This window comes from Schistocerca americana, chromosome 1, assembly GCF_021461395.2.
Source record: "Schistocerca americana isolate TAMUIC-IGC-003095 chromosome 1, iqSchAmer2.1, whole genome shotgun sequence".
NCBI classification, from domain to species: domain Eukaryota; kingdom Metazoa; phylum Arthropoda; class Insecta; order Orthoptera; family Acrididae; genus Schistocerca; species Schistocerca americana.
In genome coordinates this window covers 752,182,454-752,326,632 of record NC_060119.1, presented here as the reverse complement: position 1 = coordinate 752,326,632, position 144,179 = coordinate 752,182,454, and the positions used below count along the sequence as shown (strand labels likewise).

Genomic DNA, 144,179 nt, shown 5'->3' with positions numbered 1-144,179 from the left:
GTGATGGTGTCCATAATATCATGGAGGGAACCACTTTCATCCAGCAAGTCATTCTACCTGTGGCAGAGAGAATGTAACAAAATCCTTCGGACTCGGGCAGTAGCCCAATGATGTCAACGTGAACATGCTTGAAATATGCTGAAAACCCTTCAGACTCAGGCATTGGCTTGGTTATGACAATGTGGACCTGTCTGAAATGTGCTGTCAGGATGGAAAAGTGCCTCTTACAGGCTTATCATGACTCCCAGTTTTTTTCTTGTTGGCAGGGTGAACAGCATTGTATCCAGTGGCAACAGTCACATTTTACATTAGACCTCACAAAATGGTCCATAATCAGCTGTGTCATTGCCCTGGCAGCAGGGTGGCCTGAGGTTGTGAAGTCTGCCAAACACTTCATATGTTGAGGGGGACCAGTGGTCATGGTTTCTCCAGAGAGACTTCTCAGAGTAATGTGGTGGTTGTTGAATGCAAAGTGCATTGTTCAATCTGAAGTTTCCATTAGTGAGTAACTGAGTGATGGTGAGATCATTTGTTTGTTCTTGTGTCATGTGTTCATAGTCATATTGTAGGGACATTGCAGAAAGACATGAGACATAATTGGTGGTGATATTTGATATTGTGAACATTGGTTCACATGTTGGGTATCAGTCATGAATTGGCTGATAAGATCCAAGTGACAGAAACGTCGGGGGGCTGGCAGCTATGGACAGATTGTGAATGACATCAACCAAGGGCTTATGATTGGCAAACATTGTTACATGGTGACCTTTGATGTCTTCATGGAAATAATGCTTGGTGGAGTAAATTATGGCAGCTCATAGTCAAATGCTGACCATTTCGATTGCATAGCCAAAAATTTCTTGGAGAAAAATCAGAGTCATTGTGGCATGCCATTAAGATACTGCTGAAGAACTACTCCAATTGTGGTGTCACCCTCATGCATAGTAACAGTCAACTGTGCATCTGATCGTGGGTGTGCCAATATAACAGCTTAAACCAGACAATTTTTAGCACGGTAAAATGTTTCCATCATTTCTGGGGTCCAAGCTAATTTCTTTTTCCTGTGTTTTTCTTTGCCCTTTCCCATGTTTGTTTATGCCTTTCTGCAACTCAGCTGCCTGTGGGAGGTGTCCCAAGAAATCATCATAGGATGAGGTATGTGCCTGGGTGAGGAAGGTCTTGCACCAGTTGCTTAAGTTGTTGGTTTGATGCCAGTGGAGTTAAGAGTGTGCTTGAGGAAGATGACTTCCATTTGCTGAGGTTGTGATTTTGCCTTGTTAATGACCACTCCACCATCCTGAAATTTGGCTAGAACTTGTCCTAGGTGCCATGTGCTCATCCATGGAATGCAAGAAGGTGACTGTCATCGAGATAGGTACAGCAGAAGTTGAAGCATAATAGGAGACTGTCAATGTACTACTGACAAGACCATGCAGCATTTTTAAGCCTGTATGGCACAAAGAGATACTCAACAAGTCTGAATAGGGTTATAATGGCAGTCTCTTGGATATTGTTATGGTGCAGCATGTTTTTAGGTAAGCATGCTTGAAATCAATCATACTGAAAATTGTTGCACCTGCGATGGCATGTTTTACAATGCATGTTGGGAATGGGGTAACTGTCATGTGCTTTTTGAGAATTGTGGACCCTGTAATCATGGCACAATCTGGTAGGGAAATATTCCTTAGGAATAAGCCTGATTTGGAGGCCCAGGAACTATCTGAATGGTGAACAATTCCTGCTGGGAGGAGTTTGTTAATTCTGGCTTTGGAAAACTGTAAATCTGGTGTGGCTAACCATGATGGTTTATGTCGAACTGGCTGTCTGTCCATGGTTATTATGTGATGTATGGTTCTGTCATGAACAGCGCAGGCACATGCACATGTGCTCAATGCGATGGGGTCGGGAGCACTGTTAACAGCCACGGCACACTGCAGATTGCTGATCTTGCGGTGGCAGTCTGCAGATGGAGGCATCTGTGTTGGCATGGTGTGTGTTGGAGAGGGGCTGTGCTTCTGTGAGGGAGGTGGGGCTGTGTCGAACTGTTTGTTGTCTGTCATGCGGAGCTGCTCATGTGCTGCTGCTAGGGCTGCAGTGATGGCAGTGATGTGATGTAAAAGCTCATTGCTTTCTGTATTGAGTCATTGTGTCTGTAAGTTTCAAGTGGTATAGCATCAATGTGTGCAGAGAATGTTCTCTGAAAGTTTGCCGCATTCTTGGAGAATGTTACGGCTGATGCAGTCAAGGGGGGAGTGCATCATTTGCCAGTTGTGGAGGCATAGTAAACATAGAGATAGCTTGTACTCATTCACCCAAGATGTTGTGAATGAGTGTGGACTGTAAGACATTGGGGTGGAGCTGCTGATGTCATAAAAAGTCAATTCCAATGACTGGCTCTATGATGTCAGTAACCACAAAGGTCGATGTACTTTGGAGTGTGTCTGATAGGTACACGGTGCAGGCGATGGTGCCATATAACTAATGTTGGAGTCGTTGGCAGCTTGGAACATGGAGGCGGTCATAGGCTCAAAAGTCAGAGTGAGGAGCGTGGGAGTGAGCTAATATCAGAGTGCATGTCAATTAGTAGGTATCGGTCTGATGCTTTGTCCAAGACAAAGTGATGTCCATGAGCGACAGCTGAGGTGAGCATATGTGTGTTAGATATTCTGGTGGGTGGGAGGCAATTTTTGTGAGATGTCACAAACCAGAGAGACTATTGTTAATCGCTCATGGAGTCTGCGTATCCATGAGGGTCCCAACACTTGCTTACAGCATTTTCAAATTATGTTTTATACCAGCAAGGAGCAGGACCTGTAGACAGTGCGAGTTGCGTGACACTGTTGAAATGTGTAGCTTCAGGTGCTGGTGTGCATTTCTGTGCAGGTTGCAAGGAGTGCTCTGGTCTGCTATGGATGTGTCTGGTGTCTGGTCAGACACATTCATGTGGTGTAAGGGATGATGTCTGCTGCATGCCTCACTGTTTAAAATCTTGGGATGCTCTCACTTTTTACCTTTGGAGAATGACAAAGAACATTCTGTCAACGACCGATAAGCACTGTCCAATTGCCAATGTCTCATTCACGATCATCTTGAGCTGTAGGTCATTCTGTAGCTTGATCAACAACAGGGCCCTCAGCTTGCTATCTGATGTAAGAGCTGGATTGGCTGAGGTGTGGAGGCAGCACCAGAGATGTGAGAGTGTACTATCACCCAGTAGTATCTTGGACATATCATCTTGAAATTGCTGTCCTGGCATGTGGGATTGTCTCTGTAAGAGTACCGGCGGTCAACACGAGCAAACTCTGATCAGGATATCACTGTGGAAGAGGGAAATTTAAGGACCTGATCAGTGTATATGGTTATGTTGTTAGTGTCCTGCAATTCCATCTTTCCAGTGGAGCGTTGTGGATTTCTGGAAGCTTAATTGTAGCTCAAAGTTGAGTATGGTTCTCCTTCAACTTCTGGTCCATGAATCTCCTGTATCTGTAAGAACCTTTTGGTCTGTTCGTGTCCATCACTAATTTACAATGTAAAATTGAAATGACCTTATTTTAGGACTACTTAATATGCTGTTATTATATTCTGGGGATGAAATGTATGTGAACCTCACACCTGTAAGTAATACTAAAGAGAAGCCTAGTTGAGTGTATTAATCTGATAATACTTTTAATTTGTTAGAATTGCTTAAGATCAACCATAGAAGTTATGTCAGTTAAATTTGATTAATGATGGTTTTATTAACAGTTTTAATTAGTAAAAACTGGTTGAGTGAAATTTGAAAGATCCATGTCTATCAGACTTAAATACATTAATGTTTTAATCTGAGTCCTGCTGGTGGTTCGGTAGGGCAGGTGCCTTTTATTATAGTCACTGGTACTGTTAATTTCATTGAGAGTACGAATTTGTAATAATGAAGTGTATGGCTACTACAAACAGGTTATGTGTTTCATTTTGATGTGTCAAAAGAAATAACTCATCAATAGTGGCAGACGAATCATTCCGCGGGATCAGGTGAAACACGTGTAGGTTGTTCAAGTTTGTAGTTGTTATGCTTCTGCCTCTTTCTTGTCTGAATTGTGTGCTTGTTCCATATTATGGTGTAGTTGGTGATTTCAATACTTCCTTCTCACCATGGTGAGTTGTATCTGCCCTGGAATTGCTTATTTGCACCGGGAAAATCTGTTGCAAGAAATACGTAAATGGAATATCTTGACGGAGGGCAGCGTGGCCGATTTAGTGGCCCGACTTCGTGCAGCAGTAAACACTCCTTTGTTGTTGTCGATGGACATCTTCTCCAATCGAAGTGAGTTTCTTTCTTGTGTCTTGACTTCCCTTACTGAGTTGGCATCTACTGTTTCCTTTTTTGAAACTGATCCTCCTGCTCCTAAACAGTTGTATAGAGTACAAGCCCATCTGGCTCATTACAACTATTGTCTTGTAGATTTGGTCACTATAGGAGTGTCCACCTCTGTCATCGAACTATTTAATTGCCTAAAGGATGAAGTACAGGCCTTACATTCATGCCTCTTGGCATTGTCTTTACGATGTGGAGGTGATGGTTCTGAACTGGGTAATCGGTGTTCAGGGTCAGACAGCAGTATGGACAGGATACAGCTAGTAGTAGATGCGGGGGTGGTATTGTCTAATCAGTTCTCTAAGTTGCCTCATCCTCTCCATGGTTTGTTGTACGGTATTGCAGAATTAACAGTAGAGAATTTAGATCAGATTCAATAATTTTTATGGCTGACCATTAAATTGCAAACTCATACCGAGGCATTGCGGGTCTCACATTCTGTTTTGTTTGCTGCTCTGTACCCATTAATAAAAGTGGTGCTTAGTTGCCTGATGGCAGAAGTATTGCAGGATCAGGGTTCATTAATTCAACTCCAACAACTTGTGGAAGATAGTAGGTTGTTGGAATGTATGAGCATGGCATTAGAACAGAAGTTCTACTGGCACATTCAGGCTAGTGACGAGATTTTATGTCAGTGTTTTGAATGCATACGTATATCATTAGTCACTCTGGGGATACCTGTCTCAGAGGAGACTTGTGTTGTGCACATAATGGAGGGAATGCACCCACAGGATTGCGTATGCTTTGTTTTTGCAGAAAAGCTCTGCAGTTTAAAGCACTTACAAGATCTTGTTAATACTGCAGATGCTATAGTGTCCGTAGATAGTCAGCATGAGAACTTAGCTCCTGGAACAGGGTCCTCACTCGGAGTCAAACCACAGATGTTGCCTAGTAGGGGGAACATGCCTTCTCCTCGATGCTGTTACCGGTGTCGCACTTCTGACCATCTTGTGCGACAGTGTCCAGCACAGTGCTGTGAATGAGCACCTAAATGATGCCAGCATAAGGGAGGGGCAAAGCAACGGCAGAGCAAGAATTGGCCGGTGAATTGCCACATTATAAGCTCACCCTGTATGTTCCACCTCCCCTATGTAAGTGCGTGTCTGGGTGAGGAACCAGTCTGCACCCTGCTTGATTCCGGAAGTACAATGATCCCTAGTTGATAAGCAGTGGTATCTTGAGTTTCGTCGTTTGTGCAGATTTTCTGATTTGCAACCCGCCAAGTACAGATGTTGGGTTGCCAATGGGCAAAAGTTGCCTGTCTTGGGGGAGGTGAGAGTTGGTTTATCTGTTCAGGATTTTTCTTGGCTGATTTTGTTACCTTTAGTCAAGAGGCTGAGTACCCCGCTTGTTCTCAGTTGTGATTTTATTCAGGCGACCCAGGCGACCCCTATTCAGGGGGGTAAATTTTATTTCAAATTTTGACCTGATAGGAAAATTGCCTTTTGCAGTTGTAATTGCGGGGTTGGTGTACACACTCTTACAGAGGACATGGAGCAGGTTGATGTATCACGCTTGGACCTTGATCAGGCTCACCAAGTAAGGCGCTTGCTTGATGATTAGCCTGAGGTTCTTACGACCAGATTAGGAATGACACATTTAATTAAATATAATATTTAGCTTAGTGATAGTATCCTGGTGCATCATGTGCCTTACTGCCTTTCAGCCCCAAAAATGAAGACGTTACATGCTGAGATTGATCACATGTTGCGGGATGGAGTTATTAGGTATTCCACTTCTCCTTATGCTTCTCCCATTTTCCTTTTTACAAAGGATCAGAGTGGAGACTATTGAGTGGTGGTCAATTACCGGACTTTGAATCAGAAGGTCATGTTAGAATCTGTTCCTCTACTGGATTCACCATAATTGTTTTACCTGGTTTCAAGGTGCCACCATCTCTACTGTCCTGGACTTGAACCAGGCTTACTACCAGATTACTCTTACTGAAAGTTCCAAACCAGCCACTGCATTCTGCACAGACTGGAATTTATTTGAGTTTAACTGTGTTCCTTTTGGTTTGGCTACTGGTGCAGCAGTGTTGTCCTGACTCTTGGATAATGTTGTAGGTGACCTGAAATTTAAGTGTGTCTATAATTATCTTGATGATTTAGTAATCTTCAGTAGTACATTTGCGATCCACCTGGAACACCTGAGTTTAGTTTTTGGTCAGTTGCATTCCACTGGCTTAACTGTGAAATCCTCGAAGGTCACCTTAAGTCATCTTTGTATATCTTTTGTAGGTCACCTGGTATTGGCAGATGGGGCGCACATTGATCAAGAACATACTAAGGCTATCAGGGAATTTCACCCCCTTGGGATAAGCAAGGAATCACTTCTTTCATTGGGATGTCCAATTTCTTTAGAAAATTCATGCCCAATTTTGCTCAGAATGTGGCACCCTTGAATGAAATGCGCAAAAGGAATAGCGTTTTTGTTTGTTGCTACGAGCAGCAGGAAGCCTTTAATGCACTCAAAACTGTGATTGCTAATCCTCTGGTCCTGGCCATATCTAATTTTAATCAGATATTTATTGTTCAAACCAATGCCTCCCATGCCAGTGTTAGTTTTGTTTCAGGAACAGCGTGGCAAAAGGCAGCCGGTCGCCTATGCTTCTCGGCGTCTCAATAACGCCTAGCGCAACTACCCTATGTATGAGTGTGAGGCGCTGGCTGTTTTATTTGCCCTCAAAAAATTCGCTTTTTATCTTGAACATCATGAATTAATTTAGGAAACTGACAATCAAGCCCTCAGCTGGGTGTTGGCCCACCACCGCAAGATGGGTCGTATCGCACGCTGGGCGGTCCGCATTTCTGCTTTCCATTTTCAGGTGCGGCATATTAGGGGCAGTGATAATGAAGTGGCAGAAGCCCTGAGGAGAACACCACGTGGAGCTGGATCTTGGGATGAATTTCCTTCTCTCTGAAACACCCGGGCTCTTCTGTGACTTAGCTGGCAAACAGGCTCAGGACCCTAGGTGGGGACCGATATGGCAGCAGTTGGCAGATGGTGAGGTCATCCCTCGCTATTGTGTTCACAGGGGCCTCTTGTGAAAGAGGGGAGACAATGATGATGAACTGAAGGTGTGTATTCCTCAGGAGTTAGTTAGCATGGTTCTCAGATATTTTCATGATTCAGCGGTCAGGGGACATTTGGGGTTCTACAAGACCTCGAACCGAGTTTGTGAACACATGTTTTGGCCCAACTTGTATCATGATGTGAGGTGATTTGTGGGTAGCTGTATCCCGTGTAATCACGCTAAGCCTGATGTGGGACCGAGCAAGGGCCTACTACAGTTGGTTAGGGAGCAGAATCCTCTTGACTGCATTTTTATCAATTATATCGGACCACTACCCCGCACCAAGAGGGGAAATAGCTACATACTTGTAGCTGTCAACACCTTTTCCTACTTTACGTGGCTCCTACCCACCCATGGCACAATGGCCGAAATTATGGTACAGCAGCTGTCCTTGATCATTTCCTGGTTTGATCCTCCGAAGAGTTTGATGAGTGATAATGCTCCCACATTCTTGTCTAAGATCTTCAAGGGTTTCTGTTTAACTAACGGGATTAAGCATATAACTACCACTCCCTATTATCCCAAGGCTTCCTTTGTGGAGTGCATCAACCGCAATCTTAAGGCCGTTCTCTGTGTTTACCATTCCCGCACACCTATTCGATGGGACACTACAGTGCCTTGGCTCAATCAGGCATTTAATTCTGCCAGACACGAGTCCACTGGAACTGTACCTGGCACTGTACCCAGTCGATTGATGTTTGCTTACATTCCCAATTCCTCTCTCTCTAATTTATGGGAGATTAATGACATTCTCCCTCTTCAGGTCACCCCTGCTAGCTTGCGCAATAATTGGCAAAGGGCCAAGCATAATATTGATCTTGCACACCGGTGTGAAGCAGCTTGGTACAATAAGGGTAGACACCCCTTTCAGGGGAGGATTGGCGATGTGGTATTTCTGACGGATGTCAGCAGTAACACAGGGTTCAGTCTTAAGCGGAAACTTAAGCCACAATTCCAAGGTCCTTGCCAGATCGCGAAGATTCAGAGCCCCATCAGTTTTGAGCTCAAGGACCTCATATCTGGTCATAAATCTTGGGTCCACCTGAGTCAACTTAAGCTCGGGGGCCGGGGCACCTCCAAATCTATTCCGCCATTTTCTTGGCTGCCCCCGTGTTCATCTTTGTGGGGTGGTGGTTGAGCTGGTAGGCTGCTGGCGCCAGCCTCCATTGATTGTCATCCCGATCATTGTGAGTCGATTTTTGATGCCTGCCTGTCTTCTTTGCATCTTTGGCGGATGGCTATTTAACTGAGTCGCACACATTCTGCTGGGGCTTGAGTTCGGGTATCAGCTGTGCAAGTGACAGTGATGTGTGGCACTGTGGATGTATGCAGCCTGGCGAGTAGCCAAGTCCGTATGACAGAGGAGCATGGGCAGCTGCTGTGGCGTGTTTAGCCATTGGAATGCGGATCCGCTGCCGACGGGGATTGGGATTTCCTTGAGATTTGAAGTACAGATTTCCTTCGCATCTGTTACATGTTCCTCAAAGTGAATGAACTGGACTCATTGAATTGTTCCTTGGTGCATTCTGTTCATGTTAGTTGAATACTCAAGTGCACTGCAAACTATCTTGAGAGTTTCTGTTACTTGTCACTGTATTTGGTCTGGCTGCCTGATATGTTGACAGCATTTAAGGGAGTGCTAGTTATGCGCAACAAATAGACATGAAGTTGTGCTTAATGTTTAGCCAGAGGTCATACCAAGTAGAGCGTAAATCTGTGCCTGGCATTTAGGAGTGGGCTGAAATAATTTTCCCTGTTTTCTTTTTCTATGTTATTATTTTATTTGTTTGTTCTAGAGAATTGGCTAATCAAATTTTAAGAGCCATTATTGGTCAAGTGGTCACATAGGTTAGTTCTGCTTGGGTTCATTTTGTGCCATGTATAATTAAAGGATTATTTATAACCAGTTGGGCAGACGTGTTTTGTGTATCTGATGTGCTAGAATGTTGTCTGCTGCTGATGTGTTTATATTTCAGATAATTGGCAGGGGTCAACACGAGCAAACTCTGATCAGGATATCACGGTGGAAGAGGGAAATTTAAGGACCTGGATCAGTGTCTATGGTTACATTGTTAGTGTCCTGCAATTGCATCTTTCCGGTGGAGCAGTTTGGATTTCCAGAAGCTTAATTGTAGCTCAAAGTTGAGTATAGTTCTACTTCACCTTCTGGTCCATGAATCTCCTGTATCTGTAAGAACCTTTTGGTCTGTTCATGTCCATCACTAATTTACAACGTGAAATTGAAATGGCCCCATTTTAACACTACCTAATATGCTATTATTATATTCTGGGGATGAAATGTATGTGAACCTCATACCTGTAAGTAATACTAAAGAGAAGCCTAATTGAGTGTATTAATCTGATAATAGTTTTAACTTGTTAGAACTGCTTAAGATCAACCATACAAGATGTCTTAGTTGTTGGAAGTAGTTTTAGAATTTGATATGAGATATGTGAATGCCAGTTTCTACGTAAGTCATGAAGCATGTTAAAAAGGTTCATATGGTTCAGTTATGTCAGTTAAATTTGATTAATGGTGATTTTATGAACATTGTTTTAATTAGTGTTAATTGGTTGATCAAAATTTGAAAGATCTGTGTCTATTGGACTTAAATGCATAAATGTTTTAATCTGAGTCCTGCTTGTGGTTCACAAGGGCAGGTGTCTTTTATTATAATCATTGTCACTGTTAATTTCATTAAGAGCATGTGTTTTAATAAAGAAGTCTATGGCAACTACAAACAGGTTATGTGTTTTATTTTGGTGTGTCGATCGGAATAACACATCAAATGATATCATAAATTAGTTCCAGGTGACTGATCAGATGCATGCACTTCCATTGGTCATCAAAAATGCTGGTTATCTGAAAAATGAACGCAATAATAATAAAGAACAAGGTTGGACTCTTGGCATTAAAAAGTGGTCATTTGAGCGGAGTGCTACCCAAGCTTGGCTATTAACTGATGGCTGCATTATGTCAGTGAAGGATGTAATGCAGGATGGCTGCTGATTGCTCATACATACTTGGTTGTTGCATGGGAAATTACCAATGCTGAAATATACTGCAAGGCATGAAAGACGAGGGTGACATGAACATGGCATTGCAGGGATGATTAGAACTGAAAAGGTACTCGAAGGACCCTGTGGCATTCACTGGATTTAAATCAGTTAATGGGTTCACTGAATGCTGCCATTGCTGATGTTGTGTCATGCCACTATTGGCTAGTGGTAATGAAAATGGATTATTCATGCTCTCAGTTTTCACATTCAAAATCACATACTGTTCACATCGATCCTGCAGTGCATTCCTGAGAGTGACATCCACTGATACAGGTATGGTTTCCAGTGATGTAATGTATGATGGCTGCATTATCACTATGCAGTAAGCATAACTGAGTTCAGAAATGATTTTGCACATATTTGTGGTTGATGCAGGGTCACCAAAGCAGGAAGCAGGATACTGCAGTGGTAGTAAGCAGCCAATAAAGACGATACACCCGGATCATGAGAATACTCTTTATTAAACAATTTCATTGTCCCTCTCTCACTGTAATCATGTTATGCTGTCCTGAGGGACCTCCACACTGGTGGTGCCAAAGATATTTGGTCACTCTAGGGTGAATGTCCCCCAAAGTCAAGGAATGGTCAAGGTGTTCATACACCTCTTAGTAAGGAAATGAGAAAGAAAGGGTGTTTTCAGTGTGATATTTTTTCTTATGTCTTCTATAAATACTCATTGTGTCACTTTTTGGTCATATTTTGCCATGAATATAAAATATTGGTGATAATAATATGCCTATGAGTTTTGTTTTGATGACTATGTTTTGAAGAAACTAGTAAGTATAGCAATGAAGTCATTTCTCTCTTTTAATCTGTGAAAATTTATCATTTGAAAATAATCATGTTTCCATGCTATGTGTAAAAGTTATGTCTGTAGTATGTAGCAGCATTTATGATTTGCTATTTTATTTCATTTAAAAATAATATTTTCTGGAATCCACACTGTCTTACTCACACGAACACTTATGTTTTTCACAAAAACATGCAAGTCCCCTAAACTAATGGAATGTTAAAATATTTACAGAATTAGTATTTGAGATTACCAGAAGAAAGAGACTAATGAGAAAGGTCCTAAAGAAGACAATCTGAACTATCGTGAGTGAGGAAGGACAAAATCCAAATCTCAAGGGGAAAGACACAATTACAGTGATTTAATAAGAACCAATCAGGATGAGTAAAAAAACCAATTCGATAATTTTATAAATATTTGTGAACTGCTCGAAAAATGAACTATTATTTCCATTTATATGGCCATGAAAGAAAAATTTGGAGAGGAAAAATTTATTTCATTTGTATTCTCAAGTAAAAAAGTAAATGTATATAAATATAAATCATATGGATGTTGATACAAAAATGAAACATAATAATACAAGAACATTTGTAAATGTTTTCTAAATGTTTGTAGTCTTTATTTTGGGCTAAAGAGAGTCTTAATTAGATTTAACATAGTTATTCTCTTGCCATATACGATGCATTTGAGAATGTACAAAAATTTTTACATATCTTATAAACAATCCACATATATTACAGCTATTTTCCAGAATATTACATTGATAACTACCTTTTTATGTTACTTTCAAAATTATGAGAAATTGTGCAAAACATTTTGCTTTTTACATAATGATCTGTTTTATCACATGCCAAAACTATTATATTCACCATATTTTACAAGAATTTTTCAACATAAAGTAAAAGTATACATACAATTGAGAATTTTCGCAAAAGGGTCTCTTTTTTTTTTTTTTTTTTTTTAAAAAAAAATGGAAGATTATTAATTTTCTTATAAAGGTTTGATTCATCTGTAGCCAATTTAAATGGTTGATGCATTTTTGAATGACCCAAAATTTTGGCATCCAACAGAGCCTTTTTGATACTGTTTCCATTGCACCCTCATCTCAAATCCATCATGACCATTGCTTCAATAGACCTGATAGTCATAGATCATTCATAGATTGATCTTTCACAAAATGCCTGTGGAAACCTGCTAACCTCAAAAATGAGCAAAATTGGTTTACAAATGTTCAAATGTGTGTGAATTCCTAAGGGACCAAACTGTTGAGGTCATCAGTCTCTAGACCTAAACACTACCAAACTAACTTATTCTAAGAACAACACACATCCCATGCAGGAGGGAGGACTCGAACCTCCGGTGGAAGGGGCCATACAATCTCACAATCTGTGACATGGCGTCTCAAACTGCGCAGCAATTGCTTTACATTTTGGGGGGGGGGGGGGGGGGGGCCTTGAGGAGGGCTGGACATTGATTGTTTTACTGCTTGAATCGTCTGAGGATCATGTATCCCATCCATTCCTACAACATGCTCTAAAAACTTCAGTTCATCTCTAGCAAAATGAGATTTACTGAGTTCTATTGTTATGCCCATTCACTGTTAGCTGTTTAACACTCAAACAAGCAGGGTATAATGTTCCCTTCAAGTTTTTGAAACTAATAGTAAGTCATCTACATAAATAATTAACTATTTTACTAGACAGCCACCTAAGGATTTGTCTAAAGTTTTATTGGAACTCCTACAAATATGTTCAAAACTGCAGGGGAGGATGCTAAATGGATAGGACTTATAACGATATGTTTACGTAATGTGTATACATAAACATATAGTTATAAATGTCCCCGTTCGTAGTCGCTAATTATAACAATATGTTACTTTTGTGCTGTAACATATAGCTATAATCAGCGGTGGAAACATATTTGCGAACGCTGACCGTGTGCGGCTGTTTCTTGTTGGATCGTCTGATCAGTCGGAAGTTGCATTGCAGAGGAGAGTAAATGCCTATTCAAAATATAATTATTTTGGATAGCTCAACATGAATTTCCTAAGGGACCGTAGTTTATCGTGCATTTACCAGTAGAATATGGCGCGGAGAAAATATTTCGCCGCATGCAACTTCCGTCCGAACTCGACGAAAGAATTCGTGACTGTGAACTCTCTATTTGGCAGAAACATATAGAAAATTAAATAATTTCATGAAGAAGTGAGACATAGATTCTATAGTAAATGAATAGTCCATACACCAGTTCCATTTAACTCTGAATTTATGGCAATTAATAGACGAACTTACACTGCAATGAAGGATTTAACATGGATGCCGTTTTGACTGGCACTTCTCGTAATGAAAACAATTCCTTTGACGTTTTCACATACACGTCGCACAATAAATCTACTGCTAGGCACTTTTAGTATTACACAGTTACTTTACACTAGAACAATATTATTTTTAACAATAATAATACGGCGGCAAGACATGCGCGTCCGACACTCGTTACAGGAGACAAGAGAAGAATGAGTAACTGTTCACCGAGAATATCTCGTACATCAAAAAAAAAAATGTGAAAAAAAAAATGTTCTTCTTCTGTCCGTTTTTCGCGCCGCGGTTTTCAAAGTCAATAACTCACAGCATCTCTGACGGCGCTTCGACAATAAACAAGTTACATCACAGGTCGTTCACCTTTTACAGTCTCGCAACATTATTTGCTAACTGTAGCTGTTGCCGAGCGACTGCTCGATTAGTGAATGATTTAAAATGATAAGGCAATCACATAATGTTACATTGCCTTCCATGGGAATCTTGGAAATCAAAGGAGATTACCAAGATTCACATGTCGCCGTTAACATTATGGGATTGAGTACTTTACAGATTTACATTGATCAAACACAGTATTCCTGTCATTTGATTATTAGGATTACACAAATATGGTGATCTCTCATTCATAGACAAAGTCAGTTCTTAAGGTAAAGATACACAAAAAAATTTAAAAACTAAGACAGTAAATCTACGAAGTTTACAATGGACATTATACTCATTACAGTCCTTTTTTTACAGAGTTCATACCGACCATCTTTGTGGCCTCAAGTTATTGTCCAGAGTTCATAGGCTCTTTGCTCCTGAAAGAAAACACATAGGATTCATCTTTTTATAAACACATAATTCTCACACATGGAATTTCTCACACGTGTCCATTTTTATACACATATACTTCTCACACATGGAATTTCTCACACGTGTCCATTTTTATACACATATACTTCTCACACATGGAATTTCTCACACGTGTCCATTTTCCATTGATCACTAGTTGTTATAATTTTTACGCTTTCATTGTTTGTGTATTGACAGGAAAGTTAAAATTTGATTCTTCTCCAGGTGAAGCTTATGCCTTGAGAAGTTGGATCGCTACTTTGCGGTCTCCGAGTAGAAAACTTTTCATCAGCTCTGGCGGGCGAGTCTCACTCGCACGTTACGTACACACGTTACATGAAACAAAAAATATAAATACCCATTAGTCTAAGAACTAAGCTTAAATCTAATTTTAGGACTTGGGATTCATAGGAATTTGACTTTGTCACTATTCGCGTGTGGTTTGGCTGTTCGCATTTCATCCACGGGATATAACATTAGCATAGTATGTGATATGTTGTGAACTCATATAAGAGTCTTTTATTTTGGGAGCGGCTTTCATGGAAAGTCCGTTTCGTCGAACTGCAGCGGGAGTGCTGTGCGAGTACATCACTTTAAATTTAACGCGTTTGTTGCGTCGATGGACGTTGACACAGGCTGATTGTTAGAGCTGAATCGCAACTCGAGGCGCTCACCAGCCTCCACGCGGTACTTCAGCTTTTCCGCGCACGGTTCAGTGAACACGTTGCGTCGATGGTGTTGTGGTTTGCTGAGCTGGTGCGGAGGGACGAGGATTACCAGGGACAGAGACTCCATTGAAACCATCCCTGTCTCCACATTTTCCAGCCGATTTTGAAGATTTTAAGGTAGGCTAGCGCTCGCACTTTGCAAAGCAGCTAACACACTTGGTTTCCGATGCACTGCACGTAATCACTTCACCGCCTTCGGTTACACAACCGGACAATCATTGTCCGTCGGCCTATCTGCACGTTTAACACTTTTTATCTTCATCGTGTCTGTGGCAGACTTCCACACCATTTTAAGCCTTCACTTATACACTACTATGTACACAATTTTTTTACAGTTTATAATCAAATAGTTTGTCTCACTTTGAAGCTTACTAATTGAGAGCTTCGATTATCATGTCCATTTCAATTTCTGTTACTTTGTTGGTAACTATCTTTAACATTTCGCTTTACATTGTTCATCATCTTTCTCTAAGACTAATTATGCTTTTAGTTCACAGTCACAATACATTAGTTTCTCCGATCTGTTAGCAATTATTATTATTTTAATTCATTTCAACCGTTCTGTCTATTTATTAGATTCATTAAAGTTATCACTGTCATTTCAACAAAAATTCTCTTTTTACTAGATGTGAGGATCAGTCACATTTGATCGCCCTCTCACATGAGAACAGAACACCATTCAAGAAAATATTCAAATTCCTTATCGCGATCTCGGTTTCCGTCTCGGATTGACTTTAAAAGGAAAAATAAAGACATTTCAAAACTAGCTTTTCCCGATTTCGTTCACGCGTTTCCTTTTGAAAATCGTGTGCCAAACCAGCCTTCCACGTCAACTGCATTTCTCAATCTGTGACGTCAAGTCTACGGGACGGGTTTAGGCTGGTTAGGGTACTTAAGCAAATTCAGAAGAAAGACATAGGTATAATAATACATAGAAGAAGAAATCTAGCAAACAACTCCTTGTTCCTTATGACTTAGAAATTAATTTCCCTTTGCGCCGTACGTCTGCGTACGCGCTCCAATTAAGAACTGGTTGCGTTGTTTTGCCGGCTGTTTCATTGTCATTTTATTCTCGCCTTGACGCCTGCTTGCGCTACACTGCATTGACCTCTATATATGACCTTAAGTCATCATTGCTTTGTCCTTGCCACTTACGCTCTTATACTTGGTATTTATTTCACTTATGGCTTTGAATGTATCTGTCCTGCGTATTGCAATTACAATTAATGCTACTTTGTTTATCTAGCTGAAGGATAGCGCTTTCGTGGTCATGTTGGTACTTACAAGTAACTCACATGCTTCGTAAACATTACGTTATTTTAACGCAGAGATGAACCTGTTCCAGATTTCTATGTACATTGGAACTTAATCTAGACATAGCTGACTTAGAAACTAGTTACTTGTTTTCCTTTTTAGTGGGATCAGGAACCAATAATTGTCAGGCGACCCTTGTCCTTGACGAAAATAAATTTCGCTTCTGGATCATTGTTCCTTGAACTTAAAAAAAAAAAAAAATAAAAAGAAATTCTTACATACTATGTTTTATTTTCACTACTTTAGCATTTCATATCGCAGAAGCCGGCTTGTTAGGCACACCCTTCGCTTTATATTTCATTTTTCTCTCTTAAATATTATCTCCTTAAAACTAAATCTTAAAACTAGAGTTCTTGGAGTTGATCACTTTCTTTGTTAAACAAGAATTTTTTTTATTTATCAGCTTGTCTGTACTTAAATTATGGCTCAAGATAACATGTTTTAAATTGTCTGCTGTATAGCAAGATAGACTCACTGTCGTGTAATATATTCTAAGCATTTTTTTTAACGAAGTCAAATCAGTTGTCACTTAGTCACTAGCGGCTAACCTTCTCTTGTCATTATAAAGCTTTCCTTTTGACTTATTCTGTAGCATGATATTTTTTAAGATCAGAGTGATGGTATAACCCTTTTATTTTTCCATTTGCGGGATCAGAAATCAGATAACAACCTGTATGCGGTATACGAAGGATCTCGTAAGGTCCCTCAAAAAGACTTTGCCATTTTCGATTTTTGTGTAAGAGCAACGATGGTTTAAAGTGTGTTTTTAGCAAGACCTTTTCGCCTACTTTATAAGTTAACACCTTATTAATATGTTTGTCATACGCCTTCTTGCGTAAATTGGCTTGGGTGGTCAACGTTGTTAGAGCTTGTCTTATTCTGGCGTCTAAACTAGCTCTTGTGTTGTTACACTTAGGAATTGAATTGACCTTGAACATCCTTGGACGGGTAATGTTGGAATTTGAATTAATGTACTAATTTGCTTATAGAAACATAAGGACATAGCATTAATATTTGCACCCGTATCTAGGATTACAGTCGTCAAAATTCCGGCTATAGGAAGTTTTGTCATAGCTTGCACTTGGTCATCTATCGGTTCATCACCGTCAGTCGTCTCTTTCTCTTGTAATAATTCTTGTCTCATGTCAATCGCGTCATTGTATCTCAGTACAAGTACGTCATGGTTAGTCTCTCCGTCGAAGTGGTAGTCCCCATTCTGTCTCACAGCATCACTTAGGGAGCTTTCAGATGCTGAACTTAGTTTTCCTGCTTGTGTGGTTTTGATTGGCCTTCATCATTAGAAAGTTCGACCAATCTGACATTGTGAGAACACTGAGGAACAAAATTACTGTTATGCACAAACCTTGTGTCAAAATGTTGCTGCGTTTGTTCTGGTGTCCAATACGTGTTACTGTCTTCCGCGTTTGCGAAAAATACAGGGGGATTGTAATGCCTTCGCGGGGTCTGGTGATTTTTATTACTATTATGATTTCCGGAATTGTTACTGTGAAATCCACCTTCACACTGCGGTTTGCCGTTAAACTGTGTGTTTCAGTGCATTCCCTGCGCTTGATTTTTACTAGGCGCGGAGTTGTGTTGGTATGAGTGGGCGTTATCAGCTGTTTGTTGCTGCCGTAATCTGAGTGTTGGCTGCGCGAGTACGGTGCATTCCATTGCGATCCGCTCTGCTGTTGCCAACCTTTTTGACTGAAACCGTTTCCAAACTTCTGCTTGTACGATTGATTGCCGTACTGGTTACCAGTCGTGTTATCACGGGATTGAATCGGTTGTGTTGATTATGTCTATTCCTTTTGTGCGGATACCCACTGCCTTTGTTTCCGTTTTGCCAATCGTTACTATTTTTTGAATCGTTCCCTGGCTTTTCATAGCCGTTACTGTTGTAATGTTGTGGCCAAGAATTGTGCGGAGTATTCCGCGGTTTGTTAGCTCTTATGTCCTCATAGATCAGGTCTAGGGAATCTAATATCGACAGAAAGGTATCTGGATCATCATCTGGTATGGCTATCAGCTTTTCACGAATCTAAATGGGTAATTTAGACTTGAGAATCATAATTACAGGCTACTATTCCTGGGGTCAAATTGTTCTGCATTATAGACTTCTTTACGAAGGCGCTTCTGAACACCTTCGCTCCAAAATTTGCTGAGGAAACAGTGCTCAAACTCCTCATATGTTCGACACTTATCAACCATTTCTGTTCCCCATATTGCCGATTCGCCACCTATATATCCGGTAACAAATTGGATACGCTGTCTATCAGTCCACGAATTTGGAAAAATGCCGGAGAATCCACGAAGAAAAACAATTGGGTGGATATTTCGTTTTTCCGGGTTAAAGGTTTGAAAAACTCGATGCTTTATCAAGCTTTCTTCCTTCATCATTTTTACTACTGAGTCAGATTCTTGGTTTCGGTGACTAACTGGAATATGTGGTGGTGAAGTGTGTTCATTAGATACAACAGGTATTCGGAATTGACGAAATAATTCATCTTCTTCCTCTGAGGCTAAAGAGTTAGGAAAATTCGGTCTCTGTATTCGGGAACTACTACTCACTTGTGCCTTCAGGTTATTTAGCTGTTCCGTTACCTCTTGCTTCCAGTTTGGTAATTCTTGCTGAAGGGTACGCCTAATGCTACCGAGTTCAGACATTACGGTATATCCGGAGCTTCCAGGAGCTGACAAGATACCAAGAGTGGTTGCTTTCACAGTCTCTACTAGGTCTTTGTTAATTTTATCTTCGACAAATTTGTCCTTTCCAGCAATCCAGTTCTCATACTTTTCTCTAAATTCTCTCTCATGACTATCTAGCCTCTCCTTTACTTTCGTTTCCGTTTCCAGAGTCAAGTTTGACATTCCCTCGGTTAATTTTTCTACCTGTGTAGTTACTCTGTCTAATCTGTGATTAACCGTGGTTACGGTGGAATCAAGATTCTTGGTTGCGTTTCGGATGTCAGCTGTCTCGCTTTGCATGGTAGCTAAAGTGTCATTCGGTTCGATAATTATTCCACTTCGCATTTGAGAAACAGCATCCTTAACTTGCTTTGCTACTTCTTTGGCTACGTTTTCTCTAACAGTTTTTATTTCTTCGCTTACTGTAGACAGTTTATCTTCAAGCGAGGCTAACATTTGGCGATTTCCGTCCTGCATCATTTGACTTATTTGACTCAGTAGCTGTTTGAATACATCGTCTGTCACTACCCCTGAATTGCTTTCACCTGCCTCCCTTGTAACCGGTATATAGCTACGACTACTAGTGGCAGAAACTATGCTGGCATTGTCTAGTTCAGTACCAGTAACATTATGGTGTGAGGCATCAAAGTCCGTAAGATTTCCCACTTCACTTTCTACAATTGTTTCGATTGGTGTCTCAGCCCTACTAATTATTGTGCGGGACCGTAAGCGACGCGACACTTCACTCGTTTCATTCTGTTCATTTGAATCTAGTGATGACATTTTATCGTCTGCCATAGCTCACTTATTTATAAACAGTAAGTCAATGAAGTTCGTTTGAGCTACGGCCGTCAGCTGTCGACAGAGATGTAATTTATCGGTTGCGAGTCGGTTGTCACTGCTACGTCCAAGTTCGGAATGTCGGGAGTTGCACGTCACGAGAACAAGAGACTATTCTGGACCGTAAAGAAAGTATGGCTGCACACTCTTCAAAACAAATGAAAACTAAGGCTGGTCAGCTCCGTGAACAGGTAGCGGATATTTAAAAACAAATGATATGCAATACACAACAAGGGAATTTAAACAATACTTGAAGAAATTACTAATCTACTAAATGCAATCTACTGAATTCGAAGCAAATTTTACTGCAACTACTAAAGATCGTCACAAATTGATTAATGTCGGATGAAATTAAGGAAGCTTGGCTATGGCTAACGAAATTTTAACTTACGTTGTTGATGACTGTCTTGGGCGTTGCAACTAGATTTTCGCACAAATTCTGTTCCAAAAAAAAATTCTCTCTTCCGTAATTTTCTCTGAATATCACGTTTCTTTCGCTCAATGGAAATTTTATTGGATGGCGTTTGATGTCATGTAACAAATAAAAAGCACAAGATTAGCTACAATTATTTATGAATATTTCCATAATGCCTATCTTACATAAATTTTTATTCCTTTAAGTTGTTTTTTAATTCGGGTCCCTGTTCGGGCGCCAATTATAACGATATGTTTACGTAATGTGTATACATAAACATACAATTATAAATGTCCCCGTTCGTAGTCGCTAATTATAACAATATGTTACTTTTGTGCTGTAACATATAGCTATAATCAGCGGTGGAAACATATTTGCGAACGCCGACCGTGTGCGGCTGTTTCTTGTTGGATCGTCTGATCAGTCGGAAGTTGCATTGCAGAGGAGAGTAAATGCCTATTCAAAATATAATTATTTTGGATAGCTCAACATGAATTTCCTAAGGGACCGTAGTTTATCATGCATTTACCAGTAGAATATGGCGCGGAGAAAATATTTCGCCGCATGCAACTTCCGTCCGAACTCGACGAAAGAATTCGGGACTGTGAACTCTCTATTTGGCAGAAACATATAGAAAATTAAATAATTTCATGAAGAAGTGAGACATAGATTCTATAGTAAATGAATAGTCCATACACCAGTTCCATTTAACTCTGAATTTATGGCAATTAATAGACGAACTTACACTGCAATGAAGGATTTAACATGGATGCCGTTTTGACTGGCACTTCTCGTAATGAAAACAATTCCTTTGACGTTTTCACATACACGTCGCACAATAAATCTACTGCTAGGCACTTTTAGTATTACACAGTTGCTTTACACTAGAACAATATTATTTTTAACAATAATAATACGGCGGCAAGACATGCGCGTCCGACACACGTTACAGGAGACAAGAGAAGAATGAGTAACTATTCATCGAGAATATCTCGTACATCAAAAAAAAAAAAAAAAAAAAAAAAAAAAAAAAAAAAAAAAAAAGAAGTAAAATGTGAAAATAATGTTCTTCTTCTGTACGTTTTTCGCGCCGCGGTTTTCAAAGTCAATAACTCACAGCATCTCTGACGGCGCTTCGACAATAAACAAGTTACGTCACAGGTCGTTCACCTTTTACAGTCTCGCAACATTATTTGCTAACTGTAGCTGTTGCCGAGCGACTGCTCGATTAGTGAATGATTTAAAATGATAAGGCAGTCACATAATGCTACAGACTTCCCCTCAAACAGGAATGCCTATCTGCTCTGCTGACAGTCAACTATTTTTGTTAACTTCTTTTGGTTTAATTCCTCTATAGATTTGTCTAATACATACCAAATTTTCTGCTATTTTCTCTTTGTCCTGTTTGTTTCTGAATTAGAATGAGGTGTGCTGAAGGGTGATCCAGTCTTTTCTTGTACTTTACATTCAATTAAATTACCTACACAGTCCTCCAAATTAGCAAGAGTAGTACCTGAAACAGCAGCTGCATAAGAATCTTTGCTTTCTTATAACATTTTTCACCTTAATTGTGTGTCTGAGATTGCCGGCCGGGGTGGCAGAGCGGTTCTAGGCGCTACAGTATGGAACCGCATGACTGCTACACTCGCAGGTTCGAATCCTGCATCGGGCATGGATGTGTGTGAAGTCCTTAGGTCAGTAGGTTTAAGTAGTTCTAAGTTCTAGGGGCTGATGACCTCAGAAGTTAAGTCCCATAGTGCTCAGACCAATTTTTTTGTGTCTGAGATTTGTTTGTGTACTGGTTTAAGTTGCTGTACTGTTATGTCTTTTAATGTTTCAAATCCTTGTCTGCGTCTTTAAATTTCTCACTTGCTTGTTTGATTATCTCAGAATTTTAATCCTCTGTGGGAAGCATTGTTTGTTCTGAGATTTTTTATTATTAATCTCCTGTTTTTTCTTACTTGACTCTAAGGTTCAGTTATTACATTTACTCTCTGTCATAGCTGCAAGTTCATCCCCTTTAGCATTTGTATACCACTGATATTGTCTAATCGAGCACTTAGTTCCTGTTTCAAACCAGCATTTGATTCTGCAATAGCCTTTATATTTGTAGTGAATTATGCACTAAACGTTTTAAACCATGCCTGTACAAATTTCCTCCATGTTTCTCATCACCATAGGCATACAATATCTACAACAGTACATGTATAATTAAGCCTAACTTAATATTACAACAATGTTGGACACAATCCTGTAGAATGCCCAGAAACTTAGATTGTCAAACCACTTGCAGTTTACCCCGTGACACAAACAACATCACCCAAAAGAAATTCAAAACTAGTCCACTTGGATATTATACAGCTTGACTTGTGGTCCAACTAATTTTTTCTTTGTTGTAAGTATAGTTCAGTTGTATTGTGATAGAGAAATGATACAAATTTCTGTTGGTTAATATAGTGTGATAAATGGAAAAATATATTCAGTAAAGAGGAAAGCCAAGTAATCACATCAAAACAGAGGAAATTTTAAATGGAGTTGTTATTGAGACTGATGTTACATTGTATATGTATATGATAGTATTGGAAGTGTCCTTGGAGTAGGTAACCAAACTATTGCAGCTAATGAAAAAACTGTTTCCAATGATGTTCATGAAAGTACTCCATTCGAATTTATCATCATAAATTTTAATCAAGCTGATGGAATGTAACTTAATTGAGTTCAGTTGTGCTACTGTAACAGTTATTTTACAAATTAATTAACAAATTTTTATCCTTCATAAATGAATAGGACTGAGAGCTATTAGTTTTACTTATTCCCAGTGAATGAGAAGACTAAAAATAACCTTAATCTTCCCAATAATAATACAGAAAGTAATATAATTATAAGAGATGGTTGGATTCATCCTAAACATGCCCAACGATGCAAGAGCTTTAGTATTATTGGAGCTGATGTTGCAGATTATCCAAAATATGATGGAAAATCTAATAAAAAATTAATGGTCAACTATGTGAAAAGACTGTTTGATGTCATTACTATAAAGACAGGAAATAGTATTTTCTCTAGAATGGAACATCCACTCATTGCTTCATCTGTACTTATGTGACTGACTTCACCTCTAACTAACAAGTTAACCATGGAAGGCCATATCCTCAATATTGGGAAGATCAAAAGTAAGAAAAATTAAGTACTTTTTCCACTAGATATTAGAGGCTATAAAGAAGTGGCGTGGAAAGGATATTTAACTGTAATTTTTGCCTTGGAGCTCTAGCGCAAATTATACCATTATTTTTAGTGGGCTGACCATAAGCTGCTGGTGTTGGAGATGTCATCTCTCTTTCTTAACATGGTGAAATTGTTCTGAAATCAATGAAAATCCATGTTCCTGTGGGTTGATATGAACAAGAATATTCACTCAAACTAGAGCAAGAAAGACTAAAAGTTCGAAATTTCCAACATCTTTCTTCAAAGCACAAACCATAGAATTTGATGGATTGGTGAGTTAAATGGAAAGTTAAATTTTGAGCTAGATATAATCAGTTATTATAATTCTGCAAAATTTGATATTCTATACTTTATCTTTGTTGTTTTCTAAAGAAATAAAAAAATAACCAGAAGATTGACTCTTCTCAGTATGATCATATCAACTACAGAATATCTATACAAATAATAGAACAAACGAAGTTTTTCCTTAAGAAATGTGCAATCTAGACCCACCAAATGATTATCTGAAGGTATATGATGCTTTCTGAGATTTTAAGCGAGTTACATAATTGAATGGTGATGTTAATACAAATCCAAACAATTTCATAACAAATTATCCTACCTATGTCAGAAATATGTCAAGAAGAATGAATATATTGGCCATCAAGAAAAGGAGAATAAAGCTCTGTGCCACATTCAGTGATAAAATTGAGAATGCAACTATTGCTTACATAATCATGTAAAGTAAAGGAAATTTAACAAATGATGTTCAGCATAGAACTTTTAATGAAAATTTTTAAGCTTATTTATCGATGTATTTTGGAACTGTTAGCCACCAATATAAATTTTTAACCTTAATACAAATTTATTCTGTATAGATGGTTGCTCAACTCAAGAAGCTCAACAACACAAACAGTGATAATTCTTTTAAAAATATTGGTGAGCCAGACATACATGAATTATATTACAGTACAGCATAAGGATATTTACACTACATATGGAGAGAAAAATTTTTTTGGAGCTCGATAATAAATTTAAAATTATTTGCCAAACAGATACTTGAAATTAATAAATGATTGGGATCTTCAATCTTTTGAAGATGGAAATATTAAGTTAAGGTACAAATGAATGAGGAAACTTAAAAATAAGAATAATAAATTTCACAATCTAGAATTTCTAGTTTAATTCAATTTCATTGATGTATGATAATGATGAAAACTGAAGAAAATTTAATTGCAAGATTTCTCGATGTATTCTGGTTGCTGCTCCTCTGCTGCCGCCAGCCTGTTTTGCTTTTATCGAACTCTGCTTGCTGTCATAGGTTCTCAAAGAGACGTTGAAATTTTTAACCCTTGAATGCACTCAAGTGATCCACTTCGTGGTGGGCCTGTCTGTGATAGAAGCAAGAACAGCAGATTCACAGTTTGGAGACAATGACCAGACCATATGTAATTTGCACTTGTTCAGTATAATCGCAAGTCACTTTTAAATGATCCACCAACTATCTCAGGGACACACTTTGCTTATAGAAGAATTAAATCAGTGGCTCAAAGTGAACTTCATTTCTCACATTGTGTCCCTTTGCCATGTTCTGCTGAGCTTGTGGTTCGAGCTAGCTTTTCTGAAACAAATATTACAAAATCATAATTCATGTATAACTTAATAATTGTGGGGAGAACTTTTAGTTATAAATGGTAACAAGACTGTAAACCGTTTTTAACATATTGAATTATAAATCAAATCAATCTCTACTGCAGAGAGACACACACTAAATTCAGTGGAGACAAGAGAAATGGGGAGATTCAGTTTGCTTTTTCTAAAACATATGAAAATAAAGTCTCTCTATATGTTTCAGCCACAGGCTGATTTCATTGATATCATTGATCTTAATTTACAGTTCATACACATTTCATTACTTTTTCATAGACAACTCGAAATATTTTTCTACAAAAGTGTGCATACGCGTGCAAGATAAATAATGTGAAGTAACTCATACAAAAAAGAGAGTAGTGCTTCAAAGAGTCCACTTCTGAGGGATCAAGCAGTTGGAAAGCATCTTCAAAAGAGCCAGTTGGTACTGAAGGTCTGAGAATTTGTGAGTAACCATCTGAGGCAGGAACCAGCTTAGCCGACAATCCCCTAACTAATACAATAGTATATGAGTCAGCTTTCGTCAGATGTGAGGAAGGAATAGAGTTCAGAGAATTGTTATTAGAACATCTATTAGAGAAGAAGATGGACTTACCAAAGTTATTGCTAAGTGGTTGCGTCAGTGACAAAGAGTTGACATTAATGATCGATGCTGGAAGCGATAAGTGGTTAACTGACAGCATGAGTTTGGAGGTGATTAGGAAGCATTTTAAAGATATAATTTTGCAGGGGGTGAATGGTGTCAGTAGTAGCATGGTAAAGGAGAAGGCTAACATAATGTTTTGTATCGAAGAAATGAATTTCCAGTGAACAAGTGGGATTAACAGCAAAAATTTTGCCAGGAATTGAGTGGCTTAGGGAAAGCCAAGTCAGTGTCTTTATTGGGGAATAGAAAATGAGAGTCTGCTATGAGAAATGAGGTTAGCAAGATTTCTCAGTGATAAATGGGTGTTGGAAGAGAAGGATTCAGAGGAAAATGTAAGGCAGATCACCATAGGAGCCAAATGAGGTAGTAATCAGGAAGGAAGAGCAGCTTGTAAATGATGTAACTATAGAGGAAGAGTTGTTGACCAAACTTGATGAAGGTGAAAACATAGAATGATTACATAGACAGCAATTAGTATGAATCTTAAACCAATACAGACAGATTTTTTTCAGAAAGGCCTGAAATTATTCCAGGGGTATGAATGTAAACAACAAACAAAAGAAATTATAATGTTTTACAAAACACAATATCCTGTACCATTTAGTATTAGAAAGCAATTAAGAAGAATGTCAAAAGCACAATAAGAACCAATAATGAGAGAGATATTCAGATTTCACGAAGGAACACTGTTCAGTAGTCAAGGAAAGCCATCAGTGGAAGCTGTGTTTCATATCCAAATGTACACTTTCTTTAATTAAATATATTTACACTGGGTATAACCATTTGGTGCTCATAAATGTTTTAGTTATTTGAAGAAAGAAATGACTTGAGTATGAGGAGAAGGAAGGAACAAAGTTATGATAAGAAGGGAAGCATAAGAGCAAAATTTCTATTAAAAGTATGTGGTTTTGCAGCAGTTGGACATGGAGAGAAGGCAGGAATAAATTTAAGGTAAAGAGATTGTTGTCTCTGCAGAGTACAAGGAAAAGGCGTGCTAAAGTAAAGTCGACATTGGAAATATTCACAGTAGGTATGATCAGTATCATATTGCAATACATTGTTTGGTTTTAGTATTGTGTTGTTTTTTATTTAGTTGTCTTTGGATTTTAAAAAGTAATGAAGGATGAATTTTTGAACATTTTTTCATAGACTGAATTCTATATGGGTCACACTTTGCAGAAGACGTAGTGGGAATAAATAAACAAATAGTTGCAATACTGAAGAACTTTATGTATGTAGATAAGTAAATGAGAAAAATTTGAGGAGGAGGATTTTAAGTGAAGATCAGATTATTAAAAACTAAGGATGCTCATTAAAGTAAAAGGGGGGCGTGGTCAGAAAAGATTTGTATTGACAGGTGACAACATTAGTAAGTAAGTGACCAAGTTGGCTTTATGTGACGGTAATATTTCAATATAGTGAATCCATGAGGTCTTGTATTACAACTGTGTGTGAGTTGTTATACTTACATGCTTAAAAATTATCCTTTAATTATTGAGATGCATGTTTGAAACCCTTGCCATGAGGGGTATTGCGTACACAGAGAGATTTTTCACCGTTCTGCGCAATGTAGCGTGGGCAAAGCAGAACTACGACATCTATGACTAGACTCGTATACGAAATGAGTGGCGATGATTCCGCCTCCTTGTTTACGCGATACCATGAGGATCAAAGCACTTCCACTCTTGGTTTCCACTGACGACTGTAGCCTTGCGTGTGACTTACTGAGAAATGATGAGTATTACGAAATAGCAAAGAACGGGAGATCTCACTCACTTAAACACAACTGAGAGCTCAATTCTTCTTCACAGCAGTTGGTAAATGAAGTGTCATGTGGTGAGTGCCTCCCGTCCGGTAGATAGGTCGCCTGATGTAAGCATTTTACCGACGCCCCTTTGGCGACTTGCGCGTCGATGGGGACAATATGATGATGAACACAATACAACACCAAGTCCTAGAGCGGAGAAAATCTCCGACCCACCCGGGAATCGAACGCGAGTCCCTTTGCAGAGCATTCTGCCGCGCTGACAACTCAGCAATCGAGGCGGACAGCAGTTCAGTAAAACTCAAAAAGTGCTTGCTGTACCACGGAATATTAGGCGGCCAGCACAAGTCCGCGATTGAAAACACTGCAACTTATTTCATAAAGACGAGAGTAGTGTACTGAACGGTGAAGAACGGCAAGACAAATTAAGTGCGCTTAAGAAAATGGATGAGACACATCAACAGGTTTTTATGTAAAATAATAGCTGATATCTTTTGAAGTCTTCGTTTCTTGTGTTACATTCGCATCTATTTTCCTGTACAACGTAAAGTTTTCAATTTTCCAGAATGGCAAACACTTCTGCACTTCGACCAAGTTTCAAAACTGCATTAAGAATAGCAAGATCCAGTAAACCGTTTTCCCAAAACGAGTTTGTAAAAGACTGTCTCACTAATGCTGCAAAACTTTTGTGTCCCACGAAAGTAAGCAGGATTCAAGAAACTGGCCTTTCCACATAAGCAGTGACACGGTGCATAAGAATTATCGCCGGCGGTGTCCACATGCAGTTAATAAATGAGGCTAAGAACTTTGTTCCTTTCTCTGTTGCGTTGGATGACGCAACAGATCTTGCAGATACGAGGCGTCGAGAATGCTCTTCGTGTAACAGAGGACGTTTTGGACTTACTGCCTTTGAAAGGGACTATGACAGATGTAGACTTACTCAACGCTGTCGAGTAAGTGATTGATGGTATCGATATGGACTGGATTCGGTTAATCTCACTGACCACGCTTGGAGCGCCGGCAGTGCGATGTCATCAGAGAAATCTCACAGCACTGATGCGCAAAATGCTAGGACGCGCAGAAGAGACGTGGCATGGAATTCACTGCATTCTAGATCGAGAGGTGCTTTGTGCAATATCAGTAATATTAAAAAGAAGAGGGGGCAAGATTGGGGTTTAACATCCGGTTGACAACGAGGTCATTAGATACGGAGTACAAGCTAGGATTAGGGAAAGATGGGGGAGGAAAGTGGCCGTGCCCTTTCGAAGGAACCATCCCGGCATTTGCCTTAAACGATTTAGGGAAATCACAGAAAATCTAAATCAGGGTGGCCGGTCACGGGTTTGAACCGTCGTCCTCCCAGATGCGAGTCCATTGCGCTAACCACTGCGCTACCCCTCTCGGTAGTAAAATGGTTCAAATGGCTCTGAGCACTATGGGACTTCACTGCTGAGGTCATCAGTCCCCTAGAACTTAGAACTACTTAAACCTAACTAACCTGAGGACATCACACACATCCATGCCCGAGGCAGGATTCGAACCTGCGACCGTAGCAGTCGCACGGTTCCGGACTGAAGCGCCTAGAACCGCTCGGCCACCGCGGCCGGCCCTCGGTAGTAAAGTTAGAAAACATCATGCGACTGTAAACTATCTGAAAACACATGGGCTTACGTATCGCCAGTTTCGGCAGTTCTTGGAGAAATTAGGAGAGAAGTACGGAGACTTACCTTATTATACCTAAGTACGCTGGCTCAGTCGAGGTAAAATGGTGGAGAGAATTCTTAATTTGCGTTTGGTCATAGTACATTTCTTGCATAACAAGGGAAAGAGTGAACAGAAATCAGAAGACCCTTCCTGGATATCAGACTTTGCATTTATTGTGGACATTACATCTCAATGAACAGTCTGAATGTCCTTTTGCAAGGTGAAAATAATTTAATTTCTGACATGTTGGAAAACGTAAATGGTTTGAAAGGAAGCTTGCTATTTGGGAGAGCCAACTATTGTCTGAAAACACTCCACATATATCCACCCTTGGATTGGTCCACAGGAGTGCTAATTTCAAGAATAGGTATCAACAATTGTAAAAATTAAGGAGCAATTTCGAGCACGATTTGTGGATGTTACGAGTGTATCTACTATTACTCGTCGCTTTGCAACGCCATTATCAGATACAGATAGAAATGATCGATCTGCAGTGCAATACACGGCTGAAGGAAAAGGTTTTTGTAGTACAAAGTACAGAAGAATTCTACGAAAACTTTCCACAACAAGAATTTCCCCGCCTGCATCACGAAGCTGCGAGAGCTATGTCCCAGTTCAGATATACATACATGTGAGAAAGATTTTTCTCCACAATGAAAACGAAAAAAAAAACAAGGTTTCGATTGAGTATTAGTCACGAAATTCTTCGCAACGGCTCGCTTTTATCAACGTGGCTTTTGTGCGCGACATTAACTTTATTGTTTCTTATCAACAACAATAAATATGTTTCGGATTTCTTTCTTCCTCTGATTTAAAGCTATTATTTTACTAACTGTGCCTCATCGTGCTCCATGTTACTTTGGGGAACTTATTAGCTGAAATATTTGGTGTTACACCGTTTGTTCAAGGTATACTTACATGCTTAAAAATTATCCTTTAATTATTGAGATGCATGTTTGGAACCCTTACCATGAGGGGTATTTTTCACCGTTCTGCGCAATGCGTCACCGTCGAGAAATTCTGCTCAGCTCACGCGCGCACCTATGTGTTGAACCGAGTAAGTTTTGTGTTGTCATTTATTTTCGTGTTCGGTCGAGTTTATTCTTTTCGTTTGACGTTAACACTGCCGAACTGTGCTGTGGCTGTGTGTGGAAACTACGATCAGAAGACTATAGGTCTTGACTGTCATAATTTCCTAAAGATCCTGAAACACGTGCTCGATGGGTTCAGCTCTGTAGAAGAACTTACAGTATTAACATTAAAAATGCTACTATCTGCAGCATACATTTTAAAGAAGTCGATTATTTCCGTGATCTCCAAGCCGAATTATTGAAACCTCAGCAAAAGATCTTAAAGCCGACTGCAGTTCCTACATCGCATCTTAATAAAGCCACTTCCACTCCTGCTGTTGCTGCTTGAAACTCTGTCCAACAAAGAGGTGACAGAAGAAAAGATCGTGAAACACATGAACGTGCACTTAACACGCCAGCTTCTTTGTCACCGAAAAAAAAAGAAAGTAGATCAGAGCACAGAAACAGAACAAGGCCGTATCGAGGATGAAGCGAAGAGTCTTGAGAAAGAATTATCACTACTCAGAGAAAAAACAGCGTTTAATAAGTGAAAACAATACGTTGAGTACGGAAAACAAATTACTGTCTCATGCATGACGCACACAGAGGAAAAAGTGCGAAAGTTTTCAATTTAAGTACAGCAAGATTTAAAAAAGCATTTACGGACACACAAACTATAAGTTTCATGAAGTCCAAGGAGAGTACATGCTGGAGTCAGGAATACGTCAGCAAAGCCTTGCTTCTGCGCGATCTGTCGAGAAAGACTTAACATTTATTTGAGGAATGTAATGGGTACACCATTACCGGAATTTTCTACGTTAGAAAGATGGATTTCTAATTCGTTTCGCTGACTCCTTGACTTTTGATAGATGTGTTGCACTTAATAAGTAAGCAAACAACAAGCTCAAGCGAAGCAGAGCGGCTGTGCGTGTTGAATTTTGATGTATTGAGTGTGGACAGTCGCATATGCTACGACCAAGAACCCGACACCATATACGGGCCATATACTTCTACGGAGCTACTGTTCCTTTGGGCCAGTCCCTATAAATCCGGAATTGGAAAAATTGGGTATGCTAATAGGAAACAACAAAAAAATAGAAAGGAGATAACCAAACCTGAGGCGAGAACCGATGATGTGCTGGAGTTTAAATGGTTATGATTCTGAGGCAACCATTTTATGTTTTAGTATTAGGTTAAAAAAATTGCAAAGGTACTTCGTGTGTGTGTGTGTGTGTGTGTGTGTGTGTGTGTGTGTGTGTGTGTGTATGTATGTATAAAACGCTAGAAAACTTTTATCAGTGTTTTATTATCCCGTTTTATTACTGTTGCAGTCTCTTCAGGTAGGAACTAGAAAACAGGGAACATTATTGGCTACAGGATATTTCTATCTGGTTCAGCGATGAAGGTTTGCGTTTCTGGCGCAGGAACTCCAGCACCCACTGAGGCTATAAACTGAATTTGTTCTCGTTGCGTAAATGGCCCATAAGGGAAGGTGCCATAATTTCATAGCCCTTTCCGAAATCCACATGTTTAGTAATTACACAGTTGTCACCTGCTTGATGCAGTCCTCGTGTAGAGTGCTACTGCCCAAGTTCCTGAACAATAATAGGGGCTCGCAGGGAGCACTGCAGAGTGCATTATTTGCAAACTATGAACAACGTTATTTCTTCCTAATTATAATTTCCGTTTTGTAGTTCCAGTTTGTTACAGCGGGAAAAAGAGGGCTTCTTGAGGTCGCTCAGCCACGTAAATATAAGTTACCAGCTATGCTCGATAGCGTGGGAAATTTTGGTGCCAGTTTGTTAGGTAAGTGCTGTTGTCGAGAGGTCTGATAATACGTGATATATGATAAAACGCGAGGTAACATTAATGAACTGCTCGTCATCTTTTGGCAGAATTTCCGTAGTAGTACAGCAAGAAAAATATATTTGGGGATGAAAGATTAAGCACATTCCTAAAACGCCCGCGAGAGATAAGATACATCTCATACTGCTAACATTACTTCTATACCGCACATCTCTTTCCATAAAGAACCTGTAAAGTTTCCAGACCGTCTTGCTCACACAGCTTTTATTGCGGCGCAGCATATATATACACATACATTATGGCAATTGTGGAAACTATTCCACACCTTCAGTGGATGTCACAGACCCGAAAATTAATCCTTCGAATAATGCTTACATCCACAGTGTCTTACATATGCAGATGCAAGCAGTGGAATCAGTTAATGAATTTGCTTCTAGCTTAACAGAGGCATAACTGTGCTTTATTCATGTAGCTACCACTTGTCGGTTGACCACATGCAGTTGTATCTAAGCGACAACCTTAAGTATCAGGTATTCTTGAATGACGACCTTTGTATCACGACGAGCACAAAAATTGGGACTTTAACTAAACCCTAAGATGCCACAGCACGTTGTCATATCATATCGAAAGTAGATCAGCTGACATTTTCGTGAAAGAAGACCTCCAACACTTATTAATGGTTTTCAGTTACCTTGCCTCCCGTCTCATCTGCTAATCTCACATATTATTTCTCGCTCTTCCTATGACCAGGCAACTTCTCAACATTGGGTCATTCTGCACCGCTGCCAAACATTTCTTTTAGATGTCATTTCTCATATTCGCCAAGAACATAATGAGGAAATAGCATAGCACAATTTTAATAAGACTGACATTTCATAAATTCTGTATATCCATTTCTATATTATTACTTTTATTATCATTGTCACACTATACAGGTGTGGAACGGGGCTTGTGTGGTATGGGGTTTCGGGATGATTTTTAAATTATCTTAATTTCCCCCCATATGTTATAACATCGAAACTCATACCAAGTTCAATAGAAATCTCTTTCGCAGTTAAAATCAGAAATACTGCCCAGGAATACTTGTTACTTAAAACAGGCGTAGCAAAATAAAAAACTTATTCTAAACAGATCCAAATATTACTAAACAAAAATTTTATTCGTTGAAGGCGACATTTCAAATGATCCCCACTCAAGAAACACGGGTCATAATTTCTTACCCAGCATCTACAGCATGTTGATGCACGTTTTGCAACTGTAATTTTGATTTTGAGTATAATGTTAGCATCAGTTGCACTCTTCTTTTTATTTTAAAAACTACGACCAGTAGTAGGACTAAAGGTCATTATCCATTGTTGTACAGATGTCAGGCATCTTAAGTCGTTCTATGTTCTCTCTGGACGTCTGACGTAAAGCAATAATTAGTGGCCTTGTGTACTGAAAACTGGATGATTAAAAAAAAATTGAAACTGGTGCAGGTACATTATATATATATATATATATATATATATATATATATATATATATATATATATATATGAGCCCATGATTCCTTTAAAAGTGGGCACCCAAATTCACACTGAATAACTAAGGTGAGCAACTGCCACAGAAGGGAGATGCAATCTACTGACTTCAACCTCCACTGATTACCCAATCAATGTGAACGGCAACGCAATTACTCAGAGGTACCCATCATACAGACAGAGGAATGCAGCACAAAACAGAAAAACTTGTCGTTATACATAATAATCGAATGATGACCTCTGTGTGAGTGCAATAACTACTGTGCAATAAAGCACCTTTGTTTCATACGGTACGGACCCCCATGCAATGCAGAATTTCACTTCATACAGTCTATAACAGCCCCTCCAGTTTAGAAAACACCACAAGTACCAGTCCACTCCACCATGTTCGAGATCCATTGCCCGATAATTTACTCTAGCGAAATCTATCAGCTGTCTACTGATAGATAAGAGCCAGAAGGGGCTCATATTGCTTGCGCAAAACAAAGATTTTTCACCATTCTGCGCAATATGTCACCGTCGAGAAACTCCACTGAAGTCGCGCGCGTTCGTATGTGTTGTTCTGTTTGACGTTATCAAAGCCGAACTGTGCTGTGGCTGTATGTGAAAACTACGATCAGAACACCAAAGGTAGTAGTGTTGCCTATTGTAAGATGCCCAAAGATCCTGAAATGTGTGCTCGGCGGGTTTAGCTGTGTAAAAAACGTGATAGTATTAACATTAAAAATGCTACTATCTGTTGCACACATTTCAAAGGAGACGATTATTAACGTGATCTCCAAGGCGAATTATTGAAACCTCAGCCAAAGAAGATCTTAAAGCCAACAGGAGTTCCTACATTAAAAAAAGCTAAACACCGCTCGAACAGGCCCAGAAAGCTCCATGGTGCTGACCGGCCGCCGTGTCATCCTCAGCCCACCGCGTCACTGGATACGGATATAGAGGGACATGTGGTCAGCACACCGCTCTCCCAGCTGTATGTCAGTTTACGAGATCGGAGCCACTACTTCTCACTCAAGTTGCTCCTCAGTTTACCTCACAAGGGGTGAGTGCAGCCCGCTTGCCAACATCGCTCAGCAGATAGGATGGTTACCCATCGAAGTGCTACCCAGCCCGACAGCGCGTAACTTTGGTGATCTGGCGGGAACTGGTGTTACCGATGCGGGAAGGCCGTTGGCGCAGCTCCTACATTGCATCTTAATAAAACCACTTCTGCTGCCGCTGCTGGATCCTCTGTCCAACAAAGAAATGTCAGAAGAAAAGACCGTGAAACGCGCAAACGAGCACTTAACAAGCTAGCTTCTTTGTCACTGCCGAAAACGAAAGTAGATGAAAGCACAGAAACAGAAAAAGGCAGTATCGAGAATGAAATAAAGAGACTTGGAAAAGAATTATCACTTCTGACAAAAAAACCAGCCTTTAATAATTGAAAACAATACTTTGTCGACGAACAAATTACTTTCTCATGCATTAAGTAGAAAGAGGAAGTACTGCCAAAGCCTTCAGTGTCGACAAAGTGCTAAAATAATAGCTAAAATACAGCAAGATTTACAAGAAGTATTTACGGACACACAAACAAAATGTCTCATGAAGTCCAAGAAGAGTACACGTTGCAGTCATGAAGGTGTAAGAAAAGCCTTGTTTCTGCGCTCGCTGTCCAGAAAAACTTACTTTTATCTGAGTAACGTATTGTGTACACAATTACCGGAATTCTCTACGTTAAAAAGATGGATTCTTGGCATTCTGACGGATTTGTCGCACTTAATGAGCAAGCAAGCAACAAGCTTAAGCGAAGCAGAGAGGCTGTGCATGTCGACTTGTATGAAATGACCGTGGACAGTCGCATATGCTTCGACCAAGAAACCGACACCATATACGGGCCACATAGCCAGGTACACATGGTTATGGCACGTGGGTTACGTGGAACATGGAAGCAGCCTGTGTATTATAATTTTGATATTACGATGAATCAAGATTTGCTGGTCAGTGTCATCAAAGAGACACAGAAAGTGGGACTTTTTATACTTGATATTGTATCTGATTTGCAAGGTAAAAATGGGAAAGTGTGAAAGGAATTCCACGTCGACTACAAAAACATGTGCTTCATCAAGCCTAACGATGAAACGAAACGTATTTGGGTATTCGCTGATGGCTCAGATGGCTCTGAGCACTATGGGACTTAACTTCTAAGGTCATCAGTCCCCTAGAACGTAGAACTACTTAAACCTAACTAACCTAAGGACATCACACACATCCATGCCCGAGGCAGGATTCGAACCTGCGACCGTAGCGGTCGCCCGGTTCCAGACTGTAGCGTCTAGAACCACTCGGCCATCCCGGCCGGCATTTGCTGATGTGTCAGATATGGTGAAACTTCTGACAAATCGCTTTTTCGATGATGGTTTTTCATTAATCGATGGAAAAACAATAGCAGAACGAGTAATCGAGCAGCTGTTGTGGAAAGATAATGGCGAGTTAAAACTACGCCCTAAACTTACTGCTTGTGTTATAACAATAAAAAAGAAATATATGTATATCATCGGAAAAAATTTAAAGGATAATACAAATGCATTATTAGAAATGTTCTGCTTGCACGAATTTAGGCTATTCGGTCTTCCTCTCTTACATTTCAGTTGTAGATGAAGGCAGCCGACTTCAGGGACACCAGTGCGTGTCAGAAAATGAAGCAAATCCTCCATGCTTGGCTCCACTTCGCTTCAATAAAAATACTTAATGCTGTTGTTAAATATTCGCATATTCATACACACATATAATGCATAACACTCGTAATACTTCATACTTTAAGCCGTGCAGCTTCATCGTCCTTCTACATACGAGAGAGTGAAAAACAAAATCATGGACAAAGAAAAATGAATAGACATTACACCAGATGATTTAACTGTTTCAGAGCTGATAGAAGATATAGAGTGTTCTCTAGAAGGCATGTGCTACATTGCTGGATACATTGCTTCCAGATGCGCCTCCACAGACAAATCACTTGGCCATCCTAATGGCAAGATAATGGAAGTTTCAGAGGAACCTACAAGTTGTGGGTGGATTGAGAAACTCTCTCGTGGTGACTTCATCGTCACTTCAGATGAGTGGTTTGAAGTTATTAAGCAGTTACGGGTGCTACTTTTAAATTTTCGTGGCAGTAGTGTGTGTAAAGACGTCAATGTAACTAGAAACTTGACGGCACTTTTAATTGGGAAGTGTCAACTAACAAAAACCTTACAGTCAGTTGCTGTATAATTTTTAACAACATTCTACTGTACATCTATTGAGGCAATAGTGATATATGCAAGTTGACTGCTGTCTTTGATGTTTTCCTGGAAAAAGAGAGCCATCTGCTTCTAAATTGACATGGATCTGTGTTAAAGGATGTTAGAAAGTAGGTGGAGTGATCGGTTGAGAGCGGTTATAACGAGTTATGATTTAATGGTAGACTGATGATGCATCCAAGAGAGAGGGAGGCGTTGTTGCAGGTCATCGACCACACATTTAACCATTTTTTTCTGTCGTTCTCTTGGGGTGTGCCAATTGTGTGGTATAACCTGCAATCGACTTGTATACAGTTGCTTGTTCTGTGTGTGACTTAGAATACTATCCACCCGCGATCGTTAACAACAAATCTCTCCATATCACAGCCATCAGAGGACTTCCAACTCATGTGTGATGAGACTTGTCCATCGATGGGAAACCTGTTTCGGTTCCATATTGTAGACGAACGTAGATGTATGTGAAGTACTCCATTTCTCTGTCACATTTTGAACAAAAATCGAGTGTTCAGTTTCATATGAGTACGGAGCGACTGTTACTATACTTTTCATGTTCGTCCTATCCAAGATCCATGCAAGTGGATCGTTGGGGAGAGGGCAAGTCTTAGAATTTTTAGTAGGTTGATGTATAAGATGCGCAACTATTCTCGCAGAAAATCAAACAGCACGTGGGTATGTCAGCGGTACGACCATATAAATACGGAAAATTGTGGAAAAATATGAGAAATGTCATAAAATCGGTAAAATACGAGGAAAATCTGATATAATCAGGAAAAATTAACGCAAATACGTAAAAATTGAGTGAAATACGATAAAATATGTAAAATCTAGAAAACCTGGTAAAATAACGGAAATTGACTGAGAGTATATAAAATTAGAGGCAAATACCATGAAATTACTGCTGAACAAAATCAATAAAATTGCGTGTTCTGGAGGGGGAGAGAAGACTGATGCTACATATACGTACCTTAATAGTGGAGAGAGGAGGAATTCTAGAGGCGTGGCGTCAAGACGAAATGGGAGTATAATCCCACAGATGAGCAATATAGCCTAACATCGGACCAGGACTTCTTGTGCAAGAAGAAGTTTACCTGGGGTGGTGGTAAACTGCAGTGAGACTGTCACATTTCCTCTGGCTACTAATCGTGATATTTATTTCCTTGTGTGATGTCAGTGTTTCTTCGTATGCATTTTCGGCTGCCGACGGTCATTTAATAAGACAGTTGTGAACATATCATAATTCCTGAACAGTAATACGGCTTGAACTTCAACAGCAGGCGCCATACACCTCTGAAAACATACGTAGTGTTTGTGTGATAAAGAATCGGTGTTTCCTTTGGTGTGCAAGGTAGTGCTTTATCACTTTACAGTTTGTAACCATAGTTTATTGTAGAGAAACTTGCAGGGAAAACGTATGTCATGCGCTGGGGGTATATTTCTTACATTTGAATATTAATAGCGTTCCACACGACTAACACGTCGGAAACGGCACAACTCTAGTATTACAGTGTGTTATACGTGCAGAACTGTGTAGCCTAAGGAATGCAAATGTTTATTTTCCACGATCATTTCTCTCTTACCAATACCTTCTTGGTACTGACCCCAGACACTGGAACAATACTTTAGAGTTGATAGCGCAGTTGATTTACTTAAAATGCTTCAAACTCCGTCTGTCTGGAGCTCTCTCACTCATAAAACCAAACGTTTTCTTCTTAACCATCTGTTATATCATCACAACACTCTCCCATCTACTATACACAGATAAGTGGTAGAAATCTCTTGGATATGCATACATCTGAAATCATCTTGTGCATTTGGATGGGTGCCTGGGTGCCGTGAGTAAGATGGGTGGGGTACAGTCTTCACTGAGCAGCAGTTACGGACTCGGTTTTCTCTGTTCCTTCACTAGACGTGGAATGTAGTGGTCTACTTCTGGTCAGCTGCTAATTAAACTGCTGACAAACGTTGCAGGGAGGGTTGGTCAAAGACGATGTGAGAAGATCTTTCAATCCCTAATGTTACCCTAAGAATGTGACAATGCTCTGTGACTCCCATCAGCATAGGGAAAGTTGGGCAATCATAATGGTAAATTGCTTGAAATATGGAGATCGGTGTAGGACACTGTGTGGTATAGGGTGGTCCACTGATCGTGACTGGGCCAAATATCTCAAGAAATAAGCGTCAAACGAAAGAACTACAAAGAACGAAACTTGTCTAGCTTGAAGGGGAAAACCAGATGGCGCTATGGTTGGACCGCTAGATGACGCTGCCATAGGTCAAACGGATGTCAACTGCGTTTTTTAAAATAGGAACCCCCATTTTTTATTACATATTCGTGTAGTACGTAAAGAAATATGAATGTTTTAGATGGAGCACTTTTTTCGCTTTGTGACAGATGGCGCTGTAATAGTCACAAACGTATAAATACGTGGTATCACGTAACATTCCGCCAGTACGGACGGTATTTGCTTCGTGATACATTACCCGTGTTAAAATGGACCGTTTACCAATTGCAGAAAAGGTCGACATCGTGTTGATGCATAGCTATTGTGATCAAAATGCCAACGGGCGTGTGCTATGTGTGCTGCTCGGTATCCTGGACGTCATCATCCATGTGCCCAGACCGTTCGCCGTATAGTTACGTTATTTAAGGAAACAGGAAGTGTTCAGCCACATGTGAAACGTCAACCACGACATGCAACAAATGATGATGCCCAAGTAGGTGTTTTAGCTGCTGTCGCGGCTAATCCGCACATCAGAAGCAGACAAATTGCGCGAGAATCTCAAAAACGTCGGTGCTGAGAATGCTACATCAACATCGATTGCACCCGTACCATATTTCTGTGCACCAGGAATTGCATGGCGACGACTTTGAACGTCGTGTACAGTTCTGCCACTGGTCACGAGAGAAATTTCGGGACGATGACAGATTTTTTGCACGCGTTCTATTTAGCGACGAAGCGTCATTCACCAACAGCGGTAACGTAAACCGGCATAATATGCACTATTGGGCAACGGAAAATCCACGATGGCTGCAACAAGTGGAACATCAGCGACCTTGGCGGGTTAATGTATGGTGCGGCATTATGGGAGGAAGGTTTATTGGCCCCCGTTTTATAGATGGCAATATAAATGGTGCAATGTATGCTGATTTCCTACGTAATGTTCTACCAGTGTTACTACAAGATGTTTCACTGCATGACGGAATGGCGATGTACTTCCAACATGATGGATGTCCGGCACATAGCGCGCGTGTGGTTGAAGCGGTATTGAATAGAATATTTCATGACAGGTGGATTGGTCGTCGAAGCACCATACCATGGCCCGCACGTTCACCGGATCTGACGTCCCCGGATTTCTTTCTGTGGGGAAAGTTGAAAGATATTTGCTACCGTGTTCCACCGACAACGCCTGACCACATGCGTCAGCGCATTGTCAATGCATGTGCGAACATTACGGAAGGCGAACTACTCGCTTGTGAGAGAAATGTCGTTACACGTTTTACCAAATGCATTGAGACTGACGGACATTATTTTGAGCATTTATTGCGTTAATGTGGTATTTACAGGTAACCACGTCGTAACAGCATGCGTTCTCAGAAATGATAAGTTCCCAAAGGTACATGTATCACATTGGAACAACCGAAATAAAATGTTCAAACGTACCTACGTTCTGTATTTTAATTTAAAAAACCTACCTGTTACCAACTGTTCGTCTGAAATTGTGAGGCATATGTTTGTGGCTATTACGGTGCCATCTATCACAAAGCGAAAAAAGTGATCCAACTAAAACATTCACATTTCTTTAAATACCACTCGAATATATAATAAAAAAGGGGGTCCCTATTTAAAAAAAAACGCAGTTAATGTCCGTTTGTCCTATGTCAGCGCCATCTAGCGGGCCAACCATAGCGCCATCTGGTTTCAAGCGAGACAAGTTTCGTTCTTTGTAGTTTTTTCGTTTGACGCTTATTTCGTGAGATATTTGGCCCGGTCACGATCAATGGACCACCGTACAGAAACTGGGAAGCATGCTGCTGCACCATTGCTTGGCACTGAAATTACGGAAAGGCTGATAAAACTGCTAAAATCGGTAACTCTATCAACTGTGATGATTATTACAGTACATCAATGGTGTCTTTTCCATCCCATTCTTCCACTGATAAGCTGTTGATTACCACTAGTGAATGACTGACATCACTTGTTTGAGAAGGAGAGAGAGTCTTGATGGGAGCAATACTGTCCAGGGATGGCTAGCTAACACTGCAACAGTGATCATGTACAGTCGTGCTCAAAAGTATCCGAACGACGTGAATTGAATTTCGCCTGATTCGCATGCAACCCACATAACGCAGCTGTCTAGCAGGTCCTCTAATCGCTCCTTGGTACAGTCGTTTGACTATTGAAAATGGTTCCAACAAGTCACCACTGGAAAACACTGCTCTGTATCGCAATAACTCAAGATGTAAGGTAATACCACTATACTAGAAATACCAGGGAACACCTTTTCACAGATAATACTGTCCTTAAGGCTTGTAAGCTCACATTTATTGCAATTGCCGTGGTGTGTTGTTCTCCGTTGATTACCACAAGTGATAAGTGATAAGTGAGTGAAAAATGGGAAGAGCACGAGTAAGCGGCAGCAGGCGAGGCTACAGGGGCGCAGGCAGCGCGGGCGCCCGGTCTCCGGCGGCAGGTGAGGCCTCGCTTCCCGACATCGGGGAGCTCGTCCGGTCCCAGGTGAGTGCGGCGCTGCACAGTAAAGACACGCTAGACGTAATAGTGCAATCCATCACGGACTCTGTGACGGCCGCGGTCATGGACAAACTGCAAGAGTCTGTCGGGCGAAACAGCACCGAAATCCAGTCTCTTAAAAAGTCCTTGGCCGCACAAGAGAAAAAAGCCGCCGACCTAGAAGCTAAACTGTCTGCGGCCACCGATGAAATTGAGCAGTATCAGCGAAGGAACAGCTTGCGCTTGTTCGGGGTAGCTGAAAACGATCGTGAAAACACCGACGACCTGGCCATTAGCCTCGTGCGTGAAAAACTTGGTGTGCAGATCGACGTGGCCGATATTGACAGAAGCCACCGTGTTGGGCGCAGGATACCAGGTGCGATGAAACCCAGGCCCATAATAATTAAATTTGTGTCATACCGGAAAAGAGCTGAAGTGTTTGCTCAGAAAAGAAAACTCGCCAAGAGTGGGTTTACCCTGAGGGAAGATCTGACGCGCGAAAGACTAAAAGTTTTGAACACTGCGATCACACAGTTCGGCCTTCAAAATGTATGGACCCAGGATGGCAGGATCGTAGTCAAGACGGAAGGAGGGAGGAAAACGGTGACGAACATGTCCGAACTGAAAGACTGAGCGAAATCTCGCGAGACACAAAGTCTCATATTTTACTCTGTCTAATATAAGTTAATTTTTATTCTTTCTTTTCATTTTTTTACGTAAATATTGCTTCGTTATTTCTATATGTACCATAAGTACTCTATTTAAAATCAGTCAATTGTTTCACATAAATATTGCTTCTTTAGTTGCCTATCATAAGTGCTCATTTATATTCATATTGTCAGTCAAACGGGAATTAACATTCTCCATTAACAGGAATCTCCTTAAAACCGCCTTTCTATATCTGTTATTTTCATCCTCGTCACTACCACTACTACTACTACTATCTTTTTCGTAACCACTACTGCTACTTTCCATCTTTCTTTTCGCTCCCTTCTCCGATACCTCCAGCTTGTCTTTCACCTTTAGCCCACAGACGCTTGAGTCAGTCACGACCTTGGACACACCTGTAAATATGTCTTCCCCCGCGAAATCCAGCTTTTGTCCCTCTTCCGGCCAGCAGGTAGACGGAGCGCGCTCGGTCCTACAGGCGGCCACAATGGGACGGACCGGTTCCGGCGGCGGGCTCTTTGTGGCCCACGCGAACGCTCAGTCGCTAACGGCTCACTTCGACGAGTTCTGTGACCTGTTCTGCCAATCGCTGTTCCATATTATCCTCGTCTCTGAAACTTGGTTGAAACCAAACATTTCTTCCGACGCTATCCGAATCACTGGTTACTCTCTCCTAAGGGCAGATCGTGAAACACGACGCGGGGGTGGTGTGGGTGCCTATATTCGCTCTGATCTGAGACCTACTATACTATGCACATCGGATGCAAAGGGCGAAGGAGAAGCAGAGTTCTTGTTTTTCGAAATAAATACATCAAATCAGAAACTGCTAATTGGAGTAATCTATAAACCTCCAAACGTCGGTGCTATGTCCTCCTTTCAGTCTGCCCTGTCCTCGCTCGTGACACTGTATGAACACATAATCATTATGGGCGACACAAACATCGACTTACAGTTAAAATCTCCCTCTGCAGAAAAACTTAGGAGACTGTTCCACTCCAATGATATGAGTTTAACACCGCTGGACCCAACTCATCACACGCCACACAGCCATACACTCATAGATATAATAGCAACAAAGCGACCAGATAAAATAATTCGCGCCAATCAGACATCCGCTCCAGGACTCTCTGCTCATGACATGATTTTCTTAAATTACTCAGTACATACTACCAAAGAAAAATCTCACCTGGTAACCTACAGAAACCTAAAAAATGTTAACCATGACGCTCTTCAAAAGGATTGCTCAGACATCCCTTGGCATGATATAAGCAATGAACCGACTTTAGACGGAAAAATTCGGGAATTATGTCGCAAAATTATTGCACTGTATGATAAACATGCTCCTCAACGCACTGTCAAGGTAAAGAGAGCTGCCGCTCCGTGGCTCACCACTGCATTACGCCAGTTAATGAATGAACGTGATGCTGCACATAGGGCCTTCAAGCGTAACCCAACTCCCGAGGCGTACGAAGCTTATAGGAAACTCCGAAATAGAACCAAGCAAAGCGTGAGGAATGCCAAAATCAGACATGCCCGCTCTGTCGTATGCGGCATATCAAAACCTGCTGCACTGTGGAAAAAGCTGCGCAGTTTCGGTATAGGGAAGCGAAGATCTGACGCTGTTTATCAAGCGTCTGCAGAAGAATTAAACAATTTCTTCTCAACAGCCGTAAACTGCCACGCAGCGACAAATTACCAGCCCCAAGATATCAATCTCTCGAGAGACAAGTTTTTCCTAAAACATGTCACTACCGGCACAGTACACAAGGCAATTATGAGAATCTCTTCCGAGGCAGTAGGAAATGATGGAGTGAGCATTGGCATGATTAAGAACGTCGTAAACACTATTACTCCAGTTATCACAGACATCTTCAACCTGTCTCTTGTCAGTAGCACATATCCTACTGAGTGGAAGCAAAGCTTAATTCAACCTATACCCAAGACTGACAACCCTAAGTCGCCAGGTGACTACAGGCTGATCAGCATACTTCCTGCAATATCTAAAGCCCTAGAACACATCGTCCATGAACAGCTGACGGATTACCTCAAAACTCATAACATCCACGACAAATATCAGTCAGGCTTTCGAAAGCACCATAGTACAGCAACTGCATTAATCAAAGTAACTGATGACATTAAACATGCTATGGACAGACGTGAAGCTACCATCCTAACACTGCTTGACTTTAGCAAGGCTTTTGATACTGTTGACTTTGATATATTACTAATTAAAATGAAGCAGCTGAATTTCTCAAACAGCGCAATACACTGGTTCGACAGCTACCTCAAAAACAGAAGTCAACAAGTCATTTGTGGGTCGGAAAAGTCATCATGGAAAAACGTGCGCTCTGGAGTTCCCCAAGGCTCCGTCCTTGGTCCATTACTCTTCTCACTGTACATTAATGATATTTCTTCAGTGATTCACTCCTGCAACTACCATCTATATGCCGACGACATCCAACTGTACATAAGTGCAAGCCCCAAGAACATTGCTGACGCAGTAGCGAGTATGAACGCAGATCTTTGCTCTGTTTCTCGATGGGCACAGAACCTAGGTCTGAAACTAAACCCCAAGAAATCCCAGGTCATACTTATATCTCATCCAAAGTTAATCAGTCGGTACTTTCGCGAAACAGTCCCTCAAATACTCCTCAATGGTACCCAACTACCATACCAAAAAACAGTAAAAGACCTTGGAATAATCTTGGATGAACACCTAAACTGGGAAGAACAAACAGTCACAGCTTGCCGGAAATCGCTCTCCTCCCTACACGCAACTCAAAAATTTAGAAAAATATTTCCAACCCATGTTAAACAAAAATTAGTCCAAACACTAGTCTTGCCTAATCTTTACTACTGTGATGTAGTTCAACATGGCACAAATAATGAAAATTCGAGATGCCTCGAGCTAGTGATGAATGCTTGTGTTAGATACGTATGCAACATACGGTTGTATGATCATATCAGTCCTTCATACTCCCAGCTAGGTTGGATACGCCCACATAAGGCACGCGATCTCCACACGATGTGCTTACTTCATCGATTTCTTAGCCACTGGTGCCCCCAATACTTATCTTCTCACATTAAACACCTATCATCATTCCACAACCGCAATACCAGATCGGATATGTCTAGCATCTTGGCTGTACCTTTACATAACACAAAATCTTTCTCCGTGTCATTCTCCATCTCAGCCATACGACTATGGAACGCGCTCCCCTGTGATCTGCGTCTTATCCAAAACCACTCAACATTCAAGAGGGAACTTAAGACTTACATATTAGGGACGGTATAGCCACCATTGTTGTGCCCCCCCTCATCTTTTTCTTTCTCCTCTCCATCATAGCTTCGAATTTTACCATTCTATTTCTCTTCCTCTAACCTATCTACCTCTTCTATATCTCTTTCACCCCATTCCATCGTCTTATGTCTCAGCTTGATGAGAATAACTCACAAGCTGCAAGAATATAACGAGAAAATTCCCAACTAGCAATAGGACTGACACTCATAAAAGAAAAATATGTTTACTTTCATATACATAGTCATTATTATTATTATTATTATCATTATTATTATTATTATTTTTATTATTCTTGATTGTTATAATTATTTTTTGATTGTTATAATTATCATTGTACTACTTTTATAATCTCTATTTTTTTCTTTAACATTAATACTGTATAACATGTTATATGTCCTAATTTTCTGTAGACACTGAAATTTGTTGAATCTGAGTATGCCTGGTTAGGTGTAAGAGAGGGCCTGAAGGCCCTAATCTTGCCAGGTAAAATAAATGCATAAATAAATAAATAAATAAATAAATGACATACCTAAAATGTTACCACTCTCATTATTACGTCAGATAGGTAATGCATGTAGTTCGTCGTATTCATGATCTCCTCTTCAAAGTAACGTACCGTACTTGTTATTTAACACAAAATGACATTAAAAATGTAAGTTATTCACGAGCAACTAGTTGAGAATATGTATGAACTTCAAATGACACGACGAACCGTCTAGTTCTGCATATAGATTCAAACCCAGGTCATGCAGACTTAAGATTTCGTGACTGACGGAAACTAACAGTCATTCCTGACTAGGCATACAGAGAGTGATATACCTCGATTTTAGGCATTATCAGTTAGCAAATATCAACTTTAAATTACATAACGTAAACATTTTCAACGGACGCGAATTCCTATCCAGCATCTATTGTCCCTGTTAACGAACTACGAGAGATGTTAAATATTGCTTCTTCACAAGTAACTTACTTAAAATGCCGTGAGGTAAAGCTTTGTGTTGGACAGGGATTCGAACCCAGAACCTAATCGGATTGTTATCGAAGCACAATCAACTGTGACATATCGGATTTTCTCGGCAGTAGCTAGATGTTTTAACTGAAATGACGAGACGAAACATTAATTTTTTCCTTCGCAGGACTCCAACCCGGCGCCTATCGCTGTTATATTCTAGAGAAAACGAACGTTAAATATGGGTTTTTTATACCAGCAACGACATCTGGGCATGTTTGAACTAGAAATAATATGACGAAGAGCTCAGTGCTGACTGGGAATCGAACCCCACACATATCGTTGTTGACTACACACTAACAGACGTCATCTACCGAATTTTTCTCCACCAGATAGCTCGGAATAACATCCTTGAACTTACAATGATCTTGCAAATAGTTATATGTCTCACTGGGAGTTAAAAACGTCAGGTATCGTTAGTGTTGACAACGATTGAAAATGCATTAAAAATCAAAATTACTATCCATCAGCAGATAGGTGTTCTCATGCTAGAGCTTGATAATTTATAATGAAAACCTTAGTGCCCGGCCAGGATTCGAACCCATTCACGCGCAATATGTGGAGATGTTGAGGAATCTGCAGTTTTGAAGAAACAACAAATTGTAGTCGAGCTGTATTCTCACGAAGGGATCAAATTCCGCGTTAAGGGGCTCCGGAACGCCCTATACTTGCAATGTTAAAATAACGCTTATAAATTACATCTTTCCTCACAAAGTATTTGAGGTAGGAAGTTGAACTTTTTACAGATTATTTATTGGAATATGGGCTACAACGTAACACAGGGATTTTACAAAATTTTAGTTCAGTTATTAAAGATGATTTTTTTTCAATTGTAATGAAAATTCACAAGATTTTTTTGCAATTTTTTATTTATATATTCAAAAATATACAGTTTTTCGGAAAAAGGCTGTGTTAAATTATGCAGAAAGTACTGTGTAACATTTACTGAAAGTTTGAAACAAATATGTTTGGAAGATCCTTAGAAAACATGTAATTAGTATGAGAAAATAAAAGTTTTGGGAAGCGAGCGACAAAGATTGGATTAACTTTTAGTGCATTCCAGGTCCATAGGATGGATTATCTTCATCCTCTGCAAACTCCTCCTCCAGCTTCCTCTTGTTCCTCCTCCTGTATACTCTTGCTTGTATTTCTAGACTCTTTACAGCCCTGTCTGCAGCCCGAAGGCGTTCCTTGTCTAAAGCAAGCATCGCTCGTTGTTGTGTTCGTAGATTTTGCTACCATTTTCTTCAGTTGCAGTTACTGCAACACTGTTCCAAAAGGTGGTCATGTATGAACACTTATCACATTTCAGTTGTATTTCACTAGCAAGTCCTGCGTGCTTTATTATGGAGAGTTCCAGACCAACTTCACTACAATGAATACATCTTACACAGTTTGAAAAAATTCCTTTGAGAACCGACATATCAAATATTTCATTCACATCCGATTCGCCCATAAAACATTCATAGTTTTCACTCATTGAACCAAGCTTCTTCTGTGAAGTATTTTCTTTCCCACTTTGACTGCTATGGGCAGGTGTACTTGAGAGGTTAGGTTCACTCACTTGGTTATCGTCTTTATTGTTTACAGTAATAACACATACCTTTGGCTTTCCAACATTTCTCCTTTTCTTAAAAGCCTTCAGAGGATTTCTAATAACTTTACTTTTACTCATTATTATACTTCAACAAAACAGAGACTCAAGAAACAGAATTAATTACGAATATTTTCGAGATAACGACAGAGTAAATAAACATGAAACAATGGACAATCACACCAGCGATATATATTGAACCATCACAGGTTAGCCACAACACATACTTTATCTCACATCACTAAAATGTGCCTGATGAACACGGACGTTAATAATAACACCATTTGACAGCAGTTTAACAGCGCCACAGTGGGTCACGCCCATGAAGAACACATTTCAAAAAAAATTTAAAAATAGTTATAGTCTTCGGAATTGAATAAATTATATATCTATTAAAAGGTAATAGTCTGCAGATTCAGAAAACGCAAAAAGTAAAAATTGAACTTTTCATGATTTTGAGCCTTTCGGGAGCCCTTTAAGGGCGGTCTGAGTTGCATTCCCAGTTCAGAATCGATTTTATCGACATATAGAAGCTCAAATAAAAGATGGAATAAGTGTCCTGTGACCCTACATAGCGTTTGTTTCGTCACTAGAAATAAATAACTAGTATAAGAAAGGATACTCTCTACATGTCGCCACTCCTCACTTTATTGTGGTTCAAGCTAACGTCTACTTGGTAGAGAAGGAATATCGTGTTTAATGTGAATTTCAGAGCACAATTGCATTATACCTTCTTCACTTGGCGTAACCAGAAACGAATAGAATTTGACTCTCCCTATCAAAAAGCATCGGCAGACTTTGGAATCGAACCTAGACCGTCAGTATACGAACCGACCATCAATCCAACAGACCACCAAATCCTCTGCTCTGTTACTCATTTTTCTATCATAACACCGATGCGGCACACTCGATGAGAATTCTGACACACACACTCCCTGTAGTGGTTTCCAGCATGTTCAGTACAGTCATTTACTTGGTTGACCGAATCGCCATGAACTAGCGGCCTCGGCTATCCTGTGCATACATTCGTCTCTATTTTGCAATCACCTAACCTACACAGAACTGCCAACAGTGTAGGATGCAAAAATTTAAAGAGGAGGTGTTCCTTTCCATTTGAGCTACTCTATTGCGCTATCTGTTTGTTGATACCGTCGCTCAGTGCAAAAGAAAAGCTGTAACTGTCTGTCTCTCAGAAGTCTAGATCCTGCCTTATGGATTATCTCACAGGACTGTGGAATACGGAAGTTCGGGAGTGACTTGTCGATTTCTGGAGCTGCTAGGTACTAGCGTAACGGTAAGCGTCGCGCAGTGTTGATAAGGCGTCACGAGTTCTATTACATCCGCTGCTACATTTTTTAAAACGCAATTCTGCAGTCTGCTGAAGTAATCAATTTAATGGAACTTTGAACATAATTCCCTTCACTACTCAACCCAAAATAGTCGCATGTGGAAAAAGGGCTAACTTCTGCGACATTTTGTTCTTTTCAGGTTTAATAGACGGCCAGGCAGCAGATGCATCTCGAAGCTTTTTTACTGTGTCTAGGGAGAGCGCATCATGCCAAAATAGTCAGAAAAGTATTTTCTACATTAGCTGTCGTCTGGTAGTGGCATTTTATTCTTCTTCGAACCTTGTTTGACAGGTTTAACTCAGAACAGGTTTTCTACATGCATGTAATCAATAAACTGCACGTGCATTCTCAGACTGTCATAGATAACATCAGGGAATTCGCATATATCGTTGATGATTAATTTCTCTCTCATGTTTAGTATTGTTTTAACAACACTAAAAGAAACCTTACGAAATTTGTGAACTGTATTATAAGAAATGAAATAAAAATACCCACGATAACCTTACGACGAAAGTCTGTTTTAATAAAACTGAGCATCTGTATACAAGCGCGCCTCTATCGGCACGAATTAGTAAAATACTACTCACTTAGATTTCGATTGGGTCTGTGTTTAATTGGTATGCTGTGTCATACTCAACAGGTATGCAAATGTGGCATTTCATAAATAAAGTTATGTATTCCTAGAAACCCAAAATTTGCTTGTCAGCAGCGGAAAGAGGCGTTACCTGTTGTGCAGCATTGTAAGTTTTTCACCATTTCACTATGAGCTGAAAGTATTTCTTGCGATTTGCTTATCGATGTTTCACCTGACTGCTTGTAGCTCTTTCACAGATGGGATAAAAACGTTACAGTCAGCGAGACTGGAACCGCGAACCATAACAGACGCTTTTTCACGGATCAGCACGTCACCACAGGGCCAGCGAAGAGGTGTGTGTTTTGCCTTCCTCTTACAAGGCCAATAGTGGCTAGAACTCGCAAACCGCTATTTAAAGGACGAGATTAGTTGCAATTTCCACGTGCAACGACTTTCCTGGGCTGAAAACCGTAAATTTACAATCTTCTGTTACACCTCGCATAGTATTAGGAAACTCGATGAACTTCAAAAAGTAACAGTGGCAAATGTACAAAAAGTAACAGCGGCAAATGTATACATCATGTCCAAAGTTAATTACGTGGCACAAGTTCTGCCACCACCTGCGACTTTGTCTAAAAGCATCACATCTGCACTAGGACATTTTGTGAGCCGCGGACGTATCTTCAAAGTCAAATATGACATTCTGATGCTCCCTACGTAATGTGGTGGGTTAAATCTCACCTATGTCAGCAAAAAAGCGCAAGCCTTATAACTTTCTACCTCATACAAACAATGGAAAGAACCAAGTGGTACCCTTGCTGCATATTTGTTAAACGAAATGCTGACGTCAGTGCACCTATAAATGTCCAACACATACCCAACGGACTATACAACTTGAAATACTTTTTAGTAGAATACATCTACATACAGGCAAGAATCCATGAAAAAGACATCATGAATGTAAAAGAACTTTACAATAACTTGATGAAAGACAAACCCAGAAACGATGTACAACAAACGTATCCTTGTTATAACTGGGAAATAATATGGGAAAATATTCACTGCCGGAACCTACCAACGTATGTCAAATCGACCTGGTACGTTGCTGTAAACAGGAAAATTACGACGAACTCTAAACTTCACTCTATTCGATTGGCCGAGTCACCGCTGTGTACATTATGTAATATACCAGAGCATAGATTACTGTGTGACAGGGTAAAAGACATATGGCTCTACATAAGACAAAAGATAGCGAGTGTCTGCAGAACTATGCCCAACGCCGTTACGCCTGCTGAATTTTTAAACCCTGACGGTATACCTTACCCTAAAACAAAATGAAATGCAATTAACTGGTTGAAAGGCAAAACGATGCATGACATCCTAACAAAAGAATGAAGCAATAGGGAGGACCTCTGGGTATACCTCACAACTGAGCACCACAAGTTGATGTGTACTAAAATGTACAAAGAAAATTACGCAATTTTTTTTAACTAAGACAATACTGTAACCAATAAAAGTGCGTAATTTACATTACACATCCAAGCATTTCGTATATTAGACGAATTATTTTTGGTTAAAGTTTGTACTTCACGTAGCAGGAGGAGGATTTCCAACAGAAAGTAATCAGAGAAGTTCATCAGTATAGACCAGTTAAGCCTATGTATACATATTACTTTGTTTTGCGGGAAGCATAGTGATGAAACTGGTATATACCCTTTATTTAGTTTCTGTCTTTCTTTCCTGTTCTTTCACAGGAAGACATATTTATGTTAATTATGTGTAAAATCAAGCAGAAGAAGCCTAATTTACTTCATTACCTTCTGAAGAAAAAAAAAATGTAGACGTTAGGTTGAACCACAATAAAGTCAGGAGTGGCGACATGTAGACACTCTATCACCAGTATCCTTCCTTGTACTAGTTATTTACTTCTAGTGACAAAACAAACGCTATGTAGGGTCACAGGACACTTATTGCATCTTTTATTTGAGCTTCTGTATGCCGATAAAATTGGTTCTGAGCTGGGAATGCAACTCAGACCGCCCTTAACGCGGAATTTGACCCCTTCGTGAGAATACAGCACGACTACAATTTGTTGTTTCTTCAAAACTGCAGATTCCTCAACATCTCCACATATTGCGCGTGAATGGGTTCGAATCCTGGCCGGGCACTAAGGTTTTCATTATAAATTATCAAGCTCTAGCATGAGAACACCTATCTGCTGATGGATAGTAATTTTGATTTTTAATGCATTTTCAATCGTTGTTAACACTAACGATATCTGACGTTTTTGACTCCCAGTGAGACATATAACTATTTGCAAGATCATTGTAAGTCCAAGGATGTTATTCCGAGCTATCTGGTGGGGAAAAATTCGGTAGATGACGTCTGTTAGTGTGTAGTCAACAACGATATGTGTGGGGTTCGATACCCAGTCAGCACTGAGCTCTTCGTCATATTATTTCTAGTTCAAACATGCTCAGTTGTCGCTGCTGGTATAAAAAACCCATATTTAACGTTCGTTTTCTCTAGAATATAACAGCGATAGGTGTCGGGCTGGAGTTCTGCGAAGGAAAAAATTAATGTTTCGTCTCGTTATTTCAGTTAAGACATCTAGCTACTGCCGAGAAAATCCGATATGTCACAGTTGATTGTGCTTCGATAACAATCCGATTAGGTTCTGGGTTCGAATCCCTGTCCAACACAAAGATTTACCTCACGGCATTTTAAGTAAGTTACTAGTGAAGAAGCAATATTTAATATCTCTCGTAGTTCGTTAACAGAGACAATAGATGCTGGGTAGGAATTCGCGTCCGTTAAAAATGTTTACGTTACGTAATTTGAAGTCGGTATTTGCTAACTGATAATGGCTAAAATCGAGGTATATCACCCTCTGTATGCCTAGTCAGGAATGACTGTTAGTTTCCGTCAGTCATGAAATCTTAAGTCTGCATGACCTGGGTTTGAATCTATAAGCAGGACGAGAAGGTTCGTCGTGTCATTTGAAGTTCATACAAATTCTCAACTAGCTGCGCGTGAATAACTTAAATTTTAATGTCATTTTGTGTTAAATAACAAGTACGGTATGTTACTTTGAAGCCGGCCGGAGTGGCCGTGCGGTTCTAGGCGCTATAGTCTGGTACCTAGCGACCGCTACGGTCGCAGGTTCGAATCCTGCCTCGGGCATGGATGTGTGTGATGTCCTTAGGTTAGTTAGGTTTAATTAGTTCTAAGTTCTAGGCGACTGATGACCTCAGAAGTTAAGTCGCATAGTGCTCAGAGCCATTTTGTTACTTTGAAGAGGAAATCATGAACACGACGAACTTATTACGTGCATTTCCTATCTGACGTAATAATGAGAGTGGTAAAATTTCAGGTATGTCATTTATTGCAATAAATGTGAGCTTACAAGCCTTAAGGACAGTCTTATCTGTGAAAAGGTGTTCCCTGGTATTTCTAGTATCATGGTATTACTTTACATCTTCAGTTCTTGCGATACAGAGCAGTGTTTTCCAGTGGTGACTTGATGGAACCATTTTCAATAGTCAAACGACTTTACCAAGGAGCGATTAGAGGACCTGCTAGACAGCTGCGTTACGTGGGTTGCATGCGAATCATGCGAAATGCAGTTCAGGTCGTTCGGATACTTTTGAGCATGACTGTACATAACTGTAATATGAGGAATCAGTCAGAACATCAAGCCATCTGCTGCCAGATCACTGTGAAAGATGGGTTTACATGTAAAGGTCACGAGTCACCTTCAGACAGCTGTATGGAAATGCTCCATAATGCCATAACACTTCCAGGTTCCAAATATTGTGATGTCTTCTGCATATTTTTTGTGAATAAGAAATACCGCCTCTGTCTTTTATTTCGACCATCCTGTGTGTTGAGAGAGCAGCAACAACAGAACTTGCACCATGAGATGTCCAGCTTTCAGTAAGAGCCAATGGATCAAGATGTGTTTGTCAGTTTAACATCTAACACAGATCTCAAAGTCGAGGTGGAAGATACAAAATGTATGGCGGTGTACAAATCTGTAGTCATACACTGCTTGGACGTGTTACAACAGAAGAAAATGTGTCAAACAACAACACAAGGACCCTCTCTTGCGACTGATAGTCTGTGGGATATGGTCCTCCTACAGTACAGGCAATGAAACTTTACACTGGTCTGTGCAGGTGACTTTGATCATGAGCCATCTGCTCCTATGGATCAAAACCTGTGTATTTAATAGGATCACTGCATATGCTTTATGCTAGCACACAGATCATATGCATTTCCCAATACGTCAGAAAAGAGAGATGTGCTAAAAATATTATCTAGTTCTCTGTTGGGTGACCTTGTAGGAGCTTTTATAGTTCGTAATTTTTCCTGTTGGATGTTACAAAATAACGACGATAGAGAGAATGTTTGGGTGACAGACGCGAATGCACCCTGAGAGATGCAGATCTCCTTCTGACTGCAGTACCTATGTGTAGTCTGGAGACGTACCTCAATGCAGTAGCAAAATCCTTGTTCTTCTTCCAGTTCCTGTATGATGTGGAGTCCTCCTAATTTTCCTGATAAGAAAATCAACTGAAATTGCCTGTAATGTCTTTTCTACTACCTCATGTTGCAGGAGAAAGCTTCGTTTGGCGCTGGCCTTACACATCATAAATGTTTGGCAGATCTACGACAGTATGTTTCCACTTCTACCAAGTGGTCAGTCTGCCGTCCTGTCGCGTTGAATCAGCTCACTTTGTTTCTCCACAGGTTGCAGAAGGTGGTAGATATAGTGCTCTCTGACTTCCATTCAGTTCTGACTTAAATTGGAAGAATCACATGGACAAAACTGCAATTAGGGAGGGTAGAGACTGAGGAGGAGCAGTTACAAGATGCAGAGGGAATGCCTAAAACCGCATTGGAGCTTTGCTGTATGGGGTCCTTAGCAGACAGGTTCGGAAAAGGTGACTCGTTTCGAGATATAAGGGTGGCTGTAATAATTAAAAGATGTCTCCATAAGATCCAATGCAAGCATGTGGTTGAATGGATAGACTTCATTCTAAATCACAGACAGTGCTTCTATCAGAGAGTGTAACACTGTCAGTGACTCTTGTGTGTGCCTGTAGAAAAATGTATGTTGCCGGTGGTAGAATCCATCTGTGGTCAGATTCAAATATCGGTTCTCAATAGGGTTCCTTGAAAGGAACATCGTCTTCCCCCTGGGGATTCCCATTTGAGCTAGCTGGTGAGTGTAATCCAACTGCTGAAAAAAAAAATTACTCGCAATGCAAAGTGACTCATGTTCAATTTAAGTAATTAGCTTATCAATCTGATATCAATGACGTGCCATCTGGCAGGCGGAAGCGATGGCTAGCGCGCCACGAATATGATTCTTGACTTGGAGTGGTAATCGGATGTTTTTTTCCGTTGCGGTGGTATCTTTCAAAGAAATTTCAATCTTCCACACACACACACAGAGACGACCATCGTAGTGAAATCAGATGTGTTACCGAATTTATAAAGCGATGTGTAGTATAAACCAGATTTTTACAGCTTCTCTGTGCTGTTACCTTACGAGACTTCATAAGTGGCGAGCATTCGGTTACTTTAAGTGGGAATCTAAAGTGTAGAGTCATCCGATGACAGAGGTAGATCTTAGTGCGCCGTCATGAGCCAAAAATCAGTTTAATACTCTAGTCCTGTGATGCATGATGTAACAGATATTAAGCTGATTAGAACATATTTTTTTTTAGCTGATGCGAGAATACTTAGAGGAAATGTAGCCTATACCATACTGTTATAGATCTGCTTAACAAGTAACGACACCTAAGCGATATGAAAAAAGCGAGTATGCACCAACATCTTTTGTCTTCGAAAGTAACTTTTATAAAAGGGAGAGATCTACATTTCGTGTGAGAAATTCGAGGAGTGTGATTGGTGAATGGATTAGTGCATTGATTGGACTAGAGTTGTGTAACAGCATCCCAAATACCACTGAGGTTAACAACAAACTGCATCTTGATACTGATGGTGAAAAAGACATTGTGGAAATAGAACTTGGTGCATACGATATCGACGATTCAAACAAAGTCTTGAAACAGCCTGGAAAGGATATTGATGGTTCAAATGGCTCTGAGCACTATGGGACTTAACATCTTTGGTCATCAGTCACCTAAAGTTAGAACTACTTAAACCTAACTAACCTAAGGACAGCGCACAGATCCATGCCCGAGGCAGGATTCCAATCTGCGACCGTAGCAGCAGAGCCATTCCGTACTGAAGCGCCTAGAACTGCTCGTCCACAGCGGCCGGCTTTACAACATAGCTGACTTTGATTGGGTAAAGTGGATTTTTTAACTGGGCGAGGGGGGGAGGGTGTATATCAGAATGGAATTGGTTGGAACTATTATATGCAAGCTGCAGCTGTTTGTTTCACAGCGCACTGCGGCTGGCTGCAGCCGTGGTCGCGAGGAGTCGGCAACTGTAAGTAACGGATTAGCTCACCTGGCCGACAGGCGGTTTGGTACAAAGAATGGGGCGACCTGTCTGATATTGTCCATGGTAGCGGGGGCGTGTGGAATGACCAGTGTGCTGGGTGAAAGGCGGCAGTTGTATGAGAGAAAATTCCGGATGATGGATATATTGGTAAAATCCAAATTCCTACCTCATAATTCATCCCCAGACGCCCTTTGTGGCTATGGCGCTAATTGGAGCTGGCAGTGTATGAGGGCACTGGCGCACTGAGTGTGGACCTCAGGGCATGAGCGCGTGGGATGTGCAAATGTTTCAGCAATCTCCGACATCTATCCACGACAACTACTGCTTCGGACTGGACCATGGTCTAAGTGTGTTGTGTTTAGTGCTTATTAATACATCGCAGAGATATTTGTTGTTTTCTCTACCTTATCACCCAGTAAACCCTTTGTCCTTCCTTCTTCGTCGTGGTGTAACTGAGAGAACCAGTCAGCTTAGGAATTCTATAGTACCTTTAAAACTGAAGTACAATTAGCTGACCTGTAGTGGTCGGATAATCCACAACCGTGACGGTATAAATTCACATAGAAATTTTAAATTCCAACTATCACTTCATACATCACCACTTCCAGTCATGAGTAACACTCTTCTTTGTGCACTCAGACTACTGTGCAGTGTCGATCTTTTTTTATTTGTAGTAGTTTTAAACCGTGTGTGCTTGTTTGAAAGAAATTGTTTGAACACTTTTATTAACGATTTAATTAGTATTTCCTGTAATACATCTTCTGAAGCAACAGTTATGACATCTTAAAGATATATGTGTGTTTGAAAATATCCAGCACATTGCCTAACACCAGATTTAAAAACTCCTGAAGCAGTTCATGAAGTGTACCACAAGAAAGAGCGCCAGGAAGGCTGGGGCAGTTTAGAGTCCACGGCAGAATGAAGAACTGCAATTGTTAAATATTCAGTTCTAGTTCCTAAGTCATTTGCAAAGCAAACTACAGCTCTGTTTCTCTTGGTATACAAAGATCTTCTTTTTTAAAGTGTATTTCGAGTCAGCCCGCTACTAGTTGTTACATGGACGATTTGTATGCGTATGAAATAGCTATCGTGTTCGCCTTATATTCCTTACGTCACGGGCATGTGACCAGAAATTAACTATTTATAAACTTCCACAGTATTTCTGGAGCTATTCCGTGTCAGGCATTTGGTTTGAAAGGATGGCGTCTCTCGTATGCGCTGGTATCTGACAGGTTGGTTCATGCATACAGGCCACTTGAGATGGCGGGGGGACGCCGGCAGGAAGCGTGCTTTTGTTCCCGGGTATTAACTCGTTGCTACCTGCAGCAGCGGGCACAGGTACCGGCGGTTAAAAGTCCCCCGCAGCACAAGCCCCTAGTGAGCAGCTATTTCCACGGGGCTGCACGGTGAAGCAGTTGAGACAGCTGTTACGAGCCCTGGGCTGCGCGAGCAGAGCAGAGTGTGTGGGTGGCGAGACGTGAGAAAGACTTTCAGGTATGTTTAACTGTTTGTGAGAGTGTAATTATGTGTTTCCTTACTTCACTGGAATGAAAAAATGGCCGGAATTGTTTTAATATTCCACGCACTGCAATAGATTTCATGATAAATTCTTTAAATAAACTATTTTCCACACAGACTTGTATCCCGTAATGACCGTATATTCAAGTAAATTCCTGGGAATTGCAGTTTCGAACAACTTAGATTGGAAGGAACACACAGAAAATGTTGTGAAGAAAGCTAACCAAAGACTGCGTTTTATTGGCAGGATATTTTGATAATGTAACAGTTCTACTAAGGAGACTGCCTACACTAAGCTTTTCCGTCCTCTTTTAGAAAGCTGCTGCCCGGTGTGGGATCTTTACCAAATAGGATTGAAGCCGTACATCGAAAAAGTTCAAAGAAGGGCAGCACGTTTTGTATTAATGCGAAATAGGGGAAAGAGTGTCACTGAAATGATACAGGATTTGGGGGTGGATATCATTAAAACAAAGGCGTTTTTCGTTGCGGCTGAATCTTCTCACAAAATTCCAATCACCAACTTTCTCCTCCGAATGCGAAAATATTTTGTTGACGCTGACCTACATAGGGAGAAACGATCACCTTGATAAAATAAGGGAAATCAGAGCTCGTACGGAAAGATATGAGTTCGTTCTTTCCGCGCGCTATACGAGATTGGAATAATAGAGAACTGTGAAGATGGTTCGAAGAACCCTCTGCCAGGCACTTAAATGTGATTTGCAGAGTATCGATGCAGATGTAGATGTAGAACATTCGCCATCGAGGACAACATATTGGGTTCTATTCGTTACGCCCCAGGACAGTACCGAAAGCGGATGTTAAAAATTAGCTCAAATATTACCTCGGCAGCTACCGGAAGCAGAACCGCCTGTGTCAGTGAGCAGTAGACTGCCAGCTAGAGGGAAATGCTGAGCGTGTTATGGTAAACTCGGAAGCTACAGGATCACACAGGAACGACCTAGCGCCAAAGTCCGCAAGTGAAGCATGATGACATCATGGAAGCCAAGAGATATAGTCATATTAGTGACAAAGCAGAGTATTGTAAGGAAGGCTAGGTACAACGCAAAAATAAGTATTCAGATGCCCGAACCAGCAGAAAAGAGCCCCTGAAAGGTGAAGTGGGCAAAGTCTGAAGTCAGTAGGCGAACTGACAGCCGGAGAAAACTAGGACACATAATATCATAGCCATCTCCACAGCTGCAGAGCGCACTGGAAGCACCAAATTAATATCCCGTCCTTCTTAATAGACGGTCTTCCGCTGCTGATGAGCCCACTACTTACTCTGTCAGCCCGGATGTGGCGCGACGCTTAGGAAGACAGTCCTGTATAACTGCTAATAAATGTGTTGCTGTCAGTGGTGTTTTTTGGCGCTCTTGAGCGTGGCTAACATCCCGCCCGGCTCTCTCCTGACGACTGTGGGAGTCTGGGACCGGACTCCTACATCTCCTCCACATTCCATCAGCGTTGCCTTGGAAGCTGGCAGTGCATCTGGCGACAGCAGCGTCTTCCAGCCAGAATCGTGATTCCATAGACAAGCGAAGGCAACTATGCGCCTCGAAGATCGACCTCCATAACCTCCCATCTCGCTGGATAGCAGCAACTGACACAAGGGCTGACACTACGCACTGGGCAGTCGGCAATCGGCATTCAGTAATCAGCCATTTATTAAGAAGAGTGGGATGTAGGCGCTTCCAGTGCGCTCTGCAGCGGTTGTGATGGCTGTGGCATCATGTGTCCTAGTTTTGTCTCGCTCTCAGCTCTCCTAGAGACTTTGGTAACTTCTTCTTTCAGAGGCTATTTCTTCCTGATTCGGCACCTGAACACTTATTGTTGTGTTGTACTTAGCCTTCCTTAGGACATTCTGTTTGTCGCTAATATGACGATATCTTTCGTCTTCCTTCATGTCATTAAACCTCGCTTGCAGACTTGGCGCTCGGTCGTTCCATTGTACTCTGATAGCCTCCACGTTTATCGTAACTTGCTCAGCATTTCCATCTAGCTGGCAGTCTACTGGACGTTAACATAGGCAGTTCGGCTTCCTGGAGATGCCGAAGTAGATCTTAGGAGCCGGGGCGTAAGATGTTACTTAAGAAGTCTTCAGGCCACTCACGTAGCTGCGAACCTATTCCATATGTCCGTACCTTCGTTAACAGTCTGCAATGGGGCATTGTGCAAATGCTTTCCGGAATCTAGAAATATAGAATCTGCCTACTGATCTTCATCCATAGCTCGAAGTATATCGTGTGAGAAAAGGAAAAGCTGAGTTTCGCGCGAACAGGTATTCGAGCTCACACGGAGGCTCACTTGGCAATCGTTCTCCCGCGAATTATTCGCGACTGTAGCAGGAAACGGGGTAAGTAGCAGTGGTACACAAATTACACTCCGCCACACAATCTAGAAATATACTTCAGCCCCTAAAACATCGCTTCCGTGGGGATCACGAGACAAGATTAACTTAATTACAGCACGCATAGAAAAATTTAAAAGTCATTCTTCCACAGCTACATAACCAAAACATGTGATACCGTGCTGAGTGCCGGCCGCTGTGGCCGAGCGATTTTAGGCATTTCAGTCCGGAACCGCGCTGCTGCTTCGGTCGCAGGTTCGAATCTTGCCTCGGGCATGGATGTGTGTGATGTCCATAGGTTAGTTAGTTTCAAGTAGTTCCAACTCTAGGGGACTGAGCCGGCCGAAGTGGCCGTGCGGTTAAAGGCGCTGCAGTCTGGAACCGCAAGACCGCTTCGGTCGCAGGTTCGAATCCTGCCTCGGGCATGGATGTTTGTGATGTCCTTAGGTTAGTTAGGTTTAACTAGTTCTAAGTTCTAGGGGACTAATAACCTCAGCAGTTGAGTCCCATAGTGCTCAGAGCCATTTGAACCATTTTTTCTAGGGGACTGATGACCTCAGATGTTAAGTCCCATAGTGCTTAGAGCCATTTGCATTTACCGTGCTGAGTACTTCACATTGATTGGTAGAGTATGTATGTATATACAAGAATTTTGAATACATTCTAGTGTACAAAATTACATGTAGGCCCTAGCTACATACATACCCTCTTTTGTTTTCTCCAGATTTCATATCGTAATTTTTTGATTTATCTGAGAGCCGAAAATTAAAACTGAGGGAAGTGTAGGAAGTAGTCACAAGATATACAGGAACTGTGTTTTTTTTATTTCTTTCTTTCTTTTGCTGTGGTTGTGATGGTTCAGGATTCTCTCACATTTACGGGAAAAGTGTGCTTATTGGATATATCTTGTCGAGACGGAGCATCTGTACGCTTGCCTGTGATCTGATCAGTTTTGCAAGTAGATACGTCGTAGAGCGTGTTGATACTGGCGGTTAAAGTAATTTGCATTTCAATGTGCACGGTGATGTTTTGAGAAGAGGAAACTCATTCGGCCAGATCTTAATATTTTTCATTTTCTTCACTATCGGATACACTGGTTACGAGGTACTTCAGGTCTGTACTTTACTTTCTATTAGAAAAGCTCATTGTACTTTGGAAACGGGTTACTGGACACTGGTTCCTGAGGGACCAAATTATTTGTTGTAATTGCTTTTGTTATACATAGAGTAAGATAGATGAAATGCCATTCAGCACAATTACCGTTGTAATCTAAGTATCTTTGTAAATTTAGCAACGTTAGACAGCAAAAAAAGGAAAAAAAAGAAAGAAAAGAAGATGTGGGAATTACGGCTGTGACATACGTACAACACGACTAACTAGGCATATTTTTTATTAATTAAGGAAAAGCCTCTTGCGTTGCTAATGAAGACTTAATAAGCCCCCACCCGTTTAGGCCTTTGCATCGGGCATTTGAAAGTGGGTCTGAAACTTGTGCTGTAGAGAAACGACGTCAAATGATCATTTGACCCACTTGGAAAACGGGTCAACTGAAAAGGCGGAAAATGGTTGTGGACTTAATGGGGTTGTTATTAGCAGCTCGAACGAGAGTTCGCTAACTGAACAGACAGTTTTGGTATCAGCAGCCTGCATATATGGAGACAATAATAATTATTTTTTAAATTTTTTTATTGTTGTGTGACGGAAGCTACCTGGACGGTAAAGCACATTATATTTTAATATTGTCTTAAAATTCTGTTGATTGAAGCAGTCAGTGACATGAAACACTGTGGATGCCTTCTGGTAAAGGCTGTGCTAACTGCTCCTGCTGCTGCCTGCCGCAGTGCGCGCACCTTATCAAGATAAATGCGTTATCGCGACTCCATACCGGCAGCTCTCTGCATCGTGTTGCGCAACGGACGTTGTAGTCTCTGCTGTAAACAGCGACGCTCTTACGACCGTATATAAATCTGTTTGTGGTGAGGCGCGCTCAGTACAAGTTGCCACCTGACGAGGGTAAGTACGTACATTAAAAAAGAGTTTTGGAATCGTTTGTAGGTAAATTCTCAAAGTGTTTAGGGGTGTTATCGTGATTGGGGTCGTACATGACACCACCGGAACGATGTTTTCTTAATACGTGTATTGCATAAAATAGCAAATGTATGTCGTTATTGTTGTGGTCTTCAATCCGAGGTATGGTTTGATGCCGCCCTCCGCGCTAGCACATGCTACAGAAGTTTCTTCATCTCTGCGTAACACTGCGGAATGTCCCCATCGGAAGTCATGATTGCTGAAGTAATACAGGATCAAAGCTCATCCACTATAGCTGCTCAAGGTGGAGCATAAAATTTTGATGAGCCCTCAAAGAAGTGTGCATGTGAGAGAGAGGGGAGGATTTCAGAGAGAGAGAGAGTGAGAGAAAGACTGAAATTTTAAATACAGAGACCTAAAGGGTGATCTCATGACAGCTAACACATCGACCAGATCGATCAGTCCGGTGCTGTGGAAGTTAGTCATTCAAGCAACAACGCTCATCTACATCTACGTCTATATCCATACTCCGCAAGCCACCTGACGGTGTGTGGCGGAGGGTACCTTGAGTACCTCTACCTCCAGTCTCGTATTGTTCGTGGAAAGGATTGTCGGTATGCCTCTGTGTGGGCTCTAATCTCTCTGATTTTATCCTCATGGTCTCTTCGTGAGATATACGTAGAAGGGAGCAATATACTGCTTGATTCCTTGGTGAAGGTATGTTCTCGAAACTTCAACAAAAGCCCGTACCGAGCTACTGAGCGTCTCTCTTGCAGAGTCTTCCACTGGAGTTTATCTATTATCTCCGTATCGCTTTCGCGATTACTAAATGATCCTGTAACGAAGCGCGCTGCTCTCCGTTTGATCTTCTCTCTCTCTCTCTTCTATCAACCTTCTCTGGTACGGATCCCACACCGGTGAGCAGTATTCAAGCAGTGGGCGAACAAGTGTTCTGTAACCTACTTCCTTTGTTTTCGGACTGCATTTCCTTAGGATTCTTCCAATGAATCTCAGTCTGGCATCTGCTTCACCGACGATTAATTTTATATGGTCATTCCATTTTAAATCACTCCTAATGCCTACTCCCAGATAATTTATGGAATTAACTGCTTCCAGTTGCTGACCTGCTATATTGTAGCAAAATGATAAAGGATCTTTCTTTCTATGTATTCGCAGCACATTACACTTGTCTACATTGAGATTCAATTGCCATTCCCTGCACCATGCGTCAATTCTTTGCAGATCCAACTGCATTTCAGCACAATTTTCCATTGTTATAACCTCTCGATATACTACAGCATCATCCGCAAAAAGCCTCAGTGAACTTCCGATGTTATCCACAAGGTCATTTATATATATTGTGAATAGCAACGGTCCTACGACACTCCCCTGCGGCACACCTGAAATCACTCTTGCTTCGGAAGACTTCTCTCCATTGAGAAAGACATGCTGCGTTCTGTTATCTAGGAACTCTTCAATCCAATCACACAATTGGTCTGATAGTCCATATGCTCTTACTTTGTTCATTAAACGATTGTGGGGAACTGTATCAAACGCCTTGCGGTAGCCAAGAAACACGGCATCCACCTGGGAACCCGTATATATGGCCCTCTGAGTCTCGTGGACGATTAGCGCGAGCTGGGTTTTGCACGATCGTCTTTTTCGAAACCCATGCTGATTCCTACAGAGTAGATTTCTAGTCTCCAGAAAAGTCGTTATACTCGAACATAATACGTGTTCCAAAATTCTACTACTGATCGACGTTAGAGATATAGGTCTATAGTTCTGCACATCTGTTCGACGTCTCTTCTTGACAACAGGGGTGACCTGTGCCCTTTTCCAATCTTTTGGAACGCTATGCTCTTCTAGAGACTTACGGTACACCGCTGCAAGCAGGGGGGCAAGTTCCTTCGCGTACTCTGTGTAAAATCGAACTGGTATTCCATCAGGTACAGCGGACTTTCCTCTTTTGAGCGATTTTAATTGTTTTTCTATCCCTCTGTCATCTAATTCGGTATCTACAATTTTGTCATATGTGCGACAATCTAGAGAAGGAACTACAGTGCAGTCTTCCTCTGTGAAACAGCTTTGGAAAAAGACATTTAGTATTTCGGCTTTTAGTCTGTCATCCTCTGTTTCAATACCATTTTGGTCACAGAGTGTCTGGACATTTTGTTTTGATCCACCTATCGGTTTGACATAAGACCAAAATTTCTTAGGATTTTCTGCCAGTCAGTATATAGAACTTTACTTTCGAATTGATTGAACGCCTCTCGCATAGCCCTCCACACACTACATTTCGCTTCGTGTAATTTTTGTTTGTCTGCAAGGCTTTGGCTGTATTTATGTTTGCTGTGAAGTTCCCTTTGCTTCCGTAGCAGTTTTCTAACTCGGTTGTTGTACTACGGTGGCTATTTCCGTCTCTTCAGTATGCCAATGACGTGGAGTCCCATCTTACTAAAAAATTATCTTATGTGAGACATGTATGAGTTACCGGAAGGCGTAAAACTGCAGTGTGCTGAGATGGGGGTACAGATTTCAAAATTTCTCAACAGAAGAGAAACGATATACTGCAGACGTCTCCATTTTACTTACGAGGCTGTACAACGTCCATTCAGCTTTGAAGTACGACACTGTCGTTCAATAAAGCCTTCGGGTTTCTCTATGTCTAGTCAGTATAAAAATCAAATGTTTGCTTACTATTGGGGAACTAGGTTACGGCAGCCTGGACTACGCGGTTTAACGTCTGGTTCTCTGCTAAATCCATGAACTTTAAAGCGACGGTGTATGACCGACCCTTATGATTACAATGAATCAAGCCAACAACTTATGTCGTTCGTTGCTCACACTGATAACGATCAATAAACCCGTCGGTGAACTCGGAACGGTAATAGACAGTAAGTGCGGCAGTAACCATGAAATACAATATCTGAGTTTGTTAAAAAAAATGGATCAAGCTCAACGCACAGACTAAGTTTCTAGTTAGTCGTGTGTGGCACGAAGGCTAAAGGTATGTAGTTAAATCCTCAGGTGCTCCTGAGATATTGTTTGCTACTTATCCCTCCTTCACAATGAATAGTTAATATGAAATATGCCTAGTAGCACCGTAGTTTAGAGTCCTAATTAAAGTGTAGCTCACGCTTGGGAAGTCATCTCAAAGGCAAGGACGTACTCTAGTAGGACCACTGCGGTGTTCGAAGCAACATTCGGTTAGAGGACTAATAAAGAAACGTCAGATGTGAAAACTCTACAGCTCTAGAGATATATATTGCACTCATCTTTTCCATCACATTCGGGTAGAGGGCTAAAAAAGAAACGTCAGATGGTAAAACTCTACAGATCTAGAGATCATCTTTTCCATCACATCTATGAAGAACATCCAAAATTTGAGGATTTCGTCTAAACAGGTGAAAGCGCGACGACAGTTTGCTAAGTGGTGACAGTGCAAGTGCATCCTTGGTTTAGATACAGAGTGCAAATTCTGCGATTCTATCGACATGGCAATAATTTAGGAAGTCAGGTTGCCAGTGCAACCCATAAAGTATATGTTTCTGCTTTAATGGAAAGAGTTAGGGTGTATTTCGTGCGACATCCAAAAACAAACTGGGAACCCAGAAATCATCAGTAAATTATTAAGATTATTTTGTGATTTCGACTGAAATCATACGGCCATCAACGACAAGCGATTCGAACTCTGAAGAACATGCAGTACAGCTGGCGCCCACAGCAAAATTACGAAACTTCCCGCCTTGCTCTGCCGACTACTCTCCATTATTTGTTAAATCCTCATTCATTTACTGAGATAAATTGTAACTTTACAGTAAAGTAAAAGGTACATAAATAGTTTTTATGGGATACAACTAGCTGTGTAACCCAGCGTTGCCCAGGCATGTGTTTATTCCATCTATATTAGTCCTTCTCCTCTTTTCCTCTCTCTCTGTCTATCTCCTTCCCTCTCCCTCTCTGTCCACTTTCTCTACCCTACTGTCCGTCTTAACTCCTCCGCCCCTCTCTCTGTCTATCTGCTACCGCCCTCTCTCTCTGTCCATCTCCTCCTCATCCTCCCTCTGTTCACTTCCTACTACATCATATCGGTGCCCATGTAATCCTTCGCCCTCAGGGTCAGTGGATCTCTTCCACACATCTTCCCTCTCCAGGTTATCACACTCACCCCAGTGGGAAGTTGCTGGTTCTTACCACCTAAGTATTTCTTTCTACACACTTATATGTGTACAAAGTTTGGTTTAATTCGATACAGGTCCTTAGGAGGAGTTCTTTTCTTCCACAGCTCTGCCTGCGTAAACACATGCCGTATATACAGACATCAAAAAAAGTTTTGCATCACCTCGGTTCCGAGAGTTCCTGAACCTGTACAGAAAACCAGATAGAGATCAACATAAACATCATTTCCGCCCTTTTTATTGCTCATGAAAACCACACATTGCATGTTGTACCATCATACAGCGAGACCTTCAGAGGTGGTGGTGTAGACTGCTGTACACGCCTTTACCTCTGATACCCAGTAGCACGTCCTCTTGCGATGATGTCTGCCTGTATTGGTCGTGGTGTACTATCCACAAGTTCATCAACGCACTATTGATCCAGATTGTCCTACTCCTCAACGGCGATTCGGCGTAGATCCCTCAGAGTGGTTAGTGGGTTACGTCATCCATAAACAGCCCTTTTCATTCTATCCCAGGCATGTTCGATAGTGTTTATGTCTGGAGAACATGCTGACCACTCTGGTCGAGCGATGTCGTTATCCTGAAGGAAGGCATTCACAAGATGTGCACGATGGGGGCGCGAATTGTCGTCCGTGAAGACGAGTGCCTCGCCCATATGCTGCCGGTATGGTTGCACTATGGGTCGTAGCATGGCATTCACTTATTGTACAGCCGTTATGGCGCCTTCCATGAGCACCAGCGGCGTACGTCGGCCCCCCGTAATGCCACCCCAAAACATCAGGGAACCTCCTCCTTGCTGCACTCGCTGGACAGTGTGTCTAAGGCGTTCAGCCTGACCAGGTTCCCTCCAAACACGTCTCCGTCGATTGTCTGGTTGAAGGCATATGCGACACTCAACGGCGAAGAGAACATGATGCCAATCCTGAGCGGTCCATTCGGCATGTTGTTGGGCCCATCTGTACCACGCTGCATGGTGTCGTGGTTGCAATGATAGGCTTCGGGAGTGAAGTTGCGCATCATGCAGCCTATTGCGAACATTTTGAGTCTTAAAACGACGTCCTGTGGCTGCACGAAAAACATTATTCAAGATGGTGGCGTTGCTGTCAGGGTTCCTCCGAGCCATAATCCGTAGTTAGCGGTGATCCACTGCAATAGTAGCCCTTGGGCGGCCTGAGCGAGGCATGTCATCGACAGTTCCTGTCTTTCTGTATCTCCTCTATGTCCAAACAACATCGCTTTGGTTCACTGCGAGACGCCTGGACACTTCCCATGTTGAGAGTCTTTCCTGGCACAAAGTAACAATGCGGACGCGATCGAACCGTGGTATCGACCGTCTAGGTATGGTTTAACTACAGACAACACGAGCCGTGTATCTCCTCCTGGTGGAATGACTGGAACTGATCGGCTGTCGGACCCCCTCCGTCTAATAGGCGCTGCTCATGCATGGTTGTTTACATCTTTGTGCGGGTTTATTGACATCTCTGAACAGTCAGAGGGTCTGTATTTGTGATACGACATCCACAGTCAACGTCTATCTTCAAGAGTTCTGGGAACCAGGGTGATGCAAAATTTTTTTTGATGTGTGTATTTCATATATATTTAATTTGTTTCACACATGTATGTACACATATTCCACCTTCGTCTCTGTCGAATTTCACCCTGCATTTTCTGTTTCATGCAGCTCAATGTTTATGACATCGTATCTCCTGAACTATGTGTCGCATAATTACACTGCTGGTACATTCAGTGGTATATGTAAACATTGTCTGTAAGATTTTTTGCAAACAGAATTAGTGGAAAAGAGGTAAGAAAATAAAACGTTACGCTTCACGCGGCACTTCTATCGCATGAGCAGCAAAAATGTTGTAAGTGAAACACTATTTTCATTTCGTCATTTTGTGAGTGCTGTCAGTGAGAGAAGGTTTCATAAATGTTTGAAATTAAATGTAAATTTTGTTGCAAGACATTAAGTGCGCTAATTCTCAAATACTGGATGAATAAATTATGGATATTTGCGGGTCGTGGGCTACAATGCTTTTTCATCCCACTCCAACCCCCTTGATAGGTTGATGAATTTACCCCCCCCCCCCCCCACAGCGATTCTTTCCAAACAGTACGTGATATGTGTACCAAGTTTAGTTTAAATTGGCTCAGTGGTTTAGCAGGAGATGTGGAACACACATACACACAAACATACGTAAATTTTTACAACACGTATAGAAAAAAAAAACCAGAGTCGTATTTCTTGCAACCATATCGCGATTTATTTTTCAATGTTTCATTGCCGTCCGTTGCAAAGCCTCAGAAAGCAAAACAACAAATGTAAAACATGTTCTTTACACTTTTTCTTGCGTTCGTTCACTTGTCATAACAAGAGTAGCTCCATATTAGCAGCTAAAAACAAAAAAAGCAGCATGTGCTTGCCAGGGACAGATAAATGTTGTAAATCTGTTGCTTAACTGAATCCACTCTGTATCTCCTCATGAATTCCTTTCATACGTTCCCAGACCCCTATCCATTATCAGTGCCCTCCAACCGTTTCCCTCTTCTTAACCACCTTCTTTTGGACCTCTTCCTCTCCCCCTTTAAGTCCGCCTTCGCTCTTCTTCTTTTCTTTCGTTCTTCCTCGCTTTTTTCGCTTGTCACATAACTGGTCCCCTTTGGGTTACCCCACTAGTAATGGGCAACACTTAATTTTCGGCCGGAACTCGCCAGTATGGCGTTCCTTCACCTCCCAGGGAATTTCTTTTGAACTCACTGGAACAAATCGGCAATGAAGCTTTCAAATAGTACAAGTGTATTAAATCGCAGCGTAACTGTAGTTTTCCGCTGCCCAAGCTCCAATGAACGTGACAGTGGCTGATCACCATGATACGATGGGCACAGGCGTGGAGCGAGGTACGGTATCTGTGTGTGTGTGTGTGTACACTATACCCAAGAGAGAGAAGCCTGATTTCATGCATCCCACATAGTGCAAGTGTCACACATTGTCTTCTTCATGACAAATCTCGGCTACACACTGCAGGGTCACAGAAGACGCTGTTGCAGTGTTTTCGAGGGGAACTGTTTGATCACCCACCACACAGCCTGGACTTGGTTCCCTCTGATGTTCATCTCTGCTCACATGAACCGCTTCTGCGAAGATAACATTTTGGCACAGACAACATGCCGCAGATCAGCGTAGAGAATTGGCAGAAAGCATAGGCTATGATGAGGGTATTGGAAAATTGGGACAATGCTACGACAAATGTCTCAGTCCGAGCGTAGTCTATGTAGAAAAGTTGCTGCAGCATGTAGATAACTGTTGCAAATAAAACATTTTTAATTTTCACTGTGGTTTCCATTTCGCGGCCGTCGTATGTTCGGCTTCGTTCCAAGTTGTAATCGGTACATATCGCATTTTGTTTACGACTGTTAGTAGCCTCAAGGTTGTGATTTTTAGGGCTGGGCGTGGGGGGGGGGGGGGTTATTTGTATGGCTGCGGTGGTGTGAAGGTGGTGGTGGTTGGGGGGGGGGGGGGGAGGGGGAGGAACAGTTGTATAGTTGAATAGGTGGGTCTGGGCATCTGAAATTTTAGAAATTAAGCACTATGAACAGGCAACCTATTACACTGTCCGGTCAAATTAATGTGATCGTCTGTCAAAAACCTAAATAATCCCTTCTGCAATGCTGACTGCTGCGAAAGGTGCAGGAATAGAACCAGTGAGGTTCTGGAAGAAACCGACATGGACGTGGAGCCATGCCGACTCCAGGGTTGTAGCCAGCTGCGCTAGGTTTGTCGGTAGAGGATCCATACCGCGAACAGCTCGGTCTAGGTGGTCCCACAGATTCTCAGTTGGGTTTAAATCCGCGGAGTTTGGTGGCCAGGGGAATACGGAGTAAAATCTGGTTGCACCACACCGCAGTACTCCATAAAAACCTTTTCCATTTGTTTCCACTGCTTGAGTTGCTCATTTGTCTCGGGGTCATAGTGAGAATCCCAGCACACGTCCATGATGATCAGGCAGGTAAATAAATCTGGGGTGGTCTGCATAGCTGCAACACTCTCGCTGGTGTGCGTTTTATGGATGGGTGTGAGGAGTCGCGAAACGCTGATGCGGGCGGCGACGTTACCCATGTTCCCCATGTAGTGGAAAGTGCTGAAAAGTGATCCACGACTGATTTTCAGTTTTTCCACCATCGCTTCGTCTGTGCCACGGCGGTCTTCAATCACCAGGACCTTCCACTTTTTTTGCAATTCTTGTTGTAAACCCAACTAAATAATTAGGGATTACAACTATGAATAAATTAAATTGGAACGATCACATAGATAATATAGTGGGAAAAGCAACCCAAAGACAGCGATTCATTGGCAGAACACTTAGAAAACGTAACAGGTTTACTAAAGAGACTGCTTACGCTACGCTTGTCCGTCCTCTTCTGGAGTACGGCTGTGCGGTATGGAATCCGCATCAGATAGGATTTGCGGACGACATCGAAAAAGTTCAAAGAAGGGCAGCTCGTTTTGTATTTTCGCGAAATAGGGGAGAGAGAGTGCCATAATTATGATAGCCGAATTCGGGTGGCGATCATTAAAACAAGGGCGTTTTTCGCTGCGGCGGGACCTTCCCATGAACTTTCACTCACCAACTTCCTCCTCAGAGTGCGAAAATATTTTGTTGGCAGCCACCTACATAGGGAGAAACTATCATCATAATAAAATAAGAAAAACCAGAGCACACATGGAAAGATTTGTGTGTTCCTTTTTCCTGCACGGTTTTCGAGAATGGAACGGTAGAGAAATAACTTAAAAGTGGTTCGATGAACGCTGTTCCAGTCACTTAACTGCGAACTGCAGAGTAACCGTGTGGATGTAGACATTGTCTGACAGTGCTTTTCACGTCATTCAGACTTGTTTTGACCACACCGGAAGCATCCACGTCATACGACTGTGGTTTGTGGTGGTTGGTTTGTGGGATTGAAGGGACCAGACTGCTACGGTCATCGGTCATACGACTGTGCATTACTACCATGTGCTTCCATTAACTCAACATGGATTCGTGGATTCAAATACAAACATAAAGTCACAATGAGAACCCTTTTTATTACAATTATTTGATCGCATATACATTGTATTATGTTTACTGGTTTCGGCGTCAAGTGTCTTCAGATCCTTTACAGCAAATGTAAAATAGAAATTGCGATTAACAACTGTAATACAACAACATAAAAAGCTACAGTTTCGATCTGTTTAGTTCCTACTGCAGGTATGATATGCAAACATACTAATTCTTCCCACTGTTTAGTACAAAAGGTACGCTGTCGTAATTTTATCTGTACAGTATGTACACGTCACAGTTTATACGTGCTGCAGATGGAAGATATTAGCATCTTTATATTATATTGTTCAGTACACCAGACATTATATACTACTCCCCCGAAAGCACTATATCCCCCTAAGTCGTGCGCTCACACACAAGAGTGCGCTACCGACCTCAGGTGCGAAGGTGGGTAACAAAGAAAGTATTCGTATCCATAAGAATATTTGCTGCCTCACAGCAACTAATATATATGTAAATCTTCTACAAGTTATACTCTGTCACCCAAGTTCATAGCAGGTACTTGTTATAATGTGAAGTATTAGTAAGTTTAGTTTTAAGCAAACACAGCTTTACAATAGTTATGAGTTTTATCTGTAAGAAATCGTGCTTCTTTTCCTCCACAAACCTAATACAAATTGCCCCCTTCCCCCATCCCTCCCTCATGCTAAACTAATGTCCCGAGTGCCTCTTGTTTTGGTACTTAATCAGTAGAAAGAATATCTTTTTCAAGCCAAAAGAGCCCTGGCTATAACCTTTTCGGCAACTGAAGTTGTCTTCACCTTTCTGGAGCAGACTACCGCCTTCCACCCACTACTTTGATGTTGTTTTTTTATTTTGGCCTGAAGGGGCGAACAGGCGTCTTATCTTCAATATCACCTGGTTAATTTTCATAACGGCTCAAAAATTACTTAAAATGTCTGTTATGGTTACCTTTTCCATAGGCTCCTAATCGCCAATTGTCTGATACTACAATGTGGGATTTCTGTCTGTTGTTACGGTTCTGAAGCATCTTTCAAGTGTACCACCTTCAATTCAAGGACTCACTGCTCTATTTTTTAACTGGTGACGCGAAGGAAAAGACTTGTTATAAAATATTACTTACTTTAGATATATATATATTTTTTTGACGGTAAAATGTTCAGTGCGAAGAATTTTACTGACTTGTTTTAGTCTAGTCTTACCTTTTGAATGCAATACACTCACAATGGCCGGTTAAAAAAAAGAGAAGAAGCTGTCTATTAAAACTATTCCGTGGCTTGTCCAAAAGCATCAACATATCGGAAACAAAATTTCATTTGTAACGACGTCATTTCTTTACATTGAGGGGATAAAAGTTACGAGATACCTCCTAATATTGTGTCAGACTTCCTTTTGTCCAGCATAGTGCAGCGGCTCCACATGCCATCGACTCAAAAAGTTATTGGAAGTCCCCTACAGAAATATTGAGCCATGCTGCCTCTATAGCAGTCCATAACTGCGAAAGTGTCGCCGGTGCAGGATTTTGTGCGCGTGTAACCTATCGATTTTGTCCTATAAACGTTCGATGAGACTCACTTCAGGTGATATGGGTGGCCAAACCATTTGCTCGAATTGTCCACAATGTTTTTCAAACTGGAACGACTGTGACCCAGTTACAATTCCATTCGTTGTTTGGGAATCTGGTACCGCGCGCCGCGGAATTTGAATCCGCGCCAGACGTCATGGACGTCGAAGACCCATAGAGGACGCTGCACCGTAAGTTGTGGCTGCGCGCGCCTCCTGGCCCGCTTTTAGTGTGGTGGCGCCACCAGTGGAACACGTGGTCCCAGCGGCCAATAGCGGCGCCCCCGAGAGCGTACTTAAGCGCCGGCCACTCGCACATCAAGACCTTACCAATCTTCTTTCCGCCCAACTTAACTCCCATCGCTTCACTATCTTTGTTTCCCTTGATCTCCAGAACGCCTATGACCGTGTCTGACATCCCGAGCTCCTCTTCAAACTCCAGACCTATGCTCTCCCCATCAACTTCGTTAGTCTCGTTGCTTCCTTCCACTCCCATCATCCCTCCTATGTGACTATCTGCAATTCCAACTCCCGTACTTTCTAACCCTCTGCCAGCGTGCCCCAAAGTTCTGTCCTTTCCCTTCTCCTCTATCTCCTGTACACTGTTGATATGCCCAAACCTCCCCCACTTGTTCATATTCTCCAGTTTGCTGATGACACCGCCTTCCTAGCCCTTTATCCTACCCTTCAACGGTCCCAACGTACCCTCCAAACCCACCTTGACCAATTCACTGCTTGGTGCAACCAGTGATTCCTCTGTATCAATCCCTCCAAGACCCAGGTGACCATCATAGGCCGCACCACCCGCTCCTTCCGCCTCCATGATTTCTACCTCACCATTTATGGCCGTCCTATCCACCTCACTCCTACCCTCAAATACCTTGGCCTCACACTCGACCGCCACCTCACCTGGACTCCCCATCTCCTTACCATCCAAAACAAAGCTCACAACCGCCTCTGCCTCCTGAAACTCCTGTCCGGCCGGACGTGGGGTCTGCATCCTTCCACCATCCTTCACACCTACAAATCCTTGATCCACCCCATCCTCTGTTATGCCAGTGTAGATTGGATTTCCGCCCCTCCCCGGTTCTATAAAGCCCTCCAAATCCTCGAACGCCATGCGCTCTGCCTCGCCTTTCGCATCCGCCTTCCGTCCCCCACGCGTATCCTCTACGACCTCATCCCCTTCCCCCACCTTCTCTTTTTCCTTGAACACATCCGCACACTATATATTGTCCACTGCCTTGATGCCCCTCACCCCCTGGTGTCTCCCTCCCTCTCCACCCACAACCAGTTGCTGCACCTTTACTGTTGTGTCCCACCCTCTCTCCATCTCCACACCCTCCGTCTCCTTTCCCAACGCAACTTCCACCATCTACCCCTCCTGGATGATGAGCTTCGCCCTGACATCTACCCTTCCTACCAACTCTAGCCCCATCTTCCTGCCTCCTCCTCAGGGCTCCCTCTCCTCCCCCTCTCTCCTCCTGCTCCCTCTCCTCTCTCCTCCTGAGCGGCTTCCCCCTCATACTCCCCCTCCCTCTCTTGTGCCCCCTTTCAGTGTCTCTGCACTCCCTCCTGCCCTGTCTTCCCTCTTCATCTCCCACCCCACGTGTCTCCTGCCTCTTCGTGTACCCACTGATGCCCCTCCTCTCTTCATCCCGCCGCTTCCCCTGCTGCCACTTGCTCTCCCCTCCTTCTCCATCCTCTCTGACCTTTCCCTTGTCCCACCTGGCAGTTTTATTCTTCGTCGTGTGTGCTACAAGTGGGTTTTAAGTGTGTTGTTCTGGAGTGTTTTTAATACTGTGGCCGACTTTTAACCTGTGCATGTCCATTCAGTGTCTTCTCTGTGTTTTAAGAATTGCCAACTGTGTTTTTTAACTTACTGGTGACTTTTTTAACTGTCCCCCATGAACGTCTCCATGTCAGTCTATTTTTACCTCCATTTTCTTCCTTTACTCTGTTTTATGTTCCCCTTTTTTTGTCGCCTTATGTATGTAACATTTTATTCTTATTGTAGTTGCCATGTCACTCGGCTGAAGAGCGGCGGATTGTGGCGCTGACAGCCCTCCCCTGCTCATATGGGGCAGGGGAATGAAATCATAATAAAGAAAAAAAAAGCACATCAGTCTTATCTCGCTTACGTCGGTTTGCACCTCGCTTGCGCTAGACTGCTTTCTTCCTGGTTTGCGTACGAGTTTGTTTTCTTGTGACTCTGTTGTTCAGTCTTGTCGTATTCGTTCTGTCCTACGTTCGTCATGTCCGTCGTTTTCCGTTGTGTTGTTGTTCACGGGCCTCTCCGCGGGTCCCGCCGCGCCTTAAGTGAGTGCTACCCCGCGACCGTCCTGGTCGCAGTTACAACAGGGAACAAGTAGTCCATGAATGGCTGCAAATGGACTCAAAGTAGCCGAATATAGTCATTTCCAGTCAATGGTCGGTTCAGATGGACCATAGGATCCAGTCCATTCCATGTAAACACAGCTCACACCATTATGGAGCCACCACCAGCCTGCACAGTGCCTTGTTGACCACTTGGGTCCATGGCTTCTTGGGGTCTGCACCACACTGGAAACCTACCATCAGCTTTTCTCAACTGAAATTGTGACTTATCTGACCAGACCACTGTTTTCCAGTTATCTAGGGTCCAATCGATATGGTCACGATCCCAGGAGAGGCGCTGCACGCGGTATCGTGCTGCTATCCGAATCACGTTGGAATTACTTTCCGTCAATGTGAGACGTTCTTATCTCTAGGTTTGTTGCTGAATTTTGATACTCACGACGCAGCTTACGTAGGGCAATTCTGTATGCCTATACAAAGCTTTGGTATGATGCTCAACTTGGGCAAAAAATTTTTTAAGTGCTGTCGTTTTAATACAGTGCATCTCTACCCTAAAACAGTTTTATTAAATACGAGAGAAATCAGGTGACATGATTCTTAGGAGGAGAAAGAGTGAGGAAGAATAATTTCTCAATGTATACCAACACCGGGAGAGACTTTTAAGTGGGAAAAGAAACAATTTACTCCATGCTAGTGGTCTAGGATATCCTGCCGAGCCGTAAAGCCCTCCCGTTCTGCATGCTCACTCCACGCAGTACGACGTGGCTTCATCAAATATTAAAAATTCCAACTGCAATTGTTTGGAAAGCAGCATTCATATTTAGTACATGTTTTATAGTATCACTGCGATTATTTTTCTTTCTTTCAGGATAGAAACCGTCCTGAGGAGCTTGAGCAGACATGGCAGACAAAACGGCTTTGGTGCTGCTGGCAGAAGGAGCCGAGGAGATGGAGCTGGTCATCTCAATTGACGTCATGCGACGTGCAGGGGTAACACCTGTGCTCTCCACGTATTTCCTCATAAATTACCCTTAGTAATTCTCATCTTGTATCGTTCTGTTTGATAACAATAAGGCGCGGTTCACGCTGAGGTGATACGATATAATACGATATGCTATGCGACAAGATACAGAAGCAACCCGCATCGGCGGAGCACATAGAAACATAGTAGAAGCGACTTAACTGGTCACCACTCGGACAACGGCGATACGACACTGAAACATCTCTCTGTTGAACCGCCACGCACGACACTGAGTGCTGGTCGAGCAACGCGACTTGTGTCGTACGACACGCGAGGGGGCAAATTTCAAGTCATCCGACGTGCATAAAAGTTTTTTGTGTGGGTCAAGCAAAGCTGCATCCGTCTCTGTAGTTACCTAGGCAGTAAAACTCAATTTTCGAGTCAAAAAATTAACCATTATCTTGGGTTTCTCGTGCGTTCTCCGCAATGCAATATTTCTCGTTCGATTCTGAGGAAATTATTTGGTAAAACTATTGATTCTTCCTCATCTTATTGCGTGATATAGAAGCTTGATAATGAACACATTTTCTTTTCACTGTTTCCCATTCTTATTGTGATACTTCGAAATAAAGTAATACACAGTGCATATTTTGAAAAATTTCCAATGGAAAATGTAGTCGCTAACCAGTTTACATTTGGTGGATTTTCGAGCATATATTGCTACGTAAGAAAAGTAGCTAACATGTGAAAATTATTGTTAACAATGGAAGAAGAGCCGTGCCTCTTTCTAGTCTCTTGTTTATACGTGATACATTTTGACGTAGAGGGCGCAGTGGCTAGCACACTGGACTCGCATTCGGGAGGACGACGGTTCAATCCCGCGTCTGGCCATCCTGATTTAGGTTTTCCGTGATTTCCCTAAATCGCTTCAGGCAAATGGCGGGATGATTCCTTTGAAAGGGCACGGGCGACTTCCTTCCCCATCCTTCCCTACTCCGATGAGACCTGTGACCTCGCAGTTTGGTCTCCTCCGCAAATCAACCAAACCCATTTTGACATTTGACCGCGACGACCTACGATGCGGCCCGCCCAACGATATGGTTGCACCACGATACAAGCACAACTGCCTCGTGTTTCTCTTTTCCGCCTCCTGCCTATACAAGCCGAAGCGGGAAACGAAAAGTTTACTGATATGAAAAGACACCGGGAGTCATCAGCTGGTGATGCTGACTGGATTTCAGTCTCTGTTCCCTGATTTCAGGAAATTTTGTGACAACCGTAAAGACAGCAGAAAGCTATATTCCTATTGCTTCCGAATCAGCAGCTGGATGAAATCATTGAGGATTCGTCGGAATTTTCCTTATAATCAAAGCCTTCTGCTATTTCTTCAAAAACATTATCTATCCCTACGCACAATTCACCACCCACAGCTACACCATTATTCCTAATGATCTCTCTTCGAATCCAGCAACGTTTCTTCTGAAAACTACTAACTGAATCATGTACTACTCTGCGAAATTGAATAGTTGAAGGAATACTACCTAGCCTCATCCATCTCTAACCATTACTTACGAGTATACCATATTGAATAAAGTACTATAGTAGGTGTTCCTACAAAAAATAAATTTTTCTTGGCGGTATTTTTGATGTCATTCACACACGTTCACCAATTTAACTTACTGTAATTAGAAGCTTCTCAGCAAGAGCAATAGCAAGGAGAAAATTCGTGTCCTGCTTTGTCAGAACAGCTGATACTAGTTGCTCCACAAAGTGGAAACTGACTAGACTCATTCTGTACAATTTCTGGAATTTGTATTCGTGTTGGAATAACTCGCTAAAAACTACAGCTGAACATGTTTGACACGTATAGTATTGTACGGGTGCATCCAGTAGCTACTTTCTTTTTTCAGTTTCTTGAGTTTAAATAATGACAAGCCACAATAACGTCGTCTCAGAAGAGGTCGTGATTATCACTGAAACCAAAACAGAATCGTGATTCTTGCTGTCTTGATGGTTGCCGTATGGCGTGTCACATCGCTTATCGTGTGGCGTATTGTCATACCAGCGGGAAGTAGAGCGTTACACCGACATGCGTCGTGTCGCGCAACCTTTCTGCAAAGTGTCGCAGCATGTACCGTGTCGCCTCTGTGAGAACTGCACCTAAAGCTGTCACCACACGGGACGAGTTACCCAACGCTGACGTGGAGCTCTACGAGGTTTGTGACGTCACTTCCTGCTATTTATCGTTGAGAAGCCATTTCGTGGAACACAAAATAAGTTCTGCGATATTTCGGCAACGTGCTACCTAAAGTAGAACCAGCAGAAAGCAAGAACGCTCCCTACGTCACACGCAGAAAGCAAGACGCCATACTCTAATTGTCGTGTTCGGCAGAAGCCTATATACGATAGGTTTCATGTTACACGTTACATCCTACGAATATATGCTGTTTCTAAGCACCAGCACGTTGAATGTCTCGAGATTCGTTACTGGTACGGTTTGTTGTAATAAAATGACGGGAAACGTCATATTGATGGTTAAAGACTTTTCCTATTTAGGTATTTTCGCGTTATAGCTCGCGTGTTACGAGAGTAAATCGTTTTAACGCCATTTAAGATTCATGTAAACATGTCGTTCTTGTAGAGATTTATTCAAATTAAATGTCGAATCACATTTCGGCGATTACAGTACAGAAATTGAGGCGAATAGATGTCGAGCATCAGCATCGCGCAGTTGGTTGAGGCATTGTGATATAGAAGTGAGGATAGTTCGGGTGAGGTTTTGCGTCTTACTGTATCCAGTTTTGTTTTCTCACCTTCACATTTTCTAAAAGGCTGTAGGAGTTTCATATGAAATTAATAGAATTAATTTCTGTATACTTGGTGTTGTGTAAATATAATTTCGCTCTCTGTCACGAGTGAGTTTGACTGATTTGGCGAACTTTTATAAGCTGATATCTTTCCTCAGTGGGCATGTTCGTTTTAATAAAGCTAACGTAACAATGAAAGAGGAAGCCACCTGGTTAAATTTTGCACAGAACATAACTTAATCATAGCTAACACTTGGTTTAAAAATAATGAAAGAAGGCAGTATACGTCGAAGAGGCCTGGAGACACTGGAAGATTTCAAATAGATTATATAATGGTAAGACAGAGATTTAGGAACCAGGATTTAAATTGTAAGACATTTCCAGGGGCAGATGTAGACTCTGACCACAATTTATTGGTTATGAACTGTAGATAAAACTGAAGAAACTGCAAAAAGATGGGAATTTAAGGAGATGGGACCTGGATAAACTGAAAATACCAGAGGTTGTAGAGAATTTCAGAGAGAGCATTAGGGAACGATTGACAATAACGGGGAAAGAAATACAGTAGAAAAAGAGTGGGTAGCTTTGAGAGATGAAATAGTAAAGGCAGCGGAGGATCTAATAGGTAAAAAAAAAGAGGGCTAGTAGAAATCCTTGGGTAACAGAAGAGATACTGAACTTAATTAATGAAAGGAGAAAATATAAAAATGCAGTAAATGAAGCAGGCGAGAGGGAATACAAACGTCTCAAAAATGAGATGGACAGGAAGTGCAAAACTGCTAAGCAGGGATGGCTAGAGGAGAAATGTAAGTATGTAGAGGCATATATGACTAGGGGTAAGATAGATGCTGCCAACAGGAAAATTAAAGAGACCTTTGGAGAAAAAAGAACCACCCGTATGAATATCAAGAGCTCAGGTGGAAAACCAGTTCTAAGGAAAGAAGGGAAAGCAGTAAGGTGGAAAGAGTATATAGAGGGTCTATACAAGGACCATGTATTTGAGAGAAATATCATGGAAATTGTAGAGGACGTAGATGAAGATGAAATGGGAGATATGATATTGCTTCGAGAATTTGACAGAGCACTGAAAGGTCTAAGTTGAAACAAGGCCCAGGAGTAGACAACATTCCATTAGAACTACTGATGGCCTTGGGAGAGCTATCCATGACAAAATTCTACCATCTGGTGAGCAAGATGCATGAGACAGGCGAAATGCCCTCAGAATTCAAGAAGAATATAATAATTCCAATTCAAAGAAAGCAGATGTTGACAGATGCGAAAATTACCGAACTATCAGTTTAATAAGTCACGGCTGCAAAATACTAACATGAATTCTTTACAGACGAATGGAAAAACTGGTAGAAGCCCACATAGGGGAAGATCAGTTTGGATTCCGCAGAAATGTTGGAACACGCGAGGCGATACTGACCCTACGACTTATTTTAGAAGATAGATTAAGGAAAGGCAAACCTAAGTTTCTAGAATTTGTAGACTTAGAGAAGAAAGCTTTTGATTTTGTTGAGTGGAATATTTTCTTTCAAATTCTGAAGGTGGCAGGGGTAAAATACAGGGAGCGAAACGCTATTTACAATTTGTACAGCAACTAGATGGCAGCTATAAGAGTCGAGGGGCCCGATAGGGAACCAATGTTTGAGAAGGGAGTGAAACAGGGTTGTAGCCTGATGCTATTCAATCTGTATATTGAGCAAGCAGTAAAGGAAGCAAAAGAAAAATCTGGAGTATGAATTAAAATCCAAGAAGAAGAAATAAAAACTAAGAGGTTTGCCGACGACATTGTAATTCTGTCAGAGACAGCAAAGGACATGGAAGAGCAATTGAACAGAATGGACCGTGTCTTGAAAGGAGGATATAAGATGAACATAAACGAAAGCAAAACAAGGATAATGGTATGTAGTCGAATTAAATCAGGTGATGCTGCTAGAGCCGCTCGGCCACGCCTGCCGGCGACGATAAATAGTTTAGACAAGAAGAGAATAGAAGCTTTCGAAATGTGCTGCTGCAGAAGAATTCTGAAGATTATATGGGTAGATCACATAACTAATGAGGAGGTACTGAATGGAATTGGGGAGAAGAGGAATTTGTTGCACAACGTGATTGGAAGAAGGGATCTGTTGGTAGGGCACGTTTATTGTTTAACCAGATCTGCTCTTAGTAGAGTGACATGTTTCCTCAGAGTTTGATTTGTTTCTTTCTCAAATTCTTCTGTAAATAATTAATTATTCTGTAAATGATATAATGCAACAGTCTTAAGATGCCATCAGAAGTGTGGTTCTTACAAAAGTGTGATAGGGCAGGGACAAACCATCCCAAACAAGCACACTTCATTTCTACACTGACTCCTTTCAGGAGCATTGCATATATGGAACTATGACACTAATTGCGCTACAATTGTCAAGAAATTTGTGTTGTAATCTGTAGGATATCAATCTTGGTATCTTTGTAGGTAAAGTAATAAGTATCAGTAATTACATGCCTATTATGATATTGTTAAGACATGAGTGTTTAAAAACACATGTCCTAAAAACATCAAATTCATTTATGAGCTGCTGTAGTTCAATAGTGAGCAACCATTAGTACTAAAAATAATTTTCAAAGAGAAAACAAGAAAAGAATGTGATAGAATATTATGTTGCACTTTAGCCAGCTAATACACTACTGGCCATTAAAATTGCTTCACCACGAAGATGATGTGCTACAGACGCGAAATTTAACTGACAGGAAGAAGATGCTGTGATATGCAAATGATTAGCTTTTCAGAGCATTCACACAAGGTTGGCGCCGGTGGCGACACCTACAGCGTGCTTACATGAGGAAAGTTTTCAACCGATTTCTCATACACAAACAGTAGTTTACCGGCGTTGCCTGGTGAAACGTTGTTGTGATGCCTCGTGTAAGGAGGAGAAATGCTTACCATCACGTTTCCGTCTTTGATAAAGGTCGGATTGCAGCCTATCGCGATTGCGGTTATCATATCGCGACTTGCTGCTCGCGTTGGTCGAGATCCAATGACTATTAGCAGAATATGGAATCGGTGGGTTGTGGAGGGTAATAAGGAACGCCGTGCTGGATCCCAACAGCCATGTATCACTAGCAGTCGAGATGACAGGCATCTTATCTGCATGGCTGTAACGGATCGTGCAGCCACGTCTCGATCCCTGAGTCAACAGATGGGGACGTTTGCAAGACAACAACCATCTGCACGAACAGTTCGACGACGCTTACAGCAGCATGGACTATCAGCTCCTAGACCATGGCTGTGGTTACCCTTGACGCTGCATCACAGACAGGAGCACCTGTGATGGTGTAGTCAATGACGAACCTGGGTGCACGAATGGCAAAACGTCATTTTTCGGATGAATCCAGGTTCTGTTTACAGTATCATGATGGTCGCATCCGTGTTTGGCGACATCGAAGTGAACGCACATTGGAAGCTTGTATTCGTCATTGCCATACTGGCGTATCACCCGGCGTGATGGTATGGGGTGCCACTGGTTACACATCTCGGTCACTTCTTGTTCGCATTGGTGGCACTTTGAATAGTGGACGTTACATTTCAGATGTTACGACCCGTGGCTCTACCCTTCATCGATCCCTGCGAAACCCTACATTTCAGGAGGATAATGCACGACCGCATGTTGCAGGTCCTGTACGGGCCTTTCTGGATACAGAAAGTGTTCGACTGCTGCCCTGGCCAGCACATTCTCCAGATCTCTCACCAATTAAAAACGTCTGGTCAATGGTAGCCGAGCAACTGGCTTGTCACAATACGCCAGTCACTACTCTTGATGAGCTGTGGTATGGTGTTGAAGCTGCATGGGCAGCTGTAACTGTACACGCCATCCAAGCTCTGTTTGACTCAATGCTCAGCCGTATCAAGACCGTCATTACGGCCAGAAATGGTTGTTCTGGGTACTAATTTCTCAGTATCTATGCACCCAAATTGCGTGAAAATGTAATCACATGTCAGTTCTAGTATAATATATTTGTCCAATGAATACCCGTTTATCATCTGCATTTCTTCTTGGTGTAGCAATTTTAAAGGCCAGTAGTGTATATGCTATTCAAAGCTGTAAAAGTGTCACGTTGGACTACGGCAAGGCCTCCTCCCTACCAGTAGCAAAGCAAGCTGCAGGTAAATGAGACCTGTTGCCTTGGCCTTGCCGTCGGAGTCGCTGAGTGTGCGCGGCTGTACGTGTTCGCAGATCCGCGTGATGGTGGCTGGCGTGGCCGGCGCCTCCCCCGTGCGCTGCCGGCGAGACACGCTGGTCGTGCCAGACGTCAGCCTAGTGGAGGCCATGACCCACGGCACCTACGACGCCGTCGTGCTGCCCGGCGGCATCCCGGGCGCCAAGAACCTGGCCGCGGTGAGTCTCTGCACATCACACTGGGCACGTCTAGCCGGCCTACACCAGTCTCTGCAGTACAACTATCCTTCTCTTTTTTCTATCAAGTAACGGTATCACTTTGCCTTTCTTCAACTTCGACTGTTAACATCTCTACTTTGTCGCAGATGTTAATGGTAAGCACTCTTTGCGTCATCCTCCACTAGGCACCTTCGGTAATTCTATGATAATAGTCTGCACGAATAACTGTAGTACGCCAGACTTTAGATACCACTAACGCCAACTTTGTGCTATGTTCCAATCGTAGGAGATACACTGTATGAACAAACTCTAATACGCAGGTGAAAAGCAACGTCGGCTAGTGAGGCTCACTCGTGTAATACTACAATTAGTTGTCCTGACAAGATCTAGCCTACACTCAACGATGTAATCTGTTTGACTCCAAATAATCGTATGTACTAATCCTAGGACGCCTAAGGGAGGGGGGGGGGGGGGGGTTCGTTGAACCCACAATTTTTTTATGTCCCCTGCTTTTGCCCAACTAACTTTCATACCACATATTCCCTTTGAGTAATTGTTTGTTGGTATTTTATGAAACGTTAGTGTCAATATATTTTATAGAAAATTCATGCTTTGAAAGAAAAAATAAATAAACTTATTATGGGTCCCCCCCCCCCCCCCCTTAGGCTTCCATGCTATAGAAAATTTCCCTTAGTAGGATTTCGTATTTCTCATCTCTACAACAATGCAAGTTAGTTTCTTGTTGGTTGGTATTCTTGATATTCACAACAATCGGTTTACTTTCAGAGGAAGTGATTGTTGATGTCAGTCAGCTGTTATTTATCTTGTAAACCTGCAGTGAGTTAGTGCAGTCCCCAACACGTAGGCCTCCTGTAACTTTGGATTCCTACACAGCAAAAATGAAACCAAGTAAAAACTTACTGATGTTGTCAACAATGCACCAAGATAAAGGCACTGTAGGAGGAGAGAAGAATGAAACCGAGATAAATGCATATTATAATTCCACTAAAGCTGGAATTGATACCATTCATCAAATGGCGAGTATGTACACCTGCAAGAGGGGAACAAAGAGATGGCCTCTATCTGTATTTTACTCTCTCATCGACATATGTGCTATCAATGCAACCACCATATTCATCTAGCAACATCCAAGATGGAATGAAAAGAAACACAACAAACGGAAACTTTATGTTCTGCAAGCTGGGGTGGAACTAGTGAAATTGCAGGTAGAAGAAAGAAGTGCCAATGCAAGAGGGTTGTCTAACCAAATTTTTCAATCAGTGGAGACTATTCTACAAAAGAAAATCAAAGAAGTGACAACAGAAGCACGTCAGCCTCCTGCAGGAAAAGGTCGAGAAAAGCTGAAACAAAGAAGCAGAAATACACCAATCTAAGTATACGAAAATAGTATTGTGGACAGTGTCATAAACATGTGTGTAACACACATTCAGAAAAAAACTGTGAAGTGTGTCTCTTGTCTTGAAGTTGAGGACTCAGAGTAGTCTGTTGTATATGAACACATCTGTATTTTGTATTGTAATATGTAAATATTTTATTCACTCCATCCCATATTTATAACAATTAACAACATTTATAAACCGATGCCTTAGTTAAAATACATAAATCATTTTGAAAGTTGTAATTTTTTGTGAGTAAACTTATTTAATACCTGTGGGCTGCCGAAGAACCCCCCCCCCCCCCCCCCCCAGGCATCCAAGTCAGAAAAAAAAGGCTTGGGCGTCCTAGGGATAACACAACGACGTCACGTAAGATTTTATGTTTAACTTCTCACGCTATAAATTACACTGCCGCTCGCTACGACATCACTATCTTTGAAAGCATGGACACAATAACACTTTTCGTGGAGTAATGGGGTCAGTGATAGCTATCTGAATAACAATTACAACAACGCATCTGAGTATCAGAGTTTACTAGGTTCGAAAGATGAAATACCACGAAGACTAGTATCACTCTCCAGAAAAATATTAAGTGCGAGAGTCTACGGGGAGTAGGCTGGCTCCGAGCACTATGGGACTTATCATCTATGGTCATCAGTCCCCTAGAACTTAGAACTACTTAAACCTAACTAACCTAAGGACAGCACACAACACCCAGTCATCATGGGGGAGTAGGAATGATGTATTTTCTTTACCAATAACACCAACTTATATTGGAGAATAAGTTCATAATGCAATGACATAATTTTATACTATTTATGTATCGTTCTCAATCAACGATAACCTCTGTAAGTACCGCCTTGCTAAAACAACATCCTTGACTCAAATGAAGTCTTATCATAATGAAATTATTCCGTCGATCTCAATCCTTCAGGATTACATGGACTAACTTTTCATTTATAATTAATCACTTTTCCATAACAAGCAAACTTGCTTTCCCTGTCTAAAGATTAATTGTTTTTCTTTTCGTTACAAGTCATTCACTGAAAAATACTACTCCTTTTCTTTAATTTCTCTGAACTTAGCTTCTACCAATATTCCAGTCTTTTGCTTTAATGGCCTTTGGATTTACTTTATTCCGAAAATATATATTCCAGACATTAGTCTGCTTTCAAATGCGACTTTGATTATTTTTTCCTGGTAATCGTATGGGGATAAAAGACAGCTCGGGTACTGACCTTTTCAGTTTAATACTGGTTTTTTTTCCTGCAATTAAATCAACTACATGTACAAGTCAGCGTTTTAATTACGAGTGCTGGTTCACTATTCAAAACTCCACGAAGCGAAAATGCAACAAAGCAAAAATAATAAAATAAAATAACACGAAGAACCAAAGTGCGACCTTCACTTTCCAGTCATCTGAGCTTCAAATAGTCACACAAAACTCAACCACTTCAGTCGTTGACTTCCGCGACCCACTAATATCTAAAATTCAAAATACAGGGTGATTCAAAAAGAATTCCACAACTTTAGGAATTTAAAACTCTGCAACGACAAAAGGCAGAGCTAAGCACTATCTGTCGCCGAATTAAGGGAGCTATAAAGTTTCATTTAGTTGTAAATTTGTTCGCTTGAGGCGCTGTTGACTAGGCGTCAGCGTCAGTTGATGCTAAGATGGCGACGGCTCAACAGAAAGCTTTTTGTGTTATTGAGTACGGCAGAAGTGAATCGACGACAGTTGTTCAGCGTGCATTTCGAACGAAGTATGGTGTTAAACCTCCTGATAGGTGGTGTATTAAACGTTGGTATGAACAGTTTACAGAGAATGGGTGTTTGTGCAAAGGGAAAAGTTCTGGACGGCCGAGAACGAGTGATGAAAATGTAGCACGCATCCAGCAAGCATTTGTTCGCAGCCCAGGAAAATCGACTCGCAGAGCTAGCAGAGAGCTGCAAATTCCACAATCAACTGTATGGAGAGTCCTACGAAAATGGTTAGTTATGAAACCTTATCGTCTGAAATTGGTTCAAGAACTGTCTGCAGCTGATAAGATTAAAAGAATCGATTTCTGTGATTTTATTCTTTCTCAAATGGAAACAGATGAATCTTTCGTTTCAAAGATTGTGTTTAGTGATGAAGCAAATTTCCACACTAACAGGAAAGTCAACCGTCACAATGTCTGTATATGGGGCACTGAGAATCCGCGGGAAACAACTCAGTATGAACGTGACTCGCCTAAGGTGAACGTTTTCTGTGCCATTTCAGCCAATAAAGTTTTTGGTCCCTTTTTCTTCGAAGGTGCTACTGTAACTGGACTACAGTATCTGGAGATGTTAGAGAACTGGCTGTTCCCTCAGCTCGAACAAGAAGCACAACAATTCATATTTCAGCAGGATGGAGCGCCACCACATTGGCACTTATCTGTCCGTCAACTACCCGAGGCGATGGATCGGCCGCCAGGCAGCCCGTGACAGAGCACTTCATCACTGGCCTCCAAGAAGCCCTGATCTTACCCCCTGGAATTTTTTCTTATGGGGGTATGTTAAGGATATGGTGTTTCGGCCACCTCTCCCAGCCACCATTGATGATTTGAAACGAGAAATAACAGCAGCTATCCAAACTGTTACGCCTGATATGCTACAGAGAGTGTGGAACGAGTTGGAGTATCGGGTTGATATTGCTGGAGTGTCTGGAGGGGGCCATTTTGAACATCTCTGAACTTGTTTTTGAGTAAAAAAAAACCTTTTTAAATACTCTCTGTAATGATGTATAAGAGAAGGTTATATTATGTTTCTTTCATTAAATACACATTTTTAAAGTTGTGGTATTCTTTTTGAATCACCCTGTACAGCACTCGATGATCTCTTTCAGAAAGAATTAGCGCGTTCTCTTTTGAATGGTTCTTGGAAAAGCTATCACATTCTCAATAAACTTCAGATTGTTTCTCAATAAATAATTGTTGTGTAGGACGACCGTTCTCTTTAGTATAGATTACATCTTCAGTGCATCCAACGAGATTTCCGGAATTTACTATATTTCGACGCTCAAACCGAAGTCACATAATAAATCCTAACCAAACCATCGCTAAGTCACTACTCCTTAGTGCTTGTGTACGCCTATAGAATCACAATAATACAATGCAACGCCACTATCTCTTAGTGCGTGCTTTAACCCTCAACCACAAGACAACTAATTGACTTCGCGTGAACACGTCTCTTCACATACACCATCTAACGGAAAATGTCACACAAATATTGAAAAAAGGTTCGCCTACCATCGCGTTGCTGTTAAGCAGCACGACGCACCATTAATCACAGCTAGGAGGAACTAATCTCACATTCAATGAATCGGAGTTTTTCTTATACTTGGTGAGTCTACACTCTACCAAAAATCTGAGAAACAGTCATTTCCTACATAAGCCGATAATCTTCTCAAAATATCTCCTAAACGACGTAGAACTGCTCTGAACACATTTGAGTTCTATCCCCACTGCAGACCAGTTCACGTATCGTACGTGTGAGCCGATCTCATTACAGCCACGATAATCTCTCTCGAGCCTCACTACTCGAACAATACTCGGATACTAATACTGAAATTCTCAAAGGACAAGCCAAGAACCATTTTCTGGGAACAAATATTCCATGCTAATTCTTTCTTTAACAATAAGTGTTTCTAGAATGAGATTTTCACTCTGCAGCGGATTGTGCGCTGATATGAAACTTCCTGGCAGATCAAAACTGTGTGGCGGACCAAGACTCGAACTCAGGACCTTTGCCTTACGCGGGCAAGTGCCCTACCAACTGAGCTACCCAAGCACGACTCACGCCCAGTCCTCACAGCTTTACTTCTGCCAGTATCTTGCCTCCTACCTTCCAAACTTTACAGAAGCTCTCCTGCGAACCCTGCAGAACTAGCACTCCTGAAAGAAAGGATATTGCGGAGACATGGCTTAGCCACAGCCTGGGGGATGTTTCCAGAATGAGATTTTCACTCTGCAGCGGAGTGTGCGCTGATACGAAACTTTCTGGCAGATCAAAACTGTGTTTCTTCTATGCAGTCGCCGGCAAACGTTCGTAGTGGCCAGTTGCATCGCAGCTATTATCTTTGCCGCACCCCGCGATTCAGCAATCGGCTGGGCGTTGCAAACTCGCTGACTTGACAGGACATAGCTTTTCTAGAGCCTCAATTGTCACATATCTAAAATATTTTCGCACAAAAATTTAAGAAACTATACAAACAACTTTAACTCTTCAGTCTTCTAACACACAGAAATCGATGCTAAGATGAAGCGATACAAACAAGTGATGCGCTTTCTTCGGGCTGAAGGTGGTTTGGAGCGTTACATAAATTTCTTTCATGAATTCACTATACACAAATATGAGTGAACATCCATAAACTTTGGACTGACACATAGGATTCACAACAATGGAAACTTTCCTTCTAGCCTTCAGAACTACAGATGCTTTGATAACATATGCGACTTACTACCAGGAGTCAATCAAGAAGGGGGGAGAGGAAGGGAACTGACGCTTTTGACAGTGCAGTGATCTCGTCCCAGAGTCCAGTCACACCCTTTCCATTAAGCCACAAATGTTAACCATTGTTATAGCTTGCCCCTTCCTACATACTACTGCTTCCTATTCATCTCTAACAATTCCTGTTCAATTGGCCTTGCCGTCCATTGAGATTTCATTAACCTTTTAATTTTCACATTAGTATTTACGATTCTGTGGAACATCCCTATCTTCTCCTTATTTTCGTTAATCTCCCCTTTTCTCTTGTCTGTACAGATTCTATCCACTGATGATCTTTTACTCCCAGCTGATCCTGAAACTTGGTAATCAAGGGAAGGCAGGATTCGGTTACGATTGTGGACGGGGCCGTAATCAGTTACTACTCGCTGCCTTTTACAGTTACACGCAATTTATTTTAAATCAGTAATTCCAGACTCAACGATAAATAGAAATACCACACGCTATTAATGAAGGAATAAACAACTGTGCAAATAATAGTGTCTTCAGTGAATTACAGTTTAGCAAATCACCATCAAGTACAGATACAGATTTTAAAGGCAAGCCACTGTGATCTAGGCAGAAGGCCTTAAACGCCAGGAATGACAATAAATTAAGAACTGTTTAAAACTCGCTGCAAATTACAACTTACATGTATTGAAATATTAAAGGTAAGTCGGCACAAACACAGCAGAAGGTATCAGACGCCAGGAATGGCAGTAAATTAGGTTTTAAGGCTTACTGCTAAAATACAAATACCAAATTAGAATTTTAAGGCAAATGACCACAATCACGGCTGAAGTCCTTACACGCCAGGAACAGCAATAATATAAAAAATTTAATAACCTGCTCTAAAATAGTAAATACAATAGCAATGGTTAATTAAAAAAACAAGCAACTGGTCACCAAACGGGTGAAATAAGATGATGCTAAACTTTGTAACAAAACCCTCAACATCCGCTGAACACTACACTGCTACATTTATTCCAGAAGGCGACCAGAACTATTAACTATACGTATATAACCTTCAATGTAGTTATTACAAGGTATCGTAATAAATAATATAATAATAAAACACAAGGACCAGTACATACGTTCCTTAAAGGGTACTGAGACAGATTATACCCGCAGATACCGTGGGCTGAAGGAGCGTTACACTGAACTTCTGGCCATCAGACCGCCTTTTAGAACACACACGTCTTACAAGAACCTAGTGGCCAGAGAGGGTGCTCCAGGAATCGACCTCTGAGAATGTCCGGCAACAAACACTTTCGCGAGCGATGAGATAGGCAGCCAAGAGTTGCATTCACTTCACAAGATGGTAACCCAGACTTGTGGCAGTTTAACGAATGTCTAATGATAATCTTGCTAAAGCTACCTGACTTCCGATAAACCAAATGCAACGATGGAACAATACGCCAAAGTCGGAACCGGCGGTCTGCACTACGTCCACAGAATACTGTGCTTAGAGCGCCCGGAACGAGAAAGGAATCACTACCACCAGAAAAGAAGAATCACCAACCGGCCTACAATCAAGAAAGTTGTCGAAACTACACGCCTTACCGGACAGCAACGGCAAGGCGAGGAAACGCACACTGCCGTTACATATATTAACCCCCAGGGCAGGTAACTGGGGCGTTAGCGTCCACCAGGCAAGAAAATTACCGCTGATTGAACTTAAAAAGTTATAACAAGTTGAACGCAGTAAATAGTAATAAGAAGTCGAGGAAAGCTAATCAGATCTTCCTTCCCCAAGCACTCCACTCGCTGCTCTTCGCCTCGGCGACACTACGAGCAGCAACACGAACCCAAGTGACTGGGGAATCGCGAGACATCACAATGGTGGAGGTTTCTCTACTTGGATTGAAATGCACTCATCTTAAAGCTTGTTGGATCTGGTTTACGACGAGGTCGTGCACCCTCGTGACCACAGCCCTTCCACCGGCAGTCCATGCGTGCTGCCAGTGGTCCCGGCGTGTTTTGGCACTACGCGGACCTGGCTCCTCCTGAGTCCCCAATCGAACTCGCACACTTACATGACCCGAAAAACAGCGGCGTCGCCCCAAAGACAGGGCAACAGTTACTACATACCGATAACCGCCGCTGCTGCCACTAGCGGACAGGACACGCTTGCGAAACCGAGTGGCCAGTCAACACGAGAAGAAGACAAACAACCGCAACCATGCCAACTAACCGATACTGCCTGGTCTCCAAGAGAGGGCGGAAACCTACTAACAGCACCAACGTGAGCCGCAGCATGATTCAGAAGCATTTTGATAACCAGGATAGATCGATCTCATTTTCCTGCTCAACATTAGTAGGCTGAACAATTTTTTATTCACTGTATTTTGTCCTTCATTGCCTCCACCAGCATCAAAACAACCCTATACTTGATTTTATCCTCGATACCCCTTCCTCTTCAACATCCGCTTCCAGTTCTTCCCCATTGTACTTGATTCACTATCCCCACTACAACACCCCACTTTCTCTTCAATATCTTCACTATCATGCACTACACATCTTTTAGAACTCCCGTTTGCTACATCTCCTTTTCCTTCTGAACATTCCTTAAGACTGTCCGTTAACCCAGTGGTTGTCAAACTGTGGTCTGCGGGTCACCTGTAGCCCAAATTAAGTATTCAGGCGGCCTGTGGTCCTCAGCTACATTTTATATTATGTGTTTATATTAACTAAAATCTGCATCCAAAAAATATCATCTAACGTCAGGACCTTCTTAAGAGGCTGTTTTACTGCTCAGTAACGAACAAAAATACTTACAGAGCCAATGATATTTTAAGATGTGCTTAATTGTAACTGACGATGGTGAATTCTGCAGTGAGCTAAGTAAAGCTCCAGAGGGCATGGTCACTGTGGGATGCATGTTTTCTCTTTTGTCTTCCAGTGCTGACAAATCATGGGCATGCCTGAAGCGTACCAATCAGCTCCTATGTTATAAATTTTGGCATGGAAGTAACATCGATCCGTGAATGAGCGTTACAGAGACAGTTATTTCAAATGTGGTAGTCTAGATATTTGTTGCAATGAATATGAAATTAAATTAAAGTTTTTATAATACAATGCAATGAGTCAAGAATAATAACATTCAAAACATTTAGTAAACATGTGTAATCGTGTCTCAAATTGCGTAGCGCATTTAAATGTAAGTATAGTTACTGTTATTAATCAATCAGTCATCTGCTCACACACAAAACACAACAAATCTCCATCGGGCAATTAGTGTCGCAATTTTGCGTCGCTGAGGGTGGAAACAGTCTGAAACGTAACAGTCGACATGAAGTGTTCCGAATGGTGCTGGCTTTTAAAAATCGATACTTGGGTGCTGGCGGCCGGGGGCCAATGTATAGAGCCTTTATTATTTCTAATCTATCAGATTTTCATAGCATACTAACATATGTGGGTTACCATTAATAATAAGATCGCCACATGTGGCCCGAGGTGCCATTCCACAACGTCACTGTTGGCTCATGGGCAAAAAACGTTGACGACCACTGACTTAACCCGTTCATTTTTTCCACACACTTGTTATACATCATCTCATACGTCTCTACAATGATGCTAAAAACATTAACACCACAGTCAATCTTTATTTAATCTAAGCAAGTCATTACACGCTTATCCTCACTTTTTATGTTACCGTAGAACAATATGTTCTCCCTATTAATATACTCCTGCAGATCATATCTGTCATTAAAATGAAAACCTCAGACAACATTATAGAGCTGGTTTATTTGTTTGTTTTTCTTCTTCACGTTTTGGCGACTGAACCTTCTTCAGACTACAACTTCTTTATTCGTTACTCCACAGAATTTTGTTACTACTGTCCCAAAATTGACAACAATTGACTGTATTCCCATTATATGCAGTACATCTATTATTGATGTGAATGGTTTTGCCGTCACCATTTGATTGCTTACACGTGCAATCAGGGGATCTGTGGTCACAACCTGCACCATGTAGGCCTCTCATCGTTGTGAGCGGGTGTTTCCTCATCACATCTATCATGATATTATATATTTGCACCCCTCCAGGCTCTGATATTTCTTTCACTTCTTCCTCCATCTACTTTCGTCAGCAATATGCTTTGTTTTGATTCAGTTCATTATACCATTCGTGATTACCATGAAAATTTTTATCGCCTCTTCGATTTCAACTGTTTGCTTCCCTCAATTTTCTCAAAAAGGTTTCCATTATAATCACCAACAATGATACACTTTCTTCTATCCCATGGGAGTTTTCTATGCATAGTCATTTACAAACAGTCCTCAGGAACTAGCCCACTTATATGTTTTACATATACAGATCTTCACAAACATACTTTCATCCTCGTATTATCCCCAGATCTACGTCAAGGTGCGTCTAAGAATTCTTAATACCATTCGATCTGTACTCTGTGATTATAAGTTTTCTAAGAATTCTTCCAAAATGTTAAATCCTAAAACAGCTCTGACTGCCCAACTTCGTGCGTCTGCTGTAAATCTTCGTTTTGCAATTCTGATTTTTCATTTTCACAATATGCTACTAATTCCTCTGAAATTTTAGAAACAACGATTTTCAGTTTTTCTTTCTGTTTAGTTTCAGAAATTTGTAGGTCGGTGGAAGCTCCCAATGATTCGTTTCTTCCACAAACATTTGCTTTAATTCGTGACACTTTATTGTTCAACGTTTCATTAACTCGTTTTTCTAAACTCTGAATATTTTCATTAGTTTTACGTACCACTAGGCCAGCCTGTTTCTGAAGTTTATTTACTGACTGAGGAAGCGCTGTGCAAGCTTCGATTTTATCTGCTTTAAGCTGTTCATCTACAGCTTTTATTTTCGACAGACGCTGTCCTCATATGAGTCCAATTATTCGTCAACATTTTTCATACTTTCATTCATTGTACCTATCATGTCAAGTAAAACTTTCACCTTCAATAAAGATTTCTAACTGACGCTTGAAGATTAAATTTTCTCACTTGATATGTTGTTGACGATAGCGTTTCAGACCATTGCACGTCTAGCTTATGGTTCACTGCTAACATTAATTTCATCAATTCTGTTTTTACATTAATTTTATGCTCTTGATCCATTACTGTAATTTTCGATTTCCTTTAATGAAAATATTTAACACCTTGCTCATCAGTATATCTGTAAATGCATTCACTGGGAAATTTAACTTGTCATAATTCTGTTTTTCAAAACCCACTAGTTTTATGTCATTAGTTATTATTTTGTCTTCGCTACCTAGCTGTTCCGGTTCTGCAATGCTGTTCTGCTGTGCCTATTCCATTCCCGATACGCCAGACACCAGTGTCGCAATGGTTTCTAATTTTCTCACAACCACCAAACTTTCAGTTTTGTCGATGTATAAATACATGGGCCAGGAAAAATTAACTATTGTCCGGTCCACTAGAGTCTACATTTGTAACACGGCTGTCGGGATTTACTAGTTAACTATCCTTCCTAATTAGGAATAATGACTGTGGGCATATCGGGTCCTCAACGCCCTGTGACAACGAAAATTTTAAAAGTGAACATAAGAGTACTTTACTTTGTGAGCATAATTTTGAAATCTTTATTAAAGGAAAAATTATTTTGTTTATACGATAACTGGAAGGTTGACGTAGGTATGGTCAGTCATTTAGTATCTTCTAGCACTGCATTTAAATATTTAATATGAACTACATTATCAAAAATACCACTAATTACTGCAATGTTGAAAAATAATGAGCTGCTAGTAACACTCTGTCACGTGACTGTAACGGCCATCAGATATGAAATACGGTCAGGACGAAGTCGTGAAGCACCATAAAATAAACTTTAGTTCCAAACAGAGTTACTAAATCAAATTTATCCTGACATTTAAACGAAATAACTATGTCTTATTATAATGGGTTTAGAAAAAATGATTTAAAAAGGCACCTCTGCTGAAATCAATTTTAATTGATGGAAGTCTAAATAGCTCAAAAATTTTTGAGAGCTATACTTTACAAAGTTTACTGGTAGACTTATCTGTGTCAGCTCATTGTTGAGGTGTGGAGTATGATGACTTTAGAGAGAGACTTTCTCTCTCTCTCTCTCTCTCTCTCTCTCTCTCTCTCTCTGTGTGTGTGTCTTATAAAGATTTTGTGGTTAATAATACGTGGCGATAAATATCTCCCTCCGTCATCTCAGTATACTGACATCACAGAACTGCTAAGCCTTCTGAGCACACTGACATTTACTGCCAGCAACAGACTGCCACTGTTGACTCTTTCAACAACAAATATCTTTGGTACAGCCAGCGCAATTCCATTTCCAACTTGAACAAACACACTTACACATATATTTTATTGTATACTACACATTCAGTTGTTACATGTGATTTAAGTCTTTAAGATAACATATTACAAAAATAATAAAAAATAAAATCACAACTTTGGACAGAAAAATAAAGGCGTTTTTACACAAATAGATTCCTACGTCACTATCAGGTGGCAGCACTTGTTACGCCGTTTATGCTGAAATACTTCAAAATGAAGTACTTGAGAAATTGATGCACAGAAGAGGGAAAATTATGTATGTCACTGAATCGAATTTACTGCGTTGTCACGTACTCCTTGCAATGGAGTGCGTCTTCTTAAAATAGAGCCACCTCAAACGAAAAGACTGGCGCCGCCATACCGACTGCTTTCCCGTGCCCCACAGGAGCGCCAGACGAACAGACGACCAGAATCGCCCTGCAAGCTAAACGACGGCTTGTCTCTTCTACCATTGCTATCCCCCACCACGAGGAGACGCAACTTGTCAGCATGACAGCTGGCACTGACAGTGCTGCTGCCAGAACTACCTACGTTGCCCGACTTAACCACGCTGACAGTGAGACAGCTGGTGTCTGGCTCTAGGATCCGGCTAACTCTTGTTGCGCGTGAACAGAGGGCACTTTCCCCTTCCCGTGCCCCTCGACCCTGATCTAAAGCTGCGGCGAGATCTGCAGCTATGCGAGAGCCGTGCTTCAGCCGAGATGGCAATCCTCACTTCCAGGACATGGTCGACGTTGCTGGTCCTGTCACTGAATGTTTCCTTCCTCGTGGAATCTTCTCCACAGGCGAGAGATGATGCCTCGGGGCGAGATCCGTCTCTCAGACTATGAGATTCGACGGGCGCTGATTAATATGTCGACGAACCGTCCTTGCGTGATGTCGTCCAGGTGTATTTCATGTGCTATCCAACTTCCCTTTGACTTGAGTTCTGTGTTCCAAATGTACTCAGAACGCACTGAGATCACTGTACGTACAGTCATATAAGTCACGTATTTCTATGTTATACCTCCGCCCCCGCCCCTCCCTCCTCCCCCTAATTCAGACTGTACTGCGCTCACAAAAAGTGATGAAGTGATAATTCGTAAAAATATGTATTATATCAGTCTCAGTTGCAAATATTCACAATTAATAAGTAGTTTCGATCACATTTAACGATAATCTTCATTCGTTGATTAATCAGATCTGAGGATCGTCCTTAAATGTGATTGAAATTAGTTATCAAGTGTAACTATTTAGCATTGAGACTGTTTTAATAAATATTTTAAAAATGTAAACAGCTGAGCAGTCTGTCATGGCAAAACGTCATTTGCTATCTATATTTTTGATGGGTCTCAAAGAACCCTTACGTGGTGAATAAGAGCGTATTTTCAAAACGAGTGAAAAAAAAAGAGATGATCGTATGGCATTGTTGGCCAGGAGGCCCCATTCGGGTTCGGTTGCCAAGTGCAATCTTATTTGAGTCGACGCCACACTGGGCGACTTGCGTGCCGATGATGAGGATGAAATGATGATGAGGACAACACAACACCCAGTCCATTAGCGCAGAAAATCTCCAACCCGGCCCAGAATCGAACTCGGGCACGCTGCATGGGAGGCAAGCATGTTACCACTTCTTTTTAGCTGTTTTGTTATTCATTCCACGAAAACAGCAACAAAAATGGCTAGCTTACAATGAAGTGACATAAATAAGGTGACAGACAATTGCAGTCATAAATCAGCTAAGCAGGCGGTCGTCAAAACGAGTAATACAGGGTGATTCAAAAAGAATAGCACAACTTTAAAAATGTGTATTTAATGAAAGAAACATAATATAACCTTCTCTTATACATCATTACAAAGAGTATTTAAAAAGGTTTTTTTTCACTCAAAAACAAGTTCAGAGATGTTCAATATGGCCCCCTCCAGACACACGAGCAATATCAACCCGATACTCCAACTCGTTCCACACTCTCTGTAGCATATCAGGCGTAACAGTTTGGATAGCTGCTGTTATTTCTCGTTTCAAATCATCAATGGTGGCTGGGAGAGGTGGCCGAAACGCCATATCCTTAACATACCCCCATAAGAAAAAATCGCAGGGGGTAAGATCAGGGCTTCTTGGAGGCCAGTGATGAAGTGCTCTGTCACGGGCTGCCTGGCGGCCGATCCATCGCCTCGGGTAGTTGACGTTCAGGTAGTTACGGACAGACAAGTGCCAATGTGGTGGCGCTCCATCCTGCTGAAATATGAATTGTTGTGCTTCTTGTTCGAGCTGAGGAAACAGCCAATTCTCTAACATCTCCAGATACTGTAGTCCAGTTAAAGTAGCACTTTCGAAGAAAAAGGGACCAAAAACTTTATTGGCTGAAATGGCGAACAAATGTACAACTAAATGAAACTTTATAGCTCCCTTAATTCGCCGACAGATAGTGCTTAGCTCTGCCTTTTGTCGTTGCAGAGTTTTAAATTCCTAAAGTTGTGGTATTCTTTTTGAATCACCCTGTATAAAGCAATTCAGAATCTCTAATCTATTTTCTTGTTCAGTGACATGGCTCCGTACAGGTGAGGCCTGCGTTGTACTGACGATGTTTCAATAAAGCGTATTACATGCTGTCTAGGTCTGAGATTTTCGCTTCTATAGCTCTACAGCCTTACGCAGTTCGAACATTCCTAGCTGCACATTTTCTTACATTCAAAGAGAGAAAAAGAATGCGGGTTATTTTACCATTATGATTTCTATTTATCTGCTACAAGACAACAAACATCTTAGTCGCTCCAGATATCGATAGCTTAATGGAACATGCATATAGTGATAAATGTCACTCTATAACCCACATACTGTTGCATCGTTAAGTGTATGAGTAAATTTTGTCCCTTTCGAAGAATTATAGTGTTATGGATTTCGGCGCATACAATTTAAAATCGGGTAAACAGTAGTTTCGTAAAGACACAGCTACCAACAATATGTTTTAAACAGAAATGAAAATTAGAGTATCAATATTCTCTTGCCTGTAGCTGTAAGCTTCAGGGAATGTGTGAACATCCTTACTTAGAAGTTCTAATACCTTATGATCGTATGGATGTCGATGTTACACGGACCTATTATTTTCGATAATCGCAGTTGGAACCTTACAGCAAGGTGGTTCACTTTTAGCGCTCAGAATTAAGAGAAGTTTCATACTGATTATAGACAGATAAATTATAAATTCGTTTCTTTTTCAGTCATCTGAGGTTGGATCGCTGTTAAGAGAGCAAGAGAGAGCTGGTCGTTTCGTATGCGCTATTTGTGCAGGTAAGTGTTTAAAATAATACTAAGTCACATTTTGAAGTATACGCCCACAAATTTCGTTTGGTTGCTCACTTTATTTCATCAAACGCAACGTATCTTGAGAAGTTGTGACAATTTTATTAATAATGTTCGTCTATCAGGAAGACGGGTTGTAGCCTCTCCCCGATGTTATTCAATCTGTATATTGAGAAAGCAGTAAAGGAAACAAAAGAAAAATTTGGAGTAGGTATTAAAATCCATGGAGAAGAAATAAAAACTTCAAGGTTCGCCGATGACATTGTAATTCTGTCAGAGACAGCAAAGGATTTGGAAGAGCAGTTGAACGGAATGGACAGTGTCTTGAAAGGAGGATATAAGATGAACATCAACAAAAGCAAAACGAGGATAATGGAATGTAGTCGAATTAAGTCGGGTGATGCTGAGGGGACTAGATTAGGAAATGAGACACTTAAAGTAGTAAAGGAGTTTTGCTATTTGGGGAGCAAAATAACTGATGGTGGTCGAAGTAGAGAGGATATAAAATGGAGACTGGCAATGGCAAGGAAGACGTTTCTGAAGAAGAGAAATTTGTTAACATCGAGTATAGATTTAAGTGTCAGGAAGTCATTTCTGAAAGTATTTGTATGGAGTGTAGCCATGTATGGAAGTGAAACATGGACAATAAATAGTTTGGACAAGAAGAGAATAGAAGCTTTCGACATGTGGTGCTACAGAAGAATGTTGAAGATTAGGTGGGTAGATCACGTAACTAATGAGGAGGTATTGAATAGGATTGGGGAGAAGAGAAGTTTGTGGCACAACTTGACTAGAAGAAGATATCGGTTGGTAGGACATGTCCTGAGACATCAAGGGATCCCAACTTTAGCATTGGAGGGCAGCGTGGAGGGTAAAAATCGTAGAGAGAGACCAAGAGATGAATACACTAAGCAGATTCAGAAGGATGTAGGTTGCAGTAGGTACTGGGAGATGAAGAAGCTTGCACAGGATAGAGTAGCATGGAGAGCTGCATCAAACCAGTCTCAGGACTGAAGACCACAACAACAACAACAACAACATATCAGGAAGAAGATATTCAGTGAAGCTTGAAGCAGTAAGCTTGTTAATCACAATATGTTCTTGAATTTTTCAGTAAGTTACTGATTATGTGATATTATTCTAACGAATTTTAATTGCTCCAAATGTTAAAGTGGGGTTTAAATTCAGGTTTGTGGATGCATGATTACCAACTGAAAGATCAAAAATAATTTGTCCAAAGTATAATATATCTGTGGGATGAGTACATATTACTAATAGAAATACATTTATTTTTTTAACGTAACACAAGGTCAAAAATAATTACCATATTGTTTCGGGCGATAGTGCGATTATCAGTGAAGATAATAAGTTTTAAAAGAAATAATAATTTTCGTTGTATTTGTTTATGGGATATGACTTGAATTTAACAGAGATATAATAGTACTCCCTAGCACCGTTGAGTAGTAATATGTATGAACTGCTCTTATTTGCAGCGCCTACAGTTCTCAAGGCACACGGTGTTGGCTACGGCAAGAATATCACATCTTTTCCGCCTCTTAAGGACGCCATGGTGGAGGGCGACAAGTACAACTACAAGGAAGACAAAGTAGTCGTGGACGGTAGGTTTTTACGTATCTCAGAGATATGTGTGGTGCTATTGACAGTGCATAGTGGCCGAAGTGAAGGGAAATGTTCTTGGTTAGTCCGAGCGAGGTGGAGCTAAGGTAAGAATCTGGACTCACATTCAGGAGGACGTCGGTTCAAATCCCAGTAAATGTACGAAGGTTTCGTGTGGTTTCCCCCGGTAGCGGAAGGCAGATGACGGGACAGTTCCTCAGAAAAGATTACTTCCTCAATCCGAACTTGTGTTCCGTCGTCAGTGGCCTCGTCGCAAAAGGGATGTTAAGCCCTGATGTTCTTCCTCCTCACTGATGATTAGCACAATAATATAAACTAGATGTATTGGCGCTCCTGAATTTAAATATCAGAAGTCTATCATCATGGCTACTTTCTAAGCTTAGAACCAATTTGTAATTGAAATGTAAAGTATGAAATGAGGAAGTGTGAGAGAATGTGTAGGAAAGTAGTCTACAAAACATCCCTACCAAGAAAAAGGAACTGGGAACTGTTAACGGGATACATGCTTCGCCGTCCAGCAATAATTTAACTTGGCGCCGGAAGGAGCGGTTTGAGAGTAACAACAATAGGGAGAGACAAAGATTCCAGTGTGATGTTGGGAGAAACATATTAGTACAACGGAGGAAGAGATAGGGGACAAGAAAATAAAGTCCACGGGCTAGGAACAAGTAAAACAGCTGCTACTTGCCACCACGTGAGCTGGCATAGCGCGTGCTGTTCGTAACTCGAGAGGATCAGAAGTCTGTCGCAATTCGTACTTCAGCTAACTTGAGTGCACTCTGTTGGGAAATGGTCCAGTCATGCTTATTACTAGGTCTTTAAGATAAAAACACTGCATCGCCTATTTTGGCTATACCATCTGTCAACTACTTAGTAACGGAACTGCTACTGTATTGTGGCCTTCGTTGGATGTTAACGCTACGCGAGGAGAGAAATAATGAAATACATAACATTTTGCCTGTAGAAAGCAAGACAGTGACTGTACGCTCCAACGGAACAGGCGGTGACGTTATACACGGAGGTTTGTTCTAGTAGCGAGTCTGTAAAAAGCGTAAGGTTCTCTTAACGTCTCTATTATGTCAAATGCTCTCCGTCACTTTATATTCCTCTCTTGTAGCGGCTAAGTAAATTCAATTTTGACTTTGTAGTTTTATCTGAGTACAGAAAGATGTACAAGAAACATCACGTGGACCAGAGACATGTACTAATGCATTCAGGATCTACTTTTGTACTATGGATAAAGTTACGTACTCAAACAGTTAAGATGGCACAATTTTGTCGCCTGTGTCTGAACAACTGACGGTTCGCAAAGCGACTTTTCTTACGGCCTACAGTTGATTACATTAACTTTTAACATTCACGAAAACATGCGTTAAAACTATTCCTTTCCGTAAATTAGCAACTACATGAAATATGATGTAAAATAAAGTCTTTCCAACACTAATTTAGGTGTTGCGTGAAAAAAGTAGATAAAAATTTAAAAAACCAAAGAAATGGTTACTTCAGTCTGTCGCAGGTGAATATGGGCTGCTGGGAAGAAATCAATTAATAGCAAAAGCAGATCATAATACGGGAGACAAGAAAAAGAAATGGAAATACATACGACGAAACAAAAGGTGTGACGATACCCTCGTCTAGAGATCGAGGTCTTGGAAGATTAGTTTGGTTGATTTGGGGGAGGGGACCAAACAGCGAGGTCATCGATCCCATCGTATTAAGGACGGATGGAAAGGAAATCGGCCGTGCCCTATCAATGGAACCATCCCGGCATTTGCCTGAAGGGATTTTAGGGAAATCACGGAAAACCTGCATCAGGATGGCTGGACGCGGGTTTGAATTGTCGTTCTCCCGATTGCGAGTCCAGTGTGCTAATCACTGCGCCACCTCGCTCGGTGGCCTTGAAAGATGTAGTATTCGAACCAAACTATGGAAGAAATAAACCTTATTTAACGAAGATAAGACTGTTGCATCATCAGACGATATATACTGATCAGCCAGAACATTATGACCACCCTCCTAATAGCCGAAATGTCCACCTATGGTACGGATAGCAGCGGCGACGCGTCGTAGCATAGAAGCAATGAGGCCTCGCTAGGTCGCCGAAGGGAGTTGGCACCACATGTGCACACACAACTCACCTAATTCCCGTGAATTCCGGGGAGGGGAGCGATGAGCTCTGGCGCCACGTTGTCGAACGGATACGTGTCTGGCGCGTTGGAGGGCCAGTACATCAATTGGAACTCGCCACTGTGTTCCTCGAACCACTCCATCACACTCCTAGCTTAGTGACGTGGAGAATTATCCCTCTGTCTCTGCCGTCGGGAAAGATGATCGTCATGAACGAGTGTACGAGGTCTGCAACCAGTGTACGATACCCCTTGGCCGTCATGGTGCCTTGCACGAGCTCCACTGGACACATGGATGCCCAAGTGAACGTTCCCCAGAGCATAATGGAACTGCCGCCAACCTGTGTCCATCCCGAACTATAGGATACCGCGATGTTAACATTGCCACATACATAGGCGTCGGCTGCGGAAGCCCATCGTTGTGAGTGTTCGGTGCACTGTGTGTTCAGACACACTTGCACTCTGCAATTATTAAAGTCCAATGCCGGTTCCGTCACAGTTCGCCACTTGTCCTGTTTTACCAGCCTGCCCAACCTAGGACATACGACATCTGTAATGAGGGATGGCCGCCCAACCTCACGACGTCTGGATGTGGTTTTATCTCGGTTTCGCCAAATGTTGAAGACGCTCAGCACGGCCCTGCTCGAATACCCCAGTCGTGCAGTTTCCGAAATGCTCGTGCCGAGTCTCCGGGCCATCAAAATGTGCCCTCGATCAAACTCAGATAGATCGCGCGGCTTCCCCAATGTAAACATGGACAGCACACTCACTGATACTATATACACCGTGCGTGTGTCTGACTAGTAGTCATTCCTCGCCAGATGACGCTGCTATTGCCTGGACGAATTTATATCGATAGTAATCAGTGGTCATAATGTTCTGGCTGATAAGTGTACAAGGGGAATAAGATAAAAACCTGTTTGAAGGTCTGGAAGAATGAAACTTCCTGGCAGATTAAAACTGTGTACCGGACCGAGACTCGAACTCGAAACCTTTGCCTTTCGCGGGCAAGTGCTTTACCAACTGAGCTATCCAAGCACACAGTTTTAATCTGCCAGGAAGTTTCATATCAGCGCACACTCCACTGCAGAGTGAAAATCTCATTCTGGTCTGGAAGAATGCTTAAAGAACAGACAAATACAGAGCTCTAGGGAACTTTTAAAGAAGGATTATAACTGTAGTAATCTCTGTTTCAAAAGGAGGGACATCGTTTTGGTACTAAAAAACAGCGAGAATTAGCACCATTTCGACTTTTGTTTTGAAAACCACCTAAATCAGGCAACAACAGACGAAACCACCAGAATTCTTCACACGGAGGCAAAACCACTGAGTCTTATCCAAATAAAATAAAAGATTGCCAAAAACGCAAAAACAAATGAGCGTCGAGAGCGAAGGTATAGTATCTGAAATGAGAAAATTAGAGGGTAAAAAGAAACAGAACATTCATCATCCGATCTGCAATTTATACGAAAGATAAAAAGTCTCTGGAGACCGGAAACGCACCGTTATAAATCCATCACATAAGAATGGAGACTGAACAGCCCAAACAGTTATCTACGGATTTTTCTGCTACCTGTTGTTGCAAAGTAATTTAAACGTAATAGAAGAACAAGTTAATTTGAAAGAGGTTCCATAGAAAAGGAGGTTCTATGTGGAAAAAGTCTTTTGCCTCAAGAGCATTCGGGAAATAGGAACAGTCAGTGGAAGAAACGCGGTATTTGTGTTTGTTGATTGAGAAAGAGACTTAAATAGTAAAATATACAGGAATCAATCGGAAATAATGTGTATTACAAATCCAGATCGAGATTTAGTTCACTGTGTGCCCATCTTCATTGTTAAAAGACGTTTAAGGAGCCAGTTGCAATAAGGTTTTTTTTTCAGTTCCCCACAAAGGGGGGGCCGGACAGTGTATAAAATCGCTCTTCAGCCAGAGGATGCAGAACTATATTTAAAGATGGTTAATGTATACAAAAGGTAATAAATGATTTTGTAAAAAATACATAGTTGGATGATATCGACAATTTTTACATAAAAGCAAGTGACAATAAAGGAGGATTTTGTAAAATTCACGTAGATGGAAAATACCGACGGTTTTTAAAATTCGTTTGACAGTTTTAAATTATGGTTAAAGTACAGTCATCGATGAAAGTGAATGATGCCATGGTGTAATGGGATCGTAGGTGACACATGAAAAAATGTCAGGTTGAAGGTGCGATGAAGAGTGTGACTATGGGGCCCTGTAGAATCGCAGGTGTCGACTAGAAGTCAGCAAGGTGGATGAAGTGGGAAGAAGAAAATGGGAGGCTAGTATGAGATGGAACGTTGTGATTAGTGTTGGAAAGAAGGCCATGTCTCAGAACGGAATTCATCGTTGGGGAGTAGGAGTTGGTTAAAATTCAGGCGGCAGAGGATGGTTAAGGCATGGCAGCGCATGGAAGGTGGAATACGGATGTAGCGGCGCAGCAGGCTATCTGGACTAGTTATCAGTGGGTGGGAAACTGGGTGCTGGAGCTGAATTTTGCGATTATTGTATGGGATCCGAAGGTGCTCTGGGAAGAAGTACAAGAAGTGTGGCTAATGTATGAGTAGGCACACGATTAGACTTGGGAAAGGTAGGCGGATGCGGAAGGCGAGGCGGAGTGCACGTCTTTCCAGGATTTCAAGGGACTGATAGAATTTAGGCGAGGCAGAAATCCAGGCACACTGGCTTAGTTTAGGATGGGGCGGATAAGGGCTTTGTAGGTGAGGATAATAGTAGAAGGATGTAGACCCGAGGTGCTGCCTCTGTGTGTAGTTTTAGTCGGTTTCGGCCTTTGTGTTGGATTGTTAGGAGATGTGCATTCCATGTTAGTCAGAGGGATGGGTTGGTTGTAGATGGAGAGATGGAAGTCTGGACGACGGAAACGCCGGGTGGTGCAACATAATAAGACAGTGGCTTGACTTTTCTGTGTATTTAATTGAAGTTTTCGCGTATTACACCACTCGATTAGGAGATTCACGTGTCGTTAGAGGTACAATAAGGTAACCTGCATGACTTATTACATGCACAGTTGTTTAAAATTTATGCAAGTCAGTGATAAAATACAGATCGGTAAATGTAAGTTAAAATATTAACATCACTTATATCTATACGTAGTCCCAACTGGAGTGTTCATATCAAAGGCTGAGTTCACACTGAGCCCGCTGTTTATAGTTACAATGAAGTCTGTTTCGGTGTACGTCAAATTAATCTACAGCACCCTCTTTCATGTGTGATATTTTAACAAACCGTATTTATTTTGAAATTACTATGTGTCATCATTTTATTTGTATTTTAGACTTTATAAAACTTACATACGGAAAACAAATAAGGTGGTTGTAACTAAGCATAGTAACTTATGTTTTCCATACATACATACATACATTGTGGTAATTATGCGAACTAGGCAGTGGCATTGGTTATTGCTGAATAATTTACAACTGAACATTGTTTAAAATACAAAACATCTTGTTCAAAAGATCTGATTTAATTACCAAATTTTTTTATTGAAGCACTGTTACCTTCTAAGCACATTGGAACGAATGGGAACAGGCAATGGAGTACAAGATACAGCACCAAAAGCATTAAGTCAAAAGTACCCGAAATCTTTCTGCTTTGTAATGTTCTTTCTCATAATCTTCACATAAAAATGAATTATAATTTACTCAGTTTGGTGTTAAAACAGACTTTCAACTAAATCATGTAATAACTTGGGAAATGCACTATACGAGGTTTGGAACTTTAATAGTGGCAACTATTTATTTACAGCTCGTACAGAATATATACGTGTTTCTAAGTTTTACTGACCTTCAATGCTGTTCATTTTTGGAACTCAAACTACGACTAGCTTAGGAACAGAAGTGATGACACTTTTGGCAGGATCTGGCCATCATTTTGCAGGACAATGCTCAAGCACGTAAAGTGCAAGCTGCTACTGATTTGTTTGACTGGTGGGGCTGCTAAGTGCTATACCACCTACTGCACTCCCCTGACGTAAGTTCAACTCAGTTTCTGAACCGAAGGAAACACTTCACGGCATCCGCTTCGGAACTACTACAAATTCGTCGGGCAATAGACCGCGTCGCTCGAACTGTCAACACAACTGGCACTGCTAAGAGTATCCTACGACTTCCACATCGATGGCAACGGATTATACACAATGTTGGTGACTACTCTGAAGGTCAGTAAAACTTTGAAACGTGTATCTATTTTGTTCGAGCAGTAAATAAATAGTTGCCACTATTAAAGTTCCAACCCTCTTATTTGTCCCCAAAAACCGTGTACTCACATGCGATCTAGAAGAATAATCGCAAATAGCGCCTTCATATGCATCCACTAGGTCCTCACGTATATCCTTCTCACATGGATGGAGCATTCTCAAGTGTGAGAACAAATCAGGTGGAATATGCCCACTTTCAAGAACGTAAGCAGCGCAGTTAGGTTTTTCTGTCGTAATTTTTCGATCTAGGGCGACAAGATCGCTAAACCTGGCTTCAAGCAGTTTAGCGGTTTGTCACACATAGTGCGACATTTGTGACATAGGATGGCAGTCGGGACATACAATTCTACAAACGCCTGGTCCACTATGAACATTATGGAAGAACTGGAAATTTACACACATATGAATAAATATCTAAACACTTTCCTCAAAGAACAAACCAGTTTGAAAGATAAAAATAATTTAGAAAAGTTTATTGCAATTTTAGAAAAACGAAACGGAAAAAAAGCCACGTGAGTGACACAAAAACAGTGGACAACCTTTAACTGCAGTTAACACATGGAGGTAAACATTTTTACCTCCACGCATTAACAACAAAATTCTAATATCTGTGATACACAATCACCATCTCTGAATTTCAGAGATACGATTTACTCTTCAAAGATAAAGCGTCGTGGGGGCGAGGAATGTCATTTCAACTGTAAACGTGTTATTTTATACAAACGAACTTACATGATTTGTAAAACTTGTCACTAGACAAATTTCCGCTCAAAAATATGAACGTCATTCCACCTGGACGTAAGTAAAACTGTAAAACAAAGAAATACCACCAGAATAAGCTACATGCAATATTTTGCAGCTAACTGGGAGTCGGTTTATATAAAAACTAGCTGACAGACGTGTGTTTCCCGGGCATTCATTTTGACAATTTCCTGTTAGAAACGAAGCCTTATATGTACTCCAGCAGTAGAATCGGTGTGAGATGATCTCGAACCGTTTCTGTAGGCCGGGCGCAGCTGCTTGGCGTGATTACAACGCGATTTTGTAAATGTCTCTATGGAAACGCCTATTCAAAGCTCTATAGACGGCTGTTGTTTTCACTGAAAACTCTCCAAAGCGCTGCAAGGAGTCAGGGATTTTCTTAAGTTGACTCGACTGTAGGACTGTCTCGGTAGTAAGGAATAAATGTTTTAAAACTTCCTACATGACGCGTCATTATTTCTCGTATATCAGTTTTTGTGCTGGCATATCTCTTAAACTATTTGTCGTATAATGATATATTTGTGCAGATACGTTCAGCCCCATGGGTGGATACTGACTGCGAAATATATTGGGAGTAAACTTACTAGCAAATAAGTAATACATTCAAGCGTCATGCACAATGCGGCAGTTGTTCACGAATCTCAATGTTTATGACGACATTCTCCTAAAGTATATGTGGTGTCATTATAAAATTTTGTAGGTGCATTTAGTGGCATACGTGAGCGCACACACACACACACACACACACATATATATATATATATATATATATATATATATATATATATATATATATATATCCATTTTAAAATACACTCCTGGAAATTGAAATAAGAACACCGTGAATTCATTGTCCCAGGAAGGGGAAACTTTATTGACACATTCCTGGGGTCAGATACATCACATGATCACACTGACAGAACCACAGGCACATAGACACAGGCAACAGAGCATGCACAATGTCGGCACTAGTACAGTGTATATCCACCTTTCGCAGCAATGCAGGCTGCTATTCTCCCATGGAGACGATCGTAGAGATGCTGGATGTAGTCCTGTGGAATGGCTTGCCATGCCATTTCCACCTGGCGCCTCAGTTGGACCAGCGTTCGTGCTGGACGTGCAGACCGCGTGAGACGACGCTCCATCCAGTCCCAAACATGCTCAATGGGGGACAGATCCGGAGATCTTGCTGGCCAGGGTAGTTGACTTACACCTTCTAGAGCACGTTGGGTGGCACGGGATACATGCGGACGAGCATTGTCCTGTTGGAACAGCAAGTTCCCTTGCCGGTCTAGGAATGGTAGAACGATGGGTTCGATGACGGTTTGGATGTACCGTGCACTATTCAGTGTCCCCTCGACGATCACCAGTGGTGTACGGCCAGTGTAGGAGATCGCTCCCCACACCGGGTGTTGGCCCTGTGTGCCTCGGTCGTATGCAGTCCTGATTGTGGCGCTCACCTGCACGGCGCCAAACACGCATACGACCATCATTGGCACCAAGGCAGAAGCGACTCTCATCGCTGAAGACGACACGTCTCCATTCGTCCCTCCATTCACGCCTGTCGCGACACCACTGGAGGCGGGCTGCACGATGTTGGGGCGTGAGCGGAAGACGGCCTAACGGTGTGCGGGACCGTAGCCCAGCTTCATGGAGACGGTTGCGAATGGTCCTCGCCGATACCCCAGGAGCAACAGTGTCCCTAATTTGCTGGGAAGTGGCGGTGCGGTCCCCTACGGCACTGCGTAGGATCCTACGGTCTTGGCGTGCATCCGTGCGTCGCTGCGGTCCGGTCCCAGGTCGACGGGCACGTGCACCTTCCGCCGACCACTGGCGACAACATCGATGTACTGTGGAGACCTCACGCCCCACGTGTTGAGCAATTCGGCGGTACGTCCACCCGGTCTCCCGCATGCCCACTATACGCCCTCGCTCAAAGTCCGTCAACTGCACATACGGTTCACGTCCACGCTGCCCGGCATGCTACCAGTGTTAAAGACTGCGATGGAGCTCCGTATGCCACGGCAAACTGGCTGACACTGACGGCGGCGGTGCACAAATGCTGCGCAGCTAGCGCCATTCGACGGCCAACACCGCGGTTCCTGGTGTGTCCGCTGTGCCGTGCGTGTGATCATTGCTTGTACAGCCCTCTCGCAGTGTCCGGAGCAAGTATGGTGGGTCTGACACACCGGTGTCAATGTGTTCTTTTTTCCATTTCCAGGAGTGTATGTATGGATGTCATAATTTGACCTCATGACGCTGTAGGCCCGGCAGAGAAGAAACTATTAGTCTTCTTGGGGAGAATGTTAGTTTAATAATATATTCGTAAGGTGAGATAGTGTGATTCCGACAAATGTTACTTATGTATATTGATCTGCAACACATAGGCTTAGCATTGATGTAATTTCGACAAATGAGTTTCACGAAAATGCTACATTGCTGGAAAACATTAAATGAAGGATTTTAGCGTCCTGTACAAGGTCTATACGGGATAGTTTTTAATCCTCAACTACGGAAAATCTCTTACAATATGGGACTGTTGGCACCCCTGGATGTAACACTAAAAACTGAGCAGACTGCGCAACCATTGTTTCGTATTCTTCCAAGGCATCGTTAGATTATGTTGATGTTACACGAGCTCTCGTTGTCCAATGGGTTTCCAATGTTTCCAATGTTAAAATATTATGTAATGCATTCTAAGAGAAAAGAAAAAAAGACACACAGCGAAGGAATTATCCGAAGGAGACGGAATTTGATAGATGTGATGTACATGTTCAATGTACATGTGATGTACGTGTTCAAACAAACAAATGATTTTTATTTCTCAAAAGACCGACTGATTTATTCAAGAGAGAGTTTCACAAGTTGACTAAGTCAGAAAGACGTCTACCCGCCTCTGTTGGATGTCCTCCTGATATATATTGTTACGAATACCGTCTTATTACCGTGTACCGCTGTGCTGTAAGGATGCCACGGATGACAACCAAAGGGGTCCTGATATGAAAAGAAATGGCACCGCAAACCATCACCTCAGGTTGTCGGGCCGAGTGGCGGGCGACAGTCATGCTGGTATTCCTCTACCGTCCAGGGCGTCTCCAGACATGTCTTCGTTGCCCACTGGAGCTCAATTCGAAGCGGGACTCATCACTGACGATAATTCTACTCTCTTTAATGAGATTCCAGGACCAAGACGAGTCTGGAGACGCGATAGCGATGGGATACCAACTTGACTGCCGCCCGCCATGTGGCCCAACTACCAGGAGTGATGCTGTAATTTTTTTTCGTAGCAGGACCCTTTTGATTACCATCCGCGGCATCCATACAGCAGAACGGAACGTCGACAATATTCCACGCCTCGTTTTGTTGCCCTTCATGGCTAGCCATTCTGGGCTTACGTTCCAGCAACGTAATGCCCCCCTGTACACGACGAGGGTTTCTGCTGATTGTCTTCGTGTTTGCTAAAGCCTACCTTGGCCAGTAAAGTCGCCGGATCTTTCCCCAACTGAGAGCGTTTATCGTATTATAGACTGGGGCCTCCAACCATCTCGGGATTTTGACGATCAAACGCGGTAATTGGACAAAATTTGGCACGGTGCCCCTCAGGAGGACACCCAACAACTTTATCAATCAGTACTAAGCCGAATAATTGCTTGAATAAGCGCCATAAATGAACCAACACGTTATTGGCTTGTTCAATTTGAGAAGCTCTTTCTCTTGAATAAATCATCCATTTTTTCTGGAATTTGATTGTCTGTACATGTACATCGCATCTACTAATTTCCGTCCCATTCGGATAATTTCTTTGTAATGGGTCGTTTCTTTGCCTAATAGTGTATGTAAGATATGTTAATTGAACCTAATGCTGTTGATGTGCCCACAGGAAAGCTCATTACGAGCCGTGGACCGGGCACGGCGTTCGACTTCGCTCTGCGGATCGTGGAGGAGATGGTGGACAAGGAGGCAGCGCTCACCGTGGCAAAGGCGATGCTGCTGGCGTGAGGGGGCCACGCCTCCTACGTACTCAGCGCTCACGCCAAAATACGAGAACACACACTTTGTCCACCCTCACGTTTGCAAATACAGTGATATTTCATCTCTCCATATGCGTAAATGGTCCTCGTAGTTTCGGCGTGGTAGGCAACTTAATGGTAATATAACTTGTAGATAACGTTGAGAATGAGCTACCAAATTGAAGAACTGGCTGTAAATAATGATTAAGGACAAGCTGGAATTTCAAGCGCATCAATTGTGATTTATTTATTCCGGTATGTCATTTTTTCAAATGTTTCCAATACAACGCTACATTTTTTAAATTGCAAAACCTATTCAAAATATTATTCTTAAAAAGTTTCCAGTGAGCACTCGTTTACTTGCAAACGTGAGTAATCATTTACTTACGATTGTTTACTTACTGTGCGAGTTAGCAAAACGTTACTGTGAAACCTCTCAAAAATATAAATTCAAAATGCTAAAACAGTTTCAGTTTATGATACTAAGATTTTGCATTACAAGTTTTTGCAATAACAAAGTATAACAAACTCAAAAATTACTTGTTTGATTCAGCAAAATACAAAATTATTTTTATTGTCGCCTTACTAGAGCACGTAAATGATGAGAGGGGTGACCTCTAACATTTCTGTCATCGCACTCTCACGTAAATTCACGTAGACCGTGGTAAGGGATGTAGCTTAACATTGTTTAAGTAATTATTCTTATCTGCTCATTAGCAACAACTATTGAGGCCCATTTGCATTCCTGAAAATATTCGGAATCTTTATCTGAGTCGTAGTTATCCACATCATCTCCGATTTGTACAGCTCATCACCGAAAAACAATTTCTTGGCACGAACACAACACGTAATACTACTACTGGCGGTTATGTTTTTGCACTTACCACTGTTTACATGCAAAGATTCTGCAAACTTGCCGTCAGTGACAAGCTGGAATTAGAGATGAAACTTTCATTTCTTGGTTCATCGTGAAACTATCAACTAATATGAATAAAGCACATCACCTACCATGTTTTACATGCAGTAACTCTTGATTCTCATTGACTGTCACTTACCACTGTTTAGAGTCGAGGTCATCAAATAACTCTTTTCAAGTAAGTCTTTATAGTGCTTTGAAAAATATCTGTTTTGGAATCCGTAAATATCTTCGCTGCATTTGTTATACATCAAAATCACACACACACACTGACACACACACACACACACACACACACACACACACACACACACACACACACAAACACGTGTGCACATCACTCATTTAAAAGTGTGTCTACGATCCATTGCACCCAAATTACGCATTATGATCGCACAGTATTTAATATGGGAACTACGGAGTATGTTGTTGCAGAGATCTTATGCTCTACTACACCAGACTTAAAGAGATGATATATTCAGTCACATGAGATGATACAAAGAGGTGTCATGAATAGTAAGTTTTATTAATCCTTGCACTTTTCGTCATCTGATTTGTTACTGTTGAATTTCTGCTGCTTCCTTTAGCAGGGTATCTGAAAATGGCTAAGACCGAAACTATACAATAGTACACAAATAAAAAAAAACAACAGCCACAGGTAGTATCAAATCACTCAAACCATTTGTCGCAGCTGCGAACCCCAGCTCAATGAAGATATACCACAAAGTTCTCAAGAGATGAAACATTTTCTGCAACCGTAGACTGGAGAGACCTGACAAGTTCTAAACAGGGATCGTAAAACGTACCGCGTAGGTTTTGTCATAAACAATTCACCTCAGGCAATTGCAGAATATGCTGAATTCGACAATTTTTACCATCTAATCTGCTCAAGTACATTCTTCGGAAATCTTCGAGTAGTCACCTCACTGCGTCAAAGTGCAAAACATAGTGTACTGATTTCGACAGCAACACATGTCACATTGCAAACATTCACATTTTGATACTTGTCGAAATATTTTCTTTACACTACGTCCATAAATTAATGTTCTATACTGCTTTAAGTGAATAATGTTGTTTGTCGTTTCTCCTAATTTCTTATTAATCGTTCCAGTTACAAGAAGATATTTCTGTTTATGAATTAAGTTACGTGTTTGCCATTTTATGTAGTTAAAATTGGTTTAATTGGCTTTATAAGTGTATCCACATTTTGTTAAACTTCACCTACAAAAAATATTACATAGATATTTTTTCATCTCAAAAGAATGTTGGAACGTTGGTATATTTACAGCACTGTGTCTAATAAATCGCCAATGTTACTTTGCTGAAAAAATGGTAAGAACTGTTGCCTACTGAAACAGCCATGTCATTATATAAATTTTATCTACATTAGTTTAAACTTAGTTTTACTTCTACATTTTTGCAAGGGAAGGCCTGCCACAATGGGAAAACCAAACAGTTACGTGAATGTGGGTCAAACCGCTTACCTGTCTGAGGAAACACGGTTTCATTTAAATTTGGACGTTCAGCATGGTTTTAGAACTTCAAGTGGCTTTTTTTAGGTCCATTCATTGCGGCTCTGGAAAAGGAGTCTTGATCTTATGATAGTAACGATCAAATGGGTAAGAGCATTAGAACAGGAAAGGGAATGGTTACCTGATGAAAAGAAATCGAGGGTTATTCTCTTCGCCTTTCTTGTTCTGGTCCTACATTTATGAGCGGGAAGGACCACCATCATCAGTGACTGGCCTGACCTTTTCGCTGCCAGTGAAGCTCAGACGTTCGACTATGTGTCTCCTTTCCTATGTGTGTTTAAATTTAAAACTCAAATGTAACACTACTGAGAATACTGCAACTGATTTTGTCCGTTTTATGCTCAACCTCTGAAGATAGGTGAGCCCGCAACTCGTGGTCGTGCGGTAGCGTTCTCGCTTCCCACGCCCGGGTTCCCGGGTTCGATTCCCGGCGGGGTCAGGGATTTTCTCTGCCTCGTGATGGCTGGGTGTTGTGTGCTGTTCTTAGGTTAGTTAGGTTTAAGTAGTTCTACGTTCTAGGGGACTGATGACCATAGATGTTAAGTCCCACAGTGCTCAGAGCCATTTGAACCCCATTTGATAGGTGAATTCTATTGCTCATTTCATTGTCAAATATACATGTTATGTTCATAGTATTCACTTTTGTGTAACAAATAAATATACGTAGTTAAATGTCAAACTCTTTTGGCTTTTATTAAAAACACATCCACTGATGTCATATATTGCCATTAACTGTAGGAATTGTAGGCTATTTGTAATTTTTACGGTATATGCTCTGTATAAACAGCTGAGCAATCCTCGGATGTAAACTACATTTAACTCACGATTCGTAACGTCCCTACATCGGATGGGTCTCCCTGTCTGGTCTGGTTGTGTAGCGGTAAAATGCCTGCTCCGGAACGGAGATATCGCGGAATCGAACTCCCGCCGGACTAAGGAAATTTTACTTCTGCCTTTAATGTAGCCTTCACCTCTCAGGGATGTAAGGAGTCGCCAGGAGCGCCAAGTGGTTCGGATACCACGTTACACTGTAGGTCCCTTTTCCCCAGTTGGATAACTCTCCGGTAGCAAGAGCTGCAGCTGGCTATTGAAGTGCACAAAATTATAATTACAGGTGATCGTTAGTCGCAATTTTTCAAGTTGGGTTGGAGGTACGGCTTTATAAGATTTCACTTCTGGAGAAAGGAAGAGAAATCGAACGAAACTACACAATTAAAGATAGCCGGCCGGAGTGGCCGTGCGGTTCTGGGCGCTACAGTCTGAAACCGACCGACCGCTACGGTCGCAGGTTATTCTGCCTTGGGCAAGGGTGTGTGTGATGTCCTTAGGTTAGTTAGGTCTAATTAGTTCTAAGTTCTAGGCGACTGATCACCTCAGAAGTTAAGTCGCATAGAGCTAAAAAAAAAAAAAAAAAAAAAAAACTATTAAAGATAAGCGCGCGCGCATGCATGTAGGCACACACACACACACACACACACATATATATATATATATATATATATATATATATATATATATATATATATACGCGTAGCGCGCGTGTTTTCCATAATAATTAATCAGCGAGGAGAACTGAGTGACTTTTACGTGGCTTGTTTTAGGGACAGGGACCTGAAATGCATTGTTCCGACCTGCTGCATGCGGAGCTGGCTTGGCGATATGATGGCGCCAGGCTGAGGTGACGCAACAGGGAGGCTTTTAGGAAGCGGGGCAGCCAAACTCGCTGGAGGAAAAAATCATGGAGGTGATTGCAAGTGGCTCTGGAGCGAACAAGAGGTGACCGAGACGTGTAACCAATGGCACCCCAAGCCATCACGCCGGGTGATACGCCAGTATGGCGATGAGAATGCACGCTTCCAATGTGCGTTCACTGCGATGTCACAAAACAAGGATGCGACCATCATGATACTGTAAACAGAACCTGGATTCATGCGAAAAAATGACCTTTTGCCATCCGTGCACTCAGGTTCGTCGTTAACTACACCATCACAGGCGCTCCTGTCTGTGATGCAGCGTCAAGGGTAACCGCAGACATGGTCTCCGAGCTGATAGTCTATGCAGCTGCAAGCGTCGTCGAACTGTTCGTGCAGATGGTTGTTTCCTTGCAAACGTCCCCATCTGTGGACTCAGGGATAGAGACGTGGCTGCACGATCCGTTACAGCCATGCGGATAAGATGCCTGTCATCTCGACTGCTAGTGATACGAGACCGTTGGGATCCAGCACGGCGTTCCGTATTACCCTCCTGAACCCACCGATTCCATATTCAGCCAACAGTCATTGGATCTCGACCAACGCGAGCAGCAATGTCGAGGCCCAATAAACCGCAATCGTGATAGGCTACAATCCGACGTTTATCAAAGTCGGAAACGTGATGGTACGCATTTATCCTCCTTACACGAGGCATCACAACAACGTTTCACCAGTCAACGCCGGTCAACTGCTGTTTGTGTTTAACAAATCGGTTGGAAACTTTCCTCATGTCGGCACGTTGTAGGTGTCGCCACCAGCGTCAGCCTTGTGTGAATGCTGTGAAAAGCTAATCATTTTCATATCACAGCATCTTCTTACTGTCGGTTAAATTTAGCGTCTGTAGCACATCATCTTCTTGGTGTTGCAATTTTAATGGCCAGCAGTGTATATAGCGTGTAGCCAGATTTGAGCCGTTGATGGCATACACGGAGGAACAAACTGCCGGCTGTGACGCACATAGCTCGCGGAGCTGTTTGAGACGCCTGGCGTTCCGGCGTGGTCCAGGCGTGCCCGCGTGCCCGGGAGCCGCCGCTGCTGCTGCTGCTGCTGCTGCTGCTGCCACCTCGCCGCCTGGCACGCAGGCAGCCCTCCACGCACGCCTGTGTCGCGGGGCGCGGCCGTCGGACCGCGAAATTCAATCGCTGGGCCAGGCACGCAGCCGCCCGCTTCACGCGCCATAAATTTGACAGGCGGCGCTGGCGCGACGCGGCTGTGGGTGTGCGCGGCCTGCAGATTAACAGCCCGCGCGGTCGCGGCTCTACGTGTGTGGCCGCAGCCGCAGTCGCAGCCGCCATCGCGGCTCTTCTGCTCGCTGCTCGTACAATTTCATCGAGTGCTTAACGTAACCTTTCACCGAAGTATCTACTTTGTAATAAATTCTTTTACTCAATTTTGTGGGAGGGGTGTTCAACAAGTAATGTTTCACATTTCTTTTCTGAAATTTAGTTGGTTTTATTCCCCATTCGTTTGGATACAAAACCCTAATTTTCAACATAACCACTGTTCAATGTGACGGCCTTACTCCATCGTACTGGGAGGCCTTATCTGCCTGCATGGTTCCACTCTAGTGCACGCCGTCGGAGCCAACGTTGACAGGTTCCATGCCCTCTTTGGCATGTCTCCTCTCATTTTTATCAATTTTATTAATGTTCTATGTCATTGCATGGTGGTAACAGACCGAATAAGGTTATTGTATTGAAAGTATTTGTACTGAGAGCTCAAAAAATACATGTTGTTTAACTTCCGTGGGTGGCCTGGGGGCGAGGCGAGCAGCGTAGGACGCGGCACACTGCGCTTCCGGTTGGGGGCTGCACTTCCCTGAATTCTGAGGGGTTCGTACAATAGGCTGATGCGCCTGGCGGAACGACTGACGTCGGTCTAGTTTCGCCTACTGTATGCAGTGCGGAACGACCTGCGAGACATCTGGGTGTCGCCGCAGTTTATGTGTTTGCCGTAGCAGAGGCATGATTGGTCAACTAAAACCGAGGCTAGTTGACATCATAAAGCCCTGCTAGAAATTGGAGGGAACGCTCGCTATTGGTGCGAATGACGTTCTGAGACAGTGTGGCGGAATTTTGGAATCAGAACTGAATGCTGATTCGCAGGAGAGTAGGGAGTAGAGCAATGTTGGCTTCGCCCTTGCATTGTGCTGGCAGTAAGATTCAGGATCTGATCTTCGTCGGAGTCGGACGGGCTTCCGACTTTTGGTCGCTCGTTCTAGGCAGAACTTGGAATTCTCGGACAGCCTTCGAGGCCAGGGGTTGACACAGAGTTGCTGCACGGCAGAAGTCGGCGCTTACAACAGAATGCTGCCTACCGACGACGTGCTGCAGATTTCAGTACTGGTACAGTATTGTGCGGCTCCGGCATTGTAGGACCTTATCAATTTTATATTGAATCCCTCAGCAGCATGCGTGCTCGCTTTGCTTCAAGTCCACCTTGCTTGTTTCTCCATGTGATCCCATTTGAGCTCTCACTTCTAATTGCGATACTGCTATATAGTTGGGAGATTAATATTTGACTCATTAGGACCTCCAGTCATTATCGTCAATCTATTGCATCACAGAGAGTAGGAGCCCCTTGTCCTTGAGTCAACTCTTATTCTCATAATATTTCAATATACCCTGTCAAAAATGGTTCAAATGGCTCTGAGCACTATGCGACTTAACTTCTGAGGTCATCAGTCACCTAGAACTTAGAACTAATTAAACCTAACTAACCTAAGGACATCACACACATCCGTGCCCGAGGCAGGATTCGAACCTGCGACCGTAGCGGTCACACGGTTCCAGACTGAAGCGCCTAGAACCGCACGGCCCCAAGGCCGGCCTCAGTATACCCTATCCTTTAAATTACTGTGTGTGTAGACAATCATGTGCATTTATGTCCTGATGTATAATAAATCTCATTGTAATATTTAATCCGCATATCATTTCGTAGATATTGGCAGAATCCCTTTTCCTGTTGTTTATTATTATAAAGTTCTCTTTTTTTTCAGTAGATTACAATTTTTATTAAATTATTGTGAGTGTGCACTCCTTATTTTACCAACTATAAGGATCCACCATCATTTCCTTCCGTTACCGTTGTGCTCATAATTAATTACCTGGTAGATAAGGAGGGGGTCAGTGCACGTCTCATTCTCATGCAAAATTCATCTGAATTAAAGAGGTACAAACTCCACCCCGGCACCTCGCAACGTCTTCCTGCATTAGTAACGTCCCAATGATCCGTGTACTGCTTCCCGCGGGTTGCAGCCTTCGTTAGGCCAAACAGCTGCAAGTCGGATGATGCAAGATTTGGGTTGTATGTTGGATGAGCAAGAACAGTTCAGTGAAGTTTTGTGAGCTCTTCTCGGGTGCGCAGACTTGTGTGAGGCCTTGCGTTGTCACGCACAAGGAGAAGTTGGTATCATTTTTGTGGGAACGAACACGCTAAAGCCGTTTCTTCAGTTTCCTGAGTGTAGCACAATACACTTCCGAGTTGATCGTTGCTCTATGAGCGAGGACGTCAAACATAATAGCCCCTTCAGAGTCTCGAAAGGCGGTCGCCGTGACTTAACTGGCTGAGGGTGAAGTTTTGAACGTTTTCTTCCGAGGAGAGGTGGTGTGGCGCCATTCCATGGAATGCTGTTTTGTTTACGATTGAAAGTGATGAACCTAAGTTTCATCGACTATGACATGTTCAAGAAAAATTGTCACGATCGGCCTCGTAACGCTCAAGAAATTCTGCACAGATGGTCCTACGTTGCTCTTCATGGTTTCTGTTAGGCGGCAACGAACCCAACGGGCACATGCCTCTGAGTATCGCAAATGGTGGACGAGTTGTAACAGTACCACCGACCACCTTAAACGGCAATCGACGCTAACATTATACCTCTGCGAGAAATTTGCAAGTAGTTGTGACAGTGAGATAACCTAATGGAAACAGAACAATCAAGCTGGGATTCGTTTCCGAAACACTCCAGCAGAGTATAACAAACAGTAAAAAGGTGGGTCAGGAACAGACGCTCTTTCAGCACAAAAGCAAGTTGTAACATTACATATTAAAATCGGTTGCCAGCCTAACTAAGCATTCTTGTGTCAAGCTAAACGATAAAGCAGAAGGCAGTGCTGAGGCTAACCTAACCTGCTTTGACACACACACACACACACACACACACACACGCACTAAACTCTTTTCTTACGTCTGTTTCTACTACAACACAGTAACCTAACCTTGTAGATACATGTGATACTAACAAAAAAATGGCCAACGAGATAGTGAACAGTAACACATGCCTCTCAACAACACGTGAACTAGGTGCAACAGTTTGTAAAACCAATTACCGACACAATAAAACTAGTAGCAATACTGCACAGGGAAAAGCTTGAAATGATTCTGAATTTAAACCAAGCTGCCTTAGAATAGAGGACACAGTAAATAGTTCTTTCTTAAACTAGGTTTGATGCAACTAAACAGAACGCAAATCTAACTACACTGGCTCCGAAGGAACCTTTGCATTGCTTCATTAACTAACTGGGCTAGTACATGAGGGCCCTTAAACTTTCATAGTTTGAAGAACCATGCCCATTAACAAAACTACACCAGTATGTATGATAAATGGTAAGTATGTTTACCATTAATTATTAAATAAGTAAAGCACAGCAACTAAAACTCTTTAAATAACATATGTGCTTTCATAAGTAGTCTTTTGACCTACTCAGAAATCTAATTGGCTGAGCAAATGACAACAGAATATTAAATACAAGCTCAACCACTTTCTCATAATAAAGTAGGACACTCGGAATTAAATTCAGTAGGATAGCATTCCTGTCCAGATTTGTGATTTGCGATAATCACGGGTGTAAGATAGTTTTTAGCAACACCACGATTATTATTAAAATCAACTAAATTTCGCAAATACCTGGTCTATTTACAGAGTGCCAAATATAAACAATTTAGTGGAAGTCTGGTGGTGCAATTTGCAGAGGCTGTTAACCTGCCGGCGATGCAGTCGGGGCAGTACTGTTGGCCTCGCCCTATTACTGTTCTTCTTGGCTTCGAAATAATATTTTTATAGGGCCAAAAACCATGCCACGATAATGGTATCACCAAATGCTGCATCCGAGGCCCATAAATACTGCCCTTAAGCTCTTCTGGCCTCAAAACTCCAGGCATATGACCCAGTATGATTCGCTACTGCTAGCGAGATGTTAACCATAGCACTGCTCAGTCCAGACACTTGCGCGCCAACCACACCTTTTCCAGACCGCCAGGCTAGTTCCGTAGCTGCAGGGCTTTCCCACATCTTTTACATTTAACCCTACGTTCCCTAATTATGGAGAAAGTCAATTATAGTGCATTACAGAACTATCATTTTAGTAGTTATTTAAATTCACAAGCACAATTTAAACAACATCTTTCAAAAATTCAAGTAGCTGAAACATGTATACACAGTCAAAGAATTTCCATGAAAGTTATGTTACACATAAGCAATACTCCAAAATGACACAGAAATATCGATACAGATACAAAACAGGTCAGAAATAGGTGGTACAGAATGTTGCAGCACTACCAACAGAGACGTCCAGTTGTGCAGCCAGGTGTTTGATTGTGATCCGTCAGTCATCTCCAATCAGAGTGTCAGCACATTCCAACATTGCAGGAGTCGCAGCTGTGTGCGGCCGGCCGGCACGTGGGAGATCAGACGGTTTGTGTGACCTTGTTGCAGTGATGACAGACGCGTGCGTTTCACCGCCAGGTCTCCGTGGCCATTCTGCAAGCGCCTATGAAAATCTGCGATGCTCTGCTTTTCCTCCAAACCAAACTCAATGACAGCTACCTGCTTAGAAAGCACCTCTGCTAGAGATGCCTTAAGGACACATACAGCGCCGACATCAATACAAACTCCATGAAACTATATGGACTGAAGCGGGAATTATTCATGATGTCCCACAGCAAATTCCGCATTTTTCAACCGAAAATAGCCGAAAAGATATGTTGTTATTGAACACACTGAAAGTTTACCGTCTTTCTTCCTTGCCTAGAGACGCCAGATGAAAGTTGATGTCGTCAAGCCCTGAATCAAAACTGCGCAACGGATAACTGGGGAGGGGAGCTTGAGAGCGCTACCTAGAGAGCGTGCCCTTTCTGTACGATACTAGGCAAGGGGCTGGAGGGCTCACACGCTGATGTGTGGGTCTCTGCATTCTATATCTTTTATTTTAAATGAATTCCTTTAACTTGACTTCTTTGTGATTTTTAAGGTATGTTAAATATTGATGACAATTGATTACGTATTTACACTCCTGGAAATTGAAATAAGAACACCGTGAATTCATTGTCCCAGGAAGGGGAAACTTTATTGACACATTCCTGGGGTCAGATACATCACATGATCACACTGACAGAACCACAGGCACATAGACACAGGCAACAGAGCATGCTCAATGTCGGCACTAGTACAGTGTATATCCACCTTTCGCAGCAATGCAGGCTGCTATTCTCCCATGGAGACGATCGTAGAGATGCTGGATGTAGTCCTGTGGAACGGCTTGCCATACCATTTCCACCTGGCGCCTCAGTTGGACCAGCGTTCGTGCTGGACGTGCAGACCGCGTGAGACGACGCTTCATCCAGTCCCAAACATGCTCAATGGGGGACAGATCCGGAGATCTTGCTGGCCAGGGTAGTTGACTTACACCTTCTAGAGCACGTTGGGTGGCACGGGATACATGCGGACGTGCATTGTCCTGTTGGAGCAGCAAGTTCCCTTGCCGGTCTAGGAATGATAGAACGATGGGTTCGATGACGGTTTGGATGTACCGTGCACTATTCAGTGTCCCCTCGACGATCACCAGTGGTGTACGGCCAGTGTAGGAGATCGCTCCCCACACCATGATGCCGGGTGTTGGCCCTGTGTGCCTCGGTCGTATGCAGTCCTGATTGTGGCGCTCACCTGCACGGCGCCAAACACGCATACGACCAATATTGGCACCAAGGCAGAAGCGACTCTCATCGCTGAAGACGACACGTATCCATTCGTCCCTCCATTCACGCCTGTCGCGACACCACTGGAGGCGGGCTGCACGATGTTGGGGCGTGAGCGGAAGACGGCCTAACGGTGTGCGGGACCGTAGCCCAGCTTCATGGAGACGGTTGCGAATGGTCCTCGCCGATACCCCAGGAGCAACAATGTCCCTAATTTGCTGGGAAGTGGCGGTGCGGTCCCCTACGGCACTGCGTAGGATCCTACGGTCTTGGCGTGCATCCGTGCGTCGCTGCGGTCCGGTCCCAGGTCGACGGGCACGTGCACCTTCCGCCGACCACTGGCGACAACATCGATGTACTGTGGAGACCTCACGCCCCACGTGTTGAGCAATTCGGCGGTACGTCCACCCGGCCTCCCGCATGCCCACTATACGCCCTCGCTCAAAGTCCGTCAACTGCACATACGGTTCACGTCCACGCTGTCGCGGCATGCTACCAGTGTTAAAGACTGCGATGGAGCTCCGTATGCCACGGCAAACTGGCTGACACTGACGGCGGCGGTGCACAAATGCTGCGCAGCTAGCGCCATTCGACGGCCAACACCGCGGTTCCTGGTGTGTCCGCTGTGCCGTGCGTGTGATCATTGCTTGTACAGCCCTCTCGCAGTGTCCGGAGCAAGTATGGTGGGTCTGACACACCGGTGTCAATGTGTTCTTTTTTCCATTTCCAGGAGTGTATTTTAAATATTATCACTCGATTTTACAGCGATTGCAACAATTGTTCCAGTTTACAGATATTACAATTTTACAAATTATAGCTGGGGTATATTATATAGGAATCTGCACGCACTTTTCTACTGGCAAGACGGAATTGCGTTGGCCAAATGTATACCACGGAAGCCTCCGAATATTTCACATAGGACATCCACTACGTGAGGAGGATAACAGGCCAACTGGGGACTAGATACATTAACACAGGGGGTCAAATTTCCGGAATTAAACGAGCACATTCATTACCTGACACAATCCGAAGCTGGAAATAAAAGAATTAGTACAAATATTCAAATACCTCTCTTCCATGAGTGAACATTGAGACAGACGCACTGAGGGCACGTCTGCTCACTTACCCGTCTTCTGTAACACTCCCTATATGGCGGGCACCCGGAGGTCTTCCTGGACCCCGGTGGAAGGGGTGGTCGAACCACTTGGCCGTGACCAATCTCTCCACCCCAAATCTTGTGACACTGGAAAGTCTTTGACTTTTACCTGCCTGTGCTGTCTCTCTGATGCCCTAGCCAGGAGTAAGGTTGGCACTGCTATACTACAGAACTACTTCCCAACAAAGATTTGGCCACGCTTTACGGAAAGGTCTGAGGAGGATTAGGTAAGTTCATGTGCAGATTCACATCCACGTACAAGAAATGCAAAATACACGACACATATAAAAACGTATTATGAAGCCTGGCACATTTCTTTCCATCCGTTCACATGGGTTCTGTTGCACCCGCGGCCGGCCACGTCGTGTAATAAAATTGGCTGCGGAGCCGCCTCTGTTTCTATTTCCCGGTGCAAGCGAGCAGCGAAACCTGTTGCTTATAGAGCAGAAACCACTGTACCGTTTCAACACATCCTAACATTTTTCTTGTGCGAATGTATGTTTCAAAGACATAGCTTCCTCATCATGTTGTGTCGTTGTGTAGTATCCTTCATTGCGATGTCGATACGCCAGAAATGCCTGTCTGTGAATTTTGTGACATCCCATCGAAGCAACTCCTACATGTTCAACATACACATTTTTCAAAGATGACCCAAAACTTGCATCCTTTTTTCCATGAACCGTAGGAGATATCTAAGCGATGTTTCGGCATATGATAGTACCTAGGGATACATAATTTGTTTCCGTATTTAATCAGTTCAATTCGTTTATCAACCGAAGTAACGCAGCAGGTATGTTTTTCATTAATTGGTTTACTGGGAACATATATTTCCTAATGCCACAGGAAATCTCTTGAGGAGACGAGTACAGTGAATTATTAATGTTGTTGGAACTTTCGCAAAAGTGTCCCATGTTCTAAAATTCAAAAACAAATCGGCCAGGATTGGTTATGGCGGAGTAAGCACTGCCACGGTGGGCCTGCTTGACCAGTCTCCGTCATTGTATCAAGCCTCTGGACTAATTACTTGTTTCCATAAAAGCGATTCACTTAAACATGTGTAAGTACACTGAAGAGCCAAGGGCCGACACGTTTCCACTAACCGACGGTCGAGTCCCGAGCGTCCCGTCCCCACTGAAATCGTATTGACGATGTCGTTGGGTCAACACGTGGACATGTAGGGTGGTCTGCTGCGGAGCTCCTTGTTCAACATTGTACGATAAATGGTGTGCTTCGAAATACTTCTGATTACACCAGCTTTGTGTTCTTTAAGCAGAGGTGCCACAGAATACCATCTCTCCTAATTACAGAGCAGACAAGCCACCGAATCCCATGCTCTGTGAAGAGTCGTGGACGTCCGACCATTTTGCGCCTAGTGGTAGCTTCACTGTCCTTCTATCTCTTTCCGTAGAGTCTTACGACAGCATCACGGGAACATTCGACCAGGTTCTGTGTAATATAATCTTCTTTTTGTCAGAATCACCCATCTCAGTGGATTTCCCTATTTACTGCCAATATCTTCGCTAAGGTGATCTCCCGTCCGCGTCTGCTCCACGTACATACTTTTGCTGCCGCGTCATGTGACCGCAACGTCACCAGGCGGCATCCAATGTCGAAGTGGGCAGCGGACACGATGTTTTACATGTACATACACTACTGGCCATTAAAATTGCTACACCACGAAGGTGACGTGCTACAGACGCGAAATTTAACCGACAGGAAGAAGATGCTGTGATATGCAAACGTTTAACTTTTCAGAGCATTCACACAAGGTTGGCGCCGGTGGCGACACCTACAACGTGCTGACATGAGGAAAGTTTCCAACCGATTTGTCGAACACAAACAGCAGTTGACCGGCGTTGACTGGTGAAACGTTGTTGTGATGACTCGTGTAAGGAGGAGAAATGCGTACCATAACGTTTCCGACTTTGATAAAGGTCGGATTGTAGCCTATCGCGATTGCGGTTTATCGTATCGGGACATTGCTGCTCGCGTTGGTCGAGATCCAATGACTGTTAGCAGAATATGGAATCGGTGGTTCAGGACGGTAACACGGAACGCCGTGCTGAATCCCAACGCTCTCGTATCACTAGCAGTCGAGATGACAGGCATCTTATCCGCATGGCTGTAACGGATCGTGCAGCAACGTCTCGATCCCTGAGTCAACAGATGGGGGCGTCTGCAAGAAAACAACCGTCTGCACGAACAGTTCGACGACGTTTGCAGCAGTATGGACTATCAGCTCGGAGACCATGTCTGCGGTTACCCTTGACGCTGCATCACAGACAGGAGCACCTGCGATGGTGTATTCAACGACGAACCTGGATGCACGAATGTCATAACGTCATTTTTTCGGATGAATCCAGGTTCTGTTTACAGCATCATGATGGTCGCATCCGTGTTTGGCGACATCGCGTTGAACGCACATTGGAAGTGTGTATTAGCCATCGCCATACTGGCGTATCATCTGGCGTTATGGGATAGAGTGCCATTGGTTACACGTCTCAGTCACGTCTTGTTCGCATTGACGGCACTTTGAACAGTGGACGTTACATTTCAGATGTGTTACGACCCATGGCTCTACCCTTCATTCGATCCCTGCGAAACCCTACATTTCTGCAGGATAATTCACGACCGCATGTTGCAGGTCCTGTACGGGCCTTTTTGGATACTGAATAATGTTCGACTGCTGCCCTGGCCAGCACATTCTCCAGATCTCTCACCAATTGAAAACGTCTGGGCAGTGGTGGCCTAGCAACTGGCTCACGCCAGTCACTATTCTTGATTATCTGTGGTCTCGTGTTGAAGCTGCATGCGCAGCTGTACCTGTACAAGCCATCCAAGCTCTGTTTGACTCAATGCTTAGGCGTATCAAGGCCGTTATTACGGCCAGAGGTGGTCGTTCTGGGTACTGATTTCTCAGGATCTATGCACCCAAACTGCGTGAAAATGTAATCACATGTCAGTTCTAGTATATTTGTCCAATGAATACCCGTTTATCATCTGCTTTTCTTCGTGGTGTAGCAATTTTAATGGCCAGTAGTGTATTTGTACAATGCTGTATGCCGTTCACTATTCTCCACGTTACCATACACAAAAGAATTGATGAAGCGTAACGTTTTCCTTCGTTATAATGCTTTGTTAATGCCAATAAACAAACTAAAGAGACACAGCAGCCGCTCAGGCTGACGAGCCCCGCAGTGCGGCAGGAGAGGGCAGCACAGCCGGCATTGGGAGAGCCTGCAGCGGGACGAGCGCGGGCCCACGGCCACCGTGCAGAAACCGGCGCCTGCGAGAAATACGGGCCCCGCAAGGAACTCGTGACGTCACACTAATCGCCTTGTCCTCCATTCTTCACGAACTGTCAGCGCCGTGCAGGGCACAGGGAAATCAGTATGGCAATGAAAAAATATCCGTTGAAGGTCGTGGGTTTGTCATTACATGTATTTAAACAGGCAGTTAAGAGTTATTAAACTCGCCTAAAATAGTTACTCTCTACCCGCTGGAAATGGATACTGGCACTAAAAAGATCTGCAACGTCACATGCTATGACTGTAAGCGTACTATCATATCACTGGCTTAATTGCGGAGTATCTTTGCGGGCAGAGCGTTGTTCAGTCGAGCGCGGGTCACCGAACTGTTATGTTGTGTTGTGGGTAGCTCTGCATGTAAGAAGCGTTGTTAGTATGGAAGTTGAAGTTTTGTTACAAGTGCTATCACAGTAAAGTGATGAAATATGGAAGTAATGCAGACGAAAGTGCGTCAAGAAGTTATTAAAAATGAGCAGTGCCGCCGATAACGTATTTGTGTATCCTCTCGTTGCGTGTCGCACAGTATCAACCACCCGCGCCGTTATCGGTCTCTCAGAATGAACTGATGTGAATCAGTAGAAATTAGTTACCATAAAAGAGTGCAGTCAAGTGCCAGTGTCTTGTTGCGAGGTGCGTTCGATCATCGCGTTTCCGCATTATCAACAATCAGCCGCGCCGCGACCGTTAGGCGCACGCTCGTCGTACAAGTGAGAACTGAAAACTGAAAAATTATCTTTACGGACAGTGTTATATCATTACTAGTGTCAAGGAGGACTGATACCAAAAGAATGGCGAGCGTAAGAACTTTCGTTCGATTATTCGGCTTTCGCACCATCAACAATCATCCGCGCCGTATTCGGTTACGCGTACGCTGCTTCAAGTGATTTTGTGGACAGATGATCATCTTGAAGTTGGCATCAGAACTTATGACTTAGAATGAAAGCAGTCCAACCTGCGATTTCTTATCGTCTCAAAATACAGATGTTCATATCAGACGTAGGACAGTGTTGTGTTTGACTTGAGTGGCTCCATTAAACCCACTTGCGTATTTCGATAGATAATTTCAGGCAAGCCAGCAGCAGTGTGGAGCAGAACAGTACGACCGCCGCGGGATTATCGGATACGTGGTGTGGACAGGGCGCACGGTCGAAACGACAACCAGTTTAAAGTACCCCACCGATTAGTACTCCCGGGCGTGTTACACGTCGTACGCACTGAAGCCTGTGTTTCTTGTGAGTGTCGGTAAACATGGGGCTGGGTGGCAGTCGGAATGTTGGATCTGAAAGTCCGTCGCCATCGCCTGTGACTACACTTGGTGTTCCAGGAGGAATGGTAATCCTTTCCAAAGCGACACTACAGACTGAAACATTCCATATATCATGTGCCTAGTTTTTCTTGGTGTCAGAGATACAGCTATTACAATGTAACCCAAACAAACACTCACAGAAGGTGTTAGGCAAAGGCAAATCATTTAGTTCATAGGTCATTTCCACAAATTCCACCTACTATTTCAATGTATTTTCCAATTCTTTTGGCAACGTCAAGTATTGCTCTTCTGAGGTTTTCTTGCCGTTCTTTAATGGCGACGGTACTATTCATATTCCAGTCTCTCCTCTTGTATTTACTTTTTTTTTTGCAGACTTCACCTTCCAAGTATCCTCACATGTATAAGTCTAAAGCATCAATGTCCGGAGCCCTTGTTGGCCAATAAACGTGACTATTTTCGCCAATTCATCTTCCGAGGAATGATGGGTTTAAATGGTGTGCCAACAGTCGACTAGAATGGGCAATGGCAGCGTCACGCTTGAAAAACATAACCATGCAGCAGAAAGTACCTCTTCCAATAGTGCAGGAAGCTAGTTTTCAAGTGTGCCTAGCCAACGGGAATCTATAACACGATGTGGTCAGACAACAGGCCTAATCAACTGATTGTCTATCATGCAGCAGCACATATTAACAGAGAAGCGTTCTTGAAAATGTGTCTCGGCAAAGGCATATCGGATTTAGGCAGACCATCGATGCGAATTACGCGTATTACACGAGCGAAACTGGTTTCATCAATAAACAGCATTAATGGGATTACTCGGCTATTTCCAATCAGTCGACGACAAAATTCCGGCCGTCGACCTTCATACTCTTCTTCTAAGGTATGAAATGCATACTACTGTAACAATAATCCATCAGAGATACTTTTTTATGTTTTATTTACCGCTACCGGTTTCGAGGAATGGCTCATTCTCACCAGTACCTTGAATATATATTCAAGGTACTGATGAGAATGAGCCATTGCTCGGTAAATAAAACGTAATATATATATTCAGACAGACATGGGTTATATAAACTTTTAAAATACGTGCAACATATAAATAGGACACGTTCTTAGCAAAAATTTCGAAATGGTTCACTACAGATTTTTGCCCAATACTCTATTAAACATTTGGATGGACATCATATCGATAAAATAATTGAGAAAATGATTTACGGAAAATGACATAACTAAAACCAAACTAAACTAGCTATACCTGACTTTTCAAACAACAATGTACAGGTTTTCTGTTAATACCGACTATGAAAAGAAGACCCTGTGCATTGTACTGTGGTGTAAAAATGTGCAGTTTTGTTTTATTTCTCGCGGTCGGTTTTAACTACGATAGCATTTCACTGAAACCACCAGACAAATTTGCTTCTCCCACGTACAGTGTGTTCAAAAATGGTCTCATCAGCTTTGATCACGTATATTTAAAAAAAAGAATGCGGCATTATGCGCCCACATACCTAAAGTTCAATGAAACCTCAATTCCGAACCAAGGTTTCAATGGCAGTAGCAAATAACAAGTCTCAAACCCAGACATTCTCGCATGGTTAGTTGCATATTGCCCTTTCACAAACCGGTAGCTCAGAAAACCAGATCATCCTCTTGGCACATAGTAGCAAAAGAAACGGAAAAATTGTATATTTTAATATTTTGTAATTGTGTTGTGCACAAGTTTTAAGAAAACTTAAAATAATAAAAAAACAAAAAAGTGTTTTTCATTTATATTCTACATCATTTATTATACCTGCAAGTTCCATCCCACCAAAGTGAGCAAAGTCGCAACGACGAGCCGAAATTTACCTTCTGACACAATTTCCAGGGATATCCCTGATTACAACGTACATTCAATTACCACACATATTGGCAAAGCATTGCTATGTTCATTGATGTACAGTTATTGTGGGTATGATTGTTATGTACAGTATAAGATCAAAATTTTTTTCAGTTATACTCACCTTGGGGTCATATCTATGCATGTCTCTTACAGTATCGATGTTTGTTTAAGAGAAATGGTCTGTTATTAAATTTATGTCTTTGATGAAAACCGATTTATATCAACGCAAAATTTAGCACTGTCTTTTCCTGAATTCTAAGACTTACAAATTTTTTGTGAAATCTCAGGATACATTTTTTTTATTTCTAGGCTCTGTTAGTTCATTTAAAATGTTGCGGTTTTTTTATTAAATCTGTGTAGATTTCCAGCTCCTGTAAGGCGTTCATTGATTTTCCTTTTTTGGTTCTATGAAGAATGGAAATATTAGTTCTTGTGTCTGCTGAAAAGTTTAGATGTTCTCGAAGATGTATACTGAATGTAGAACGATTGTTCGCACTTTTGTTTGTATGTATTGTGTAGTGAATTTTCATCTTGTTTCTCCGATGTAGAACATGTTACAGTCACCACATTTAATTTTATATGTTGCTGACTACTTGTATTTTCAGTTTTGTCTCTTCCACGTACCATATTCATTCCTAGTTTATTCTCTGTCTTAATTTTAACGTTAGTATTACGAAATGTGTTACTTATTTTTAGAGAAATATCTTCAGTATATAGCAGCATAACGAGTTTGCTTTCTTTACCTTCCTTCTTTCTTTCCACTTTTGCTAATGTTATTTTGTAATTTTTGTTCGCAAATGTAGCCCTGTTTCTCTTTCTATATACTTTGTCGACTATATTAGGATTGTAGGCGTTATTTGCAGGTATAATTTTAAATGCACCCAATTTTGTCTTCATGTTTCCTTTATGGAGAAGAACTCTCATGACAGTATCTGCCATCTCATGAAAAAACGCTGTTTTGTGTGAGTGTGGGTGTGATGATGAGTGATGTATTATGCAATCACTTAGGGTTGGTTAACAGAATATGTCAGATTTATGACACTATTATTGCTAGCTGTTTTGAAGTCTGATAAGCTAATGCTCTTGTCAGTTACACATTCGATGATAAATTGATGCTATTAAGTATTTTACTCATTTGTTAGTGAAATTCATTAATCTATCCATCGTTTCCATTAAAGAGAATGAGATTATGATTAGCGTAGTAATGAATTTGTCAACCAGTTGGATTTGTTCCCTGAAAAATTAATTTTCTCATTGATCTTAGAAAATATTTGCCAGGTTTCCTGAAAGGCAACTTCTCATAGCCAATCCATAAATCTGCTTGTATATCTCTTATCGTAAAGTGAAATGACGTGTGAGAGGTCTATTTCAAGGAGGCTGATCAGTTCATATCTCTCTGGCTGGCTAATTTTGCTAAATTTTAGTGGGTTATTTATTACCATTTTTATAGTTTCGGTAATTGGCACATATGTGTAGAGATTACTGACATCCAATGACATGAATTTTGGATTAAAAGATAGTTTTGTGCTTTAATGTGACGTGTTAGGTGCATTGTATTACTAACTGTCTATTTCTTGGCATGTGTATACTATTAGGTAATTTATTTAGTTTCTTAGTGAGTGAGTATACTGAGCTATTTACATGATTCACAACAGATCTAACAGGAGTTCCTTATTTGTGCATTTAAGGTTGTGCTCTCTCTTTAAATGCTTGTGGTTTTGTTATCATTCAACTATCACTTCCTTGCTAGAAATTAGAAAATCACATTTATTAACTGCTTGTTTAATAACTGTCTAAAATTTGTTCTTTGAGTCTTTCCACGAACTCACAATCTTATTCGCTCTGAAGACTTCTTTCGTTTTTGTAATAAAGCCTTCTTTATGCATAGCTACATTTGCATTGCATTTGTCTGCTTTCATCGCTATAACATTGTGTGATCGTAATTTACTATCGATGTTTATTAAGATAGTAAATTAATAATTATTATTTATAAACTTTGACTCACCTCTATACCCTTACAAAGGAAACGTGCGATTTTACTGCTCATGTGGTTCTGTTCCACTGTTGGTAACTTTATTATATTAATGCTATTTTACTACAGAGAATTATGAATTAATATTTGCATGATTAAACGTAATGTTGAAAAATCGGGTTTCTGCCGGTTATTCGCGTCTTTCCTGCGCGATATTTCAACAGCGTGGCTCGCAGTCTTCTTCAGGTGCTGTCTGAAACTGATTCCAGTGTGGAATGAGTCCGGTGTTTATGGCTATGTTGTGCTAGGCGCTCCCTCTGCGGTCCGCACCGCGTCCGGCGCTCTATCCGTGGTGTGCGCCGACTACTAACAGCAGCGTTTTCTTATAGCCGCCGCTGTTCCTAACGTTGTGCGGGTACTTTGTGGTTCTTATCCGTTGTCAGTGTTTCTGAATTATGTTATCAATGACGTCCAAGCCGTGCTAGACGTTTTATCTTCCGACTCTCGTCATTTAAGTCCTTCTGTGATTTGGGACGTTCTGTTAACCGTGTTGTGCGGTGTTAGACGATCCATTCGAAGTCCTTCTCCCAAGGAGCGGCTGCAGTGTTATTTTCAGGTGTTCAAATTACCGCTCGAGACTCTGAAGAACGTCCTCAGCTATTGTGTCTGTTGTCTGAGGTACCATTTCACGTGCGTCCTTTGTTGCATGCACTGGGGTGTTATTTCTACACTACTGGCCGTTAAAATTGCTACAACAAGAAGAAATGCAGATGATAAACGGGTATTAATTGGACAAATACATTATACTAGAACTGACATGTGATTACATTTTCACGCAATTTGGGTGCATAGATCCTGAGAAATCAGTACCCAGAACAATCACCTCTGGCCGTAATAACGGCCTTGATACGCCTGGGCATTGAGTCAAACAGAGCTTGGATGGTGTGTACAGGTACAGCAGCCCATGCAGCTTCAACACGATAACACAGCTCATCAAGAGTAGTGACTGGCGTATTGCGACGAGCCAGTTGCTCGGCCACCATTGACCAGACGTTTTCGGTTGGTGAGAGATCTGGAGAATGGGCTGGCCAGGGCAGCAGGCCGGCCGGAGTGGCCGAGCGGTTCTAGGCGCTACAGTCTGAAACCGCGCGACCGCTACGGTCGCAGGTTCGAATCCTGCCTCGGGCATGGATGTGTGTGATGTCAGGTTAGTTAGGTTTAAGTAGTTCTAAGTTCTAGGGGACTGATGACATTAGACGTTAAGTCCCGTAGTGCTCAGAGCCATTTGAACCATTTGAGGGCAGCAGTCGAACATTTTCTGTATCCAGAAAGGTCCTACAGGACCTCCCAAAGCGGTCGTGCATTATCCTGCTGAAGTGTAGGGTTTCGCAGGGATCAATTGAAGGGTAGAGCCATGGGTTGTAACACATCTGAAATGTAACGCCCACTGTTCAAAGTGCCGTCAATGCGAATAAGAGGTGACCGTAACGTGTAACCAATGTCACCCCATACCACCACGCCGGGTGATACGCCAGTATGGCTATGACGAATACACGCTTCCAACGTGCGTTCACCGCGATGTCGCCAAACACGGATGCGACCATCATGTTGCTGTAAACAGAACCTGGGTTCATCCGAAAAAATTAAATTTTGCCATTCGTGCACCCAGATTCGTCGTTGAGTACACCAACGCAGGTGCTCCTGTCTGTGATGCAGCGTCAAGGGTAACCGCAGCCATGGTCTCCGAGCTGATAGTCCATGCTGCCGTAAACGTCGTCGTCGAACTGTTCGTGCAGATGGTTGTTGTCTTGCAAACGTCTCCATCTGGTAACTCAGGGATCGAGACGTGGCTGCACTATCCGTCCCAGCCATGCGGATAAGATGCCTGTCACCTCGACTGCTAGTGATACGAGACCGTTGGAATCCAGCACGGCGTTCCGTATTACCCTCCTGAACCACCGATTCCATATTCTGCTAACAGTCATTGGATCTCGACCAACGCGAGCAGCAATGTCGCGATACGATAAACCGCAATCGTGATTGGCTACAGTCCGACCTTTATCAAAGTCGGAAAGGCATCACAACAACGTTTCACCAGGCAACGCCGGTCAACTGCTGTTTGTGTATGAGAAATCTGTTGGAAACTTTCCTCATGTCAGCACGTTGTAGGTGTCGCCACCGGCACCAACCTTGTGTGAATGCTCTGAAAAGCTAATCATTTGCATATCATAGCATCTTCTTTCTGTCGGTCAAATTTCGCATCTGTAGCACGTTATCTTCGTGGTGAAGCAATTTTAATGGCCAGTATTGTAACTCCATCTTAATACTTGTGTCCTTTGGAGTTATGATGTTGCCTCCGTTGCGTCTTCAGAAGATCGAGCGGCGCGTTCCAAACCGAGCTCAGATGGAAACCGGTGTCTCGGATAATGAGATTCTCAGCGACCTTAATCTCAGTAGATTCTTTAATGACTCTGTCCCAGTGTTTCGATGTTTGTATTACAATCTTGACATCATCTTACTTCATAGAATGAATGAGTTCTAAACAATGCTTGCCAATCGAGACCTTGGTTGCCTGTCTCATTCTGGTGTGTGTTTGATGTTCTTTGCATCTGATGTCAACGGTCATGGTCGTCTGGCCGATGTACGCCATACCACATTCACATGCTACGTGGTAAACGCTCGGTTTCTGTAGACATAGGTCATTCTTCACACTCCCTAGCAATGCCTTAATCTTGGTGGGTGGATGGAAACACGTTTTTGATGTTATGTTTGAGGAGAATTCTGCTGATTTTGGCAGATATCGGCCCTAGCAAGAAATTTCAGAGCGAATGTTTGTCTGGCTGACAGGTCAGCAGGAATCACCTCTTGAGCGTGGTGATTTTGTGTGGATAGCAATCCAGGATGCTTCATAGCATTTTATGCCCCGTGGTCCCAGACATGTACAACGTTCAGGCAGTTCCCCATGCACTACATGTTTACATAACACTGCTCGATCCCTCCTGCAATGCTTTGGCCACATTTTTGATAGACGTCGCAACAACTGCTTTCCTCCCTCTGTCACACTGCATTTCGTATAATCTGAACCTCCTGACCCTTATCAGGTACCGGGCAATGACGTCTTCCATAACGTGGGTCTCCGGAACGTCTGCAGGGCTACTGGCACACGGTAACTGTTCTCGTAGAAGGGCTTTGTCACTAGCGCTCGATCCTTCATGAGACAGTCATGTTGAGCGTCTCGGACGATGTACCGTGTGTCTGTTGGTGTGTATATTCTGACGTTTAAAGAGCCGTCTATTAATCAAATTTTCATTTTTTTGTTCCATGATGTTTTCCCTAGCGTCAATAATACTCTGTCCAAATTTGACGTCATTTTGAGCAATGATTCTCTTTATACAGCGTTTCGAAACGGGATGAGTGCGTCTGGAGGAAGACTGAGAGAAATAGTGGGAGGGATGGACTGAACAGGGGCATATGGGGGTGGATAGGGAGTGAGGGGGATGGGAGTGGTTGGACAGTCAGAAAGGGGGTAACAGGAATGGATAGGGAGAGAAGGTGGCAGGATAGGCCAATGAGAGTGGGAGGAGGATATCTATAGAGGGGGCAGGAGGAGATGTACACAGACAGGGGCAGAGGAGTTTGACAGAGAGAAGCAAGAGGAGGACACAGAGAGAAAGAGGAGGAAACATACAAAGAGAGAGAAGGAGAAAACGTACAGAGAGGGGCAAGAGGGAACATACAGAGAGAGGGGAGGAGGAAATTGACATATATAGAGAGAGAGAGAGAGGGGGGGAGATGCGTAGGGAGATGGGGAAGAAGGGAGAATGCAGGAGCCAGTGGAAGGCGTAGAAAGGAAGTGGGCAGGTGGAAAAGAAAGAGGGGAAGGAGGATATGGACAGAGGGATGGGGAGGCATGTATTCTCAGAGAGAAAGGGTAGTGGAGATGGACGAAGTAAGAGGGGAGGAGGAGATGGAGAGAGAGAAGTAGTTGGGCAGAGAAGGAAGGGAGAGAGGTGGGAGGATGACATGGATAAAGAGGTATATGGAAGAGGTGGACACAGAGAAATGGGAGGAGGGTATGTGTGCAGTATACAAGCATGTCTTGAACACTTATGCAAGCAAAGTCGGAGGAAAAAGGTTAGTATATATGCATGTAGATATAGGCATGCATGCTTTTTCAAGCCCTGCTATATACAGGCTGCCCTTAATGACATATTTGTTGCGTGGGAATAGTGTCAACCTGCCTTATCGACCTGCTTAGCAAGGCAGCCTATATGTCATGGGTCAGAAACAGTTTTCCAGTTCCCAACGTATTGACTTCCCACCAGAAAAGGTGAGTTGTGTTGTGGTAGTATTGACCTGGTTTATGAGCCTGCTTTGCGTGGCAGCCTACATGTCACAGGACAAAAGGGTTTCCATGCCCTTAGCGTACAGGCTTTGCTGCAGAAGAGGTGTGTTGTGCAAGTTATTGATGGCTACTGTGGGAGTCAGCACCAATACAAAGAAAGGAGGAGAGAATTTGGAATGGCAAGTAGCAGGAATCCAAAATCACGTGTACAAAACTTTAAGATTAATGTAACACTTCATTTCTACAAAGAAGAGACTTATTGTGTGTACTTTGAAGCCTATTACTACTCACAGGATGCAGGCTAAGCAACGTCTTCCTATCAATCAGGGCTCTCGAAGACTGCAACCGAACTGGGCTGACGAGGGATGGGCAACTGATTCAATCAGCGTTGACAGGGGGTGCTGAACTCTGTCTTCCTCGGGTGTGGTGCTGCCTGCTCATTTCATTGGCTTGTGGGCGAGCACCTTCTTAACGCTGTTTTGCTGTGCTGCGTTGGTTGGCGTCCATTCGATGCGCTACATGTGCAGATGAGCATGTCTGAGGGACGACATGGATAGAAGAGGGGATGGTGAGAAAGACGAAGCAAGAGGGAATGGATGGGGAGAGAGAGAGAGGCAGGAGGGGATGGGTAGAGAGAAAGGGGGCAGGAGAGGGCAGGGGGAGGACAAGAGGGACAGGGTCAGAGAGGACTAGGTGGACAGAAAGAGGGGAGGGGATGGACAGAGAGAGGCAGAAGCATAGGATAGATAGATATAAAGGTGAAGAGGTGGTGGGCAGAGAGAAAGAGTCAAAGAGAGAGAGAGACAGAGATAGTGAGAGAAGAGAGGAGAGATGTTCACATTATATGTGATATACATATGTGTAAATGAAGCTGCAGGGAAAAGGCTAGTATATATACACTGATGGAAATGGAAAAAAGAACACATTGACACCGCTGTGTCAGACCCACCATACTTGCTCCGGACACTGTGAGAGGGCTGTACAAGCAATGATCACACGCACGGCACAGTGGACACACCAGGAACCGCGGTGTTGGCCGTCGAATGGCGCTAGCTGTGCAGCATTTGTGCACCGCCGCCGTCAGTGTCAGCCAGTTTGCCGTGGCATACGGAGCTCCATCGCAGTCTTTAACACTGGTAGCATGCCGCGACAGCGTGGACGTGAACCGTATGTGCAGTTGACGGACTTTGAGCGAGGGCGTATAGTGGGCATGCGGGAGGCCGGGTGGACGTACCGCCGAATTGCTCAACACGTGGGGCGTGAGGTCTACACAGTACATCGATGTTGTCGCCAGTGGTCGGCGGAAGGTGCACGTGCCCGTCGATCTGGGACCGGACCGCAGCGACGCACGGATGCACGCCAAGACCGTAGGATCCTACGCAGTGCCGTAGGGGACCGCACCACCACTTCCCAGCAAATTAGGGACGCTGTTGCTCCTGGGGTATCGGCGAGGACCATTCGCAACCGTCTCCATGAAGCTGGGCTACGGTCCCGCACACCGTTAGGCCGTCCTCCGCTCACGCCCCAACATCGTGCAGCCCGCCTCCAGTGGTGTCGCGACAGGCGTGAATGGAGGGACGAATGGAGACGTGTCGTCTTCAGCGATGAGAGTCGCTTCTGCCTTGGTGCCAATGATGGTCGTATGCGTGTTTGGCGCCGTGCAGGTGAGCGCCACAATCAGGACTGCATACGACCGAGGCACACAGGGCCAACACCCGGCATCATGGTGTGGGGAGCGATCTCCTACACTGGCCGTACACCACTGGTGATCGTCGAGGGGACACTGAATAGTGCACGGTACATCCAAACCGTCATCGAGCCCATCGTTCTACCATTCCTAGACCGGCAAGGGAACTTGCTGTTCCAACAGGACAATGCACGTCCGCATGTATCCCGTGCCACCCAACGTGCTCTAGAAGGTGTAAGTCAACTACCCTGGCCAGCAAGATCTCCGGATCTGTCCCCCATTGAGCATGTTTGGGACTGGATGAAGCGTCGTCTCACGCGGTCTGCACGTCCAGCACGAACGCTGGTCCAACTGAGGCGCCAGGTGGAAATGGCATGGCAAGCCGTTCCACAGGGCTACATCCAGCATCTCTACGATCGTCTCCATGGGAGAATAGCAGCCTGCATTGCTGCGAAAGGTGGATATACACTGTACTAGTGCCGACATTGTGCATGCTCTGTTGCCTGTGTCTATGTGCCTGTGGTTCTGTCAGTGTGATTATGTGATGTATCTGACCCCAGGAATGAGTCAATAAAGTTTCCCCTTCCTGGGACAATGAATGCACGGTGTTCTTATTTCAATTTCCAGGAGTGTACAGAGTAGATTGGAAGTATATATATACAGGGCTATTACAAATGATTGAAGCGATTTCATAAACTCACTGTAGCTCCATTCATTGACATATGGTCACGGCACACTATAGATGGGTAGAAAAACTCTGAAAGTTTTGTTCGGCTGAAGCCGCACTTCAGGTTTCTGCCGCCAGAGCGCTCGAGAGCGCAGTGAGACAAAATGGCGACAGGAGACGAAAAAGCGTATGTCGTGCTTGAAATGCACTCACATCAGTCAGCCATAACAGTGCAACGACACTTCAGGACGAAGTTCAACAAAGATCCACCAACTGCTAACTCCATTCGGCGATGGTATGCGTAGTTTAAAGCTTCTGGATGCCTCTGTAAGGGGAAATCAACGGGTCGGCTTGCAGTGAGCGAAGAAACGGTTGAACGCGTGCGGGGAAGTTTCACGCGTAGCCCGCGGAAGTCGACGAATAAAGCAAGCAGGGAGCTAAACGTACCACAGCCGACGGTTTGAAAAATCTTACGGAAAAGGCTAAAGCAGAAGCCTTACCGTTTACAATTGCTACAAGCCCTGACACCCGATGACAAAGTCAAACGCTTTGAATTTTCGGCGGTTGCGGTTGCAACAGCTCATGGAAAAGGATGCGTTCAGTGCGAAACTTGTTTTCAGTGATGAAGCAACATTTTTTTCTTAATGGTGAAGTGAACAGACACAATGTGCGAATCTGGGCGGTAGAGAATCCTCAAGCATTCATGCAGCAAATTCGCAATTCACCAAAAGTTAACGTGTTTTGTGCAATCTCACGGTTTAAAGTTTACGGCCCCTTTTTCTTCTGCGAAAAAAACGTTACAGGACACGTGTATCTGGACATGTTGGAAAATTGGCTCATGCCACAACTGGAGACCGACAGCGCCGACTTCATCTTTCAACAGGATGGTGCTCTACCGCACTTACATCATGATGTTCGGCATTTCTTAAACAGGAGATTGGAAAACCGATGGATCGGTCGTGGTGGAGATCATGATCAGCAATTCATGTCATGGCTTCCACGCTCTCCCGACTTAACCCCATGCGATTTCTTTCTGTGGGGTTATGTGAAAGATTCAGTGTTTAAACCTCCTCTACCAAGAAACGTGCCAGAACTGCGAGCTCGCATCAACGATGCTTTCGAACTCATTGATGGGGACATGCTGCGCCGAGTGTGGGAGGAACTTGATTATCGGCTTGATGTCTGCCGAATCACTAAAGGGGCACATATCGAACATTTGTGAATGCCTAAAAAAACTTTTTGAGTTTTTGTATGTGTGTGCAAAGCATTGGGAAAATATCTCAAATAATAAAGTTATTGTAGAGCTGTGAAATCGCTTCAATCATTTGTAATAACTCTCTCTCTCTCTCTCTCTCTCTCTCTCTCTCTCTCTCTCTCTCTCTCTATATATATATATATATATATATATATATATATATGTGTGTGTGTGTGTGTAATTATAGCAATACTAATATCTTTTCCAGATAGCTGTTTACCAAGACTCCTTTTGTTATACCTCTTATATTCCACGTTCCTATTTTCACCATATCTTTGATTCAAAGCCGTTTATCCTTTATCTTCCCTATGTTGTCATCATTTATTAGTTAGTTAGTCAGTTACATGTTCCATAGTTTATTTGAATGGTTCTTTTCTGGAAATGATGTGGAACTAATTTTCGGTATATGTATTACACGATTAGTGTTAACATTAATGAACACACAATTGTTTACTCCAACACATGCAACTATACTTAAAAACAAGTTCATTTACTTATTTATTTATTTTTTACAAACTACCAGTTCTTTCAATAGAAATTCATTATGGAAGAAATTCGGTCTGGTCTCTATTCTGAGATTTTTCTGTAAGGTAGATTTTTTTATGCTGCTAATATACACTAGTACTTAATACACACATCAAAAAAAGTTTTGGATCACCTCGGTTCCGAGAGTTCCGGAACCTGTAGAGAAAACTGGAATAGAGATCAACATAAACATCATTTCCGCACGTTGTACCACCATGCAGCGACACCTTCAGAGGTGGTGGTCCAGATTGCTGTACACGCCGGTACCTCTGATACCCAGTAGCGCGTCCTCTTGCGTTGATGCATGCCTATATTCGTCATGGCATACTATCCACAAATTCATCAAGACACTGTTGGTCCAGACTGTCCCATTCCTCAACAGCGATTCGGCGTAGATCCCTCAGAGTGATTGGTGGGTCACGTCGTCCGTTAAGAGCCCTCTTCAATCTATCCCAGGCGCGTTCGATAGGGTTCATGTCTGGAGAACATGCTGGTCACTCGAGCGATGTCTTTATCCTGAAGGAAGTCATTCACAAGATGTGCACGATGGGGACGCGAATTGTCGTCCATGAAGACGGATGCTTCGTCAATATGTTGCCGATATGTTTGCACTATCGGTCGGAGGATGGCATTCACATATCGACAGCCGTTGCGGCGCTTTCCATGACCACAAGCGGCGTACGTCGACCCCACATAATGCCACCCCAAAACGGCAGAGAACCTCCACCTTGCTGCGCTCGCTGGAAAGAGTATCTAAGGCGTTCGGGTTGCCTCCAAACGCGTCCCCGACGATTGTCTGGTCGAAGGCACATGCGACACTCATCGGTGAAGAGAACGTGATCCCAATCCTGAGCGGTCCATTCGGCATGTTGTTGGGCACATCTGTACCGCGCCACATGGTGTCGTGGTTGCAAAGATGGAGCTCGCCATGGACGTCGGGAGTGAAGTTGTGCATCATACAGCCTATTGCGCACAGTTTCAGTCGTAACACGACGTCCTATGAGTGCAAGAAAAGTGTTATGCAACATGGTGGCGTTGCTGTCAGGTATCTCCACCATGTCCGAACAACATCGCTTTGGTTCACTGCGAGACGCCTGGACACTTTCCTTGCTGAGAGCCCTTCCTGGCGCAAAGTAACAATGTGTACGCGATCGACCGTCTAGGAATGGTTGAACTACAGACAACACGAGCCGTGTACCTCCTTCCTGGTGGAATAACAGGAACTGATCGGCTGTCGGACCCCCTCCATGCTCATGCATGGTTGTTTTCATCTTTGTGAGGGTTTAGTGACAACTCTGAACAGTCAAAGGGGACTGTGCCTGTGATGCAATATCCAGAGTCAACGTGTATCTTCAGGAGTTCTGGGAATCGGGCTGATGCAAAACTTTTTTTGATGTTTGTATTTATCTCATGTAATGCACATAAACGAAAATCTTGCTATGGACATTGTGCATTAACTTAAAGTTATTGTTGTTTCGGTTACCCCCGTATATTACTGCGGATATTCACATCTACGCAGATATCCACTTATTGTGCTTTGCGGAAACATTTCCTTCTTTAACAAGAAGTTGTTGTCGAAATTAGGTATTGGTTGCAAAATTTTAAATAACCCAAAATTTATGAGAGCGCTATTAATTTCTTTTCTCTGGATTACTGCTGACATTCTAAATATTAGTTTTTATTACATTTCCATTAGCAAATTTTTCTAAGAAAACAAGGCAGTGGTTTCTCTAAAGTTTCGACAGATACGTTTATCCATGCTGGACATAAATTTGTATTTAAATACATCTAGCCAATACCTTTCATCTTTCATACAACTTACGGTTTATTACGAAAGAGCATACTGACTCAACTGATTGTTTTAAATTTCACTATCTGGCCTGTAGTGTCAGCGTATAAACTCACATCAATAAATGAATACAACAAAAAGAATCTCTATTTTTGCATTCAAAAACAAAAATGTCTTTCCCTCTGCAGTTATCTTTTTGTCTTCCACAATCTAAACGTTCACAATTTAAGACAATGAGTTACTCAGTAGCTTTCCGCTGTTTCCTCTGGTGGAAGAAGTAGTTTGATTGTGTTCATACATTAAATTCTCGGCGACCACTGTACATTTCGCCAGTGTACGTCCAACTCAGTTCAGACTAACTGAAGCAGTTTCAACTAAATAACGCAATGATGATCGCCTCCCCTTGCACAAGTATACAACATACACAACTACGACGGTGACTGCCCGTTCTTATCGACCAACTTATTCATTTCACAGGGATGAACACTCCGTGGACAAGACGTTTTCTCTGTGGCTGAATCCTTAGCTTCTCCACTCGCTTTCTGAGAATTCTGTAATCGTTTTGGACTAGTAACAGCTACGTCCCATAAGTCCTAATTGTCTTTTTGTCTCTTTACTGCCTCTCAAAATCAATCCGCTACTCAGACAACGCAAAACAAATTTACGACAATTATTATCTTATTTTACCAACTGGCATAAGCTTAACAACTATGTTTATCAGACAGCTGTATTTATGTCATATGTACTTTCATCAATTACAAAGAAAGTCTACACCCGATGAATCACCGGTTATTTCCATCTTTCGCGCTACTGTATACACACTTAGACGTCGCTAGTGCTGCTCTAGTACGATAGGCTTCTTGAACGTTTTCGAGAAACCGCGGTTCAAAATTTTACGAGCTTGGAGAATGCCATACTTGATAAGTAGCCTTCA

General features: G+C 42.3%; 1 protein-coding gene across 1 annotated transcript; it reads left to right on the top strand.

Annotated features, from left to right (window-relative positions):
• Positions 1-62,571: 62,571 nt before the first annotated feature.
• LOC124545301 (Parkinson disease protein 7 homolog) lies at positions 62,572-113,405 on the top strand. The gene is made up of 6 exons (XM_047124200.1): positions 62,572-62,644; positions 76,672-76,793; positions 83,795-83,956; positions 99,366-99,435; positions 100,941-101,066; positions 112,092-113,405. The coding sequence occupies exons 2-6, from the start codon at positions 76,704-76,706 to the stop codon at positions 112,208-112,210; spliced, it is 567 nt and encodes a 188-aa protein (XP_046980156.1). The 5' UTR covers positions 62,572-62,644; positions 76,672-76,703; the 3' UTR covers positions 112,211-113,405.
• Positions 113,406-144,179: the final 30,774 nt, after the last annotated feature.

Excerpts from the sequence above, each read along its gene's own strand:
- LOC124545301 (XM_047124200.1), top strand. The coding sequence starts at position 76,704 with ATGGCAGACAAAACGGCTTTGGTGCTGCTGGCAGAAGGAGCCGAGGAG. Across the intron at positions 83,957-99,365 it reads GCGCCAAGAACCTGGCCGCG|TCATCTGAGGTTGGATCGCT; the intron begins GTGAGTCTCTGC and ends TTTCTTTTTCAG. Across the intron at positions 101,067-112,091 it reads AGACAAAGTAGTCGTGGACG|GAAAGCTCATTACGAGCCGT; the intron begins GTAGGTTTTTAC and ends ATGTGCCCACAG.